The sequence below is a fragment of the Lonchura striata genome, chromosome 5, assembly GCF_046129695.1.
Source record: "Lonchura striata isolate bLonStr1 chromosome 5, bLonStr1.mat, whole genome shotgun sequence".
In the NCBI taxonomy this organism is placed as follows: Eukaryota; Metazoa; Chordata; class Aves; order Passeriformes; family Estrildidae; genus Lonchura; species Lonchura striata.
In genome coordinates this window covers 19,288,099-19,432,277 of record NC_134607.1, presented here as the reverse complement: position 1 = coordinate 19,432,277, position 144,179 = coordinate 19,288,099, and the positions used below count along the sequence as shown (strand labels likewise).

General features: G+C 35.9%; 3 protein-coding genes across 9 annotated transcripts in view; 2 read left to right on the top strand and 1 right to left on the bottom strand.

Moving 5' to 3' along the window:
* Positions 1-40,554: 40,554 nt before the first annotated feature.
* IGF1 (insulin like growth factor 1) lies at positions 40,555-96,338 on the top strand. 6 transcript variants are annotated; one of them, XM_077783369.1, is made up of 5 exons: positions 40,555-40,892; positions 43,307-43,373; positions 45,153-45,309; positions 80,596-80,777; positions 88,051-96,338. In XM_077783369.1, the coding sequence occupies exons 3-5, from the start codon at positions 45,159-45,161 to the stop codon at positions 88,108-88,110; spliced, it is 393 nt and encodes a 130-aa protein (XP_077639495.1). In that variant the 5' UTR covers positions 40,555-40,892; positions 43,307-43,373; positions 45,153-45,158; the 3' UTR covers positions 88,111-96,338. The 6 variants fall into 6 exon arrangements, with proteins under 6 accessions (XP_077639495.1, XP_077639492.1, XP_021392027.1 ...); XM_077783366.1 differs by having other exon boundaries at positions 43,307-43,377; XM_077783367.1 differs by lacking the exon at positions 40,555-40,892 and adding an exon at positions 42,727-42,744 and having other exon boundaries at positions 43,307-43,377.
* A 35,155-nt stretch (positions 96,339-131,493) lies between these two features.
* Positions 131,494-133,020, top strand: PMCH (pro-melanin concentrating hormone). The gene is made up of 3 exons (XM_021536722.3): positions 131,494-131,739; positions 132,245-132,446; positions 132,666-133,020. Exons 1-3 carry the CDS (start codon positions 131,494-131,496, stop codon positions 132,713-132,715), a joined length of 498 nt encoding a protein of 165 aa, XP_021392397.2. The 3' UTR covers positions 132,716-133,020.
* Positions 133,015-144,179, bottom strand: part of PARPBP (PARP1 binding protein) — a 37,022-nt gene continuing 25,857 nt past the window's right edge. Inside the window, exons 7-10 of one of the 2 annotated variants that reach the window (XM_021536737.3) lie at positions 143,988-144,166; positions 142,676-142,757; positions 134,033-134,174; positions 133,015-133,406 (exon numbers count right to left, since the gene is read on the bottom strand). In XM_021536737.3, coding sequence (XP_021392412.2) covers positions 133,072-133,406; positions 134,033-134,174; positions 142,676-142,757; positions 143,988-144,166 — 738 coding nt within the window. In that variant the 3' untranslated portion in view covers positions 133,015-133,071. The remainder of the gene's footprint in view (positions 133,407-134,032; positions 134,175-142,675; positions 142,758-143,987; positions 144,167-144,179) is intronic. The other variant, XM_077783120.1, reaches the window with a different exon arrangement.

Genomic DNA, 144,179 nt, shown 5'->3' with positions numbered 1-144,179 from the left:
TTTTCAAAACTTGCCGAGTTTTAATTCCATGTTTCTTCATGTGAAAAATCCAGCAATCTGTGATTCCATTCCTTTTTTTCACCAGTCATGCCAAATAGTTCCATACTTCTTGGGTTGTACTTCGTGTTTCAATTTCAAGATATGGCATAAAGATTTAATAAATGAAATACACTTTCTAAAATCTCTCAGTGCTAATCTGAAATTGTGGTGTTTACTACCATCCCAAAGCATATGCCCAGCATTTGTTTTCGTCAGCCCTTGCGCAAACCAAATTCTTGTAAACGTGCTGCCATCTATTTATTAAAATAACATAAATGAACTGACAGCTTTACTTTAGCTGGTGTTCTCTCACCCATGCTCAGAGTGAAAATGATGGAAGTACAAAGTTGATATAATTCTCTGATTCACATTTAGAGACAAAGTATGAAACCTACTCTTCCCATAAATCCAGACTAATACAGTTTTCAGAGCTAGACTGGACAGTTGCTGAAGAACTGGATGATTTTTTTCATTTAAGTCTATAGGTTTACATCAGATCAAAAGCAAAGAAAGGCTGAAATAGACAGACTTTACACAGTTCCACTCCAAAGAAAAGTTTGCTCTGTATTTGCTGGAAATCCAGCCTGTTTTGCCAAAAAGATTTGTAGTCCTTGTTAAAATCTATGAATTGGAGTCCATTTACCAAAAGTTTCATAATATTAAACACACACCACAAGAGATATAATTTTTAACAGCCATGTGCATTAGTGTCATATAGACAATCAAGTTTCCATATACCCACTGAAACTCTGTGACATTTTATGTTTGTCTTGTCAGCTAGCCTCCTTCACATGCAAGGCAATATAACCTTTCTCCTACTTTTTCCTTGAGACTTAAGCTGGGTTTTATTAATTTATAACTGTCTGTCTGAGAGGACACACCAAGTCAGCTACCAAGACTTAAAAAAGCTTCTGTAATTCAACCTGTGCCTGAACATTCCTGTTGGATGACCTTATATTTGCTTTGAGCTGAGGACATCCTCCATGCTGTAACTGTTGCTCTGCTGGTGCACGATGCCTTGTTGAACTAATGTGACTTTATTGTGAGCCCTTAGCCCAGCCATGCTGAGCCCAGATAGTACAAGGCAGTGTTTTTGGGAAATCACAGGCACAGGTGTTCTTGGAAAAGAGACCTGAGTTCAATTCCTTACGGAGAGATTTTCATATGCAGTAAACAATTTAAATTCAATGTGACACCTTCTGAACACAAAAATATTGGAACTTTTAACTTTAATCACAAACTTACAGGAAGAAAATGAACAGGAGTTATCTTACAATAGCATATTCTGAAATATTAAAAAGCAAATTCATTTAACTCAGGACAGTGTTCTCACCTGCCACCTAAAACTGTTGAATTCAGAGTTCCTTAGAAGCCCTAAGTACAACCAATGTTCCTTGAAAGGGCTGCAAATATTTTGAACAAGCCATGACCCAGTTTTCAGCACAGTTGAACCAAACTATTTTTGCTGTTTAAATAAAAATAACAAAAATGCACATTTTTGCATAGTTTCAGCACAAAATTCAGGGGGCAGAAAGGGAAGAACTGTGGGCTGAGTTTCACTTTACAGTTTTGGAACAACCAAAATTCAGAGCTAAATGGGCATGGTGAGTGCATAGAACCACAGGAACCAAAACCAAAGAAAAGGTTGGGATGGAATGTTATTACAGCTTTTATATCTATCATGGTAGCTAGGTACTATCTGGCCTCTATGGCAATAGAATTTGAATAATGCATTTTGTAGTGTTTTTTACATGTGATTCTCACCAGTGAGGCCACTACTAGCATAGTGGGTGTAATTCTTGATGTCCAGACTTAAAACAAAGATGTTAAAAATTTGTGCAGGGCTCAGGAAAGCAAACTAAGAATGAATCATAGCACGGAAAATTAGTCATAGAATGACAGAACAGAACAGCTCAGTCTACTCAATTTGTCCAAGGATAACTAGATGACCTGATAATAGCTTATTAGTGATTAAATAAAAATAGTTTTGGTAGTAGTTTTGTTTTTTGGCTTTTTCTTTTTAATTAAAGAAGATAAATATCAAGAGAGAACAACTGGAAATTGAAGCCTAACAAATTGAGAACAAAAGTAAGGTGCATGTTTTGGATTATCAAGATAAAAACAAATAACTCACGAGTGTTATGGTGAAGTCATTCACCACTTTAAGTCATTGAATGAAAAACAAATGTCTTAAACTGTTTTTCCTAAATCCATCAAAAGGGGCTTGACACTAAGGTTATTAAGACAAGATTTAGAATAAGATTGTGATAACCTCAGTCACAAGACATAAGAAACAAAATGGAAATATTTCCATAAATGTCAGTACATGAGATCAACAGATGAAAATTCAAGCTGAAATTTTCTATTTCTCTGAAATTTATAATGTTTTGGGTTATTTCTCATTCTGATCTAAATTCCATCAAAGGTAATGCTACTTTCCCTTCTGACTTCAAAATGCATAGTGTAAAATAAATTGGAAGACTTCAAGTCTTGCCCTTATTGCCACAAAAGCTGTCAACTGTCAAGAATCTGTCTGCTTTTCTCCTTTAAATTATTTTCATAAGAAATTCTTTAAGTAATAAAAATGTTAATAATAGTTCTCACATCAGGTGCTTTTGCTTTGAGGACCAAGCAACCATGCATGCAGCCAGACTAGAGGCCTTAAGAAACAGTCTCTTATGCCCTATTTCTTGCAGCATTATTTCTTCCAGAAACAGAACATATTGCTAACTGACTGTCATAAACAGAAGAGGAGGGAGAGCCCGTTTTATCCATCTGTGAATTGCAACCATCCTTGAATGCGACAAAAAAAAGTTTCCCAGTAGTTTGCTTATCTGAAATTACAGTGTTTTTGAGGCAGTTAGCTGGATTAGCAAAAACAATCATCTTGCAAGAACATGTAAGTAATTCCCAAACAGATATTGTTGTACTGAAAAAGAGTCCAAAATTTTACTCTTGCTCTCCCAGGATGCAGCAGGATAACTCAAAACTAAAGCCTCAGATAGTATAGAAGTACCCTGCTCCACCACCAGCTGAGAATATTAAATCAAAGTGAAGCTAGAACAAAAAAACTTTTTTAGAAGAGGGTTTTTCGTGACACATTTTTAGACTCAGCTCCTCAGGATTAAGATGTTTTCCCTGTGTATCGTGCAATGAGACTAACTAAGCTACCAGAGGTTAACATGGGACAATGATTCAAGTTATGCAGTCAATTGAACAAAAGTTCCTCTCAAATTAGTGGGAGTTCTGCTCAGTTGAGGGACTCAGAATTTGGCCCAGCAATTAAGTTATTCATTTTTAGCCCTGAGCATTCCTCTTCCTCAGTGGAGTGTGCCAAGGAAACTAAAAAACTGAACAGCACAGAAGTAGTATTAAACTTTAACAATGCTTAGCACTGACACAGGGGGGAATATCAGAGCTATTTAGAAACAATGGCATGTTCTCCAACTAGAGCCAGAGAATTAACAGGATATGAAATGCACATATGTGCTTTTCATTGGGATCATCCCTTGTTCTCATATGCTGAAGCTTTTCTCATGCCTCATGCTCCCTTGCATAACCTGACCACTTAAATCTCTCTGAAGCCACTTTTTGTTACCTGACAAAGACTGTAAATGCCCAGCTAGAAAGTGAGCTGTTTATTTCTTATGTATTACTCAATTGAAGTTAGCATATACCTACTGTTTATATTTAAGGCATAATTTCATTTAACTGTATAATAACTATATTTGCTTTGGCCTCAGTTTGACAAATACTTAATATCTGTCTAATTTTCATTGCATAGCTAAATCTCTGATTCAGTTAGTCTACAGTATGTAACACCAAACAAAGCATGACAATACTACTGTACACAGTGGCATTCATCAGATTTAGTTTAAAAACAAACAAAAATACTTTCAAAGGTTTTAGAAAGTTGTTTATATTTTGCAAGGATTATTTAATCCCAAAGTCTGTGTCTTTTTAAAATATTTTCTATTTTTTTTAAATAATTTCAAGATATTTGCATGTAGCAGTACAACGTCATACTTGTTTGACTTACATGTACTTGACTGTTTGTTTTGTCCTCCACTTGGAATATAGGGAGAGACTACTAATTTCATTTTTCCAGGCATATCTCTTGAGGTTTTTTGTTGGTTTTTGTTTGTTTGTTTTTGAGGTTTTTTTTGGTTTTTTGTTTGTTTGTTTTTGTTGGTTTTTTTTGTTTTTTGGGTTTTTTTGGTTTTTTTTTTTTTGGTGGGGTTTTTTTTTGTTTGTTTGTTTGTTTATTACATAGGCCTGTATAACTTGAAATTCAGGGAAATATGCTGACCTTGTAGAAGAACAGTATAAATTCCCACCTGAGATCTCTCTCTTTCACAGAAAATGTAGCATGGATGATGACCCTTTAGGGATTATCTTAATGGTAATTCTCATTTTCAACTGCTTGACTTTGAATCCATACTTACATTTTTAAAATAGAAAAACAAGGAAATGGCAACATCTGTAACATTGCACTATTCTGATACCCACAAGCCATGGATGGGGCTGATACACCCTGCTGCATGGCACAGACCTCTACTATTTAGAAGAGCAACTGAGTTGGTCATTGATTGCTCCTACTAGTTGTTCTTGCCTTCATCTCCATTTATTCCCAGCTGCATTATGAATTTGCCAACCAATTTCAGTCTCTCCAGACAGTCTCTTGGAATCACTGATTTTTTTTGGTTGAAAAGGGTCTTAAAGATGATCTAGTTCCATGCCTCCATCATTGGAAGGGACACCTTCCACTAGAGCACCCCAAACTGATCTTGAACACTTCCAGGGATGGGGCATCCACAGCTCCTCTGGGCAATGTGTTCATGCACTCAAAGTGAAGAATTTATTCTTTAATTACCCTCAACATGGACACTACAGCTCCAAGTAAGCCAGAAGGTCTGAAATGAGGGGTACAGCAGTGTTGCACTGGTAAGACTCAGATGATGGGCACAAATGTTAGCATGGATACTCCCATAAGGGAACCTTATCTTTTTTTTCTCCTTGCCTAACCAGTCCTTGAGCTTACCAGGTTAGATGGTTAGGCTTATTGATTGGCTTCATTTCATATAACAACGTAGATGTTGTCATGTGACTATTAACCTGCAGAGAATTAATTTTTTCGTTTACTTGATAGAGCAAGGTGAACATTTCTATAGCATGATTAATCCTAATGACAGATTACTTAAAGAGGCTCCAGCCTAATAATCCCAATAACATTTCATTGATGATTAAAAGGAGTCTAGGTGGTTAGGTGAGTTTCCAAATTTTACATTACAGATATTTAAAATAAAATGAATTCCATCCTCCACAATAAAATTAAATGTGCAAATCAGGTGATCTGTAACACAATAAAGGAAATACAGGCATACAACAAAATTCCTATGAATATCACTAATAATTTTTAAGTACCAGATATGTATCTCAAGTAGCATGTTCAGAAGTTGTTGACATTTACCAACCATGTCTTATTCACTGATCTCTATACTGACAGTCTACCAACTGAAATTAAAGATTATATATGAACAATGGAAAGGTCAGGAGGACATGACTGTTAGCACTAATTAAAGATAATTCCAGTTCCTGCCTGTATGAGCTAACATCCCCTGTCCCTGCCACAGGTAAGCAACCTTACTCCCACTTCTGTGCTACCATCTTTATGGGTAAAGTTTTAGGAAACTAATTCAGCTGAAAAGTTAGTAGTCATCTAGATTAGTTCTTTCAAAGTAATGAAGCAGGAATATGCCACCATTGTCTGGGGATAGGTGAGGTCACCACTTTTGGCAGAAGCATCTACTTAGATCATCTTCAAGTGATTGTGAAAGCACAACCTTAGCTGCACGCAGAGTTAATTCTCATTATCTTCTGCATTGCCACAGCGTGTAACCACTCATTCTCAGATTCCTGCTAAAATACAATGCAAAGCTCAAGACTGAGTGTCCTTTTTTAGTGTCTGAGATGTCATCTGACAACGGGGGAAGGACCAAAAGAGGCAAAAGACTTGGTGTTCAAGAGTAAACAGAATCAGACCAGTGGAAAACTTCATTTTTAAGTGGAAAAAAGTTAAATGAAGAAAACCTGCTTCCAGAACATCTCAGAATGTTCTGAAAACTTTGTTCACAACATCAAGAAGACAGACATCCAACATAAAGATCCCCTTTTGACAAATTCTCTATTCCTGTTACAAAACACAGGGATTCAGATGTCACTAAAATAGTTGCAATTTTTTCTTCTAAGTTTCTTAGAAATTTTCTCAGAAAATCCTATTTGAGGTGGATACATATAAATGAAAAGTTTCTTTACATAGTTAAACTTTAGCTACTGAAAACAAGACCTTATAATGAGATACATCTGAAATCTGTAATAGTAGGCAGTTTCTCCAGTACCAATAATAATAATACTTTTATTGTAGAAACCCATGTGTGAAAACTCTGGTGTAGATGTGAAGCCAAGCTGTGCAGCAGATACTGACTTTTTAAGTCTTCTTTCTGTAGGTGCTACATAAGCATGTATAAAATATAAATACTGAGTGCTATACAGTAATAATAAAAAATATTAAACACCTTCAAGGTACTACTCATCCTTGAAAATATGTATGGGATGCAGAATAACTGGTATTCACAAATAGCCCTGCAAGTTAAGCATATGGAATTTTCATGGTGCAGTTGCTTATGAACAAAAAATCTACCCCTCAGAAATAACTTCTAACTTCATCTCTCATGTTCAATAAATAAATATTTGTTATTATTAATACATATCACAGTAATTTTCAGAGTGTCCAGTAAAGCAATATATGGATATACTGAAAACATAGCCCTAATCTTCAAGAGTTTACAGGATTAAGTCTGACCTATTTATCATAAAGATGCTGATCCATATTCATAGGGATTTTCTGGAAGTAGTGTTTTAATTGCATGTTTCTCAAGAATACATATCACTTCAGGATCTTATAGGTAACAAACTGGTAAAAGGAAATTTACCACACACCCCTCTAAGCCTGATGAGGGCCCAAGAGCTAATCAAAAACACTACAGGCCTTTTAGCAACAAATCTGAATTAATCAAATCATCCCTGCTGTTTTTTGTTAATGTTTGGACAATCTAGCTTTTCTGCAGAATGCTCTTGCTGTCTGAGTAGAGGACAGGGAGCCAGAAACTCCTTGAGTTTTAATCCTGGCTCTGACACTGATTCTCTCTGCGGCTTTGGGCAAGGAGTCATTGTTCTATAGTAAAATGCTTGTATTGGCAAGATGATGAACTACTACTGTAGATGATCTAATAAAATTTTTCCATCTTTAATTTCTATGATTCTGTAATGCTAACAACATAAGTTTCAGCCCCTCATCTGAATTGAAGAGATAGATACTTACCTAGTTTGTCTACATCCCAAGAAGAATTAAAGTTACAGGATACAAAACTCCACAGAACTGAAGCTACAATGCTTGATTAGCATCTTGTTTAGTACCTTGATAATAAATAACACCTATAAGAACTGTGTAAAAACAAGGCCAGATTGAATATCCTTCTTTCCACTCTACTAATCATTGTCCCAGCTGGAGTTTGTTGGAAAATTCTGTCTCTAGCTAACTGTGCACCCCTACTTTTTGTTTAGGCTTTGCTTCAGTGAAATGATTCAGAAGAGTAAAGCAACCACTACTAAGTGGTGAGCTTTTTTTTTTTTCTGGGAAAGGTAAGGGAAGAGGGTAAGCACAATAGGGCAAATTTCCAAGAGTGATGCTTATGCCAATGCACACAATGACACAGTCATTGTGGGAATGCCTGCATTTCCCAGCTGCTACCACCAGATCCGTTTCATCCACTGGTTGCTGACTTAAGATGAAGATTTTTATGGGGGGCTCTAACTTGACCTAGGGAATTGGCTGAAGAATAATACATCCAAGATAACCCTCCAAAAGTACAATTATAACAGTATGCTTCTGAAAAATGTTATTTAAAATTTCTAGGCTTAGAAAGACAGAAGACATAGAATTACAGAGTCATAGAACTACAGAAAGGTTTGGATTGGAAGGCCAACCAACTAGATAGATGGTCTAGTTCCAAACCCCCTGCCATAGGTAGTGACACCTTCCACTAGACCAGGTTGCTCTCAGCTACATCCAGCCCAGCCTTGAACACTGCCAGGGATGGGTCAGTAAATGAATTATCTTGTGCATGTATTCACTGTGCAAAGAACACCAACCTCAGTAACCATCGTAGACTAAAGCTATGGACCCATCCTGCCATTTCAATGTATATGCAAAAAACTCAAAGGTGGGACTGTTGTTGATAATACATAATAAATCTTGCTCTTCAGCTGTACAACACTGACACATCAGATGGAAAGAGACAGCAGAGAAGAGTAACCAGAATATGTTTCACTTAGGACAATTAGGACTACCTAAGGACTTCCTCATTTTCCTAAGACAGTGAAATCTGGCTTGCTTACACCAGACAGTACACAGAGACAATTTACAGAACTGGTTGCTAGTGAGTTATATCAACATTTGGCAGGGATTTCCCTCTCATTGTTTTAGCAAGATATATTGCTGTTTCCACAGCTGAATTTTCTGTATTGACTTAGTTCCTTTGATAAAGGACAACACTTTGGCCCTTGACTCCGTTGCTACACATCATAGCAAGGTAGATAAGGAAGGGGGATCCATGCATGAGCTGTGGGCAGCAAGTAGTTGGACTTGCTTTATTCCACAGAGAGTAAACAGGAGACAGCAATATAAGGACTGTAGAGATGCACAGGGATAGATTGCTGCCATTCAGGGAGGATATGATGATCTGCAAGATGAATGTTACCACACAAAAATCTATCAGACCAGCAGGAGTAAATGGGGAGGTGAAGATTATTACTGTCTCTCTCCAAGCTACATTTCATTTTGGGTTTCTTTACAATATGCCAACAGCCAGAGAGCTACCCATTGCAATCCAGTGTCTATCTAGATATGAAAATACCAGCAATGATAATACATTGCTCTTATAAACTGAAATTCTGCCAAATTAATTTTCAGTCCACAAGACATGTCTTTGCCATACTATTTTATTAGATTAATGATTTCTGTCAATAGACATTTGCTACCTTAAATTATTCTGTTACAACAAGACATTATTATGAAAAATATGTATAATTACTGTTATTTACAGAAAGTATTGATGGAGTTGTCAGGTTAAGCAATCAGGACAACTACAGAGGAATGGTTGGTTAACCAATTATCACATTTTCTTAGAAATGAGTGCATAAACCTCAAGACATACCACAGTTAAAAGCTATTTCAGCCACAGGAAAACAACTGAAAGACATCTAGAAACCTCTGGAAAATACCCTTCCCCCCTATAAAAAAAAATTATTTCATGCAAGTCACAAGAAAGTTATTATCCAAGCTAGGACGCTGACAAGAGATGTTATTAATGATCCCATTGAAATTATTAATGCATTTAACAATCACTTTGCAAACTATAATATTATATCCTGGGAGAATACTGAATCATGCTGGTTACTTGGATGAAGATCAAATAAGCTTAGGATGAAAAGATCAGACTCTGAGAAAGTTTAGAGTACTTTGTGATTAATAAAAATTAAATACCAGAACGACTTGATTTTCATTTAAATCTCCAAAGGTGTTGACTGGATTTCACCACATGATTTGCAATTACATGACAAAGCACACCTCTGTACACACAAAATATTAACATGGATTCAATACAAGGATGGGTCTAGTGCTATTTATATGCAAATATGCTAGAAAAATGTTGTATGTCAGTGATGCAGAATGGAAAATTCTCTCCAATTCACAAAATGGACCTCACTGCAACACTTTAGTAATTGTAAAACATCTCTATGATTTTTGAGTGGTCTTGGGAATCCAGAGAGGTCCAAGCTCACTGAAAGTTGGCAAATATTGTCCCAGTTTTCAAGAAGGGCAAGAAGGAGGACCTTGGAAACTACACACCTATCAGTCTCATTTCAAGAGATTTTTAAAATCCAAAGAAATAAGTGCTCAAGTTTGCCATATCTATGAAAGCAGCAGTGGGAACAGAGTAGTGTTCAAAGAGAAAGCCTGGTGCAAGAAAAAGGGCTATTCAGCAGTTACTGAAACACACAGATAAATGTACTTTTGAAGACAGTTACTACTTAACTACATATTAATTTTCCATGCTGAAATGAGTGCTGAATTAAAAAGGCAAAACCCTTTAAAACTCACATATAAAAGATCTGAGGTATAACCACAGCGCTACAGGTATTTTCCTCCTTCATGCCTACATTTTCTATTCTTTATTCATTCTTAAATTGTAATGAATATCCAGAGAGAATTGTCACATCTCTGTAATGACAGAGAACCTGCACATGCTAAGATAGTGGCATAATTTGATATTTATGAAATGCTTCTTTATTTATGAAGCATCTGTCTTGAAATTTAATTACCACCACCACAGTGTTTCATTACAATTCTAACACAGATTAATAATGAACAAGATTCCTACCCAGGCTATTAAAATTTGAAAAATGAATACCCTTTGATGAATTCAAACAACCACCTCACGGAGCTACTGTATGAAAGTCTTAGTACTTTTGTTTATTTTTCTGTTTCCTATGTCAGTTGGAGAGGTTAAAATAGGAAAACCAAAGGCTGGAAAAGAAACAAAATGAAAGAGGGACAAGGGAATGGGTGTGTGAAAAGTTAGGGAGGTTTAGAGCAAAAGGGTTCAGATTACAGTGCATAAAGAGGCCAGAGAAATATATTTTTTTAAATTATGAAGTTTATAATATTGGACACAGAAATAAGAAAAAAAAAAAGGTCTAGAGAAACAGCATAAGAATAGATAGATGACAGATGTGAAGAGAGAAAAAATAGGAAAGGCCAGATCTTGTTTGCATGGAAATCAATAGCAAAGCACTTGTTGACTACAGTAGGAACTGGAGAGGTCCATAATGAATGAAAATTCATTCCCACAGGGTGAGAAAGGGGGGAGAACTGGCATTAATAGAAGAATGAACACACATAGGGAAATTAAAAGCTAAGAGCAGCAACTGAGGCCCAAGGACTCAGAAGAGCTTCCATTTATAAGGCTGTTGGGAAGCCAGGAGTCATCACAGGAGTGAGGGCCTGACTGAGACCCAAACTCAAAAGCTCTCCCAACTTCAGCCATCAAAGATTCAAGAACTGGGATCTTCACATCACTGTTTTGGATTTTGGAAAGGCCTCTAAGTGTGTGGCCACGTCACCTTTGCTTCACAGTACTTGGATGTAGAAACAGCCACATGGTTTGCCCGTCAGCTGCTATTGGCTCTATTGGCTGCAGTGAATGGACTGAGGGAGCTTTGGGCCACTGCGTGTAGCACAGGAATGGTGTCTATGGCAAGGGCAGCTCAGGAGTTTTGAACTGAGAGCCCAGCTTTCAGCCACCAAAAAGTTATCTATTTCACCTATCCATACACTTTTACTGTGCATCTTGCAATACGTGGTGTTCTCCTTGAAGTCCTACTTTTTCATCTTTTTCCCCACTTAGTCACAGAAAAAAAAAAATTAACCTAACACTTCAAAAGCTCACAGAAATACAGACAGACAAAATGAAAGAAGGCATAATTCTTGGGGTATGTTTCTATTTTTAGGCTATGACTTCTTAATCCTTGCCTTACGGCCAGTTAACCTACTACCCCCAAGTCTCATAATTTGTTCATGAGCTAGCAAAGATTTGTTAACTCACCAGCAAAGCATGTGTATCCATTCCCCCCTAGTGGAAGACAGAAGCCTTCTGCCACTACAGAGTACTTTGTCAGCTCAAGTGCCAAACAGCTGTGTTCAAGAACCCAGGCCCACTGATGACACACGTGAGGATCCACCATATATGGCAGGATTGAATGTCCTGTGTTTTTTTGGTCTGATTTTTGTTCCTGTGTTACTGCATTGCAAGCTGCTTTAGGAAGCTTTGATGTGCCTCTCTCCTGCACACACAGATACAACAAAAGTCCATGACAATGTAGTTCTTCCAAGTGAAGCCAGGCCCGATTTAGTGCATGGTGCTCAAGACTGTCTCTTGAATGGGGAGAGCTAACCTGCCATAAAACCTAACATTGAGACTGAAATATGCAGGAGGCAGAAGGATCTCCTCCAGTCTAGAGTAGTTAAAGTTTCCCTTTGGTAAGTTGATTCCGCCTCAGCTCTTAGGTGCAGCCCTTAGTTCTTGCTGGGAAAGTCAAAGAATCTGAAATTTTCTGAAGTGGACAACAAGGTTGCTCTTTGTTTGTTGTGCAGCATGAAACCACACAGCAAGTGTACTGAGCTCTTACTCCTGTAACCAAGATCAGTGAGACCAAAGAGGCCTCAGGATGAGCTCTACTCTTCACTTACACTGTTCTTATAATGTCAACTAAACTGTTAGCATGGCTAATTCATGTTATTTCACTGTTTTATCTAAAGTCTGTTGTTGCTCTGTGATAAAAATAGTCCATACTGGACAGGACTGTCATGAAGATGAAATCATTCTGAGCTCCTATAGCACCCCTCTGCTTCAACCCAATCCTGGAAACACCTCATATCCATAAGTCTCAATAACCTCACAGTGTAGAGTCTAAAATTCTGCTCCTTCTTATTCACTGAGAGGTATGTCTCTGTAAATAGGGCTTATTTCAATCTAACATGCTTTTCTTAGTCTGATTTGGCTCTAGAAACTCCCATCTTTATCTATTAAAAAGCTTACTCCCACTGATTTCTGTTGAAACCTAACTGACCAAGTAGGTGGTACCTCCTGTTAAGCAACAGTCTAGTCAATATGCCATTCTTTGGGGATGTAGGAGGTACATCTCAATTTTCCCTTTCTTCTGAGGTGAGTCATACTCAAAACTTCCACACAATAGACTTTGGGGAATGCAAGGAAGGGAGGGTAGAAACACTGCTTCCTTTTGAAACTCTGCCACAACATGAAAGGATGATGTTCATAAACTTTCTGGACAAGCTTTAGGCTCCAGGCAACAGCAGGACTGGATCAGAAAGCCCCACACTCAATTTTAGCTTTTTCATATTTTTTTAAGGACTCCTCATAGGGAAAAGCGGCGAAATAGATATTCCCTATTTTGAGTAGCAGCTGCTCACTCAGTTCCTCCTTCATTCTCAACTGCATGGCCTAGCCATTAAATTAAGAAATATTGGTTAACCTTTTCTTCTTTCTTGCCTTATTGAGTAGAGCTTGCTTTAGTGCGCAGTGGAATGGCTGTTGAGCACACTTTTTATTCCTCTATCAGAGTGAGCTGAAAATAATGAAACCTGGATTTCTAAAATGTCAAGTGAATGCTTAACCAGTAAACTGTTGCACAATCAACATCACAGTAAGAATACCTTCAAATCTTTTGCTGCCTCTTCTTCCAGTCAAATTCTGAAATAATAATGTTCCCTGCTCTTTATTGAAAGCAAGAACTTAGATACTTCACCAAGGATGAGGGATAGACTTCTGTCCAAAGTGCAAGGATGTGTGATCTCATACTCTTGAGTAAGGTTTTTAAGATTTCACAGTGGAAAGATTTTAGGTGCACTTTTTCTTTTCAGTAACCCTCTATGTGTCATCCCTGAACAGCAGTCTACTCAACCTGAGAGTCAATCCACACAACCCTCTGAAATATCTTTACCCTCCCTTTACATCACATGTAGAGTTTGGGCACATAATTCCAGCGTTCTGAAATCCTGTCTGCAGTCACATATTCTCTTTGAACTGTTCCAGTGGCACTAAAGCATGAGTCCAGTGGAAATATTTCTGTACAGAGTAAAATTTCTATATTCAGGACAGGGTTTGGATGGCACATAATAAATAATTTATACAGTCATATATTGAAAAATGAGACTGTGAAAACTGCCAAATAAAGACCAATCTTCAATGAGCACCATTCGTCATAGTCATTAATGAGAATGGAGTTCTGTAGAAGCAGTGGGCTGCCTAATTAAAAGTGCTATGTAATATAAACTGGTATCATATCACATCTATATACAGAGAGCAAATTTATTTTGGAACAGTGTCTTCACTGTTTGCAGTTCCTATTTTGCTCACATCCTTTAGTAAGTTTTTTTAAGATGTCAGTGGAGACAAAGAAAGAAAATTGATGAAAATTGATATAAGGTTGACATGCAGACATAGAACATCTCCATATGTCTACTGAGTAAGAAACAGACAACACTGTACTGCCTGCAGGTGTTTAAAAGCTGTCTTGGATTTCTTTTTTCTTTTTCTTCCAATGATTAAATATATATATATATATATATATATATATATGGGATGAACCATTCATTATAATTATATTGCAATAGGGTGTTGCACTACAATGATAATCTTACACAATTTACATAGCTTTTATGAAGCTTAATGAATATATTGTCCTGGTCTTGCTTTATGTTCTTTCGAGACTGATTTTTATAAAACGTACACAACTAAGACATTTTGAAATTTTCCAATAAAAATACTTTAAGAAGTACACACTAACACTGCATACACTGGAATTTTAGCTTAAACCTCAGTACAGTACTCTTACTGCAATTTCTTATGCATTTTGCCCCAGCCCTGCCACTCCCCAGGCTATCATTTTCAAATTGAGTGTCAATGATTCCCAGTGGTCTTTATTAATTCTTTTTTTTTTTGAAAGACTGAAGATTAAAGCTGAATCCATGAGCTATTATCAGATGGGAAATATTAATTTACTAAAGCATCTGAACATTTGGAGTAAATTTGAAAACAGAACCATCTGTTATATAAACTAATCCAATAGACTCCATACTTTGTATAGCCAGCTGCTGTCAAGTAACAGATTATGAAACCAAGTAATAAATCTTAATTCAAAAAATGTTTCTCCATTTGAAAGCTTTGAAATTTTTTTCTTTCTTGTTTTAATGTAAACTTGATGCAAGTTGGCAGAGTTGTTTGAGCTGTTGGGGCTCTAGCATTCACTCAGATTCCTCTGGGAGGCTGTGGATGCAATCTCACAGAGGTCACTGCAAGGCAAGTCCTGTGATACCAGCCTCTTTTGTGCATCAATCACACATTAAAAAAGCTGCTCAGCCTGGTTTTGAAAAGGGACAAAATTCAAAACAAGGATGGCATCTACCTTTTCTAGACTAGTCAAAATATGGAAAATAATCTTTCCTGCAGCCAAGAATAAAATGAATAGTTCAGAATTCTATTCATCCTGGGTTTTGATTCCTGCTAAAGACAAAGACCCTTTGTAACAGTAAGCATTCAAATGGACTCCAGACAAAGTTTCCCTCTTTCTCATGTGATGATTATGGGTCCATGTACCAGCCACCAACAGATGATTTATACCAGATGTCAGGAACCAGTCTGTTCATGGCAGCTGGTTCAACACATGGAACCCGACAATTCTAGCATCTAACATCACTAAGTCTATCCTTTCCTCCCCTCAATGACATGGCAGAGAACTTTTATCCTTCTCGTTTTCAGGAACAGTCTGTCCTCTCTACCCACAACAACCCAAAATATTTTGTGCAACCCATCTGCCTTCTTTTTAGACTAATTTGTCCATGTGTGCGTCAGTGTGGCACTCAATGAGGGAAAACTTTATATATACATGTATATTTTTACATATAAGTTGAACAGAATTACACCATCAGGATCCCAAATAAGGTGTTTTTCCCAAGTACAAGAAGTCTTTAATATTCGGTTCTTAATATCCTAATCCAAAATTAAACAGATGTCACATCATACTAGAAGAAAAATAGTGGGTTTTGATAGTTGCTGTAAAAACATTTTGTATTTCTCATTTTTGTCTTCAGAGTAGACCAGCTACAGATTTGACAACAAGCACAAACACATTCTTATGTACTTAACTAATTATGAAACCTGTGACAAAATGTGGGCATTAGTACATGAGGCACTGCAAAATCATGGGGGTTTAGCTCAATTTGCAGCTCAGTGTTGTAAACCAACAAACAGATTAAACAAGGAAGGAAACTTTTCAAAGCATTGTGCTGATACACAGTGAAAAGGAAGGAAAATACTGAAAAAAGCTTTTAATCTCCTTACCTACTTTTCATCTTTATATGAAGAACAGTACATTAATTTTCAAGGCCTTCTGCTGCCTTCAGGTATCCACCTGAAAAGTGACATACTAATTGTTATGAGCAAAGGAAGCAGGCTCTTTTCCGAATGTGACATATGTGATTTTATAATTGGATAAATTCAATGAAACTTCATACATTAAATGGAAGAACTATGTTGTTAGCAGAACTACTCTCTTTTTTTCATAACTTCTTTACTTTGTACACCATAATCAAAGACTAATTAATCTATTCCAGCATTCACTGAATCCTTTAATCACACAGACTACTTAATTCACTGTCCAAGATAGTCTTTGGAATAAGTGTACAACTGTTTTTCACCTAGGGGAGCACTTTCTGGTGGAATAACATCACTGACAATCTAACCATGTTAGTGATTAAGTGATTCAGGCTTGTATCATCCAGCCATTTGTCAGCCCTCTGTATTCCACAATTAAGTAAAAAATTCTGAGTTTCTAGCCTGTATGAATTAGGCATATCCTCTGCAAACTTTTCCAAAAGTTTGCATATTCTTAAAAATTTGAAATAGGAAGAATAAATTGCCAATGGAAAACTTCTCAAAGACATCTGTTCTCCTATCGATTTATTCAGCAGTCTCCCGTAAGCATGTACACCAAAGGGAGAGTAGGCTCTGCAGAACGCAAGAAAAATGTGTTTCACTAACTAAATAAATTCCTTTATATATTGTGGCAAGACAAATAAATAAACCCGGAGATTTACAGACAGCCACCTTGGCTGACATTTCAGAGAGCTGGAGCCTTTAGCAATATTCTTTGTTTAACTCCATCATAACAAAGCCCTATCTCTTCTCCCAAAACCTCATTTTTCAATTCTCCCCTGCTCTCCTCTTTCAGGCCCACTTCCCAGTTTCTTTCTCTTTTTCCTTCCAAGGTGTGATTGCTCTCTTTGCTCCCCAAAGTCTCCTTCTTGATTGTTTTCTCTGCTTTAATGAGTCCAAGGCTTCACTCTTCTCCAGAAATTGCATTTACCCTTTCTGTTCCCAAGCACATCTGTCTCCTCCAAGCTTTCTCTCCTGTTCTGACCTTCCTGCACTTCAGGACTTTTGTTGCCAAGTTTATTTCCTATCTGTCTTTCTAGCCTCTTTTTACTTCTCTATTTTTTTTCTACTCTTAGTGCAATAAAACCATACCACTATTTCTTCTTTTACTTTCCCTTTAGCAGTGACAAACTAGAACTTGAGAATTCAGATTAGTAAAATCAATAAACTAACAGTCATTGTCCTGGGTTTTTTTTTCAGTCTAATATGTAGAGCAAAGAAGGAAGCTTTTAAAAACTGATTCAATCTGGACATGGTTAAAAACAATAGCAACTTTCAAACATCATCTGTGATATTTTATGTATAGAAATTTATATGGAAATGCCTTTTGATATTAAACTTACATTTTCTAATCCAATAATTAAATATTCAGTGCTGAATATAGTAATAGATATTTATATAACTCATTGGATAATGATAATATTATTAAGATTTTAGAATGTAATATTATTTAAATGCTAATTCTTAAAATACTCTTGTCCTATAGGTTTGCCATTTCTTTAATGTATCCTCTGCCATGATAAAAATTTAAATTTCTACTGACTCTAAAATGAACATTATTTCCTACTTGTCCTTCACTGATAGACATTACTAAAAAAATTCTGTTAAGATTTTATTATTTTGATAAAAATTAACATTTTATGGGCTATTTGCAGATTACTTTAAATTTAACTTTCCACCTAACAAGAAAATTAATTTGTACCAGAGAAGAGGAGGTCCTTCCCTGTCCTCAGTGATGTTAATAATTATTTAGCTAGTTGATTCACTGGAGACAGGATTAGAATGTAGTGCAACACAACAGATATTTCATATTTAAATTCATTACTTTCCTAGTGCTCTATGCTACTTTCCTTAGCCAAGCCAAACTCCTACTGACTTCCTGTGTCAGGTCCATCTTTATTATTTAGCAGATTGACAGAACCAGAGTGGTACCATCTATTACTACTGGCAAATAACATTTTATTTCATCTTCCTCTTATTCACAGGATGATTCATTCTGTATCGTACCCACTTCATTTTTGATTTATGTAAGACATACATTTTAACATCCCTTCTGAGATTCAATTATTTAATCTATTTTTGTCATTCTATTAATTTGCTTATTCAAGCCGTTTTGCATTAATAATCAGTCTCCATTCTTCTTCATTATTTGGTATTATTTGGTATAATGGTGTGTGTGCCAACTATGACTTTTGGATAAAGCTTCTGGATGAGTGACACATTTACTGCTGAAAGTTAAAACATATAAAACGTCAGTCAGCAAAAAAATCAAGATATTTGTAGAAGTACTGTCTAGTTTTGAACATCATAATTGTGACTTGAGCCAAATTAGTAATAATAATGTGCTTTACCCAGCTATTTATCTCCATACAAGAAAAAAAAAAATGTTATCCTAAATAAGTTAATACTGAGAACTAGAAATATAACTCTATTTAATTTCTGAAATACCCTGTAGGGTATTTCACAGGGAATAGGAGGTGTTTCTTTAGCAGAAGTCTTATTTATTAAGAGGCAAAATATTCTCCATGTCATTAATAAGTCAATATGTGTGGTTTACTTTTTGTGTAGGAATGTAGTCTCATGAAAAGTGAAGAATGCTCAACTGTTTCAGACTTTTGCTTTGCATGTCCTGCATATGGTTTCCTGTAAACAACTGAATGCCAAGACAACTATCAAAACTTTCCCACAGGCTCTATATAAGTGGAAACAAAATGGGCTTCTTCCAAAAACTGTCCTGCCCATACTTCTTTACTACCTGTGTGCACAACCAATTTGTCACAACCTCAGGTTGGAAAAGGTCAAGGTTAAATTCTTGTGCGCTGCGGTCATTTTGTTTAATCAGACAGATTTTCTGTTTTGGTCACATAATTCATGACAGTGATACACTGACATCCTAGGCTTCAAAGTTTGTGAAGAGCGCATGGAAAATATAGTTCTTGAAAGTCACATCATCACAGCATGATAGAATCATTGGGACTTGAAAAAACCTCTGGATATTTTCTATCAATCCTCTAAAAATATCAGCTGTTCTCCCCTTATACCCTACCCTGCAGTGTGAGCCAACTAAATCTCCTTGTTTGGTACTCTGTCCATGGGGGTTTGAATGTCTCCAAGAACAGAGAGTCTGCAATCTCCATGGGCAACTTCTTCCAGCATTTGAACACACTCACACTGAAAACCTCTCTTTTATGTTTTACCTAAGTATATTGTGTTTCAGTTTGTTTCCATGGTTTCCTATCTTTTAACAGGATACCAGCAAGAAGAACCCAACTTTGTTCTCACTCCTTCTCCCCCTTTTCCACTTTGAAATTATCCCTCTAAGACCTCTTTAGGTTTACCAATTCTAGTTCTCTGTCTCTCATCCACATGTCAGATGCTCCAGTCGCTAAATCATCTTCATACCCTTTGCCAACATGCACAACAGCACCTTTTTTGTATATAGGGAAATCCAGAACTAGAGTGGGAAAAGGGAAAGGACCACTTCCCTCCACCTTCTGGAAATTATTTGGCTAATACAGCCCAGAACTTGGCAGGCCTTCTTGTGACCACAGGATCAGAATCTTAGCCCATAGTCCACTTGTCCACCAGAATCCTCAGGGCACAAAGTTCTTTTCTGGAAAGCTGATTTCCAACTGGTTGGTCTCCAGCCAGTGTTGGTGAATGGGGCTATTCCTTTGTTCTGGTTCTGGCCAGGACAGGGCTGTATTTTGCAGTAGCTAAGAGGGGAATGACCAGGACCCAGAAGTTATCCCAAACCACTCCAGGTGGGGAAGGTTCTCTCTTCTGGGGAGAAGGGACTCCTTCCAGTGGGGTAAAGCATGGCAGAGGAAGCTGTGTGCTACCACACAGCCTGTGAGAGCCAGAGGGAGCCGTGGGGGAGTGTGGTAACAGGAGCCATATGGAATTGTCTACGGTCAGGTGTTGCTGCAGTGAGCAATAACATTTTCTTTTCTTCTACCCTCTGTCACTAGTATTGTTGCTGTAACTGTTTGTGTATTAATTTCATTGCTGCCTCCAACAAATTGTTCTTACCTCAGCCCAGGATCTTTACCTTTTGTGCCTACAATTCTCCTGTCCAGCCCACTGCAAGGAGCAAATGAGAGAAGTGTATCTTGGAGTGCTTCCAGTGGGAAGAATTAAGTTAGAGAACACCATTTCTAAACCATGAAGCTTCATATGCACACAGGACTTTTCATTTCTCTTTGTTATAAATCATGAGATTTCTGTTGACCCATTTCTCCAACCTGTCAAGGTCTCTCTAAAAGGCAGCACAACCATTTAGTGTGTTAATTGTTCTAATTTTGCATTATCCACCAACTTGCTATGTGTGCACTCTGCCCCTTTATCCAGATCATAAGTGAAGATGTTTAACAGTTTTAGCTCCACTGTCCCATTCTTGGAGCACACAAACCATGACTACCCTCCAGTACAGCTCCACACTGCTTCCTTTGATCCCAGCAGTTCAGTAAGTCTTCAGCCAATCCACCTCACTACGTCATCCAAACTTCACTGGTTTGTCTATGCAGATATTATAGGAACTCTTGTAGGAGTGTTGAAAGCCTTATAAAAGTCAAAATAAATAATATCAGCTACTTTTTTTTTTTCATCCTTCTTGAAAACAGGAGTGTTTTTGCTGTCTGCCAGTCCTTGAGAATTTTGCCCAACTGCCATGACTTTTCAGTTTTTTTTAGAGCAGTCTTGCAATGACATTGAATGGCTACCTCAGCACTTTTAAATTATTATTTCCTTGGCAGTGTTACACCACATTTAGAAAACACTATCAAAGCATTCCTGTAGCTAACTTATACATATATGTAGAAAACAAACCTTCAATTGTATGACAGCTGTGTTTTCTGATTTATGTTGCACAGGTAAAGAATTTAATTCTACTTCAGGTGACTCTTGCACTAGCTATTCTTATCAAAGGCAGTAATTGCTTATTCTCCCTATTCTTCTGGAGATTATAAGAGGTGAGTTTAAATAACCTGGTAACCTGAGTTTAATAAATCGTGAAACAAAAGCAGAATAAAGTTTATTTCACTGAATAAGTGTCATTTATCTTAAATTGTCCATGGTGGGAAAGGATTAGCTATGTAAAGAGTCATTGAGAAGAGACCTACTTGGCTGCTGCAGGTTAAAGAGGCAAAGGAAGTAATTGAATATCATGTTAGCAGACTATTATTGGAGATTTCTATTTGGCATCAGAAAGACACATTCATATACTTTATAACAAGGTGTCAAATTCCAGCTAAGAGAATATATATTTTTTTTTCCACACAAACGTGTATGAATTAGCTGCCTAATTTAATACCTAATCCTTCATCATTAGCTTAATACATACATCTCAAAGGCATATGTACTGTGAGCAATCCTAAATATTTTTATCTAAGATATTAACAGTAATATCTTCAGCATAACTGATTTCCAATTCTTTTATGTTTAGCCCATGTCACTGTTTCACATACCTCTAATGCATTCCATTTCTGGCTGTTTCTGCAACTGGAGTTCAAAAACTCTTACCCACTCCTGGTCACACCAAAGGAATCAGCCAAAGATACTCACAGTCTTTTAGGGAAATACATTTTATTTTCCTCTTTTTAATTCTGTTATTCCAGTAATCTAACACATTGTCGCACCATTGAGAAAATGGGCCTAATTTTGTTAATTATTGCATCTGCATATAAATCAGTTTGCTCTGTGAGTTTTACCAGGCATATATCTTTTTAGAATATCTCAGATAGCTCTCAATAAAGACTCAGACACACCATCAAGTTGCTTGACAAATTATTAGACAACACACGATCTTGCTAGTTCACTCTGCCAGAAACAATGGGAAATTACTGTGACTTAGATCAGTCTGTAATAATAAACAACTAAAACTGAGACTTATTTCTGCTTATGCTAGAGGCTAAGAAGACCCACTTAGCTTTACAATAGCTCAGCTGACAGAAGACAGCATTTTAACACACCATAACTTGATTTGAAATCCAGGTCGATAGCATACTACTGACTACAGTGAACCTTCAGGTGTGCACTGAACATACAGGTCTAGCATGTCTGTTTGGAAGCCCTGTTTATTTTCATGTCTTCTGGAATACTTTGTGGGGGAGAAGATTTCATCCGAAGTCTTAAGCTAAAAGCCAGTAACTAAACTAATGACCTGGAGTGTCTTCTGAAGAGCAGAAGAGCAAGATTGACAACATTAATCATGTATAGACACATGATTATGATAATGCGATCAGAAATGTACTGATGCCATTTCGGTTTTTTTCTTTTCTCTTTTAATTGTTCTCTGTATTCTTCACAACTATATTTGTAACTCTGTCACCCATTGTATTAGCAGCTGGTTTTCCTAGTAATTTTCCATGGCCTTTCCTTAGCAGAAAGACAGAACAAATTCCATAGCTCCAAGCCCTGGGAGGTACCAAGCCCCAGTGCTATCTTGGTTCTTCCTGGGAACCAAGTCTTTGAGATACATTCTCATGGACAAAGTACAGCTAATGCTGAAGGGAGTGCTCCAGAGAAGGGGCTTGACCTGGGGGGGGGGGGGGGGTGGAATTGCATCACCACTTGTCCTCCTAATTGATGCTTTTTATCAATTATGCTAATTTTCTAAAACCTATAAATGGATACTCATCCCTCTAGGGGTGGGCTTTTGTGGACATCTTTCTGTAACTGCCTCTGAAGGCCTTTGTTAAAGATCCTCTTTTATACTATCTCCTTGCCAAAATTACCTCAAGTTTCATTTCCAGACTGGGCAAAAAGGCAACAGTACAGTAGCTACTGATTGATTGAAGCTCCCCAAAACATTTGCGTCCTTCTCCCAGTCCCCTTTTCTCCAGATATTCAATGCAAATACTTATGTCACAAAAGTTGACTTGACAGTGGGTTAATGGTTGGACTCAATGGCCTTAAAGATCTTGTCCAGCCTAAAAGATTCTATGATTATTGAATTTTATTATCTCTGGGACCTTTCTGCATAACAGTACAGGTAAAGAGTTCCCCACAATGAAGCATATTCCATGCATGATCAAGATGTTACTGGCACAATGTAAGGTAACAAACATAAAAAATGCCTTGAAATGTTTTAAAGTGAGAAATTGTTGTAAGTTTCAAGATCATTGCTTCCAGTTCAATAAATTTTGAATATTCTTTTACTAATTAGAAGGGATTCTAAAAGTATTAGAGCTCTTAAGTTCTGTTTGGCTAAAATTTCATGCAGTGGTAGGTTAAACCTTTTCAATGATCTCAGGATTAGCCTTAGCTTTCAAAGCTCATACAAAAGAAAGTTCTATAGTCCTTTCATCTGAGATGTTATTTTCTTTAGGATTATGAGATAATGCATCTGGAACAACATTCATTCATCCAGGTTTGTGGTTTAGTTTAAAGCCAGTCCAAATTCCTGTAATCGCAAGTGACATCTGGCTAAACATGCACTTGGGTCAAGTTTAGAACTCAGCCACTATAAAGGGCTGTGGTTAAGATAACATGCTCAACTTGACACCTCCCAAACAGTGGAATACACTCTCAGTCCACACCAACATAACAAGTTAAAGTTACACTTTTAAAAATTTTTTTTGTTTCTCATAGCTCAACATTTTCTTTCAACTGCCTTCAAGACTTTTTGTAAAAAGATTTTCTGGTGTTTGTATGGTGCTTCCTACAAGAATTTAGGCTAAAAATTGCTCAAAACCTACATGTGGTCTCCTAGTGTCAATCAAATTATAAACCAGGATTTCACAATGCTAACCAGTAGGTCCAAAGGCAATAAGCAAGCTACAAAATCTGAACATGGAATTTATGAAATGGAAAAAAAAATGAACTAGTTTGAAGGTAGAACACATAGCAGAAAGTCTATAATTCAAAATCAACAAAAATTCAGCTGTACTTTAATCAAGTTGTAACAAAACTAGGGAGCTACTTATCTGCTTGCACCAGGTGTTTCAGATGAGACTTAGTGACAGGACTTGGCTTCTTTGATTCTCATTACCTCTTTTCTCTATGAATGTGTACTGACCTTCTGTCGTAATTGTTTTCCTTGATTCTGAATGAGAAAATGAATTTCATCTTATAGTCCTCCAGGGCCTGCCTGGAACTGGTTAGTCTTGCTTACATTTTTAAGGGTTCAGAAAGAAAAATTACTCTTTCTGGATCAACAACAATGATAAATCTCTTTCTGCATCTTACATCACTGTAGAATGGGCAATTCCAGTCCTCTCATTTAGCAATACTAAATCTAACACTGTTCTGTTGAGTAAAGGTCATGAGAAAAGTAAAGTAGATGACTATATCTGTCCAAAATGTATCTGTCCACAATGTTAGACTTTCATTGAATACCTATTCATGTTATGTGGCAGAATTTGCACCCACGACATTCAGTGATTGGAGATCCCTCATTAAAAAAAAAAAAAAAATTAATTAGAAGCAAAGCTTTTTTAAGAAAAGTCACTTGTATACCTCATTCCACCTGAAATCATTATTGGAAATCCTCAGTATTGTAGAGTGAGTAAATAGCATTGAAAAGAAGAAATAATGCTAAAGTATGCAGACAATCCAAGAAAGTGCACATCAATAAAAGTGAAGAATAGCACATAACACTGGGGAATCAAAACTTGTGGTGCACTGCAAATTATATACAAGGAGAAAAAAAAGGAACTATAGGGGGAAAGGAGTGTCACAAACCCACTCTAGGAAGAGTAGAAAAAAAAATTAGACACATCTTTTATTTAGGTTTTGCTGGGGGGTAGGGGGATTGTAACATCCGATTCAACTTGAGTTTGGACAACTCCTAAGCTATTTCTCCACTTCTCTGCTTCTAAAACTCATGTTTTTCTTTTGAACATGTATATTTTTTATTCCTTTTATGCTCTTTACTGCTGCTACTATTTTTTAAAGTGGCCCCTCTTTCTTATTGTATTTACAGTTCCATCCTACTCCTCCCCAGGGCACTTTTTTAACTGCCTCCTTTTCCCTTTGGCTCCAAACTGAAAGTAACACCTACACTGTTGATGGCTTGGTCATGGTCTCATAATTACCCCCAGCTGTTTGTCCAGGAGGCTTTCTTTCTGGAATTATAACTTGTTTGTACATTTTTCTATTGGTCAGACATGAAAAAGCCTGTAATCTGAAATAACTGCATAGTAATTCATGTATTAACCAGGTCATTTTCTGTTTATATATAATTTCCACTTAAGCATTCTCTTCCTTTCTCAAAGATAAGCCTTGAGTCAACACTTTTTTTCATTAAGCATTTCCTAAAGGTTTTTCTGGGATTTGGTCCAGCACCCATTAATAACAGATTTCAGTATATTAATATTTGGTAATACTGCAAATAGAGTTTCACATGGAATAAAGACTGCCCAGGCAGTGTCATTGAGAATCACAATATTTTTCCCCCCTAAACTGCTGCTTGAGTTTCCTTGTATTGCTGGATGCAAACCAAACAGGTTTGTGAATGAAGCATTTCCAGAATTTTATCTAATAGTCTTTGGAGTGATCCAGTCTACCATATGGGATGAATGGATATAGTGATATAGAATACTTTAAACTGAAATGATACAGAAGTACATAGCTTGAGTGAGTTAAAACTCTTCCCAGTAAAAATCAGTAGTTTACACAGAGTTAAATACCAGCCATCCAACATTAAGGCTATGAACACATTCTTTAGCTCAAATTCTCTATCTTTTCTTGTCAGTATGATTAAAGGCTCAGATTCAATGTAACTGATGTCTAAGGAACTTTAATTTTCCTTTGATAAACTGACAAAAAAGTAATTTCTTTAATCTTAATCCAAAGGGCACAGTGTTACAATGGACTCCTTGTGAGTTTCACCAAAACATGTGAAAATCTCTCAGTATCTCCAGAGCCCTTTACTAGAAGCCACTACAATGCACTGCCAGATACATGGCTACAGGCAATTGATTAATCTGGAGCAATTAGCTATCAACACTTAGTAGTTTTATCCATGGTGGGAGAGAGGTATATGTATAATTTCCCATAAAGGTGACAGTAAATAATAATTGATTCAGAATCAATCTAGATGGAACAGAGAGAACATGAATTAAGTAGGAGAGCCCAAGGCCCTGCACATTAAGGATGTGCTCTCCTAAGTGGTGTTGGGGAAGTGTGAGGGAGCAGAGGAAGGGTTTGATTTTCGGGTTCTACTAATTGCACTCTTTTGCCTTAAAGTCCTGTCACAATTGTCTGGACAGACACACAGACAGTCTTAAAATATTTTGTGCAGAGTAGGGCTATACTGCTGCAACCATTATAAGGGAATTACAGGATCTGAAGTCTATAGCAGAAGTGAAAAAATGAGTTTATAATGTGTCAGTGCTATGATGTAGAACCACTTTTTTACCCCTGTTCTGTATCTTCTCCATAAATGCATACATACTCCTGAAATGTTCATACTCACATTTTCTCTGGATATGTAAATAGCACATGCAACATCTGTATTTTAATTTGTTGCCTCTTATATTTTGTGCATTGCTCCATTTAAGAAGAAATATAACATGACAGAAGTTGGGTTCAAAGAAATTCATCATGTCTGTACCGTCACTGGAATGAAATGTCTCTTTCTCCTATCCCTTGTTCCCATTTTCATTCAAATTGGACGGAAGAAACAGTCCTAGCAGATTCAGCTTGTCAGCTATATTACTGGTAAAAATCTGTTTGGAAACCAGATTCCTCCACATGAAAATGTGTGTGTTAATTAGCCCCTTTTGTGTCAGCCTGCTTCTGAGCCAAGTCTGAAGAGTCATTTGAGGGCACCGAATGTCTGTTCTGAAGAGAGGCTTATGCGATTGAGAGTGTCATGACCACTTGAAAAACTTTCTTCAAGGATGAGAACTTTTCTGTTGGCAACATGTTATCAGGAACATCTAGTCCAGCACCATCAAGGATTTTTCTGTTTATTTTAAAAACATGCAGACACTACAACTCCCTTTGGTTCTAGCGATACAGGGAATTGAGGGTAGAAATAAAAATGCTCAGAAGGATTGATCTAATGAACTAAATGCAATTTATCATTAATAAATGCCTGGATTTAAGTACCACAGGCTTACCTATCCACTCCTGTTCCATCTGCAATGATTTTAATCACAGACCAAAGCCAAGAAACACAGCTATGACTTATGAATTTCAGTCCCTATTAAGAAAACTGGCAAGGATAAACTGAGGGGTGTTGGTCAATCTATTGCCAGCAGAAAGAGTAAAGCACAAGGGTTTCTTCTGTGCCCATTTTTATTAAAAGTCGGTACTTATATGCATTCTCTTTTTGGCTTTTGTGGCAAATAAGGACCCAGTGTTTTCCAAACCCTCCTGACTTCACTGGCTGATACAGGGTCCCAATCCTCCAGACTGAACTGGAGTGCACAAGGCAAAACGAACCAATTTCCTAACAAACCCAGCAAGTTTCTTCATTCCCTTCCCCCACACTGAGTCCATGTACTCATTTTATCTTTCCCACAACTCTTGTCTCAAAGAAGCTCAAGGGTTATTTTTTCTCATAACCACCCCAAACTGCATTTCTGAGAGGACACTACTTCCTTCCATTCTCAGCAATTTCAGAGGCTGCCAGAGGCTGCCCCTCTTCCCAGAAGTCACTCACAAAGTCAACAAGCAGTTTACCCTCTAACTGTTTTGATGTTGGCCTGCCTTCCAGCAATTCTCAGTTGGCACATAGTCTCCTGCAGACTATAATCAGCTTGGCACATGTTAAAACACCCATGCCAGGGCTATGGCCAGAACGAGTCAAGTCAACTGCTGTGTTGCAGCTACAGTTTGCCTTGTTACAGTTTCAGCAACACACTCAAGACCAGACTCTCTGACTGCCCACATTGTCTAGCACTTCACATCTCCTTTATGTGAAACTGAGAGCATTGCAGCTTTAATGTCAAGAAATAAACCTTAAGAGAATTTTTTTCCAGCATGCCCTGAATTCCTTAGACAGTTTAGATGATCTACATTCCTGCCAGCCCACCCCAGTGTTCCGAAACATCATGCCTAACACAGCGCAGCCCATCCTGCCATAATCTCATATCAGACTGCTTAACCCCAGTAGCTCTACATAAAATATGTCCTTTCCAAAACCCTGCTGAACAGACCAAACTCCCTGGCAGGCATTTTTTCCCTTTGGAGAGAAGGTGTGACCATGACATCCGGGACAAGCAAAAGGAAGTGGAGTACATCATTCCCTGGGAGGTGAAATTCAGTTAATCAGAGATCCAGGTCTACAGTCATGAGGATGCAGTAAAGGCAGTGGAACATCTCTCCTGTCTACATGGCCACTTTTCCCTATGCAGGACATTCTGTTCACACTCACATGCAGAAAATGTGATAACAGATATTTTTTAAGGGACACTCAGTGGAGAACTCAACAATCTGCATGACAGAGAAGGCTAGTGGCACTCACTCTTTGCCCATTTCTCTTTCACAAAAACATATGGATGTTAGGGGATAAATATTTTCTCTTAAATACTTTGGAAAAAAAACAACCTGGTCACTGGTATTTCAATTTTATGGCTTTCCCTGAACTGCAAAATTTGCTAATACATAAAAATATCAAAATAAGGCAGCCCATCAAGGGCATAAACATGTTATAGTGCTTCTAAAAAAAGTCAGTGCTTAATCTGACTGTGATTAATATGGGTAGCCTTTTTATATAAATTCTGTCTGTATTGGCAAAAATAATTCTATGCTTTTTGGGGAAAAGTGTCTGTATTTAACAACTGAAGAAAAAAAGGCCTGTCTTTCAGATTTTACAATATTTTACAGCTCTTTTATCTATGTAAGTCTAATAAAATCATCTTAAATTGTAAAACAGAAGTGGAATTGAGAAACAGAAGTGACTTTTACGCTTGATCAAAAAATAAAAAAGGTTCTGCTGTTTGAAAATAGACTTACTTTGGCCTAATGCCCAATATATGTTGGTACAGATGGTATATCTCCCTTACCTTGCAAGAAGAGTATACACCAAGGTCAAGGTCTTCCCTGTATTTGCATCAACAGTGGCAATCCGTGCTCTCCCCACAGGCATTTTGAAGAGCTCTATAGTCCTGAGTGATGCTTACAGCACTCTCCACACTGCCAGTCCACCTGCTTCACAGGCAATGCCTTTGTTCTTTGACTAAATTGGAGGAAATCTCAGCAGATGTGTAACACCTGTTCTGTGTAGCTAAATTCCTTGTAGTAAATTTATTGGGAAGGACAGGGATACTGGCAAAGCAGGCCAAGAATGACTAGTGCCAGGGCAGAACAATACTGCTTTCCTTCTGGGAAGAAGGGTCAGCTCCTTTCTTGAAGCCTCTTGCTCCCTTCCTCTCTCCTCTTCAATGCCATGACCAGTAGCACATAGTCACAGAAAAGCCAATGGCAATGTTGAAGGGCAGCAATGAGAAGGCTCCTTTATGAAAAACAGGATGACAGAGTGTTTATGGTGTGGAGCAAAGAAAAGAGAAATATCCTTACAAGAGCTGACTACATGCCAAGGACATCCTGTGAAGGTGAACAGCATGGCTGAAAGTCGTGTGGTCACCCCATGTGGTCACATGTTCATTGTTGTCTTATTTATGTCCTCTGCCTCAGATATCTTCATTGCAGGGATGTTCTGGAGCAATGCAAAGAAGTACATAACTGCAGGAATCTGGAGCCCATTGTGAACATCCTTCATTTGTCCTGGTGCAGGAGCATTTCTGGGCCATCATACCTATTCCTGTTTCATGCAGGAATGAAAAGCCCTAGAAGAAGGTATTTCTTGCAGTCTACTGTAATAACTAAAGATATTTTCCAGCTACTACTGCAGCATAAGCTTACATGTGTAATGTTTCCCCACCTCCAAATTTGCAGATTCTTTCCTGAGGATATATTCTTTAAGATAAATGTTTATTTAACATTAGTGACAAGCCTGGATGTGTCTATTTATTATAAGTCTAGTAAAACCCTTCTCATTGATGAGACATTAAATGTCAAGTTTATCTTGGATGACCCTTTGAAATGTGAGCAACTAATAAATAAATGTGTCTTTTTTTGTTGATATAGGTCACTTAATAGTACAGTTTATCAAAAATCAGTCATTTAATGGTATACTTGAATCTGTGTGTGGTTTTCTTTCTTTTTTCTCTTTTGATACTTCTGGTATTAGCTCAGTTTCAGAGTTCCTACAAATTTACTGTAAAAGATCTGTTTGACAATGACAGAAGAAGTTGCCAGCCATGCCAATTATAGTGATTTTGTGGTGTGGGACTTTAGGCCACTGGGAACTAAAGATCCATGCCAGAAAAAAAAATAAAAAGCTTTTCTAGGCATCTATGTTTCTTTCAGAATTGTATTCACATATCCAATTCAAGCTATGGCTCAGTAGTATGTTATCTAAAGAAAGAGATTAGGTTCACATTAGGACTTTTCTGACTACTTGATATTAAGCAGGGATATAGAAGACTTTTTTTTTTTTTTGCCTAGAAAAGTAACATCTGGAACAAATAGAGTCTTTAACTGATTATCATTAACACAATTGTGTTGTGTTCTCAAAAAGCTATTAAAAAGTGTTAACATGGTTACATCATGAACTTCAGCTGGTTCTTATAACACACGGTCAACTCATGCCAGACGTGCACACATATGGATATTTAAAATACTGTATTGTAAGACAAGTTTCTGAGAACATTTTCATTAACATTAGGATTACTTACCAGTTCAAGCAGTTGTTTTGAGGACAGATTTCACTACCCATATAACTCTGAATAGTATTTAAGATCACATGTAAACATGTTAACAATTCTGTGGGCAGTAAGGAAGCCAGCAACCACTATGAATGAAAACACTTTTTTTCCTTTTTGTCAAACCATTCTGTCTCACCTGTTATTCAAACAATGCCTTTTAAAAAGTGTCAGACATGACAAAAAAATCAAATACAGACTTCATTATATTTGATTATGTCAGAATGTTAAAAATATCTCCCTGTATAAAGCCCAAGTAGTACATGACAGCTCTTTTCTCACTATGCACAGCTTGATGTTCCAATGCAAGACAGGAAAGAGAATGAAAAACAGCCATCTGCAACTACAAGGATGATATGGGGGACCTAGTACCTGTCATTAACACCTGCTTTTGGCATCAGTTTATGCCTTCACACCTTTAGGGAGTATAAAAATGTTGGTTAAGCCATTTCTTTTTAGGAGACGAACCTCCTTGACAGAGCTTCCCAGCTGTATCATGAGAACGCCCTGATTAGTTTGTCACATATAGTAGTGAGATAGCCAAAGGCCATGTGCTTGCTGAGCTATGAAAGCATTCCATGTGTTTGGAACAAAGATTGCTCTACTCCTCAGCTCACCTGAGAGCCAAAACCCAGTAGTAGTTAGCACATACAAGTAATTTGTACCAATGCTTCTGGATCACATTGGATTTTTTAATGTGCAAGGTCATGAAATGGCTGCCTCCAGGAAGACTGAGACACATAAAAACTGAGGAGGCTGTTTCTCAGGCAATCTTTAGTCAGTGAGTTTCCTGTGACAACATAAGGACAGTGAAACTGAGAAGGGCTTCTGAGTTCCCCAGCAGAGATGTGCATTTTGAGCCTCGAGTCAAGACCTGACCACGTTGTGAACCTTCCTGCTGTGATATCCAAAAAAAGATGGTGGCTGGGTTGTCTGCCCAGTGGAGTGTAGGCACAGCCCCCAAACTCAACATTGCTGGTAAGTCTGGCACTGAACTAAATACTGGTTTTCCAGTCTTTGGGCACTACATGCTGTGTGCACACACAGAGAAGCAATAATAATTTTACTAAATAGTAATGTGATACCATTTTCATGGCAGGAGGAGTAAACTGTAAAGAAAAAAAAGTTAGTTCAATGCACAAAGACTGAGAAATTATATGCTTAGTATTCAGCATACAAGCCTGGAAAGTGGTCTTGGAGATGCCAAATATGTGCTCGTTCAGGTAGCCTCAAGTCCATACTTTTTGTCCTATTACCGAGCAACAGAGTATTTCCAAAAACATTCAGTTTTCATTCAGGAAAAAAGCTGAATGCACAGTGGGAGCTGATGAAAGGATTCAGGTGCAACTGCATCTTCTTATCATATCCTGCACTCTGTTTTTCAACCATAATATCCCATTATTTAATTTCGAGTGAAAGGGATGTTATTTTTATACAGTAACAATGTTATGGATTCTTATGATGGAAGAAATACTGGAAAAATAGGCAAATGCTTTTCCAGTAATGAACAGTACAGCAAGTTTACACATATTGCAATAGACTAGAATAATGTATAGCTATCACAACAAAAAACACTTAGAAAAGCACATAGCATACACTTTGTTTCCCTGTAAACAATGTTTCTGGAATAAGAGTAGAAGAAAATGATAAAAATTATCAGTAAATATTAGAATAAAATAAATAAACTTAATGCACCTATCAGAATAATGTCATCTTTTATAAAGAGTATCAAAAATATTTATAGAATTTTTAAAAAATCACCTGATTCCAAGCCAATGTTCCAATCTTGCTAGAGTCCATGGTTCAATTATTAGTACCGAATTTTAGGGCTTCTAATACTAGATAAAAATATTCCAAGCATACATGACACAAAGCTTCAAACAGAACTCAGTGTGCCTGTCAAAATTTGCTGGAGTTTTGACAGGTTAATTCTGTACCTGCAGTCTTTATGCCAGCTCACATAACAATTGCCTTCACCCCTAGACTGCAATGAATACCACATCTCTTTCTGCAACCAGCACAAAACCACATCAGTGCTGAATTCTGCTCTGCCTTATTAGCTGAAATATGATCTTGTGTTCACAGCTGATCTGGCTCAGACCTGTGATTCTGAATGACCCCGTCCCATATAAATCCACTACAATGACTAAAGCCATTAAAAAAAAGTCTGTTAAAATATGAATCATTCACCAAAAGACAGAAAAGTATGAAAAAATCCCAAATAAATACAAGCAAAATATAGGTAGATATTGTGCTTGCATATACGCTTTCTTTAATGTCAAAAGGAATAAAAAAGAATGGAAATAGAAACTTATAAAGAATGAGAAACTTTAAAATCAAAGATTTTAAGCAAATACTAAGCAAAGATTTTTGCTCCACTGGTAAAATCTGCTACACAGCCTGCCTAGGCTTTTCAAATCTCAGTGTTTTGAAACATTGATAATGTGTGATGATCTCAAAACTGCACCAATATTCAGTCCTTTACCATCAAGCTGATCCTCTTTCCCATAAAAATAGTTTTCAAAAAGTAACACTTTTTAAAGAAGCAATAATAATCTTTGATGTAGGAAATATCCTATGTAAACAAACAAACAAAAAAAGCTAGAAAAATAAAGATTTAGGAAACTGAAATATGAGAGCTATGAAGTAGACATAGAAACAGGAAAGTCCTGTTGAAACAGATAACACATAATACAAAGTAAATGTGCTCTCCTTCTCTTAATCTTTTGTGAGGAAAGCTAAAATTCCAAACAACGAAAGAAAATATCTTATGATTTATTTCTCCTCATCATTTAAACTTCTAGCCCATGATACTCCTCACAGGACTTGACCTTCTTTAACAAAGTTAAAACACGTGTTCTTACTTTCTTCTCTTTTTCATATAACAAAACCTTTATGTACATTATTTTTTTACTTTGTTGGGTTTTTTAAAATGTAAAATTCTACATAACACTGAAGGAAAAGAGGTTGAACTATCACACAAACCATGCATAGGTTCAAAATGATCTTGTCAATCTTAAAGGGTAGTTACCACCTACTAGCACCAAAAAAGTCCAGTTAGCGCTGCAGATGCTCATTACCACTGAAAAACACCCCAACCAGTAACCTTGCCAGAAAGGGATTTTTTTTCTGCACAGGTGCATGGTTCACCTCATAGGCAGGTTCAGAGACTCAAAAAAATGTCATGCTTATGAGTCTGTTTGTAAAACCAGAACCTAATTCTATAAACCAGTCATGTGTCCATATTTAGACTAAGGATTAGTTAATAATTGTTCCCTTACATCCTAAGCAATACATAAGCTGGGCATTGGTGTCTGCCACTTCTTGGGATGCAGTTCCCTTTCCAGTTACATTTCACTGTTTTTAGAGATGTTACTCCTCTTTTACTTAAGTTCAGATAACAGTCTTGCTTTTTTAAGCAGCATAGTAGTGAAGCATAAATTTTATCATACCTGGTTGTACTCGTATTGTACAACAATCATTCCAGAAAAAGTTTTGTGAAGTAGGTCTTTGACAAGAACATTTGTGAATGCTTTAATAGCAAAAAATAAGAAAATAAGTAAAAGGAAGCATCTGTTGGGAATTCTTCCAGCTGTGCTTAACACATTTGGAAGATGACAGAGACATAATATGTGCAAGGCTAACACAGTAGCTTGTCACTTCCTATAAACATACAGAGGTGTTCTTTCAGCCGTGATAACGTTTTCCAAAAAATACACAATATGGCTTACTGTGCTTTCCCTCTATGAGTCTCAAAGTACCTGAAGTAACTATTATTCCTATCTCACAGAGAAAAACATGGAACTGGTTGGAGAAACTACTCAAGTGGTTAAAAGGTAGAATTCAAAGGTAGAAATTATAATAAGAGCCAAGTTCAATGTAACCATAATTAAGATCTGTTAGAGATCAACGGTGCATTTTTGTTTTAATTCATTTACATACAGGATGCTCTGAAGCGCAGAACCAGAAGTTTGCAAAATTGGTCTCAATGGCCCAAGCTGCCATCACCTTTCAGAAAACCTAAAACCATATCCAATGGCAAAATAACATTATCAAAGCAAAGCAGATAAAAATAAAGGGTGTAAAATACATCAAGCTTACTAAGCAGATATTGCTCAGAACCACAAAGTCAATGCATGACTTAAGATCATTCTGCTCTAGTTCAACGTACTTCATATTTTAGGATGAAAATAGAGAAAGGACATCAGAATTGATCATTTATTCAGACAATTCTGTTCAAAATGAAAGTGAAGTCTGTTACCGAGAAGCACTCATGCATCAGAGTCAATATAGCTTTTATTTGGATCATCTTTGTCCTTCTGTGGGCTCTTTTTAGTACTTAAATTATTCAGTAGTTTCTTGATGAAAGCACAGTTCACCAAAATCTGAGAATTATAATTAATTAGTTTATGGGTCTGGGTGATTTTTTTTTTCCATTAGCTTTTAATGTTTTGTTCAAAATAAACCAGAGCATCACTATATCAATAAGCCAAACTAGAGGTGATTGATTTATCTGTAACTTCTATTTGAAGAAAAGATGCAGAAAAATGTCAGTGACAGAGCTCAGTATTTGAACGTGCAGAACACATTGGCTTCAGTCCACAAAACACTATATAAATTTAATGGGATAAGCCCCTTCTGAGTACTAAATCATGAGAGTGAAGAGAAATGAACCGATAAGAAATAGTTGTAAGACATACAATAAGCACCAGATTAATTGCAAATTAAATACATTTAAAATGGTCAAATCAGATGGTTTTTTTGGTTTTTTTTGTTTAGAGACATCTTATTTCATTTCCAAATAGAGTTTGCTTTTAAGTAGAATAAGGAGTAGTTTCTGAAGTGTCTAACTCATGCAAGTACTCTTCAGGCCAATATAAAAGAGATGGACATTTTTGCCATTTTCTTAGAGTGTTTGCTTTCTATGGATATATGCAACCTTCTTGTAATAAAATTTACAGTATTCAGTTTTCTTTACAGTTTTTCAAGTCATCAACTAAAAAAAAAACCACACATAGTCATTGGCATTCATGTGTCTTACAGAAAAAGCAAAATACCATTAAACATATGTGCTAGACTCTATTTTATAAAAATCTACGAGCACAGATTTAGCTTTGATGATAATGATGACTCAGGAAAAAAATCAATATGTCTGTACATTCCTCCTAAATGTGGAAGAAACAGTCTAGGAAATTAAGGGAATATCTAAGGTTATGCATTCTTCTTTCTGTGACAGAGGTACTTAAATGAATCGTAGAAATCACCCTTCATACACATTGTATGCTAATGGTTGCTCATCCCAATTCCCACTTATTTTACCTTCTTTCTATGAATGCAAGGACAGAGCTTATGCAATCATATCTCCTAAATTTCTCTCTTTCCTAATTCTGACTTTTTTGCTGCTTTTAGGAATAAGAAAGTAAGCAAATTTTTTGAGCAAAGATGACCTATTTAGGACTTAATATTGGGAAAGTGAGAGCAAGACTACAAACAGCTAAAACTGGGAATTTCCAGTTTAATGGAAAATGCTGGTATTTTGATTATTCTGAATCAGAACAAACTATTTCAAAATTTTCCACAAAGCAGAAATTACAAAAAATCTAAAAAAATGCTTTCAAAAATGTTGAAACACATTTTGTTTGAGCTTTTTTATTTTGTTTATATTTATATTTTGTTATATTTAATATTAATTTTCATATTTTTTATTTTTGTTTTACAGTCATAACTATAGCTCATATCATGACACAATTAGTGTGTAACTTCCATAATATAATTTTTTAATTTAATTGTTCAAATTGTGAACATTTATATCTAATAGTTGATGTATATTTCATTTGAGTAGGAAAATAAGATCAATATTTGGCTTTGTATTACTCTCAGCACATTTGTTTCAGAAACCAAAGAAAACCCCATGTTAACATAAAGCTATCAAAACAGTAGCTACTTTAATTAATGTTATACATTAAAATTTGAAATTAATTTTGTCTTATTCATCACAGCATTTTCACCATACACCGTCAGTTTACAAGTCCATGGATTAATTTTTAGCTGTTACTAACATAATTTTTTTTTACCACTGCTGCCTATAAACCATAATGCTGGACTTTCTCACACATCCAACCTGCTCCTGGAAACACTCATTTTTCTTGATCAGAAAACACGATAGATTTCAATTTACGTGACCCTCTCTAAAACTTAATCATGAAGCTTGCACTCTCCCTGTGTTGCTCTAATGAGAAACTGTTTTTCATGGCACTGCTTTCTCCTTGGTGTCTCTTCAATACTGACAAAGCGATGACAGCTCAGTCTGCATGCCCTTATCCTTCCCATCAAGCTTGTTATTTGCATTTCATCTAGTGATGATGCTGCTTAGGTCACCATTATAAAAGGTGTTTGAGGCTTTTTTTTTTTTTTTTTAAAGAGATCTTTAACTCAAATCAATTAGCAAAATAATTTTTTTTATTTCCCAACTTTTAAATTTATGAAAGGAATTTTCCACCATATACTTCACTAATCACTAACTTCAACACAGAGTTCCATATTAATAAAATACTCTCCTTCATCTCTTCCTGCAAAGACAAACTTGTTTTGGCCATTTTACATAATGAAGAGCAGCTGTTTGCCAGCCACTGTGTTTATTGCCTTCTTCCACCCTCCTAAACCATGCCCTATCACCCTCTCAGTGATATCTGTTATAGTGGTGACATCTATTACAATGGTTCTATCTACTAGAGTGGTTTTGTCTTGGTTTTCTATCAGAACACTTGTAATCCCAGTGTAAAAAACCAAACAACAGCTACAAATAATTGCATTTGGTAAGAGTGGTCTAACAGAAGAATGCAAGACAAAGGCACACTGGGTCAGGTGTTATTAGGCATTGTGGCAATGCTTCTACCCCTTAGGAAAGGATTTAAGTAGGGACAATATATTAATTAGGATGACTGTGTGTGCTATCTTCTGTAAAGCAGAGTTTTCCCTGGAAAAACTGGCACATGATCTATACCATTAGAGCATATTAGTGAAATCATTGGTGTATTAAATATAAAATATGAGGGTCTAGACATGTTAAATACCTGATTTAATCTCTCACATATTTCATATATCTTTGTGGCTACTATAATATTGAAGGTTATACTTAAGAAGCCAAGCAAGAATATATATATGCTATTACCTTATAATGTAGAATAGCTACACACATTCCAATTAGAAACTTTTTTGATCTGTAAATCTTTTGTAAATACTTTTAAAGCTGCCATAAATGCTGCAGTTTACAGATGCATTTTATTTAAGGGAACATATACAAACAAATAAGTGTGCAGTCATGCAGTACTTTATTCTAGGTGGTTTAAAAAGTTACTATATTTAACAAGGAAGAAATGAACCCATCTCCAATAGTTAACTGACTGCTATACTGACTAGAATACTATCACCAGCACAGAAGTTATATTTTAGGAAACTAGTGATCCCCAGATCAGTATGATCTAAGGGATATTTAATTTTCTGTTAAAAAAAGAAACGGAATAATTTCTTTGTGAAGAAAAGCACTGCACTAAGTCTAAAAATCCCTAATGGAAACCTTCCTTGAATCTCTTCTGTTTTCCTGCCTTTTTACAATACCACTTTAAAACAAGAACCAAAAGAAAAAAGTGCAACAGAACCTTAGGCTGATCAGGTGCGTTGAGAATAGCTCTGTGGAAGGAACCAGCATTACCAGCGGTTTAGAGATGCTGTGATTCTCTGATTGCCCTGCCAGCCCAAAGCTGAATCTTCTGCTTCTTGCTGCTCTCATGACTGAGAGAGGCTTGCTAAAACCTAGGAGAATGCAAGCAGTGAGGAGTGAGAAGAGCGTTTGAAGCCCGGGCAGCAGGGAGGTTATGAAGGAGTGTATTCCTTCTCTTACTTAGGAAGAAAAAGGCAGAAGTGTGTGCACCCATCTGTAGTACTGCAAAAAGCAAAAAAGGAAAAAAGGTAAAAATTATCAGAGCTTTCTAATTTGTCTTCCCACATTCTTCTCTGATGCTAGTGGAGTAAGTGACACATGTCCTGCGAGTTGCAGCAGGCTTCATCAAGAATGGTGCCACCATTCAGTGACCTCTGAAATGCAGAGGAGAGAATAAAACAGAGCAGAACATTAAAACACAGCACCTGCAGTACAAATATGTATCAGAATACTTGAAATATTAGTATTATCTGAACTAAGCAAACTTACCTTAAAGCCCCCTGTGCTTCTGCCATTATGGCACATTAGAAGAAATCCCTTCCAAAGATTAATCAGCTTAGCTAACCATACACTGTTTAAAACTGCACAGAGCAGAGTATTAGCCATTCATAGAGGATACAAATAACTAAATATGCCCTTTCTGCCTGGCAAGCACCCTATAGTTCAAGATGGATCTGAAAACTGACAACAGATCTGGGCCAACATTATCTCAATTGTTATTTTTAATAATAAAGTACAGCTAGCACCTCAGCATGCAACCCTTACTTAGTGGAAGCAGACAGGGACAAAATGCAGTGTTCTGAAACATCTTTTATGGAAATCATGCACTGCTTGTGACATGTGTTTGGTCTCTGGAGCTGCAGCCTTGTTTAGTCCTCTACTTTTAAATGTCATCTTCCAAACCCAAAGGGTAACAAGTATAAATTGTGTCTATAAAACAACATCACAACTTTATTCTCCATAGCTAAGTATTGAAATGCAAGCATACATTATAAATAGAAAAACAGCTGGCTTGGAGCACATTGCAAGCCACTAACACAGTTGAGGGATTTGAATGACATCATAACCCGTGAGAGCATGTTGCTGGCCAGCTGGTGTTATTTATAATATACTCATAATTGAGGAAAAATAAAAAGGCAGAAGTTAGGTATTGCAGAACTAATAAAGTTGAATTCTCTCTTTCTCAGTGTCATTTAAATTGTTATCAAGAGAAATTTGAATATTACTACTAGAAAGGAGGGGTAACCACCTTATAATTACAACAGCAGATTTAAGATAAACATAATGGAAGCCCCCCAAACTGGGCTACTTGTGTTACTATATTCACAGTACTGTAAGTTCTAGGCAATTACATGATTTCTCCTGTATGGTTACTGAAATATCACAAAGCTACTTTGCCCTATTTACTAGTAGTTCTCAACAATTCTGTTATTTTTATCAAATTGCAGACTGCTGTTTTAGGGTTAATCACAGAGAGAGATGGAGATTTTAATTGGTAGTCAGCATATAGGTGTGCCAAGTTTAATAACGTAAAGACACATTAAGGGAAAAGTAGATAACTGCCTGCCTTTCCCTACTGTATAAATAAAATGCTTATGCTATTATGCATAAATAAAATGTGTATATATATATATATACATATATATATAAAGGTATGCATATATACAAACATTGCCCATACGTATTTAAGTTTTCATATATTTGAAATGCAGACACATACACACATAAATACACACACACAGCTACCTGAAAGTTAACCAGAATACATTTCTTATTTTTCATGGCAGCACAAGCTCTTTTTGTCTGCTAACTCCTCAGTCACTAATTCACATTCTTTTAAAGGGAAAAAAATATGCTTCTGTGCTCTAGTTTTAAAATGCAAAGGTATGATGTTATTTGTCACCATGCCCAAAAAAGTCCTTACTCGGTAACTTTGCCAGAAGAGGGAGAGAGAGAGAGGCAAATGCTCCCCCAGCTGTTTCCTGTCTACAGTGTCTGTGTAATGTAGATAAATGTGAGGATTTTCTCTAAATCCCTCTTCTGTTTGCTAAATCTCACTGTCACTGCTAAAATCAGAGCAGATAGAGCCTGCGCAATGGAATAAAGTCCTCAATATTGAAATGTGACATTGCTCTCAACATCTCACATCTCTCTGGATTTCTTTTTTCTCATCATTACTGCTAACAAATTCATTTCCAGACTTTGCACTTTCAAGAAGCAATGGAAAAAATCAACAGTCTTTCAACACAATTAGTTAAGTGCTGCTTGTGTGATTTCTTGAAGGTAAATCTTTATTACTATTTTGAATAATTTTTTAGTTTTATTTTGCTGTGTATTGTCTGCTGCTGTCTTGAGGAGTATTGTGCACTTTTCAATAATTATTTTAGAACTGAGAATTATTTATATATTGCTGAACATGCAATTTTACATGATCTGGAAAATGGCTGTATGTAATAGTTGCAATTACATAGATAACTGTAAGGGTAAACTATTGCAAATACATGTCTTAAATTTCACTTCTATTCAGAGAACTTTGTAATATTTCAGTTATGTCATTATTAAAAGGTCCACTTACATCATTGTCTGTATTGTTAATGAATGCTTCTGAAAACAAGAACTTTTAGCTATTTTCTGCAGGTGCAGGCTTTTATAGGTAAAAGGTATTATTCACATGTTAAGTTTCTGCAGTTTTATTATACACAATTATAGAGAAAATGTTCATGCTTTCAAAAGGAAACTTTTAAGTGATGTTGTCACTGCAGCAATTTTCTGGCAGCATCGTGGCATTTACTTGGTTTTTGCTTTCATAAATTAAAAGTAAATGAGAAGTTCAGTTTGTTTTCTACATTAGAAACCAGCTGCGACTCTTGCTGACCTTGCATATTTGTACAGCTTAAGCAATTGTACATAAAGAAAATGGAAATTCCCTTACATGTTCATCTCCAAGTTTTCCCTTCTAGGGAGGGTTTTCTCAGGAAAGTTTGCATGTGAAGTTTGATGTTATGACCCTATAATTTCTGCACAATAATATAAACTGTCTTAAGGTAAATGTGACTTCAGTAGGTGCATTGACCTCTGTTTCTGTCAATTGGCTCTAGTCCAACTTTCCATTATCTGCAAATTTATAACCTTCAAGAACTTTTTTTCCTCTTAGTAATTTGCAAGGGTATTTATATAGTTGAAAGAATTATCTTATTTTAATTGCTTAGGGCCTAATCATTTTTTTAAGTTGATCTTACACTTAAAACACACTTATCTCATTCCTTAATGACCTAATTACAGATCTGTAATTGCAAGGGATGAAATCATTCCCTTAATGTATAAATGGGCATCCTTTCCAATATACTTGAAAGAAGAAGGGTTGGGGTTTTTTTTTAAGTATTGAGCAAGGCACTAAGAGACATAAAAGTAATGTGCTAGTTCCTCAGCTGTGCATCCTGCCAAGCTTCCTTGGAATCAATGGAACATATTGATTTAGGTTAGCATGTAGCCCAGATTCTTTGCTCATAGTTAACAGTATTTAAGCCTTGATCCACTCTAGAGTACATATGCTTTGTTTATACAACATTTACTAGTGAATACTGATATCTCATAATAATTGCACATTTCTACTATGGCTTGATAATCAGGCCCAACCCCTCTGGAATAAAATGTAATTTTGAATATATAACCCTTGATTTCTTGCTGTAGCATATAGTCTCCAAAAAAATGTTGCCTCCTCCTTCACGATACTTATAATTCTTGCAGATGTTCTTACATGTTACTAAAATGACCAAGCATGTGAAGAATTCTTATGCACAACTTGTGTCAAGTGATAATTTGTTAAATGAAGGGGACTTACATAGGAGAATTAAGAAGTGAATGAGATGTAGTGTTCATATATGACATTCCTTTGTACTGCTACTCTGTTAAAAGAGGAATGTAGCAAAAGCTGGCTATTTTACTGAAAAAAAGAGGAAATTCCAGCTGTGAAAATATGGTCAGTCATTCTATGCAACTAAAAGAAGTGCTTAACCACGCTCATCTTGAACCTTTATTCAATTTCCTAATGTAATTAGATGCTTCGATAAACCCCACCCACACACCAATGCGTTTTCCTTTAAGCTCTCAACTTTCTAGTCAAACTGGGGATAATGTAAGTACTCTGCTTGATTTTAGAGAACCTGAAGCAATATTGGATTACAACTTCGTATTTTCTTAACAATATTCCCCTCAGATATAAAGGGGTACTTTGATTTTACCACAAGTATATTGAATCAATTAATGTTGTGTTTAATTAAAATGATGAAGTAAAGTTGAAGTTTTAAACTATGTTTTTGAATTTGCTTTGATGAAACAGTATTTAATTTATAAAATAATTGATTGAACCCTAGAAGCATGTGAGTCTGTTTTCTTTTCTGCAAAGTTTTTACTTGTTTGAAAGTTCTCGACTGTTGTTAAATTTGGAGATAAAGTTAGAAATTCTCTGTGGTTTATACTGTGCAGCCTTTTTTGGCTTACACTAAAGGAAAAACAGTAGATAATCTGTTTTGTCATAGTTCAGTGCTGATATTTATCTGAAAATGCAAGCCAGCTGAGAAGTCTTGAAAAATAAAAAATTGTTAAATGTCTAAAATTTATGTTTATTACTGGACCAAATGTTATACGAGAACAAATTGTTAAATACATAATGTTCTTGTATTTGTAATGTCTTTCAGCTTTCTGAGGCAGTGTGCTAAACAGCTTTCTGCTTTACCTCCTCAGAACTGGGAACCATCTTAAACTGCAGGTGCATCACATTTATCTTATAAATTCAAAAATATGGCAAAGGAAAAAAGAAATTGTTGATAAGATATGGAATCATTACAGGAAATAGTGTCTCATGTTATAATCATTCATTTATAATCTGATCTTTTTCCATCTGCCATTGAAGTCATGTCCATGCTTTCGAGCTTGTTGGGGTTTGCATGGCAAAGTTTGCTTAAGATACTTGTCTTGAGAATGGGAAATTTTTTTTTTTTGTTATGTCATGAGATTTATGATATATCATGGGATTTAAAATTGTTCATTACTTTCACAGTGGAAATAAGAGACTCATCCAGCAAGGCGCTAAGATCTCTTGCCAAGAAAATAAGAATTTTTAAAAATTATTGACTAAAAAAAGGCTCGATCACCCACTGGATCAGATCCCAATTGATCAGAAAATAGATAACTTCATCTTTTTTTCAAAAGTTCAGTGAAGAAATATCAAAGTTTAAATGATCCCTGAAACCCTGAAAGAAACTTTAGGGAAGATGAATCATTTTACTTTCAATACTTTGCACTAGACTGCTAACACAAAACAGTTTTAAGCCAAGTTTAACTGTATGTCGAAGACAGATTCGTAACTTCTTACCTGACTGCAATGATAATGTTAACCTTGAAAGAGAATGAAATTAAATGCAGATTTACACCTTTCAAAACTATCATTTTTGGCAAGTGATCTAAACAAGTTCAGAATATGCATTAAACACATTACTCAATATCCTGCTACTATACATAAATAGCTTTTCCTAGTGTGAAAAGGAAAAGCTATCTTCTTTGCATGTTGGGTAAGAAATTAGGTGTACATAAAGGGATACAAAAAGAGATGGATAAATGGATATATGCAATTTTACAACCATTGAGGACTGGTCTTTCTTCAGTCATAATCACAGGAAAAAAGATAGCTTGTAATCAAATGCAAATGAGAAAAGAATTATCACCTCTGTGTAAAACTTATGGCCACAGCTACCTAAAAGGGTATAATGAAAGTCAATGAAGTATAGCTGCTTGCAACAAGTAAAAATACAAATCTGTAATGGCTTAAAATTCACACTCCTGGTAATTTCTCAAATGTTTGCCTGCTAGTAAGAGGAGACTGTAAGAGTCACTGAATGTGGTCTTCTGATACATAAAATTCCACACCAACTCCTTAAATTTGGCAAGTTGAACCTGGCAACTTTGGTTTGTCCTGATGTTTTCCTTTGTAAGGTGGCTGGAGAACTGTGGAGTACCAATAATGAGCTCTTTTTCTATTGGGCAAAATTTCCTTACAGCAAGTTTAGAGCCATTTATTCTTGTGACAATGTTGATTTTAGTTTAAACAGATCTTCTCCATCATATGCCACCTCCATTTCCCACAGTACATTGGCAGGCACCTATCATATTCCCTCTTAGCTTATCTGGTCTGAGACAAACCAATTCAAGGTTTTTTTCCTTTTTTCTGTTATTCCAGGCTTCCCTTTGTCTGTCTATTCCACTCTTCCATATTTTGCTTTCCAAAAGCAAATATAAGTCATAGTTATTACAGGGCTCCCTAACTAGATGTGATTGTGAGTACTCACCAGAATAAATAATCTGTTTCCAAAATACATGGACTAGAACATGTAGGCATTTGCAAAATCATGGGGAGACATTTCCTGATACCATGTTTATAGTCCAAGAAATCACAGTACATATTCATTCTCATTCACAAGGGTGTAGGAGTCATTTTTTGTAAGACTCTCTGGGGAAATTCTGACACTGCTTCTGCTTCCTTGGCAGGTGAAGATGCACACTGTGTCCTACATCCATTTCTTCTACCTTGGCCTGTGTTTGCTTACCTTAACCAGTTCTGCTGCTGCTGGCCCGGAAACACTCTGTGGTGCTGAGCTGGTTGATGCTCTTCAGTTCGTGTGTGGAGACAGAGGCTTTTACTTCAGTAAGTCCACCCTTTATTTCATTTAACTGCTAAACGTTTCATGTAATCCACTGGAGTCTGCAACTGCTATAAATGAGTTTACTTATGATCATCCAGACTGCCAACTAGGACTGGTATCCTATATCTGGAAGATGCTCAAAGCCTTGAGTTACCATAAAGCCTCAGTAAAGAATAAAGTTGTGCCTCTGTTCAACCTCTCTGACTTTCTGATAAATTTTTATTTTCAGACTTGTTATTGTTTTTTGCCACTTTCCAGCTATTGCTATTTCACCTGCTGTGTTACTGCTTTCCACACTGAAATTAAATGAATGAGAGCACATACTAAACCAAAGACACTCATGAGGCAGAACTACATGGACCTGTTATGTTAGATTACTAGTAAACACTTTAATTACACACTGAATCATATTAAAAACACACTAAGCTTCAACATCTGGTTTAAAAAAAATGAAGAGCTGGAAAGCAGCAAGCAGAAAGTTACTGCATCCAAGTATCCACATGCTTCATCATTTAAATACAGGTGGAGAAAATTCATGCATGGTGAGATAATAAAGACTAATACCAGTACAGGCACCAGATAAAATTAACTCTGTAATAGTGAGGATCAAGAAATACTCAACTTTTATATAACAGAAATCTATTTCTGATTTTCAGCTATTTGCCACATAAAAAACAAAATTAATGAAACTTTTAGCTAAGAATATATTAATTCTGAATACATTCATTAATACATTTTTTCAAAACATTATAGAATGCTAAGAGGCTCCAATGGCCTCTTAAGCTAGAATTTACTATTAATAACAATAGAGGCTTCTCTGCTATCCTTGATATTCCTTCATGCCTGAAGCTTCTTGTATTCTATGCTACTAGTTTTGGTTTTCTGATCATAACCACCCTATTCCTATTTATTTCTATTCATAGAGTCATTGCTTTCAATGTTTTCTCTTTGCTTGCAATCAAAACAGACTCTTGCACTTCTGAATTTAAAAAAATCCTAATTTCTTCAACATATAAATGGTAGAGATTTTCAGTATGTTCTTGGCACATTTTATTAAAGTTCACTTTTGAAACCTTTGTTTTACGTATGCAAAGTAATCCACTATTCACAAAATAACCCTTCTTTTCTGTATTCAACACCTCAATTCTTGTGAATAAACACCTACTCCAGGGTGCTGTTTATCTTAGTATTCTGGTGTTAAACACAGTATTAAAAGTACAGGAATCTCTCATACAGGAATTTACATTTTCCTACAAACTCATCAGGTGTTCATTTATACACCAAAGTCTGTTGCATTTATTAGCAGCAGAGTTAGGGATTATTTGAGTGTCCTATAAATTATTTATTGCTGGTGTGCATGTAAAGACTCTCATCTCCCCCTCCTGAAAACGAGACAACACATCCTTAGCAGCAGAACAACTGTTCTTTTACTGTGTACGTATCTCAGGTGTTTTCTCTAGCAGCAAAATGTTTGCTGCTGGTTCAGAGACTTCTCATGCTTGCTTTCCACCAGAGTAGCTGTTACTGCCCAGCAATCAGACCTACTGTCAGGTGTACTTTGTGATCCTCAAGGTAAGAGGTCATGTGAAATGCTAATCATTAGCAACAACTCTCTTTGGTTTCAATCTCAGCTATTCTAAGGTTTCACAATCTGTTTCAAATCTCTAAGCTAGGTCATCCTTAATTTAAAATACCATGATGGGCTTCCAATGTTCCATAGGAGATCATTACCTTTGTAATCTTGACCTTTATCTGCTGTCAGTTTAGACTTTCTCTCGAGTCTTTGTTGTTTTCTGACACTCTGAGTTGTCACTTGAAGTAGTGTAATGACACCATAAATGTTGACCATGTTTTATATGGAAAATTATGGAAGGTTTTACTTATGAATGACCACTCCATTTTAGGAGTCTTGCACAGTTGCAATCAATAGCCTGCATTTGAATCATTCAACAGGAATGTTATGAAGCTAAAATGTATGTGGCCCCTTGGATGCCAAGTAATGTGTGTGCTCTACCTGCTCTTCTTATTTATGAGGAAGAAATTTAATCTGTTTTAACCTTCTCCCTCTTATTTGTTAGAGTTCAATCTAAAATACAGAACTAGAGAAAAGTAAGCCCAGTAACATTAGTAAAACAAATTGAAATCCTCATATCAAATGTACTACAGAATGCAGCATACTATTAGAAGTTTAAAATTTTGCTTGATTTCTTGGGACTTTTTAAGAATGCTACGTCATTTGCAGAGGTAAAAACCCAGTGACATTTTTATTTTGTTGTAAAGAGTATATCAATAAAAGTAGTATTTTAAGTCTTCTTTTCTCATACTTTTGTTCCTTTAAATAAAGTATAATCAATGGTAGTATTTTACTTTAACTTGTACAGGAAATAGCTGTGAGGAAAATTTTTTTTCTTCCATCATTCTGTATTTCACTAGAGACTCCAAATATAAAGAATACCTTTTGGCTGAGGTAGAATTCTGGTTCAGAGTCAGGGTCAAAGCTTCTGACTATTCCTTGGGAGTTGTGGGTGGAAGTGAAGATAGAAATAATTCTATTACTTTCTGTTGAAACTCTGTACTCCCCAGACACAAGGCTGTATCTATGGCTAGGACTGCAAGACAAAAATTTCCTTTATATAGTCTACTCTGCCCAACTTTCTAGCTCTATAAGGAAACTCTTTACAGCTTCTGAGGAGATGCCCCAGCTGCTTACAACACACAAGGAGAAGTGCTGACTTCAACAGAAAGTCAAATGTAATTTCTACCACTCTCTTTCGTCTTGAGATAGACTGACAAGGAGTATTTTCCAAAGTGTTTTAGGGGAAAACACAGCACAAAACCCCAGATTGACCATCTTTTTTTTCCTTGGTCACATTAATTCCAACCAGCACTTGCTACTCCTCAGACAGCTTTTTGTCTCCTATGATTTACCAGAGAAAAGCAGATTGTTGTCACCTTTTATCTAGAGACATCTCTCTAGAATTTCTACCTCTCAGGTTCATGTGTGCTAGGTTTTGTTAAGAGAAGGTGACAGAGAACCTGGCCACAGCTACAAAAGTGGCTACATTTAAACACAGCTTTTCTCAATGTTTCTCCAATCTCAAAACCTTTGGATCCAACAGTCATGAAGCCAAGTGGGATGGCTTCAACATTCACATGAATTTTAATGTCCAGAAAGGTCTACCATGCTATGCTCATTACAAAACAACTGAGAGGAGAGAATGGTGGAAAAACTTAAAGGAGAAATTGCAGGAAACTTACAAAATTCCCACCCAAGAGGGGGGAAATTTTTCATGGAATAGTCTAGTCTTATCACAGGAATTTACTTTGTAGATTACTCAAAAACAAATTTCTTCAGAAATGTTGAATTTCCTGAACAATTATTCATTCTTGCTCATGCAGTTTTCTCAGGACTGTTACTACCATGAGATCTAGTAGTTTGTTCTAAGGAGAAAAGGCTCTTTTATTTTTTATCTAGTTTCCTCTCTGAAAGTATACCTTTTCCTTTTACAATATATACATAACAGTCTTACAACAATACATGAGTACCAATAAAAAACTGATATCTTAATTCCTTAGACATTTTCTAACTGTCATAGTCTTCTAATTTCTAAAGCCCAAGTTAGATAGCAATACTTAATTGAATACATGACAATCAACTTCGTGAATTAAAACCCCACATTACCTTTGTTTTCTGATGAAAACAGTGCTTTAGTCTTGCGGCAAATCTTCTGTACCATCACTTGCATAAAAAATAAAAGATTGAATTTAGGTACCTGAGACACTGGAGCTCCTCTGATATCCTTCAGACAACAGAGAATGATCTAGCACACACTTCCATGTGTACAGCAATGAAACCCATAAAAGATGGGCTTTTCTATCATCCAGCTTAATGTTCCCTGTGTCAACTGCTTTGAGGAGAATTACTGCAGATTTTTACTACATTTTTTTGTCCACTAAGAAAATCAAAATTGTTTGCTGTCTTTGGGAAAATACCCAGCTGTGTACAATGTAAGACTATTAGTTTATAATAATCAGAAAATCAGGATAAGCCTGTGAACATAATTTTGGGTAATGAGAGCTGTCATGAGATCCCATTGTTTTGTAGAACTAAGGTATATGTGGAGGAATTGCTGCCTTGGAAAAGAGGAAAACAAGTAGCAGAGCAATAGGCAATTATGTTTTGCTTCTCCCATTTCCCTCTAGTTAAGAGCTTCTTGTTTACTTCAGGAAGTCTGCTTTTAAGATGTTATTAAAGTTTTTAGGCCTGTCAAACCTATCAGCATAATTACAAGAGATGGCATGGCACTCAGTTCTTTAAGTACTCCATACCTGTAGGAGCTATGAGTCATTAGCTCCTCTCTGCGTCCCTGATTGAGAGGAATGTTAATGTTAGAAGCCCAGCAGAGGCATGCTGAAAGGCTGCCACGGACACACACAGACTCTGGTGTCACTGACAGTCTTACAAATTTTTGCAAACATATGCTGGTCATCTTGGCTGTGTTCACACAGCAAGATCTGAAAGTGTTTTTAAGTTCCTTGGTCTGGCTACATGCCCCATTCATGTTCAAATACTGTATCTATGGAACATTTGAGTGTATTCTTCTATCTACCCCTAGGTTCCTTACCTCTTACAAGAAAGCTAACCTGGAAAGCAGCTCAGGTGTGCTTTAGCCAGGTCTGCAGAGTCAGGGCTCAAGGAATCAGAACTATAGGTGCAGCTACTGATATATCTGTATAAGAAAGAAAACAACAGCTCTGACTTCTGGAATGGTGTCACTGTATAGTCAAACAGCTGACACAAGTTCGATGTGTGCTTTGTTGCCCCTGGTAGTAAACACTGAGAAAATTCTCTGAAAATAAGAAAAAGAATTTGAAATAATTTTGTCATTTTTTACCATATTAAGAAATGGTAATGAGTTGTTCATAAAGGTTAATCTTAGTTTAGTGAGGTTAATCTCCTTAAGTTACCTCCTTAATAACCGAGAGAGAGGCTCTGTCTTCTTTCTCCATGGACTGCAGAGTAAGTCTAGGAGGAGTTAACCTGTGATACACACTAAATTTAGTCCCTGCAAACAGGTCTCCCCTACAGCTAGTTTCTCAGGTCACCAAGGATTTTATAATTTTTCTACCTTTTCCTTAAGAGGGACTGCAGTAGTGATGATAATTTCAATGAAGTGAAAAAATAATTGATCAAAATTTCAAAAAGAAATATCTCTGTAAAAAGTGCCTACTATCAAAACCAAATAAGTACATTTTCTCCAGAAGTTCAATTTATGTATGTCCTTATTAGCTAGTAGATATTAAAGATGTTAATGCTTTTTATGATGTTTACCTTTTCTTTATGGACTAGACCAAGCTTCAAATTTGGTCTCAAATAACAGAAAGCTGTTACTTGACATTTGATTCCCTAACTGCTAGATGTGTATTTAATACATTGTTTAGTCTCATGTTGGATAAAGTCACTCAAAGAAGCGCTTGGCAAGATCAACATTAATTCTTGGCATAGCTGCCCCTCTTACTTTTCTACTGAATCTTAAATACTGAGAAAAACCCTTCCCTGACTTCAGCTCTGGCCCATGCTCTGTGCGTATGGACCTCTTTCTTTGTTCTGGTATCAGTAAAGGTTTTTTGACTCTTGATCAGCAGCAGCAGGAGTCACAAAGCAAATCATTCCATTTGGCAGAACCACATGCTCCACTAATGAAAACATTTTTGCATTTACTACCTGTGCATGGAGAGCATTCCATGCACAGTGTTCATTCAAAGGCAGAAATTCACAGAGCCGTTTCTCTAGGGCTTATTCAGCACTTGAGCTCTTAGGCATGTTTCAAACCCTTTCACATCACTGAAAATCAAATAGAGACTTAAAGCTACCTTGGAGCTTTCTAACAAAGGATGGATCTGGACTTGCTTATTAAACCATATCCTAATGTCAGTATTTCCCTGTGACACAAGCTTAATCATTAAAAAATATGACAACAAATGCAAGAGACAACCAACAGTTAAGTAATTTCTCAGTCTAGAAATTAAGACAAATGTATATTTTTTTGGATAAATTATGCTAAATTTATCTCTAGTAATAATCACAGGAACTTCAATGTTAAGAGAAAGGAAAAGCCATTAATTCCCACTTTCTATGTGGTGCATTTAGTGCAAAACCATTATGAAAGATAAAGCCCAAATGCTGGGTCTAACTTTTAAGTAATGACAGTGATATTTCATGTTTGCATCAGCAAATGAGGTTCTGAGAACAAAAAATTCTAACACATCCATAGTCTTTGAAGGGGCATACCATATAATGATGAGTGGGTGAGTCTAGCTTGTGGAAAGTTACTTCAATTCCTACAAAAAGGCAGCCTTATTCTGAGATACTTGCTGTGTTTTCTGATTGAATCCCATATGCAAAGAAATTTTATGTTTTCAATATCCTTACTAGGCAGAGCAGAATGCATTTGCTTATCTCATGTTAAATCCTTTAATAGTGAAAACTGGAATAGCTTCCTTTTATCAAAGAAACTTTCTAGGGCTCATGTGTCTCCTGCCTTTTTTTTTCCTTGAGTCTACAGCATATTTAAATATTTCCCATCTTATTCTGAAATTCAGCTGTGATCCCAGTCGTCCCATTTATGTAATATATCTCTTCTAGAGTAAGAGGATGCTTCCAGACAGCAGGCCCTTCTGCTTCCTTATGTGCCCTTAAAACTGTGGAAGTAGAGAAAAAGTGTCCTGTTTAAACATTTCCTTTGGGAAATTATGACTCACACTAACCTGAAATTATATGATATTTTTATACAAAACTATTTGTTTATATTGTTTGTGTCTTTGTGTATTGGGCAGAAATTTACACAAGGCTGAGTATGCAGAAAAAAGAAGGGGTTGGCTCAGATCATTCTGATTCAATCCAGCTCAGTGAACTGGTTTTTTTTCTGAAAATAAATATTCTAGGAACATTATTTCTATCTCTAAAAACGTAAAAACCTAATACCCCCAAATCCTATAAACAACAGGTTCTAAGTAAAACAAATCCTACTGAAAATTGGTTTGACTTCAAAAGAAGGGCCATTAACAGCCATATCCTTCTAAGGCAATGGATAAAACTTAAATAACACACACAAACCCTGTATTTCACAACTCTGTATTCTAAAGAAAATGTTAAAATATATGGCTTATGGAAAGGTATAAAAAGTCTAAGTGTCATGGGGAATATTGTAGGGAAGATGTCATTCTGCTTGTGTATCTGAAAAGATGAGTACATTCCTAATTATGTTTGAAGGCTGTTCCAGACCACATATAATAAATTCAATATACAAGAGGGATTCTTTTTTCAGACTTGCATCAACTATACTGAAGGTTTCTTTTAACTCAGCCCCATCAAAACAACTGGATATAAGCTGCTACTCTTATAAAGAAAGTTTTAAAGCTTCTTTTTATAAGTCTTCATTGATTACTTCAGATTACATGAAAGCTAATAAAGATATTTATTTCAGGTTAACACAGCAGGTTTAAATTGAATACACTTGTCACCTTGAAACTTCTGTGGATAAATAATAATATTGTTGCAATAATTTGTTTCTACATCCCCCGAATTCCTGAATTACTAGTCAACAGGTCTTCCGTGAAAAAAAAACTTAGTTTTTCCTACGTATTTCAAGTTTTATGTTTCTTTCCATTAAAGTTTCCAGCCTTTTACAGACATATTTAGTTTGGCAGGAAGAATCTGGTGACTCATAGACTGTAGAAATTTGAGAGCAAGCTACTGAAAATGTATCTAATTTCTTCTTGTGTAATTTGGGAGCAAGCTACTGATAGTACGTCTAATTTTCCTAGTTTAATCAAATGTATTATTGGCAAATACATATCCTGAATAAAAGCCATGTTTATTTCTGAAATATATAGCTAAGATTAAATGGAAAAACACCATATATATTTGCTTTTAGAACACTTCTGTGTTTTTTTATAATTGTTTCTGGCATATCACTCTAAATAAATGTACACTGCTGAAAAACAGATGCACTAGTTGAAACAATTTGCATTACAATCCTACTTATATTTTGGAAGTCAGTAATATAAAAGTGTTCCTTATGATGTTTTTGTTGGTGTTGTTTTGGGATTTTCTCATTTTTTCAAGAGAGCATAGAGGTGTAGGAAGCATAGGTGATGTTATACCTCCATGATTTATATAGAGAAAGAAAGATAGATGTATTCAAATAGATATCATCTCTGTTTTATGTTATTGACTGTACTGTTCCTTTTGTGTCTTTTCAGACAGAAGACTTTTAAATTCAGACCTTCCTAGACATACATAATTTTAATTTGTCCACATACAGAATGAACTTGCTGAATGATTAACACTGAACAGAGTGTGACCTGAAATAAGGAGATTCTGGTTCAGATTCAGTCCATCTACTTTTGGGCACTTAAATGAGGATGCTGAATTAGGAGTCTACTCAAGTTCATCCTGCAGTTAGTGAGAGGACTAAAAAATTTTCAGGGGCCTCATTAAGTTATGAATTTTCCCTAGGACATTCTCTTCTTTCTTCACTAAATTAAGCAAGGAAGCTGTAGCAATTGTATTCTTATGCTTGTTAAGTCAGTTGAGTGAGGACTCTCCATTAGGAGCCTAAATTTTGGTGGAATGGATCTGTTTAAAACCACACAATGAACTTCCATGTAGAGGTAAGGATTCACTCATACTGATCCCATTTTAGATCAAAGCAAATCCAAGTTTATTTTAGCTGCTATGGTATAGTACAGTTAAGCAAAGACCCAGAAAGTGCCTTATGAAGGTAACACCAGTTAGAGCTGCTCCTCTAGCTCTTAGAAACTCCCAGGCTTTAGTCTGACTAAGTGTGAATCCTGTTGGAGAAAGCACTCCAGTTGGACACAGTAAAAGTGCAAGAGAAAAGCTTCTTTTCCTTCTTGATATAATAAATAGAATATATTCTCACGTGTTACAGCAATTAAAACTCCTTCGTGTTTTATTCCTACAAAACAAGGTGCATTTTTCCATGCATAGATAATGAAGCAGTTTTTTACACTGCTGTTCACACAAGATCATTTCTATTCCTATAAGTAGTCACTTCTCATCAGTTTTTTAAGAAATTACAATAATAATACTTATAACCTACAGAGACAGCTAAATATCAGATGCCATTAAAGGATTTTCTCTATTAGAGGGCTGTGTCTTCTATCATGGTATCATAATGGAGAAAGGACAGAGAATGATGCTCAAGTACAGATTTGAGATACTCAGGCAATGAATCATTCAAAGTCAAGTTGGATGGGGCTCTGGTAAACCTGATCTAGTTGAAGATGTTCTTGCTAATTGCAGGGAGTTGGATTACATGATCTTTAAAAGTCTCTTCCAACCCAAACTATTTTATCAGTTGGAAGATACAATATATAGCTACTGCTGACCTAATGAGCTCACCTATAAAAGCAGTAATGTGACTGAGCCAAGAAAGAATCCCACCTGAAGCTGTAAACCATTCAGTGATTTGAAACAACAACACAAAGCATCTCCATCTTCCTCACTCCAGTACCCCTCTTCATCCAAGGCCATACAGAAAAGCACAGAACAACCTCAAAGGCATTGGCATTTCATGATCTCCTCTAAAGTGATCCCTTTGCAGGGAACAGGAATCGCAGTAGTTGAAGTTTCCAAACCATCTACAGGGATAGGAACAGTTCTTTAGGTTGTTTAGAAATTGATAATCCTTTTTCAGTACATGTATTGTTTTGAAGCAGAGTAAAAAACAAGCACTAAAATCAAGAAAGAATTATTTATACTTGCTATAAATAAATATGTATATGACTTAGCTTATTTCAAGGTGCTTATTGTGCATTGTACTCTTCCCAGATGGTTTGGCTTGAGGAAAATGGGGTAGAAATGATGCTGCCACTACACATTTGCTTTTGCATTTAAAAAACATAAAGGATGTTCTCATATGAGACACAAAAATTATTTCATACACTTAAGGACTTCCACCACTATTTCAGGAATTACATACACTACATTTAATATAGCTATTCCAATATACAAATATTTTAAAATGTGGAATGGTCAATAAAACCTGTTGAATTTAAAAAAAAAAGGAAGACATTTTGCAGAATCTCACCCTTGTCTTTCTTTTTGCAAAAAAATAGAATGGAATTCTACAACTGCAGCTACAATGGCATTAAGTCAACTCCCCTAATTTTTCTTTCACAGTCATTTCATTTTAGTTTTTGAAAGCAGTAGGACTTGATGCAATAAAGTACAACTATTTCCTGTTATCACTAAAATGAAGACTAATAAAATGAGCAGAATTCATAAGTGGTGATATTCTTACTGTCTGCTGTCCTTTTCAAATAGAAGTTTATACTCTGATATGAAACAGATGAAATTCAGACCTGTGAAAAAGAACAAAACTTTTTTAATAAATAAGGCTTTCCCTGCCCTCATCAAGACTCAAATAACCTGCAACAGATTCTGAATGCAAAATGATTATATTTGAATTATGAAACAGGTGGAAGTATCTTGTTTATTTTTTATTTTAGGATGTAATGTTTTTAAGGTGTATTTCTACTTTTTCATATAGCAAAGAGAAAATGTTAATAATAAAGAAGGGACAAAGCCAATGCCACAGAAGGAGAAAATAGTAATGTTAATAAGCAAGGCTGGCCCTGTCCAGGAGTTTCTTCATAATCCAAAATTATAAATCCACAGATACTCATGGTTATCTGTTAACTTCAAATGGCTGCAGTTCATTTACGATAGTGGGAATTAGTCTGAGGAATTCTATTTCACAAGTTCTCTGTTCTATGCTCACTAAAGAAAACATTGATCATCGATTTTCCTAGGTCTTTTGGCCCTAAGTATCATTATACCACAAATATTTTCCCTTGACTGGATTCCCATTGCTTTCCTACTAGTCACCTGTTTTTTCCTAAGAAATACCCCCTGAACTTCTAATATTTTTCTTTCTGTGTATAAATACAGAAAATAAAGGCTCTTTTGAGCAATCAATAGATAGTATTTGTTCCTGATTTGAAAAGGGTACACACATATCAAACAACACATTTTTAACATTATTCAGACCAACCTGAAAAGCTTGTAGTGTAATTTTAAAGATCATCTACCATTCAGGTCTTCCTAAAATCATAGAATGTGTGAGTTGGAACAAACCCATCAGGATTGTGGAATCCAACTCCTGACCCTGCAGAGGACACTCCAAGAGTCACACCATGTGCCTGAGAGAACTGTCCAAATACTTCTTGAGCTGTGTCAGGCATGGTGCTGTGACCACTTCTCTGGGGAGTCTGTTCCAGTGCCCAACCACCCACTGGTTGAAGAACCTTTCCCTAATATCCAACCTAAACCTCCCTTTACTCATCTTCATGTTGTTTCCTCAAGTCCTGTCACAGGACACCACAGAGAAGAGATCAGTGCCTGCCCCTCCTCTTCCCCTCACAAGGACATTGCAGACTGAAATGAGGTCTCCTGTCAGGCTTCTCTTCTCCAGGCTGAACAGACCAAGTGTCCCCAACCACTCCTCATACAGCCTTCCCTCAAGGCCCTTCACCATTCCCATGGCCTCCCCTCAATACTCTCTAAAAGCTTCATGTCTGTTTTGCATCGTGGCACTCAAAATTGCCCCCAGCACGCGAGGTGAGGCTGCCCCAGTGCAGAGCAGAGCAGGACAATCCCCTCCCTTGCCCGCTGGCCATGCTGTGCTTGTTGCCCCGCAGGACAGGGTTGGCCCTCCTGGCTGCCAGGGCACTGCTGGCTCATATTGAATTTGCAAAGGGACACCCAGTTCCCTTTCTGCTCTCCAGCCTCTCATTCTCCTGTGTATTCACACAATCAGGGTTGCCCCATCCGAGGTACACAGTCCAGCATTTACCCTTGTTAAACTTCATGTAGTTGGTGATGGCCAGTCTCCCTTATTTATCAAAGTTCATACTTAATCTCTTGCTAAAGTGCCTAAATCGGTCAGGTAGATGGCTATATGTAAAAGATTGAAAATGAACTTTTGAGAAGCGTAACTATTTTCAAAAATCAGCATGAGTCTCATGAATAGGCATTGAGACCTTTGAAGCTCTTACAGGCATATGAGTCAGGTGTTTAGGCATTGAAGAGGCAGATGGACACTCAAGAGATTTTTAAAAAGCAGTCATGTATCTAATTTCCACTAAAATCAATGATAGGTAAACCTAGGCAGGTTTTTTGTTTTGACTTGTTTTTCTAATCCTTCCAGGCATATGCCTGTCTGTTTAGTTGCTTCAACATCTTTGGAAATACAAGTCAGGGTCTTTAGCTACTTGTCTATTTGCTTATGGACCTTATTGACTACTTGTGAAAAAGCTATCACTATTAAAAGCTCTTCAAAATGGGAATTGGCATAATGACTTGGCTTCCTCTCTGACGTTAAACACACTAATACGCTTAGTATGAAATCTTCTTATTTCTAGCATAAATATGTGAGGCATCAGATGAAAGCTAATAATTTCCCAAGTGAGCTAAAAATAATGATGGTTGAATTTGAATAAATATTCTAAGAGGCATTCTGGAGCAGACAGTGGTTAATAAGTACTGTAAATACTACCTTTCTACTAACCTCATTTGCAAGATGCCAAAGCCTAAACATGCACCACAAACAATACCAGATGAAAACCAAACATGAGAAAAATTAAAATCACTGCAGAAATTTGGAGACAATGCATATCTTATAATTCTCTTTGTCTTCTCACCAGGAGAATTTAATTTAAATTCTCACAAAATTCTTCAGGATGTTTTGTTTAGAAGTTTCATATACTTGTGGCTTAGACCTTGTCTCCACTGCGCTATCTGACTGCAATGTAAATTTACTGCAATGATTCAAAGTGCATTGCAATATAAGGAATAAGTATTATTAAAAACTATTACTTTGTGTAACAACAAATAATACAGGAATACGTAAATTAGACTCACTTGCAAGCATGCTGCAATGCAAACAGAACAGTTTAATGGAAGAACCAGTGACTGAAGATGTGTCTAGGAATTCCTTAGAATCAGGGAATATTAGTCATAATTTTGGTCACAGGCCTATAAATTTTACATTCTTATACACAGTCCATCACTAAATTACCTAAGCGTATCCATAGTTATGCAGAATACACAGTTCTTGGGAGAAGGAAAAGAATCAGTGTCTTCATTGTGTAATAGGTAGTCTCATGCCTATTTGACTTCCTAGATCCAAACACTGCAGACAATAAGAATTAATATTTTCCTCATAAACTCCTTTTAAGTACTCATTCTAGAAGTATTTGATTGCAGCCTTCAGACAAATATATTATACACTACAGTATCCCAGGAAATCATCTATTCCTCTGACTATTTCTAAGTTTTTTGGCCTAGTGATTCCATATCCAACTGGAGATGGCAAGAACTTTTATTTCCTAAAAAAAAAAATGTATATTTTTGCTAGAACTTTGCATGTTCAAACTAGAATACAAATGTCAATGAGTTTAACCTAGTAATAGAGCAAAGTAGTACTTTCCCTTCTTACAGCGAACAATGAAGGATAAAGGCAAAACCAAAGCTGCAAGTATACCCCGTCCTCAAAAGCAACTTCAGCACATACTCTATCCTACCTGAACTAACAAAGCACTTTTGCCAGAAGACCTGGGAAAAAAGCAACATAATCCTCCTCTGTTTTTGTTCAAATCTAAACACCTTTCCAAAGGCTCATTAGCTTCTTTCTGCTTTCATTGGAGTGACAGAAATTTCCTCATTCTTGTGAGCTGCAGAATTTCCAGAGCACCTGCTGTGAAGGACAGCAACAAATTCTGAACAAGAACAAGATTTGCTGCCAAGTGGCTGGTGATAAACAGAAGTCAAAGCAAAAATATTTAAAGTTTTAAATTATTGAAATCTCTTGGTGAAGAGATCTGACTTTAGATGAACGGGTTAAAAGCAATTAAGAGAAAACATAAAATAATTAAATTTCCTTTTCAGCTAATGAAGGACTCCATGGAAGATGGTACAGAAAACCCCTAAATTTGTTCACTAAAAGCTCAAGTACTGTAGTTGTGTTAGCACTTCTCAGAGTTCACAGAATTGTTAGGGTTGGACAGGACCTCTGGAAATTATGTAGTCCAAGCCCCCTGCCAAGGCAAGGTCACCTAGAGCAGGTGACACAGGAATGAGTCCAGATGGGTTTGGAATGTCTCCAAAGAGGGAGATTCCACAAACTCCCTGGGCAGACTGTTCCAGTGCTCTGGCACCCTCAATAGAAAGAAGTTCTTCCTCATGTTAAGGTGAAACTTCTTGTGTTTCAGTTTATGGCCTTTGCTCCTCGTGTTCTTGCTGGGCACCATTTAAATCAGTCTGGCACCATTCTCTTGGCACCCACCTCTGAGGTATTTTATAGACATTAATGAGATCCCCTCTCAGTCTTCTCTAGAGTAAACAGACCCAGTTCCCAAAGTGTCTCATAAGAGAGATGCTCCAGATCCTGCATCATCTTTGTCACCCTTCACTGCACCCTCTCCTGCATCTCCTCATCGCTCTTGTGCTGAGGAGCTCAGAAGCAGGCACAGCACTCCAGATGTGTCTCACCAGGGCCAAGTAGAGAGGGAAGTTCTGCTCCCTTGACCTGCTGGCCACACTCTTCCCAATGTACCCCAGGGTACCATTGGCCCTCCTGGCTGCAAGGGCACACTGCCAGCTCAGAATTTCCTTCTAAACTTTCAACAATTTCCTGTCTTCTGTAGTGACATGAATTAGGCTTATCCATACAGGTAGTCAGTTGAAACTGCCAACTGGATGAGCATCTATTCAAGCGATTTTATTATGCGCTTAGCAAAGACCACTAGTGCATTTCTCAACAGTCACCATAAAAATTCAATATTTTTCACACACCAAGTGTCATTTGTAATGAACAATAATCTACTAAATAAAAAGCCACTTGGTATGTCAGCTGGTTTCCTTCCTCCTTTTTCCATTCTGCATCATGATATTGTACACAGCTTGGAAACTGGTGGCTCTGAAAAAACTAAGCAGATAAATATGATATTTTGGTCAAGTCTGTCTTAACTAGCCTCATTTTTTTTTTTTTTTCCAAACAAAGGAATTGATAAGCTATCATTGCCAAAATGCCAGTATAGGTTGATAATATCTTGCTGAATTTTTCATTTTGGTGTTTCCCTATAGTCTCAGGAGATAGAGAGATGGCTTGGAAAACTAAAACTTACTTTGTATCAAAAGTAGATTGTTTTCTTCCTGGAACAACTACAACCATGGAAAACTGAAACATGCAGCTGAAATCTGAAAATCCCATTGTTTCTCATTTTGAGCCAGTACTAAAATTTCACTTTTCCTTTGAAGCGCCTTTACCTCTGAAGTTTGTAGTATATCTTCATGCTAAGTTAAAAGCAAAGTCATAACACTGTCATGAATGTCTGCTTTAAATTCTTTCTAGTCACATTCAAGCTATACTAATTTACCTGATGGCTGCTTGATTTCAGTTTAGCCAGTGAGAAAGCAAACAATCCAATGACCTCAAGTTCACTGAGATTGCTGGAAAATGAAAACAAGAGTTTTGGAAGGCCAGTGCTTCAACACATAAAGAAATATATTGAATACTTCAAAAGATATAAAATTCTTAGAACTGTTGGACAGGCTTCTGTGTGTGAACTTTCCTGTCCAAGTGGCATTGCTAAATACCATGGCACCAATCAGAGGGCTGACATCATGAGTTGTGTAACTCATAACTATAGCAATGTCACTTCTTAAAATGCGTTCTATGTGCATTCAGCTTCTTAAAATCTCAGCTGTGTCAGCTATTAAATAAAGTACAGTTCAGGAGATTTATTTTGAAATATGAGCTCTTTGTATTTTGTATAAAGGAAACAGAAAATATAAAGCTTGTTAAGCCAATGTTAACACTGGAAGTTTGGATTCAGACAACAGACGCAGTAAGAACAGGTTTCATCACCAATCTAATTCACAATAAAATAGTCTAGTAAGAGCTAATCATGATCATTTTAATGTACAGCAATACACCTGGGCTTTTACATTACAAATGGGCCAAAATGCACCAAAATATTAAAAAAAAAAAAAAATCAAAACCATAGCACACCTGAATTGCTGAGTAAATGGTGCAGGTATCAGCCCAAATGAACTAAATACAGGTTTGGTTCAACAACTACAAGCAATGGAGAACAACATGTAACAGAAATTAGGAATGTAATCCTCCTCTCCTTTATCTCAACCCTAAGTGCCCTTCCAGAGAAACATTATCCTCTCACTGGAAGAACAGAAATTGCCTTGTTCCCGTGAGCTGCAGAAATTCCAAAGTAGCTGCTCTGCAGGACAATAGCAAAGCCCTGACCAAGAATAGTCTTTCTTCCCTGGTGATAAACAGATCTCGGCATTGCCAGGTACTAGTAAAGGGAATGACACATACCCCTTGCCTCTGGTGACACATGGTATGGAGTAGCTGGTGTTATCTATTATCCGTCCTTTGGAATATCAGTATGTTGGAGCTATAAACCAGAGGAACTAATATCGGTCTGATTGTGCCTTTCTGTGATCACAATCAGCAGCAGTGGTGTGATGTAGCCCTTGCCCTCCTGATAATCCATCAAGGAGAACACTAGCACTGTCTTTATGATGCATAAAAATGTGAAGTAAAATCTCACTGTGCCTCTTAAGCTGGCCTGTACTCGGCAAGATGCGAGTCGGTGCTTTCAGAAGATAAGAGATGTGCTCCATGCAACATCATTATCTTGGTTAGACAGTACTACAGCTTATTTGGCAAAGATAAAAATACCTGAATTTCTCTGGTAACCAGACCACCATTTTGCCTTTCAACACCGGGTAAATTATATTATTATAAATGCTACTTACAGTGCACAAGACTTCTGGACACAAATTACTTACAGAATAAAACCCACAGTGACTAGAGTGATGTGCTGCATAAGATGATCTTGTTGTTAGCCAATTCCTCAAATGTACAGAAAACTTAATTATAAATTTTGCAACCATAAAGAAGAAATTATGAGATGTTGAAATGAAGGAGTCCGGCAGTATGCAATTATGACTAGCACAGTCCCTTTCTGTGCATTCCAAGTATCCAGAAATTAGACTTTCTAATATGAGAAGATTAATTGGTGTAAACCATCTACCACCTTCTATATTTCAGAGAACAGACAAAGTGTTTCTTTAGATAGAAAATAGATAAAGAGTAAGCAGCTGGGAAGACCAGGACTATTTCTGGCTATGGGATTAAATGGTTTACATAACCTTGAACCAACTAATTTTATCTGTATTTTTGTCTAACTTTCACCACATGTGAAAATGAGGCAACAATGTTTATTCACCTTTTAAAACTGCTTTTGAAATCCCCTGAATCAGGTAACAATCGAGGTCCAGCAAAATACTACTTTTTAGCAGCACATCCACATATAACCTAAATACTACAAGGGTTAAAGTTTTAAGCTAAGTGTCACATTGCAGTACTGATGATAAATTATAGGTAATAGCCTATCAAACTTAGGAAGACAGTTCAGTAAATACAAAAAAAAATAGATCTGTTTACATAAGGGATACAAATTGGCTACTACTTTCAGTCTAGAAGTTAATATATGCCATATTACTGCAGAGAATCCTGCAAACCCTTTTAAACAACGTTATAACAGTTTACATAAAACTTAATGGCAAGTTAAGTAGATCACCCCAGCAGGCCCTCTGCTTACTGCAGGAATATGGCACAGAGTTCATAGGTTACTTGAGACTCATTCTCCCAGCCAAACGAGTCAAACAATAACACTTTTAGGCACTGAAACACTTTTCCTCAGTTTTCAGCAGAAGCAGATGTGGGGCTGACTACACAATGAGAAAAAGGAATACTTTGAAAAGAAAACTACAGCAAAAACACAAGCTGAGTTTGCAGTTAATCCATGATCATCCTTGCCTTTCACCTTGATGTTAACTTTCTAATATTACCCTCCGCATCTGAAGATCAGTGCAAAGCTTCAATAACTTGAAGGAAGCTCATTTTTTCATGTTTGCATCAGATTCAATCTTCATTTTACTTTGGGGTGTAAGTTCTGAGTCATCATCATTTAATTTTCTCCAAGTCTCCAGCTCGTGTTTTCTGTTTTTCTTCCTGGATGTGTCATAACAACTGAATTGTACCACCCCAGTAAAATGTTGAAGTCTAGAACACATCTGTCAGCAACAAAATACTGTGCTCTCACTCTAATTCCCCACACATTCCACTTTTCACACTTCCTTCGCATCCTCTAAATAAAGTGCTAGAGCCTAGTAAGCAATTTCTTTTATTTTCCACAACATTCTGCCAATAAATCAAAAGAACTACCTCAGAGAAGAGAACACTTGCCTTCCATGCTCTTTTCCTATGCCCATTTCTCTTAGTATTCGCATGAGGTTAATTCTCTTAAGTCAGTGACTTCCCTGTAGTTAGGATATCTGTCAGTTCTGGATCAATACTGTGCTGATGAGCTGTGAAGTCATTATTTTTCAGAATTGCTAAATAATTTTGACTTGGAAAAATCACTTGAGAAAATTTTTACTGTTTCAAATTTAATAGAAATTCTTTTCAAAAGTTTCCAGGATTCTTAATGTAGAAACAATAGGAAAAAAAGTCTTAGTCTGAGCTTTGAGATATCCATCATGAATTTAAAGGAGTCAATACTCTAGTATATTTATTTTAAAAACATTCATTATACAACAGAATTACATCAAGGAGAAAAGAAGGTGAGAATTAGGAATAAGAGAAAGGTGCTACAAAAAAGGCAGAAAAACCTCATCTAGAAAGAGATGACAACAAAAAAATCAGAACAAAATGTAATTTAAGACAGAGGAGCCTTTAAAAGTTGCTAACAAAGTTCTGTGTTTGGCAGCTACCTTACCTGAACTAGGACTTTGACTCCTTTGAGGGTGAATCATGTTTGAACCAGGTTTCAAGGACAGTTCTGCTCTCACAAATGTGCAGCACATGCAGCCTTGTCACATTTTCCTTACCAGGTCTGGGTTGGGCAGTGATTGCCCTGTGTAGTAGCCATTGCACATCAGTGGACAGATACATAAATATCGATTTTGCAGCCCTGGATCGTACAGACTGTGAAGCATCTCTACAGATACACCTGCACCAATCCACCTGACCACAAAGCAGCCACACCTTGTTTAACTTCAGTACCAGTATGATTCCAAGAAAAAAATGTTTTTAAGAGAAAATCACGTCAGTGCTCAGATGGGGAAATGTCAATATCAGACAGCAGGTTCACCTATGGCAGCAGCCACAAATGATAGCAGCCACTCTAAACAGCATGAAAGTTGCTATATGACAATTCCTTGAAATTATCATGAGGGGAGTATAACAAGAAAAGCTGCTGAACCAAACTAATTTTCAGGAGGGTTGGAACTAGATGATCTTTAAGGTCCCTTCCAACCTGAACCATGAATCCTTTTTGCCTCTTCCCCAGATCTCACCCCTTCCCATGGTGGAAGCACAAAAGTTACTCAGTAAAACAGGCCTACACTTCAGGGAAGAGGGGGTTGTATTTCAAAAGGGGCAAAATCATATAGCTTCCAATCTTACTGTCAGAAATGACTCAATGGGTTTAGCTGCACCTTTTCCTTTCCAACTTCTCTACAAGAGGAAAACAAAACACCACATGAACCTATAGAATATGCACAATTCACAAAACCAGAAATCCAGACAGTTAAGTTATAACAGCATTAAGGCTGAGATTAAAATTAGCAAATGTCAGGCAATCTGGAGATGAGGCATCATTACCTGCTCCAACAATTAGTGGCAATATTACCATGCCAAACAATCGGAATTTTTGTGTATGATTACCAAACTTTGTGTTCTGTTTCTCAGTTAACGATAGTGGATATTTAGTTTGCTTTTCAAACACTTACATGCACTTTGTGTAGTAAATCAGGCTGAATTGCTCTTTGGGGATTGGGCTGCCCCCCACTGACTCCAGTTTAAGCTATAGCAGATGCCATATAGCCCATCCAGAAGACCTAACTCTTCACCTTTCTTTTTCTACATCCACTAAATACAACTTAATATAATTGTGCCAGAGCAATGAAACAATAATGAATGAATTGTCCATGAAGAACTCCGGAGAGTTTTCAGCAATTTCTGAAAGGAAATGAGTCAAAATGAATCTGAGCTAGATGCAGGATATGGTATAATAATATCTGTTTTCTTTTGATTAAAAGGAAATAACAAGTGTCCTGTCACTGATACTTTCTCTTGATCCAGTATGGTGTCTAATGTGAAAGTTTAAAATGTGAAATGATAAATTAAAAGTGTCTGTTCTATTAGGGAGCAAGTACTCAATAACTACTACCAACTTCAACACAAAAATTAGACAATATTTTGACTTATTAAAGACTACATTTTTAGCAGTTTTACAGCATATCACTTTGAAAGACCTTGTGGATACTTGCCAGATGTGATATAGTGGTAGAGGAACTCCACAGCAAAAAGCTTATTTATCCTTAGATCACCCCACTCTGTTCCTCTCCAACCAGAGAAATTATTTCAGAATTTCCTAATGATCTTGCAAGATAAACATTGAAAATTAGTAGAGCTAGAAATCACTACATTAAAAGGAGCATTATATTCTTTGAATCTAGTGCTAAGAACATAAACCTTTTCTAAGTCCTACTTATCAGTGCAGTGACATCATCCTGGAGTAGGAGAAAGATAATCTTCCTTGTTGCTGCTTTATTGAAGAATGGCAAGGAGTCCTGACAAATGTGTGCCCATCGTGCACACACATTTAAATGCAACCAGCACTGAACAGTCTTTTACATAGGATGGAACACGCTGTGCATATTAAAGCCCATGTGCTGCTTTCTTTATTTCTGGCATCCTTTCTCCCTACAACACAGGAACATGTTGCAAGCATTTTTTCAGTGCTTTGTCTCTGCTTTTTGCCTTTTCCAGTGCTGCTTCTCTGCTCTTTGCCTTCCCTTCACCAGCTGTCACTCCAGTGACATTTCCCAAGCATGAAGCTGACATAGAGCAGGGCAGAGCTTGAGTGCTGAAGCTGAGAAAAACAGTAGCAGTGTTTTAAAATATCAACACAACTCAGTGTTTTGGGAACAATTTTCAATATTGTTACTTGAATAGACGTTGTTTGCTACACAGCCACTCACGCTGAGGAGAATTCAGTTATTTTAGAAAATTAAAAGGTTGCTGAGCTATAGCACAGAACTATTGTCAGTTTTCAGGTTTTTCTGCCATAATACTTCACTTAAACTAGACATTAAAAAAGCCTAATCTGTGTAATGCAAAGAAATTTCTGTACAGAAATTTAGGAAAACTATTACTATTACTGTTGTGAATAAGAGGACAGATAAGAGAGAACAGGATGGATATTTGAGAAGTGTTTTGCTTCCTGATTTACACATCTTCTCTACCAACTTAGTTTTCAAATTTCAGAGCTGTATTTACAGGCCAAAATGACCTGAAATTCTAGTCTAAGAAGGTCAAGAATAGTTATCACATGGGCATGCCTTCTTTCAACAGTTAAGCTTTCTTCTAATTTTCTAGCTCTTTTCTGTTATCTGACCTACTGGAGTCCAAGATACAAAGATTGACAGGAAAGACTACTGCAAAATGCAGAGTTAGCACAAGCATTTTCCTCAACCTATCCCCAGTTTCAGTCCCCAGTACTGAAATTTAAACAACTCCTATACTGCAAAAGTAGAAAGACATGTCCATACAGTTTTCAGTAGTCTCCAACTATCTTACCTAATTTTAGGAAACATTCAAGGCAAGATTTCCATTTTATCAGCTGGCTTGATTATGGCATTTGTTGTTCTCTTGAGTTCTCTTTAGGCTGAACAGGGAGCAAATCTTAACTTCACTTTGTTCAGAAATAGTTCTGTAGTGTTTCTGCTCTTCCCACCTTATGTGGTAAGAAGGAGAGAAAATTATCACAGGTCAGTCTGGCACTGCTCATGAGGTGGCAATGTTACAATAAACAGCAGCAATTTCTGTGAAGGGAAGACACAGGAACTTGTTATGTCCTTAAATGCAGGCAAGCCCTTGCACTGCACTGTGTTTCCACTGCTCTGACTTGTAGGTGCTGCCACACTGCTAAGCTAGTGTGAAGGAGCCCTCTAGTGTGAATAAGAAATGGACCTACAGCCCATATTTGCATACAAATAACACAGGAGAACAACGACTGGGAACAATGTCACTGCCAGTCTTCAGGCATCTCAACAGCACACATTGCCCAGGAAGATTCAGCAATTAAAAACCCTCCTGGATCTCAACCCTGAAGTCAAACAAAAAAGCAAACATATATGTCATAATGTGTGACTGACCATAAAGACAGTCTTAATTGAAAAAAGGACCCAAAACCTTGAGAATAATGTAAAAATAAACTGCAGCACTTGTCAGATAAATATTTTGTTTAAGTTTTTCAATAGACCTTTACCTTCAGAACAATTGATACGAACAATTGAAAAGAAAGAAAGCCTTTTTTAAAACTTCATGTACTAGGAATAAAAATTATCAGTTATCACAGAATCATTCAAACCTTCCAGAGACATAGCCAGCTAGCACTATAATATAACCATATCCAGGAGATTCCAGTGCTCAGATCTATTTGCAAGTGGTAGTATGGCAAAAGATCACAGCCATGCAAGTAGAGAGAGACAGACACAAAGAGAGAAAGATACTCAGTCCCACACAGGTCCATAATATGCTGCTATTTCTGCAGAAAACCTTTTGGTTTATGATTTGTATCACTAAGATTAGAGGCAAAAAAAACCAGCAAGGGTGTTGTTTATTGCCACCATTTCTAAATGAGACATACATTAAGTGTATCTGGTTTAAAGCAATATTGTTCTGAAACTGCATAGAAAAAACCATATGCACTAATTTATTTGTTGTGGGTTTTGTCTTTAGAGTGATCACAGTTGATTGCATAGCAGTTTTATGATGCTGAATGGAAAGTCAAAATAACTATGAAGTTTAAATTGATAGCAATGTATCTAATGCCCTGCTGTCTAACTGCTAGAGGGATAAACAAAGAACACCTAGAATTCTGAAATGGGCTTCGGAAGTTCATTAGAAAAGTTATGAAATGGTATCAGAAGAAGTCAAGAAAGAATACATGAAAGACATAAGCAACTAACAGATGATGAGAAATTGCAAATAATTAAGCCAAATCACAAGATATTCAGTTTAGGTAATCATTTAGAAACAAATAAGGGAAAATTCAGACCCATTTTAGACAAGAAGAATTGTGGAAATTACTTCATTGTACTTCCATTTAGTATTTTATCCTGGCTGCAGACATGAAACTTTTCAAATTTCACGAATGGGGAAAATGAGTGAAGAGCCACACTCACTAAACTTGCTGTACTTCTCACTTCTGGAGAGGCTGCACAGCCTCCTTGGGTTATTTTGCCACCTCCTTTTCTGGCAAGCAATGAGGAGTTTAGAGGAATTTAGAAGAAAAAAACAAAGGAAAAAATTAATCCAACTTTCCCAAACCACAGAAAATTCAATTTAATTTGTGATACATTTTGCCCAAATTTTCAGTGAGAGCAATGGTCATACTTTATCCAAAAAATCACTCTTGATGGAAAGAACTCTAAAAGATTTTGCTACAGAAGACCTAAAATAAAGAAATATTATATGCTGGCATCTATATTCTCACTAAAACTGTATAAATACTAATAGAACAGGAGGTTGCAAGTATTTTTTCATTTTTCAATGACATTTGAGTAGATAATGAAAAAGTTGATTTGGATATGTTATTAAATGAAAATCAACTGTACATCTAAAATATCTGAGAAATAATTTAACCTCACCTAGATATTCTCCAACTCCTTCAGTTGTACCCAATCAGATGGAAGAAGCAATGAAAAAATTGCAAGGATGCTGGTGTTTAGGTGGCTTTCTTGTGTGGAATCTTTGTTTTTTATGCTATTTGATTCAATTTATCTATATCAGTACCAAATTTAATTGTAGGATTAACTACAATTAACTACTTAAGGCTAGTTATTTATGATCTTATTAAGACAAATTCTGGGTACCAACAGGGTATGTCTCAACATCCTTTTCATTTGTACCTTGTAACTCTAAATTGGAACACTGGGTTCTTAATCTCAAATACAGCTAAGTAACTTGTAACCTCATAATTAAATATCTAAAGACCCACACCAAAGATATTAATACTGATGTCTACGTCCAAGACAAACCCAAAATCTCTGCTTTCAGGAGATCAAGAGATTTCTTCAAAGTCCTCCAGGCTTTGAGATTTATTAGCATGTAAAGGAATAAAAAATGAGTGACAGGTGTTGAAGACCTGAGAATTAAAAAGGGCTGTGATTTTTAATAACCAACAAGAGATCCTTTAGAAATGCACTTTATAGGAATTACTTGGTTCTACTTTTTCATTTGCTCTGACACCATGTAAGCCCTCCACTGGCCAATGATGCCTAAGAAAAGTATTTTTTCCACACTACTTTTTTTTTTCTTTTTTTTTTTTTAATAACCACCATAGATCCTGAGCAGGACTAGGCTCAGACTGACAAAGTGGAGGATATGAAAAACACTGGCCCAGCACTGGGAAGAATGATTTTGCAGACAAAGAACATCTAACAGGATTTACAGAGTCACCATTAAGCTTACACATTATGGCACTTATAAGAATACTTATTCATCCTACTGATTTTCTGCTGAACTGGATTCACTTGTTTAAATAATTTTGGATGTTGTGGCTGAAAAAAAGGCAGTGAGTACCTAAAATTTAAAGGCCAGATCAACATTTTAAAGTTTATAGTATTCCCACATGACCCAGAGAAGAAGCCTAGTGAAGCAAAAGGAAAACAGGATTGCAAAATAAGAGAACTCATTCAAAAACATCTTTAACTGATGCAAAACTTTCAATCATTAATCAAACTTAAGTTGGAAATAAAATAATAAAAGAAAGTACTAATTCTTGTTACTTACAAAAACTTCTGTTTTAATGGAAATGAACTTTTAAAACCTTTGAACTATCCTTGAAAAGGCCGCTGAAACTTAGCAAGTGAGAACTGAAAAAAACTTCATTCGGCAACTACATTTCCTTTTAAGAAGCATGACCACAGAGGGCATTGTCAGCCCCATAAAAGAAGGATTGCATCCTCTTTGATTCATAAAACAGCTTTACTGCTTACAAGCACTTCTAATTTCAAGGATCCTACAGAAACTGTAGTTTTGATATTTAAGGTGTTATACTGGAACTAATTTCTCCCTGCACTATTCCAGTGTTCCCTTATAATCCCCCTGCATGTCTTCAGCAATAACAGGGTGAGCTTGAAGGACAAGGAGAGCAAGCGTATTTTCATCTGATATTCAGCACTCACTTATTTTCTTTATGTTTCTTTTACAAGAATTGATTTTCCAAGCTCCTACTTGCAAAACTAAATCACTAAAGGATGGAGCTACAACTGGGAGTGTGAGTGAAAGATTAATCTAACATAACCATATTTTAGCTAGTTTTAGTTCTGGTTTTGTTTCCAGCCACAATGCATTGTCCCTTTCTCATCCCAATGACCTCATCCTCACTCCCTAATGATTATGTACTCCTCTGGAAAGTTTCACTTTTCTTTTATCTCCTTTGACAAATTTAACAGGAGCATCATGACCTCAAATGAATGTTTCATTTCAAGATTATATTTTTACATGTCCAACTGACTCAAAAATATGGTTAAAGGAAGACAGGTATATAGTTAAAGCCTGCTGCTTATGTTGATGTAGATTCAGTTCCTGGCACTGACACAGCCTTCTCTTGTGCAAATAATTGATAGATTCCATGAGTATTACTCAAATTAAGTTCTTATCTTTCTCTGCAAAGAGCTCTTGTAATTTAGGATACAGTACTGTTTAGCATCAGAGAAGATAAAAGAACCTGGCTCTTAATCTTTCTGTCTTAATTTCACTTCTGAATGTAGTGGTTAATTTGTACTTTCTAATCAAGAATCTTGCAAGTCCACTGTCACAAGTAAAAGCATCCCTATATGGCAAAAAATAGCAGACAATAAAAAAAATATTTTTGAGGGAAATTATTCACATCTGAAATGCTGGCTGTAAGAACACTACATGCTGGACTTTTACCAAAAGCATTAAGTCATCTGACCACGCTTAAGTAACTTCTGGAATAATTAATGCCATTGTACAGAAAGGTTCAATAACTGAAATTCTAGAGAAAATTCAGGCCTTCATAGGTACAAAACTGAATCTTCTTCATTCCCTAGGCTCTGTTGCTGCATCGTTGTACAAGGTTGGACACTTTTCAGTGGCAAAGCACTTGGCAATGATGTGAGATCCTATTAGACAGAGCTTAGAGCACATTAGAGCAAACCCATTAAAGCTGATGGTGTCAGTGAGGAGTGAGCCAGGCCCTTACTGGCCTTACCTTCTTTTCCCCTCCTACTTTCTCTTCTATTGCCACACCATCAGAGCCATTGAGGTTGGAAAAGATCTTCAAGATCATTCAGTCCAGCCTTTGACTGAATACCACCTTGATTACTAAACCATGTCACAAAGTGCCTACAGGTTTTTTCAACACTTCCAGGGGTGGTGACTCTACCGTCCCCTGATCAGCCTGTTCTAACACTTGGCCACCTGTGGAGTTGCGTTATTTGGATGTTTTATTATCCCTGTATTATGTATTGGTTTATTCCTTTGTACCCCCGTGTGCAACTTGGTTTATCCCCAGTTTTCCCGCCTTGTCCTCCCTTCCCGCCTTCCCAGTATCTATCCATCACCCTGAAAGAGGCATTTTACCCCCCCCCGGGTGCCTTGTCTATCACTCGGTGCCCCTTCCCATCCATCCAGAAGCTTCTACTCAGGGCACCGGGTGATTGGGCGAGGACCTGGGGCTCCCCCCATATCCTTCCCCCATTGGACCCCACCATATCCCCCCATCCCGGAGCCACCCCCTATCCCTATCCCCATTGGTCGTTGGATACCCCTCCCTTACAGTTTATAAGCCAGTGCAAGCACCTTGTGCTTGTTCCTGTTGGCTGGCACCGTTCTAGGATATTTGGCCCCGTTGGGCTACAATAAACTCGGACTTAGCCCCCAGCAGGATCCGCTCTTCATTTACCACCGCGAGGCTTGCCAGCGCTGCCCGGAACCCACAAAGGCACTCTCCAAACCCCAGCTGGGAGCGGCGGAGGGTGCCTCCATCGCCCACTCTCGCCCCAGAGAAGAGCTAGCCGGGGCTGAGACAAAGGGAACCGGGGCGGGAGCGCGGCAGCCACCCTATTAGTGAAGAAAGTTTTCCTGACATCCCACCTGAACCTCCCTTGGCACTACTTGAGGCCATTTCCCCTTTTCCTATCACTTTTTACTTGAAAGAGGCAAAAATCAACCAACACCCATCTCACGACAGCCTCACTATAGGCAGTTGTACAGAGTTAAAAAGGTCCCCCCCTGAGTCGCCTTTTCTCCAGGCTAAACATTCCCAGCTATCTCCTTCAGCTGCTCCTTATCTGTTCCAGACCCTTCCCCAGCTCCGTGCCCTTCTCTGGACACCCCCTCAATGTCTTTCTTGTAGTGATGGCCCCAAACTGAGCCCAGCACGCCAAGTGTGACCTCACCTGAGCCAGGACCAGAAGGACCATCACTGCCCTGGTCCTGCTGGCCACACAATTGCTGACACAAGCCAGGATGTCACCGGCCTTCTTGGCCACCTGGGCCCACTGCCAGCTGTCAACCAGCTCTTGTTTCAAATAAGGGAATGAAAATTGTCTGACTCTCTGGTAGGTGATATTGGCCAGTGCCCATCTACTTAATCCTCCTGTAAGCACTATTCTGTTGAAATAAAAAATGCAATTGTAATGTGTGCCAATATGTGCACTCCTGGACAATGGGAAATGTATTAGATGGGACTTGGAATAGCCATTCCCACCTTCTGCCTCTAATCAGATGATGATGCCAAAATGCAAAAGCAAGAGTAAATAGCAAATGTTTGGCACTTGCTATTTTCTTTCATTTCTCAGCGTACAGCTAAAAATTGTGATTACAAAGTGCAAAGCAATGTACTGCATGTTATGTGGTCACTGGCATAAACCACATATCAGTCATTCTGCTTCACATTGTAAATCAGTATCCTCTTCTTCCTGCTTCCTTCAAGAAATCTCATCACATCCATTCCCTGCAATCTCTTTAGATGCCACTAAGACAATATTTACCTTTTGAACTTTAACGTTGGAAGAAAAAGCAAGTGTTCAATATCAGCATATTGAAAAGCCCACTAAGGACAGTGGAAATATTTCTACTGATTTTAGCAGACCTTGGATCAGGTTATATATAAGTAAATTCTGGCATCTGTTTCATCAAGACATAATCCTGACTGCAGTAAAATATTTACCAGTGACTTCAGCAATGCTACAATTTCACCCAGTCATAGGGTTTCATTGTTATTAGTTTGGTAAGCCAAATAAAATGCAGTTTTACATTGGCTTGGGATAAGAAGGATATTAAAGGTTCTACCATGACTGTTCCTACCTCCACCACACACAAGGGTAAGCAGCAATTATTTCCTGTGGGAGGTGTATAAGAAGGGCAGAGGATATATTTTCATTATGGATGGATGTCTGTATTGTCATTGCCCTCCTCAATGCACTTTAAGGGGCAATATTCAGATGTAGCAATGACCTACTGGCTCCTAATTATCTTGTCCTAAACCCTGATCAACCTGGCTATTCTTGCAATAGTGAATTTCTCTTCAGCAAAGCATTTCCCTTGCCAAAGTATATATATTTTTGGCAGCATCTGGCACTTTCCAGCCCTGGAATCTGATGTAGGCTTGTGAATTGTGCTAGGTCTGCAAGGTTTTCACCCTATAGAGTATTGATTTGGTGTAAAATAAGATATCATATTGTTTCCCATTCTTTTTCCATTTTTTTTTTTCCCTCAAAAATATCTAAACACTGAAATTCCCACTCCATATCCCAGCACAACACTCAAAGATATAGTGCTTTCTCTTCACACATTGTAAATAGCTTGGGAAATAATGTGTGAAGCATAATGGCTCTATCACATGCTTAATACACTTGATGGCCTCCAAAACAACTATTTCATAGCAAGAGCAGAGTACAGCACTCCTGTATGTGAGCGGAAAATGTTACAAGTGCTGTACTTTGGAAATATGTTTAGGGGAAGAGAACTCCTTCCCAATTCTACAATGAAGGGGGAAAAATGTTTCTGAAAAGATATTTCTGTAAGAAAAAAAATATTTAACTATGGCATGGACTAAATAAACACAGTCATGCAAATTACAAATTAAGATCTGGAAAAAAGCTACGCTTGTCTCACTGACTTTAAGGAAGTGAAATAGTTCTTTTATTCTGCATTTGAAATATCAAAGAGCTATCTTCTTTTCAAAAGGTGAAGCTTATAAAACTCATTTATTCAGGCAAAACATTCTGTGAAATCCTGATAGATTTCTCTTATAGATCAACACTGAGTGTCCCTATTTTCCCAGTCTTACTTGCTAGGATTTCAGAGCAAGGAGAAAACATCTTGCATTGGACTCAGTAGTTAATACAATCCAGAATTCCACAAAGCAATAGCTGTAGTACAATATCTCAATATTCACAAATGCAGATGCTTTCATAAAGATTTTGCTTGTGCATACTGATAAAGCTTATCCTCTATTCTCATGCATATTAAATTAGATTTCAGAGCTAGGGCATCCATTCATTGAGCATTTATAAATGCTAATATATGCTCATTTTGATGAATACAAACAAAAATCAGTCTAAGCATAATAATTTTTTTGCATTAACAAAACATTGAAGGAAAGTGGAAACTAAATATTAAATATTGTCACTTCAAAATGCATGCAACTTATTTACATGAAAATCAGATTGCCTACTTTGCACATTTAAACCTTGAGGTATTTCTGGTAAGGGACTTCACAACGATCCCCAAGATTTGTTGTTTGTTTGTTTATTAGCTTGTTTGTTTAACACTTCATAGAAGTATTAAAACCCAGGCATTTCCTGCTGATTGAACATTGACTCATAATTTTTCAAATACAGATGAGAAATACCAGAGCACCCTCAAGAAGTATTACCATTATAACACTAAACCATTTGTTCAAGATTACAAGGAGATGAAAAGTGATATCAATAGTCTCTTATTTTGCATATGAAGGCATTTATAATGCCAAAAATAGACAGTACTAGACTAACATACAGAATGTAGTAAAAGAGGTACAGAGATTCACATAATTCACAGAATTACTAGGTTGAAAGAGACCTTAAAGATCATCAAGTGCAACCAGTGCCGTAACACCTCAACTAAATATAATTAAACAGCACACTGGCTGGCATGTTCTTTAGAACAATTTGTCATATTTAATTGTTAATTTGGAAATGAAAGAACAGTTTTGTATTCCACCAGGTGCATACATTCTCTGATTTAGGACAAAAAAATTTTAATTTCATTCATTTTCCTTGAATTCAATTTCCTAAAAGGAGCTGGGCATGTATGCTAAGACTAGATCAATTAGCTTTATCTGTAGTTGATGAAAGAGCACTGTTTCCTTCAGAGGACAAGAATAAATTTAATTCTAAGCAAAGCATTCAATACAGGAAAAACTCCCTCTCAATACAACCTGCTTGTTGATTTCACTGTCTTAAACTGGATCCCTAGTTTTCAGAGACCAAAGATGAGCAAGATGAATCTCAAACTCAACATCCCTAGCCTTCTAAGCCACCATAAGGCACATAGCACATGCAACTCAAAACCTCTCCAACCACCAGCTCCCAGTTTGGATCTAGCACACAGGATGTTCTTGTTCAATTCAATTCTGCAATACAGCACCACAAACTCTCAGTCCATTGTTCAGGCCACAGGAAAATCCTGTCTGACTGACCTGCTGCCTTACAGGATGCTCCCATACATCCTGATGCTGTAAGCTGCTGTCAGTGCTTCCAAATTGCACCTGAGCCCAATGTATTGATGGAAACATTTTGAGTTTCTTGCTACAAGACTACAGCAGTCTAATAGGTCAATGGCCTTTCACCATACTTTAAAAGCTGCAGTTGCAGCTGAAGATTGACTCTGATACTAGATTAGGATTAAGTGCACTGTTTTTCAGATTTATGATGTATTTCTGAATTACAGTCTACATGGCACTCTTGAGTTCTACTGCTTGGCTAAAAAAGATGCAACAGCAAACACAGAGAGTCACATAAAAGTTCCAGGACACAACTCCAGTTCTTTCCTAGCGTCCTAGAGTAGATTAGTTTTCCATTTATCCTGGGCTATTTCTCTTGAAATTTCTGATTTTAATACTACAACAGCAGATTATGAGTCTACACAGAATGCCTAGACAACTTGACATTTGAAACTTCTGTAGTCCACCTATACCAGTTCTTCTCACACTGAAGCCACTGGTAGAGTAGAACCATTGGCAGCAGCAGGAAGATTTTTTGGAGGGATGAGGAACAGTAAGAAACCAAGTGTAAACAAGCCCTGCTGAATTACTCTACTGACTGTGCTGTTAGTGCAGAAGCCAGCTGTTTAACTATTGGAATCCTATACCTTGGACTGCTTTCAGGGGACATCACTGTGACTAGACCTTTTATCTTCTTGTCATGCACTGAAAGAGACTTCAACAGATTTGAAAAAGTAGATTAAATAAGAGCTAAATATTCTATTAAGTAAACTTTGACCTACATGATATGAAATTCTTTTGAGCTAGCCACTGACAAAAAAATGAAAGAAACCTCTAAGGAAATCAGCGTACATCAGCAAAAAGGAATGCCTAGGACTGTTGTATGTCCACAGGCAGCACTTTGAAGGTTGAGTAAATAGAAGGAACATTTGATAACAGCTGGAAGGCAGCACTCAAATTATGTCAGAAAGATGAGAAAACTATGTGGCTTCCCAGTATAGTAACACAGAAGGTGCAATCCATACTGAAGGCAATACTATTAAAACAAAAAATAAGGAGGAGAAATTACATTAAAAATGCAGAATCACTTGCCATTTATTTACCAGTATGGACTCTCATCTAGAAAGCAACTGAAGTGCTCACTTATAATAGTCCCTGCGTAGGAGAGCACTCAGGCATGTGCTCACTGTTTAATATGTGATTTAATCCAACACACCACATAGGAGCTTGAACATTTGCCTAGATCTAAGTGCATACTTTGTTAACTTGATGAACTGGGACCATCTGACCCTGCAGTCTTGCCAGAACAGATGGGCCAAACAGTGATAACATCTGTAGAAGTGGTGGTATCATCTTGTAATTCTTTGCCTCATCTTTCTCTGTGATAGCATCTTTGTATACTGCAGCACTTAAGAGGTCAGCAGAAATTTAAAATCTATCACTTTAAAATTACTTCAGCCATCAGATACTTCTCAATCATGATTGTGGATCATGATTACTGAAAAGGAATATTTCTTTCTGTTAATTTTCTCTCTCTGTTGTACAGCACTTTAGGCAATATCACTTTCTACGTCACACAAATTTTAAGTATACTTGATTGCTTCAGTCTTTTGAAAGCCTTGGGAAAACATTTTTTGAAATAAAAAAAATTGACTTCTCAATATTAACATTATCTTTATATAAAGGACGAGTATTTATTATGACATATGAAGCACAAATATTTGAGCCTACAAATAAGCTAATGTCATGTTTCATAGCTGAAATCATCACTGGTGTGATAGATATTTCATTCCTATCTTGTTACATGTCCCATATAAGCTTTTTAAAGAGCTATTAGATATTATATAATCCTTCATAAAATTATTATTCTGTAAGAAAAATACATAGATATCTCTGGTCTTGTTACTCTAAAAATAATTTTGAAGTACTCAGAGATTTTCACCAGAAAGATTCCATGATTCAGGATTTGTATTAACTATTTATACATATTTATGATAGCGTAGAAAAATGTTGCTACTGATTGCCAAATAAAGCAGGCAGCAGGAATAGGTTAGTAAAAGTACTTTATCAATTATATTTATAAATTATTACATTTGGACATTGAAGGGTAAAGTAACTTGAACAGAAGCTTTTCAGGTTTGATTGCTTATGAAAAATTGACAGACTGATAAAAGAAAGGGAAGGTTAACTTATCAGTTCTTGTACCTACAGTTCAGCTGGATCTGGACACCTGTATATCCAGGAATAGAATTTGCCCCTCCATGCTTTAAGTGGGAGCAAGACCAAATGTGGCACAGCTGTGGGTATACTGCTAAGTAATGACACTCCACACTTTATCAGGAGTGCTCTATTTAAAATGTATTAGGCTAAAACAACCAGATTGGCAAATTTCAGGAAAAATCTCCAAAGAAAAATTTGTATTTCATATTATAACTCAGTGAAGGAAAATAATCAGGGGGGCAAAAAAATCAAACCAAATTCCACATCTTAGTATTTGTAGTACTTTTCAGTTATACACATAAAACAACACACACAGACACAAACAAAAATATTACTGTAATCTACTCCTGGCTTGCTGTACTGCTTAGTCTCATGAAACAAGTAATTTAGCAGGCAATGTACAATATAGAGGCCTCCAGTGGATTGCAATATACTAAGTAAGCATGGGGTTTTTTGTTTAATTTATAGTCCATGGGGAAAAAAAAAAGACATTTAAAAAACCTGTTTCCTGGGTTTCAAAGCTCATAGGGATAGTTCTTAACTGGCTGAACTGCTGGCTAAAATGTGAGACACTGTACCACTAGAGGTCTTTTCATTTGCTAATATTCTAAGGCCTCAACGGTTCTTCATCAGGGGATACATGTTTTAATCACAGGGAACAGTAAATTGTAGTCCTATTTTTTCAAATTGACAACTGCAAGACAAACACAGGGATATCAACCTAGACTTTGCTGTATAAGCACTGGGGGCAATAGGCTTCCCATAGTAAAACTGAATATTCAACTTTTTTGATATCCTTACTTTAACTTGAGTAATTCTTAAAATGTAAACTCCTGCCAAACTCTGTGAATAACAGATTTTTGGTCTCAGTGATATAACTGAGAAGGAGAAGAGAAAAAAGAAAAGGCAAGAAAAGAAATTGGTAAAGCTGACAGAATTGAGTTACTTCATGTTTTGGCTCTTGGCACGCTTGTCTTTTTTTTTCCATATTTTTCATTTCTTAACCAATGTGGATCATTCTGTAAATGGAAACATTTAATGCTGAAAATGTCAAAACAAAACACTTAATCTTTTCAGAATTGTACTGTCTAAAATCAAATTCTATCAGAATTTTAAAATAGATGTAGTAAGCAAGCAACTACTTACTTTTTGTGAATTTACTGTTCCTTCATTTCTAGTTAGTCATAACAGGGCAACTGCACATCCAACTTGGCTGCATACAAACAATCCAAGGAAATAATGGGCTTTTAATCTCTGTGTAGGACAGCAGAGAATTCAGCAGTTACTAAGGAAATCATAAACCACAGGAGGAGAAAAGACAAAAATATAAGTGTGTAAGAGTTGTATGAATGAAAATGTTGGCCTTTACTGGAGCCGAGTGAAAAATACAAAATATTTGCCAATTAGGTATTCTCCATAGATGGCTGGTACAAATGCAAAGCACAGGAAAGCCATGCATATCAGTCCCATTTTTTACTTGTGCAAATCTATGGAATAGAAAAATCTTCCACTTCTATCTGTTCCATCAACCTTTCTATTCATCAGTTACTTTGTTCCTTCAATTCCTGCTTCCCACTTTTGAGCTTGCAGACCTTACAGCCTTTGCAGTGGTACACAGTATTTATTTCCCCTTTGCAACCCACTCTGACTTCACACAGTGCCTCGGTGTAGCCATTTTTTATTAGGTAATTCCTGTCTACAACACAGTTGTGATCTATGGTTTTTACACACCAGCTACCTCAGTTGGCTCAATCCATTTTCATACAAAATCTAAAAGGTAAATTTCTTTTGGAAGGTGTCCAAATGTCAGATTTCAGCTTCCTCCCTCTCAATTTTTGAGGCTAATGCAGTTCAAGAGAGTATTTTAATAATACTTTTCTAAGAAGGCATAGATTTGCTCAAATGCTTAAATAGTAACCACACGTAGAGAAAAAGCTGTCCATTTCCAGGAATATCTGGAAAGGAATATTCAGAGGTGTATCTGAGAATAGGATCTTAGAATAGATACACACAGGCAGCCTCTATAATGGTCACTGGTGATTCAGTTAACATAATACATCTTAATAATATGACTGCTCCTGAGGTCTTTGCATTTCCTTTCTAACCTAAAAACCTCCCCTTTGTGTTTTGAATAGGCAAGCCCACGGGGTATGGATCCAGCAGTAGACGCTTACACCACAAGGGAATAGTGGATGAATGCTGCTTCCAGAGCTGTGACCTGAGGAGGCTGGAGATGTACTGTGCTCCAATAAAGCCACCCAAATCCGCGCGCTCCGTTCGCGCCCAGCGCCACACCGACATGCCAAAAGCACAAAAGGTAGGGAAAAATTCCCAATGAAATCGGGAAAAATTCAGGCTGGGAAAAATTCCCAATGACCAACCAACAACCAAAGCACACCAACAAAAAAATAAAAGAACCAACCAAAAAAGCCCTTACGTATTTTAGGGAAGGAAAATTCTATCAAGGCTGGTAACACAGAAAACAATTGGTATGCTCTGCCTACTAGATTGAGTGAAACTTTGGAAAATGGTTGCCAAGGTGGGAAATAAGTGGGAAGTGGTGTGTTCCACCTCATCTATCAGAACACTGAATAAAACATGGAATTGCTATGCCAATAGCAATAGTAGCTGTGAAGTCTGATCCTGCCACAGGGTAGCAAGTACCCACATAGTCCAATCATAAACACCATTTAAGACTTCTTTCAAAAGAGAAACTAAACACTGAATGTTTAACAATTCATCTATCCAGAATCTCTTCACTCATCCTCCCCTTTTAGGTAGAGGTAGAGTGGGTGCTCAAGAAGGAAATAAGAAATTCTGCTATTCATTTTACATTTACATGAACAAATTCTTTTTCCTTCATTATTTTTGCCCCTTTTTTTATTTATCAGAACTAAATATAATGGGTAGTCACTGTAATCATTGCATACTTCATTTTAACTATTTAACATTCAATATTTATATTCTCCAAGCCACTTCCAATATTGATAAGTATTATTTATATAGTTGTAGAGTTCTGAGTATCCAGATTTTTGTTCCTCTGAAAACAGATATGCTGTACATATATGTATCAACAGAGCCCATAGTTCAGAAAACCCATCTTAGACTAGGCTACAGTGAAGCTCATGTTCAATTGTCTCTCCTGTTTGAGGTCTGAACATCTGTTTTATATATTATCTGTCTTTTGCTGTATGTCTCCCATGATTTATTTTATTACTGTTGACCCTGTCTGTCCTACACACATGTTGGCACCACTCCTGCAGTTATCTGAAAATTTTTGCTTACAAGACCTGGAACCCAAGATTTCTTAAGAAGTCAGGAAACCAGTGCTGTATATTAAAATCCTTAATATCAATTTTATGAAAAGAACTATTGTAATCTTTCCAGCATCTGTTCTTTTCCATAAGTCAATTCATAGAATGGACTCCTTTCCCCTTCCTTCCTCAAGAGTTTTCCAAAAATCAGTGCACGTATGATCCTTCCTGGAAGTATCACCTTGAGACCTCAAAGGGCACACAGGGCAACAAGTGAAGACTTCTTCAGGTGGAGCTCAACTGCAGACAAGAAACTCCTGGTTTAGGTTTATTCCTGTCTGGGCACCCATAAACTTAAGGAAAGCTGGAAAAGAAGAAAACAGGCTTGGCCAAGAATCAGTGTGCTCCTTCCCATGCATGTTGCTAAGGCAATGGATAAAACATTGGAATAAAGGAGACAAGATACCTGCCAGCTCTTTGATGAATCTCCACAACACTTTCCTTGGAGGACTAAGGAATGATGTCATCTTTAGGCAGCTGTCCTTTTCCCAGTTTAAAACACAGACACGAGAGCACTGTTTTTCATAGACAGGAAAGACCTTGTATCTTTCTGCAGCATCAGGGGAGGTAGCACTCGGGAGGGATACTGGAAGAAGGGAAAAAATAAAAGGGAGTATATAACTGAGTAATTGAGAGAGCATAGCTGCTGAAGAAATCATCCCAGAAATTAAAAAGGGAAAAAAAATCAAGAGGTGAAAAGGGCAGTAGAAGTACAATGAGGAGCACAAGGGAGGAAAAAAAGGGTGAGGGAATTAGATCAAAGAGGTCAAGAAGATGTGAAATATTGCAAAACTGAATGAACCAACATACATCACAAATAAAGGATGGGATTTTTAGAAGATGAGAGAGAAAATTAAATTAGTGACAAATTAATATTAAAGAAGATAACCTTTAAGGAAACTGTACGTGAAAAGGAGATGTTGAACAGAATAAAAGAAATCGTAAATGCTTCTTAATAGGAACTTGGCAATAAAATAACAAATCTGATGGGAAATACAAACAAATTTTCATTTTTGTCTGTGGACGAAGTAAATTACTTTGAGGACATGAAAATACAAACAGGTAGGAAAAGCTATTATTCAGATTTATGATACATAAAAGGAAAGTACACTGGAGAGAAGCAGAATTCAGTAGGAAGAACTGGTACATCACAGAATCACAGAATAATGAGGTTGGAAGAGACCACTAAGATCACCAAGTCCAACCTATGCCCTAACACCACAACTAGACTATAGCACCAAGTGCCAAGTCCAGTCTTTTTTTAAACATATCCAGAGATGGTGATTCCACCACCTCCCTAAGAAGACAATTCCAGTATTTTATTATTCTTTCAGTGAAAATTTTTTTCCTAATATCCAATCTAAACCTTCCCTGATGTAGCTTGAGACTTGGAAGAGATCGACCCCACCTGTCTACAACCTCCCTTCAGGAAGCTGTAGAGAGCAATAAGGTCACCTCTAAGCCTCCTCTTCTCCAGGCTAAACAACCCCAGCTCCCTCAAATGTTCCTCGTAGGTCTTGTGTTCCAAGCCCCTCACCAAGCCCTCCTCTGGACACGCTCAAGCATCTCATATACTCATTTAATTTTTTTTCTTTCTCATTTCTTTTTGCAGTCCATTGTACATGCCACCATTAAGTAAGGCAACAATGTTCAAACTTTTTTTGGACACCAGATTAATACATTGAGCTAGTTCATAGTGTTGATATGCCACTGATTTTAACTAAAATTATATATATGCTTAAATCAAATTATTTTTCTGTTAAACAATTTGTTTCTCTCAATATGGTATGCTATATATGAGCTCTATGTCTTCTTCATAGAAAGTGAATATATATATATATACCTATGATTCTATATATACAATCTCTTCAAAATCTTCATATTTAGATGCAAGATGTAAGATAGGACTAGGTGCAATATATAAGAGGTTGTACAGTTCCTCTCAGATTTCATGGAGAATCAGTTTCTTATGCATTTTATACATTGGATAGTCTTTGTTCAGTATCTCCTCAATCTTTTTAAATGACAAATCCAGGATTTGGGGTTTTGTTTTAGTGTTTCTAGTGCTTAAGTAAGTGATCTGTTTCCCCAATTCCTTGTGCAGATGGTTCCTGCTAGGCATACTTTGGTAGATGATCTTAGTTCAGTGGAGTAGGGATCTTCTCTTATTTACAGTTTCAGTATTTCTGCTGGAAAGCAAAGCAATGATTTCTCCTGGTTTTACAGTATATTTAGAGTTTTAAAGCACAAAACAAGAGCAAGAAGGGGAGTTTAAGTCCTGTCTTCAGTTTTATAATATCATCAAGCTTTTAATTTTTTTGTTTCTTTCTCTTCTGAAAAATGCTTAAAATTTATTCAATTATCCTTAAGTGAATTAAATTTTTATGGCAATTTGGAAAACTATTGAATATCTCTTTGAAAAACAACTGCTCTACCAAAGGAAACAACTGAGCAATTTCCACAACTGTACACATGAGGGAAGATTGTGACCTTTTCAAATGAAGCAGTGTCACAGAAACAATGTCACAGAAACAATGTTAATGCCCTTGAAAATTACTACTGAAAGTGCAGGCTGGTAAGGCTGATTTAAAAATCCAGTTAAAAAGAACATGCAATCATTGAGGTAGGAAAAGAACTCTAAGAACATCGAGTCCAGCCATTAACTCAGCAAGTCCAAGTCCACCAGTAAAGTCTGTCTGTAAGTGCCACATCTACATATATTTTAAATAACTACAGGGTTACTGACTCCACAACTTCCTTAGGCAGCCTTTTTCAGTGCTTGACAATGTTTTCTGTGAAAAAAGTTTTCCTACAATCCAATCTGCACCAGCCTTGGCACAACTTGAACTTGTTCATGAACATAGTGCCATGGCATCCCCTTGCAACCTGAGTAAAATGGCAAAAGAGGTGCCCATCTAGATATAATTCTGCTCTTCCTCAGATTTACAGTCCTTTTTCTTCTTTAGGTCTCATATGTGAAAAATACGTGATAAATATTTATACCAAGAAAATATGAAGAGAAGGTGTTTTTTCTCAAAAATACTTTTCATGTTTTATCTAATCTTCAAAATTTAAATAAATACTAAGTTTGACTAAGAGAGAAGGGGGAAAGGTATTAGTATTTTTGGTTTAAGAAAATGTCATTAAGAAAAGAGAAAAAGTATTGCATTATTTCTCATTAATTTTTCTAAGACTGGCAGATCTTTTGTAATTGGCTCAGTATCAACTCAGAAAAATTCATAGGCCAAAATATGCACAATGGCACCAATCCTAATTTTTGTTGAAGCCATGACACATTACCAAGCCAATGAGTGAACTTTTAGGTGAAACAGATAGAAGGACTTGGCCTTTTCAGAGAATTATTCTCTCCCATTGTTTGCTTTGCAGCCCTGTTTTTATGTCAGTGTCACACTGCCCACAGAACTAGAAAGTGTTCAGAGACCCCAGAGAATTCACAGCTGAGGTATCATGCCTGTTACTACAAACATTATACTTTCCATTTATTACCAGTAGAGCAAGGGAACTTTCAATGCCAATATGAGGTTTGAATGTCTGCCTTATTGGGATTTGCTTCCCAGTACCTTTACAGCTCAGTCAAATAACCATTACTGAGTAGCTGTTACCCTACTGTTAATGATGCCTTATCTCCAAAGATCCATGCTGAAGGTGAAGGGCTAGAAGTCTACTTCCCTGCTCTTTAGCTGACTTATATATTGCTCACATTTTGCATCTCTCATCTTAAAACTATGATTGTCTTTGTCTGGGTCTGAATATCAGCTCAGAGCAGTTTTCTTTCTAATTGCCTTTTTCTCAAAGACTTGAGAAACAAACCAAACTTTTCTATTGCAGTCCAAATGTAGGTCTGAGAACCTAATTCAGGCAATCCCACCTGGCTTTGGGGTCTGAGGTTTTTCCCTCCGCAGTGGTCTCAGTATCTCATACTTGAAAAAAATGTGTTATGTGGGTCATGGTAGGCATGGTACTATCATTACACTTATTGGTAGTAATTTATCAAAATGCTCATTCTGGGGAAGGAAGTGTTCTAAAAGCAGCCTGCCATCCTTCCTTCAATTCCAAAGATAATCTGTATCATGACAACTCTTTTTCCACCTACATGTCATAATTATCAAAATCTGTAAGTGAAATACTCCTGCATCTTAGTACCTGTTTTATTTGAATGATAAAGCCATTTTAGAGTCAGACAACAACAGTAGCAGTGAGAATTTATATTTTCATTTCAGAACACACAGTTAATTTTCAATTTAATTATACTTTGAAAGTCACTGAAATGCAAAATGGCTGTTGTTATATTTCAAGGCTCTCACTGTCTATAGATCAAGAGTTTGTAATCTTTAAGAATATATAACTTTTGGCAAATAAAATGAAGCATATAGCTTTTCCTATATGCTAGTAAACTCTCTTCAAGGAGGAGCACCCAGGGTCAGCGCTGAGGAGAGTATTTTGTTTTGTTGCTGTGTAGAAAAAAACCTGGGCATACGACTAAAGAAATTCCTGTTTTCTTAGCTCATTGTAACCAGTATAAGCACTGGTAGAATAAGGCAGGATCCTAAGTGTTGGCAGACTCCTGTGAAATGCTGCAATGATGATTTTAATGAAAATCAGTTAAAATTTAAGGGTTCACCCAGAATGAGCTCTTCAGGGTGAAAACTAATGTATAACTTAGGAAAAAATAAAGGCAGCAAAGGTCATTTTGGAAAAACTGGAAGGGAAACAGGCAGTGAAAAGCAAAATATATTTTAATTTAAGGATAAGCAGAATTCTGTTGACATTTCTGATACTTTATTTGACTGATGGTATTCTACAGCAATATTAGCAAAACTGTATGAGGACGAGCCAATATCCTTCTGAACTGTTCACAGAAATACTGACTAGATGATTAATCTAGTCTATAATGGCATATTCCTAACAAAAACATTTCTTCATTATGACTATTTTGCTGTTAACAACTTTGGCTTGTCAGTGATGATAAATCCTAGTTTGGCTCAATGTTTTATACTTGGTGGTAGTATAATAAAGTTAACAATTACTAGTACTGCCTAATTTTTGTTTTACATACTTAAAATAATAAGTCCTCTCATATCCATCAGAAGCCAGTACAAATCCAGTGAAAATTAATAAGCTCTCTATAAGTTCAAGTTTTGTGATCCTTTGAAAGTTTCTGATTTGTTTTATTTTTAACTTAATTTCTGATTTTATTGTTAATAGATACTGAAGGGAAATTTAAAGGTTATATGTAGAATAGTATTTTTATGGGAAATCACTAAAAACCCCCACAAAACCATTGCACCAAATTAGCTTCCATTTTATTTCTGTCCATTAGAAAAGCAAGAAAATGTTATTACTTTAAATTTTAGAGGCTCCTTAATTTTAGGCCTTAAATAACAGCTAATGCAGTGGTAGAGCTGCATACACATGGCTTCACCTTTTACAGAGATTTTTCTTTTCTTGGGGAAAAAAACTGTAATTTCACTGAACTGAGAATTTGACTTCTGATGAGTATTATAAATATGGAGAGTCACTTAAAATTTCTGGCTTTGGTCTGATACAGACTATGCAGTCTTGGGCCTGGCTAATATTTACTAGAGTGGCAAACAAGGAAATCAAATTGAAATGTGTATACCACACCCACCACTGCTTCTGAAGGCTGGCCTGTGCATAGAATGACAGGGAACTGAGGGCGTTATTCACTCTAAAGCTCTCTTGATTTGCCTGGCACATCAGCTTGTCTGTTTTGAAAACACATTATATGGCTGCAGCTCCTACAGAAAACCCACCATTTTTTTCTTCAAGGCCTTATCCAACAAATCTATTATGCCCTCTGTGCAATATGTAGTTAGCAGAGCAATTTTGAAAATACCTGGTAACAAAGCGCAGGAGATTCCATAAATCCTGCAGTTACAACTCAAAAGTTCCATGGCCACTATACATCCTCCTTTGCAAATATCTTTGGGAAAGAAAGGAAATCTTTGGTACCTGCCATATCCCTAAGCCCATCCAGGTTCCAGCAGCAGATGTCTCCTCTACCAAGATCTAGAATGACAACAGTCAAAGTTTTTATGTCTAGGAGAGCAGGGAATTTCAGGTACAGAAGTTCTGCATAGTTAAGTTCTCTGTAGATAACTGAATTGTTGATTAAAACACAATTAGCCAGCAGTTCCAGCCCTCTGGAAAACTGTTTTCCCACTATTATAAGTTTTGTGATCATACAATATATTTAAACCCACCTGTAACAAATTTTTCTTTCTAAACTTTCAGGAAGTGCATTTGAAGAACACAAGTAGAGGGAACACAGGAAACAGAAACTACAGAATGTAAGAACATGCCATCCACAAGAATGAAGAATGAATGTGCCATCTGCAGGATACTTTGCTGTAAATAAATTATTTGTTAAACATTGGAAGACTTAAAAAAAACCTTTGTTTTAAAAAGCTTGATGCAATTTCAACCAATGGGCATTCTCCCAGTGAACAATGCAACTAAACATTCCAATATTAAGTCTTTAGAGAACAGAACATTTTAACCAGACCAGAGCTAAAAAATTCTGTGGTTGATATATTGCTGTTTGTTAACCTGTTTTAAATGTCCTGCACGAAAACTCTTAAAGTCCTGTGCCCCTCAAAAGCCTACAAATTTATGGGCCTTTGATGGATCCAATTGCACTAAATTAACCTATGAACACTGGCTGCTGGAGTCATTCATCAGCCTTGTCTAAGTGGTGTTTTTTTTATTTGCACTTCTTTACAAGCAACAGGCTGTTTGTTTTACAGTGTCTGAAAACATTGTTTGTCTACCCCTTCATATTTGCACAGTTTGACAGTTTTACTGATTCCCAGTAACAGCAGCAGTAAGGTAACATATAAAGTTTCAAACATCCATTAATTCCATCTGTGGCATTTCGACAAAATATGGGTTATAGATGCATTTGTTTTAAGACAGTTTTATTCTTCCTTCTCTTGCAAACATGCAAATTTTTTTTGCAATTTGTGAGACAAAAGATTTTTAAAAGCAGTTAAAGCATACATAGGCTCTCAAACCAGTAATGATTCTTCCAGGTAATTATTTTGTAACAATATAGGTAACTTCTTTCTTCCTCCATATAATGCAGTATGTAAAATTTAGCATATCAACAATACACATATATCAAACAGTATGTAAAAAAATCTCTGTTTTATAGTACAACGGTGCTATTTTATAGTTTGTTACATGAAAGGGTCTGGCCAAAACAGTAATAGGTAAAAGCAAATATGGAAAGACCAAGCCAAAGATTAAATAACAAATTAGTTACAAAAGTATTCAGCTTAAATCAACTAAAATGGCTTCAGATTTCAAGATAAAGATAACTTTACCATCTTCAAAAGAAAATACTTGTTTCCTTTAGATACTTGAAGGGTAGTGTTTTGACATATAACTACGTGGAACGCAAACCAGTGTAGGCCCAGAAGAAGACAATTTGAAAAACAAGTGACTTCATAGAGTAGTCCGCCAGGGCCTGAATGTTCCTGAAATATCAGCATTCTGTTCTATCATAAAGGGGTACTCAAGGTCCCCTCCATTTTAATTCTTCCCACAATCAGATGTGGCTTACCTGACTGTGAGCTGGGCTGCATCTCTCTGTAAATCAGAAAACATAGTCTGATCACCAAATTACTAGTGTAGCATGAGTCCTCAAGGAGAGATTAACCGTAGACCCCCGCCTTCAACCCCCACTTACATCTTCCATTCATGTGCTCTTGTGGGAATCAGAGCTACCTGGATAATCCCTGCCATGTAACTTTGATGGACCCTGCAGTGGTTCTACCTTGAATAATACCGTGTCCTCTGCTGCATTTTTGTAAATCAGCCCAGTGTAAGCTGGCCAAGCAGTGAAGGGGGATAAGCAGCCAACAGTGTCCCAAGGACATTAAACCTGTCTGTGAGAGAAGGGAAGGCAGAGGAAGAGGGAGGGAAGAGAAAGGCACTGTTCCACCCTGTCCAAGAATTCCAGTGTGATCCCATTCAACTTTTTCTCTCATCATATTGCAATTAGTAGGCTCAGGCAAGGGCTGAAGCTCTGTCTTGGTCAGCTCCAAAAGAGGCCTGGAAAATAGTGTATGAAGGGAGCAGTTAGGGAGGTGGCAGATTATATCTATAAAGGAAGTATCTCCTTTTGAAGGCTGCTCAAATCTGCCTTACTTTCTACTGTAGTATCCCTTCTAGAGAAGGAAGGATTCTAAAAGCAAAAGAGGGAGTGGATAACTATTGACTTGAACACAAGAGAAAGCTCTCTCCAGACTGCATATGTACAGCTTCTCAGTAGTCCCTTGTGAAACAAGCAGGAAAGGTCATAAAAGTCTAACAAATTATTGTAGTTCCTTTCTATTCCCATAGAAAGTTTGTGGTTTGTATTTTTAACAAGTGCAATGTATTCCTATACAACTCTTTAAACCCTCTGCTTTCTGTGAGATGGATGTCTATATGCACAATAAGCTGCCATAGCAATGTAAAAGTAGAACAGTAAATTAATAAAAAGAATATGTCACAGCTCTCACTGACTGAGATAGTTATGTTGAAAAAGGAAGAAAGTAAAAAGAAACAGCTGGGGAAACTAACCTAAATTATTTGCCACCAATTCAATAAACAGAGTTAGCAATTCTGATACCTGTCACAGCTCCTACAGCCTTCTTTTGGCAGGGGGGATGGAGAGGGAAGGACTTAACTGGCTGTAAGAATTCTGCAACGCAATCTAAGAACAAGCCATTATTTTGATGTCACAGATATAATACATATTTCCATTTCATGCTTCATGAACCTTTCTGTCCCCTGTCTCTTCTGAAGTTCTAAGGGGAAGAAGGAAGAAAGGTGTGAGTGTAAAAAGCAATTTGAGATATCTGTGGCAGCAAGTTTCTTTGTAGATAATTTTTTACTGATCTGCTTTTAACTGAATAACTGTACATCATTTTGCATTAATTCCTATAAATTAATTCAAATTTTTGGTCTTATCTTGGGATTCACACACTCACATTCATGACACGATATTTCTCCTGTTGAAAAACCATAATTAGAAAAAGTCACTCAGAGACTGCAATATTTATCATAATTTGACAACTGTCTAAACAAATTAGAACAATTATTGAAAGTAATTAAAATAAATACTGAATAGCTGCAAATTTCAAGGCAACACTTTGCTTTACTAGAGAATAAATGATATCACAAAATGGGAAGTAGCTCCACCTCCACAGAGGTGAGAAATGCATGGGTGGGGAATGCACATTGTATAAGAAATCTGCAGTTATATGGCAGGGAGCACATGGTAAACCAGTTAGTATGAAAGATAAAGGGCTGCATTAGTTTAATAATTGCAATAAATCCTCTACTTAAAGAAGTTGAAGCATGACCCAAAGGATCTTCCTCCCAAAAGTAGAAAGCAGTCTGTCTTGAAAAGCTTCTAATTTGAGAAACTGAAAGGTTCAGCTAGATGAATTTTTAAACGCATTCCAGATATTTAAGAACAGGGCTCCCACCAGATGCTATTGATTCTCATAAATCACTGATGTGGTAAAGAAAAGCCCATTTCCTATCCTTCCCTGTTGTGTAAGTCACATGACAGATCACAGATCTTTGCTTTCTAGAATGGACCTAAAATTCTAACTATTACACTGAATACCACTGAAATGCATAACTAAAAAAGTGATATAAGCCCCATTATTTTCAGTCAGTCCAAAAAGCACTGCAGATCTAAACTCACTTCAGTTAGTATCTCTCTTTCATCAAGGTAGCAAAATTTAACTCTCATCTCCATAGAAAACATAATTAGTCATTAAGAGTTTAAATGGAAAAATCAATAAATTCTTTATTCTGCTCAAAATGTAGTTACAAACCCACACTTCCATTTCCATGAGAGACTTATATGAGCTTATTTGTACCATTCAGCCAAGAGAGACAAGGAAATAAAAGCCAGGGATATTGCATCCAGTCCTGGTAGATAGATGAAAATAGCTCCCTTTTTCCTCAGGGCAGCTTACCATACTGGTCCTTTTGGTAAGACTGAAGGGTGAATTAGTGGTAAGCTTTCTTTACAGAAGTGAATTCCACACACAGCTAGGAGCCATGCTCAGTTGCCCTTGTTCTCCCAGTACCAATGGTTAAAGCTGATTGATGAAGACTTCAGGCCAAGCATTGCATCTTCTTAGCCCTCCATTCAACAAGAAAGTGCATGATATGACAAGTTCAGGAAAGTGTATTTGCATATTTGCTTTACCTGTTACTGATTTGGCCAACAATGCCAAAGTGGTGCTATCGTTTTGTTTAAGAAAGTACTTGACTAAAATATAAAAGAAAGCATAAATATTTTTTTAATGTATGAAAATGGCAATTACATAGGTATGGTTATTAAAATAGAAATAAAACTAGCCATAACTTTTCAACTTTTTGTCACTCAAAAAACAGCAAAGTAATCTTATATTGATGCAGGTGAGGCAGGAATAAGAGTCAAAATGCCACAAAAATTCATAGATTTTAAATGAAATTCTGAATCCTTATTCCAAGTCAGAAATTCAAATGAAGAAAAGTGTTAGAAGTCAGGGAACTGAAAGCCTTGATGTAACTGAAAGTCTTTCAGATCATGCAAGTAAGTCCTATAACACACCAGAGATTTTTATGCCACACTCTAGTCTGAAATCAGTGTAGGGTTTGGCTTGGTCAGAAGCATGATACGATCAAGATTTTCACTATGCACACATTTTTAGTTTTACCTGATTACTTTCTTACTTATGGCATATAATCCAAAATGTAATGTTCTTAAAACCCACAAAAGATGGAAGCATATCTGAATTTAATAAGGAATGAAAAAAAAATTATTCCTAACAGGAAATTGTTGGTTTTTAATTCTCACCAGTTCCAAATTGTGAGAAAAAGTTGAAATATATGGCTAAAAGTCTGTGAATTATTTTTCTTTTATTACTTTATGTGGTCACTATGAGCATCCTTATGTGCAAAATTTCACATTTCAATTTTTTTGTTTTGAAATTATGCTAAGTTAAGCCCAAAAAGAGATTCTTGGCACCTATAGGCCAAATAGAATACTTATGTTGTTCTGATGAAGGTATAATCAATATATTTAAAATGTTTTATTTTTTAGTCTTAAAATGAATAGTAATAATTTATTTGGGGGGGGGGGGTCGGGTCTACTTATACTGGTCCCTCTTTTTTAGGATATTGGTCAGTGGAAATTAGTCTTCCAAACACTCAACATCTAATCAAAACCAACGTTTTCACCCTCCTGCTCCACCCAGCAAACTAGTTAAAATACTATTGCAGCATAATTTTATTGTTTGTCTGTTTGTCTGAGAGGGTTGTTTTGCTTTGATTCACTTCATTTTGATTCTGGGGGCAAGGGGTAAGGAGGAGGAGATGAGGCTTTCAAGTGGTTTTTTTTCTCTTGGGTACAATCTGCATAAAATAAAGAATTTTTCTTAATGAGATTACTAATTATCCAATTCATGTGTGGAAGTGGCATTCAGTAAAGCAACTAGATTAAATTTATCTTGAAAGAAGGAAAGAAAGATTTCAACACAGAAGTTGTTATCCTTTCTATTGTTCTACTCCTACACTAAACCTTTTGCTTCTGACAGCTTTGGAATATTCAACTGGACTATAAATGCCCAAGCACATAGTATCTGACATATAGAAATCTTCTTTCACCTTTTTTTCATTTTTTTTACATGAAGGGTGTTATGGGAATGTCTGAAATTTGATTATATGTCATGCAGTATAGAGATGCCATTCTGTCAGAGGCCAAAATAGGAAGGACCGTCCTGATGGTTATATTAGGAAATCTTTCACTAGCTGCATAAAGGCTGTAGTTGTGTATATATACACATATATAGACACATGTACATATATATGTATATAGACAATGCTACAGTGTGTGCATGTCTATGTGCATGTGTGTGTGCATGTGTATATTATGCTTTTCTTTATCCTTCAAGTAAAATTTGAAATGCTTGCTTTTTTCTCTTCAGATCTTGTGGATTATATTCAGTAATCCAACTGGAATCTAATTTTAGAAGGACATTGTGTAATATGAATGTCACAAGTTAGGTTCTGTCTTTGTTTTTCATACCCTAGAGAAATTATCAGATATTTAAAACATAAGACACCTCTTCATTGTCATCAGGCAAATATATTTATTTGTTTAGATGCAGATATAAAATACTAACTCTGAGGGCCATATTATCAAAACCTTCATTAAAATTTTATCTTCTGTTTCATTTTTCTCCATAAAAATTCTATTAAGTGTGATTTTGTTTTTAAGTATAAGCATCACTTCAAAGTAAGAATAGGTAATTTCTGTCATCACCTCAACCATTAATTTGTCATTTATGGTTTTTGTAAGAATAATTTATCCTGCTCTACAGCACCCTTAACTGCATCAGAAATGGAAAAGGCTTAGCAAATTCCTTATGTCAAATTATTTATAATAATTTTTGGTTTCTCTGTGTTCTTCAGTAACTTTTTATTTTGCCATTTCAGCTCACAAAAGTCATAAAAAGCACCAATGTGACACTCCTGCTGCTAACCATTCTTTCCTACAAGTATACACCCACCTAAAATATCTACATATTCACACTTTATACAAGTTCTTAAGAAACAAAACAAATACAGTTGAGAGATAATTTTTCCCACCATTTTTAAACTAAATCAAAGGCATTGCATTTTATTGTATTTTCCGTTCATTAGTATAATTTCATTCCTCTAAGCAGCAACAAAATACCTGCAGAACAAAAAAGACTATCTTGACAAATTGGATCATGCTTCATGTACTCATGTTAAAGAAAAATGCTTATTCAAATAACTATATGAACAACTAATTAAATGAAACTCATACTTTGTAGTGAAATATTTAACTTCATAAATTTAAAAATCAAATGAATGTTCCACTCTTCCTGGTGGCATTAACCTGACTTATGTTGTGGAAAAAACCTCACTTTAACAATGATCAAAGACAAAGGATCCAAAACCAACAGACTAAAACATTATCAATTAAGAAGTAAAATGTCTATTTTGTGCACAGAGATGAATTCTATCCTATCTTTTTACACTAGAATTTCAAATACAATTGATAAAAATACTGCATAAGAATTATGGTTTTTTTCATTATTTCCATGTAGAGAAAAGTTTGAATATAATACACCACAAGAAAATGACAGTGCATGACACAGTGTATAAATAATATCTTTTCATTTATTACCATTTCTAAGGAATTAGTCCAACAGAATTCTATAGAAATCCTGAGCAAGGTGAAAAAAATAATTCTCAAAAGTATATAATGATAATAGTTGCCTGATTAAACTAAATCTCATCAGACCTGAGTCATATAATGCTCCACTGAAAGCACACTGGTACTTCATTATATTCTGAACAGCTTCACCTGTAGTCTGACACCTCTCATTGCTTTTGTCAGAATGTGATGGTTGTTTCACAGTTTCTTAATCCTTGGAGTCTTACGTTTGAATATTAAACATGTTTATCAAGACTAAGGATGTCAGGAAACAAAATCAAAGTAGAAGAAGCAGCACCACCTGCTGCTGATAAACAAATTATGTATAAGCTTTCTTTTCTCCCAAATTACTGCAAAGCCACCCAGAATGCTAAACAAAGAGATTAGTAGCACTTACTTTTCAGGACAGCCTTTCCATAAGGAATAACTCTTCTCTGTCTTCAGTGTTGGACCTCAGTTGGTATCCTGTCTAAAACTGGGGTTTCCATGATGCAAAGCATGAATGTGGATACATGAGTTTCTGATTTCACTACTGAATAATCCTACTATTAACATTTCAAGTCATTATAACCAAACAGTGACAAGTGTTAAGTGTTCATTTAGTAGAAACCATTTAAATATCTATTAAAGTTCTAACTGGATTTATTCTTTTTTATTTCTCGTGCTTACTCATAATACAATGTCACTACTTGATGACAAATAATATTTCATACTGTGTATGTAACATCATTGTGTTGCAGAATCCCCCAAATACCTCAACAATGTCTTTGTTGTGCTATTGCCCCCATCTAGCACTTATAAGCTTTTTTAGTAACAACCAATAAATCAAAAAATGGAGCTCTTGATCTGTACAAATATTAAAAAAAAAAATCAAGAAGTTTTGCTAGTTTGCAGTTCATGTAATGCCACCTTGACCATTCTCTTCCCCTCTCTCTATGAGCTGTCTAGAACAGTAAACTATGCTCCATAAATAATAGTGTATTCATGCTTTTAAAGGCTTTTATATGCATTTATGGTAGATAAAGGTTGGAAGAGGTAGTTGACTGATTTTCACTTTTATCTACTTTGATTTCAGTAAAGGGCTTTGTCACTGTATACATAAAGGCTAATGCACCCTTTGGTTTGTAGAATGTACTGAAATGTTTGCAACCCTCTTGGTATCAGGTCCAAAATGTGAAGCATTTCTGTTAAGAGGGTATCTTTCTAATGTATTTGTATGTATAGTTTACACCTCTGTGAGGTCTAATAAAGGATTATGGTTAATAAAAAATGTGTTGAAAATTCATCATCCATGCAGATTTTGCAGCAATTTGCATTCTTCCTCTCTCTTCCCTGGCATATACATTTCAATTTTCTCAGAATACATCAAAATCAGGACATACCTTAGCAGGGTGATCAGGCTCCATTCATCCTAAAATAGAACTGGCATGGAAAGTGGCTCAAGAGCCTCGATGAAAGGAAGTGTCAGCAGAGGAAATTATGGAACCTATAGATAAAATTGACAGAAGTGAATGGCCAGGAACAGACCATGTTCCCTCACAGAGGAACATGACTCAACTCTTTACGGAGGCCTCTCAAAAACTCCTCGCTACAACAGAACTAAGTGTTGTAGCCAGTATCTGGCTTGGGTCTCTATCACTTCTGTTCTCAATAATAAAAGAGATGGGGAAGTGAATAAATACTATATGAAAAATATGGTATCTTGTAGGAAAAGGAAGATGGTTGTTGTGAGGTAAGCTTCAGAAATCTATTGGTAATCCCTTTTTAAAAAAAGGACACAATCACAGAAAAACAGGGTGATCTGGTATTTCCTAAATGTTTGAAAAATAAGGTCCTTTGTCCAAAGTTCTTTAAACACTAAACTGTCATGGAAAGAGAGGCAAGTTCTTCATGCCTGCACACTGCTGATTAAAAAGCAGAAGAGAGACATGAGCAGGAATGCCCAGTTTATAGTGGAGTGGCACCGTATGTGAAACCTTGATGCAATCTGTTCCAGCACCCTCAGAGTTCAACCTTTCCCTAAACGAGCAGGAGAAGGGGTGGACAGTAAGAGCACAGTTTATAGGTGATATTAATGCAATCAGACTGGTTAGGCATGGTGGTGGTAAATCTATGCAGACCATTCCCAGTACTCAAGTCGTCCTTCAATGTGCATGTCCACAGCTCATGGCCCTCTCAGATGGGTGCAGCATTTGCCTTTTTCAGCCACTAAACTCACACACTTCCCTTAATCTTCCTAATATGATTGAGAGCAGCCTCACAACACCACAGTGCAGCTCCCTTACCATCCTCCTATGTATCCCATGTCATCCCAAACACTTGTGTATCTCCATTTGGCTGAAGTGCTTCATAATTCCATCTACTTTAGTTAACTCCAATGCTGGAAGGCCTGAGGAGAGCCTTACCATGGCAAAAACGAACAAAAAAATGCATCTGGCCCAAGTCCCAAAATTGTGACTCTGTGGAGGGTAGGAGTTTCACTGCATGTTGTCTTGTTCTAGCATGTTTCCCTAGATATTAATTTAGGCTAAAAAGCAAAACAGTTTCCTGGATTGGTTACCCCATTTTATCTTTACTCTGACTCCTTGTGTTTCTATCTTGCTGCCATAGTAGATATTCTGGATTCTAAATGCACAATCTCTAAGTCCATAAACCCTGAATTAATACCCTTCATACAAAATTCTCTGTATTTAAACATTTACAGGCAATAAATGTTTAAACCCACGCTGTTTTATCCTAATACTTGAGCAATTTAGGGAGATTTTGGTTTAAAAATAATTACTCAGCAATATTCAACAATTTTCATTCTTATGACAAGATTCAGTCAACAGAGATCACAAATTGAGGGTTTGGTAATGCAGCCAAGGAAAAGTGTAAAAATCCCTTATTTTAATCATAGTTAATCACAATCTTAATCACAGGTTTTTTAAAATTATTAATCATGTGTATTGCATTACTACAGGTTTTTAATCTTACATGAACAGCTTGTTAATAAATACAACTGGATGGTAATCTATGCTAACACAAGCAAAATAAGACCACAGATTGAAGAAATGTACAAGAAATTACTAACAGTTCAGAAGAAAAAAAAGCTTCTGTGTTTGGCCTCTTTCTTCAGTTGTGTGCTTCCTCAGACACAGAAAATTTAATTTATAGCAATTTTAATCTAAGATTTGCTGCACATTAACCAAACCTAGATATTGACTTACTTAGAAATCCTCTTATTTATTGCCCTAACTTGAAACAAGTTTTGCGTCACAACTAAAGAAAAAAAATCTGTTTAGAAAACCATTGCAACATGAAGGCCAGCAGGACTTGTGGAAGCTTAGTGAAAACTCGGACTATCAACAATAGCTGTTAACGTCATGGAAGACATTCTTATTTTATTAGTTCAAAGTTAATACTGAATACAGAGAACTACACTGATTTTTTTTTTATATATACACGGACAACTTCATTAAGCTACCTGTGTTTTTGTCCTATATTTTCATACAGATTTACTTGGTTTAAAATACCCTTTATTCTAACATTATTGCCTAAATTTTGACTCTTACAACTTTTATCTAAAAAGCGTGTACAAGAGATATAACCAGTAAAAATATGAAGGGGATTAGTGGTGGTTTTAAGCCAGTGTTTCATCTCTGTGAAAAAGAGTTACCTCTGAGAAATGTTTTCCCAACTGAGAGGGTGACAGAGCTATTAAGATTCCCCACATGTTGCTCGATGCATCAGCTGTACACAGATTTTCTGCCGGCTTTCTGCAAAGAAGTCATTTGTCATCTCTGTATTTTGACAACCAAAACACGGAGAAGAAATTGAACAGAGCAGGAAGAGAAGTGTTAGTCAAACTGAGATAAAACAAAGATTAAAGCGGGATTTTCAGATTACCACTGGGCTGGTTTTGTTTGCTTGGGGAGTGCTTGGACTTAATCTTTAATCAAACAACCATTTCAATTAAAATGCACTGTCTTTGTTTCAGACTCCAAGCTCTCCAGGACTTACTTCTCAGCATGTGCTCTCTCCATTAAGTAATGTTTTCACACTTTTTGTTTGCCTTTTCCTTCTGTTCCATATACCTTATATTCTTGCTACATGGTGACTTGATGAAATAGGAAAAGTGGCAAATGTCCTTCCAGCCCTTGCAACAAAAAAAGCTGGTAATGCCTACTGATTTGGGCATTCTGAGAGATAAGGGTTTGAATGCCATCAAGCTAAACATGGACTGAAATCAGATCTCCCATTTATTCCGCACATACTTCAATTAGCTTAAAATTTGCAGAGGACGAGGCAAAGCCATAATGCCAGGATTTTTGGAGAGGCCAGTGCTACACCTTTAAGCATGCCCTCAGCATCTCACAGAACGCAACAAAACTATAATCACTTGAAGATATTTTGGGTTCAAAAGCAGATAGAGCAGGGAAAGCCAGTTGTTTCCACCACTAACAGACCACAGAGAAGCTGCCATTTTTTTTTTTCAGTTTTTGTCTAGGCTTAGAATTTCAGATATGTTTTTCCTTAATTATTTAAGTTTCTGTCACATCTACAATTTTTATTCTAAATAAAATTACAGACAATCAGTCTCACCTGTTTTTGAATTCATATAGTTTGTATTAAAACTACCTACCTGCAGAATCCCCACCAGAATTGGCATTCATACTGTGCAAGGGGGAGAGTTTTCTTTATTTCACATTCTTCAAACCTTTACTTTCCAAATAATGCTTTATATCATTGCCTTTCCTGCAAATCTTCATCTGGATATTGTTATCATTGTTGGTACTTCCCAGCTTCAAATATTCTTTTGTACACATAACTTCTAGAGCCAAATCAGTCAGTAAATTTCTTGGTAATTTAACAGGCTGAAAACAATCCTGTACTGCTTTAAGCACTTACTGTTGTTGTTTAGTAATCAATAAATTAGCAGTTGACTTCAGACAAAACACTTCAAGTAGCCTTTTATGCAAATAAATCTTACTATCGAACATTTCCTGCTGCTCATGTTTTGTTTAAAGAGCATCGATCATTTTTACCCATCTTTTAAACTTCATTCAAATATTACATATTCTCTGCCATGCCAGCCAGAACCACTTCACCAGTTAATATTAAAACATGCCTTCCTATACTTAATCTCACTTTTTGCTCTACCTCCATGGATCTCACCATCCATACTGTTTCAAATCTCAAAATCAAGATAATTTAAGGCTGAACTTGCAGCATGCTAACTGCATCCAAAGCCTCCAATGAGCCAAGGAATTTCACCAGCATCTTACAAACTTAGACCTCCCGTTCAAATATGGTCACTTCTTCTGCCCTCAGATGCAGCCACTGACATCTAGGGTCTTCTTTTGAAACTTTCTAAGTTTACAGCTTGTGTTTTTATACCCTGTAGAACGCCAGTGGCCAGCAAGTCTGGCTCTGAATGCTTCTGTAATTTTGAGGATAAAGTCAACCTTATTCTGAGACAGACTGGAACTTTCCTGGGCACTAAAGAAAATCTCTGTTTTGAGTGATTTCTCTTTTAGTCTTTCTGCATTTCTGTTTCCTTTTTAAAAGGAAACAGATTGGTTCTTTAAACTTACTTATTCTAAACTCCTGTGCATCAACCAAGTTACCAGGATGAAATGCCATCCAAGTCTTGGGCCAAGGCTCAGTAAGAGATTTTAATCAGTACATAAATAAATACCATAAGTAGGTCCATTTAAAAAAAAAAAAATCTTTCTCAATAATGAAAGGGATATTGATACAATTATTAAAATTCTTACCCAGAAATATTTTTCCCTGTAAATTTATTAATATAGACATATTATATTTTTCCTTCATGAACTCATTATATGCCCCTTGCTACTTCAACAGAAGGCTTTGCAGTGATTTTTATTCTTTTTTGATTTCTCTCTTCATTCTTCAACAATATTTAATATGTGGTAAATTTAAACTGTATTTCACTTAATGATTTTAAATTACTATATGCTTTTCAGATAAATTACAACTTATAAACTTCAGGCTTCCTATATTTCATATAGCTCAAACTTCTTCCCCTGCCAGAGTAAAACTCCCTTGACTAGATTTTGCTTGGCTAGTTTCCATTTATGCTGTCTTACTTTTCTCCTTTCCTTTACTTTCTTCTGTTCCTTTGTCCAGTGAAACAAACAACAACAACAACAAAAAAAAAACCCACCCCAAACCCAAATCAACATATTTTTCAACACAAAGATTTTTAAATTCCTTACACCTTCTGTTTTCTTTATGCAAGTGGATCTTCACTTTTCAAGTAACATTGTTGACTGAGGAGCTGCCAGCACCATTTGATGAAGTCAGCTTCCTAGAAAGTGTTTATATAATCACACTAAGCTAATACAATATAGAATCATTCAAGATTCTGAACTGGAAGGGTGATCGAAGTCCAGCTCCTGGCCCTGCACGGGGCAGCACCAAGAGTCACATCATGTGCCTGACAGCATTGATCAAATGCTTTGTGAACTCCGATGACCACTCCCCTGGGAAGCCTTGTTCCAGTGTCCCACCACCCTCTGGGTGATAAACTTTTCCTGATATCCAGCCTAAACCTCCTTGGCAAAACTTCATGGAGTTCCCTCAGGCCCTGTCACCGGAGAGAAGAGATCAGTGCCTGCCCCTCCTCTTCCCCTCATGAGAAAGCTGTAGACTGTAAGAAAAGACCATTCTGTAAATGTGGGATTGAATTTTCATCTGAAAGTAATTTTCCAGTACCTTGACTAACTATTTCTTCAGAAAATGACAATTATTATATATCCTCTTCTAAAACTATCCTTTCTGGCATTATCTTTATCATTCATCAGTACTGGAAGCACTTTCCTTTTTACTCTCTGCTCCTTTTTCAACTGTTGTGTTCTGTGCCAACAAGTTTCTTTGTACAAAAAGAATCAGCACTAAACATTCTTTCCCATCCCTCACATTATAATAATTATCCATCCAGAGAATCTTTCAGAAAATATATTTCACACTCTCTGCCTTCTTTTGTGAGAGTAAACCTAGGCCATGAGCAAAAAACTTTGTCTCCTCCTTGCAGTGCTTTCTATTTCTTCAAGCTTCCCAGCAGCAAATAAACACAGTGAAAAGCTGTAAAATTTCCAAAGCTAAAAGTAAAGCTGAAAATTTCCAAAGATTATTTTAAAAACCTCCTTCATTATGTCTCTTATATTCCCAAATGTGAGAAATTAATCATACTGTTTTTATTTTATTATGGATTGGACAGAATAACTTCCCAATATCACTCAGCACAATAAAAATACAGGTAAATTATCTTTGGGACCTTGATTTAAAAAATCAGAATTAATCCATTACAACACAGTGCTTTTCTAGTATCTTGTGATTTCTGCCTGGCTTGTTGTATCAGTTTCTTGAACTCTCTCAAGCTTTAGAAAAAGCAAGAATCAGTAGATGCATGCAGCACATGCTTGTGCAGATGAGAGATTCTCCAGGTTCAAAAAAGCTGACTTAATATGCAACATACAATTTGAAAAGGGTGATAAATCTATCAGTGCAAACAGTGGAACAAACAAATGCAATTTGATGTGGAGTGTCTCTGCCATTTAAAAAAAAATATTTGGCTAAGAAGAATCCATGGTAATTTATAATAATACAGTGGATTCTTTCCTATCCAGCTTGCCCCCTTACCCAGAAATGCCTATTATTTTCCCTATTTCAGAATGTCTGTACAATTAAAGATATGCTCAGGAAGAGAATAAATCTGCAAAATTTTGACATAAAAAGTTTCAGGAAACTGAAAGGCCAAATGCAAAAATGTAAAAGCTAAACCACAACAGTAATATATAATAATCTATGACAAAAGCCCCTCTAAGACTATCAGTTTAGAAATGTGCCACGTGGTACCTGGGATTACTGAAGCCTGAACACATTATCAAGGTGATATGCCATACAATTTGAACGTAACAAAATAGTTGACAATAACTGGTACAGATAATTATATTATGAGATCATGGAGGAATAATTCTTTCTACTTCTGGAACATATCACAATGTTTTTCAGAAGAAAATGAAGCAGAATTATCTTAATTTTGCATCAAAGAAAAGGAAAATAATGAATTCTAGCTAATTTGCTAAAAATCAGATAATTCACAACAAAACCAAGAGCAGCACTCAAGAATTTCAACACTGGTTTTATATTCACTGTCAAAACCAAATACTTTGCTGCAGCCATTCTATTATTCTAGAGTTGGAAAACAGAGCATCAAGTGTAGGACAGACCTGATGAGAAAGGTACTGACACCAAGAGGAAGTGCTGTCAAGGTGTTTGACATTTATACGATGTTCTTACCCAGTTAAAAGAGATTATCTATCTTTATACATCATGGGACAATGCCAATTCACTCATTTAAATCTGTTGCTTATATCTTTAAATTTTCCTTTAATAATTGCCTTGCTAATCACTGTTTTAAATACTTTATCTGCTGAAGAAAATAAACTGCATGCTAAAACAAACACATAAAGTCAACCCAGGCTTTTCAGACTAACTTCAAAAAAAATTAAGCTATTGCATTCATTTGAACATAGCTTTAGAGAAACATATCAGATGTCAGATGAGTGTGTATATATATGGAATATATTTATCTCACTTATAACAATCCTACAAGTATGAAAGTCTCAGCCATTGGAATCCACCAGACTGCAAATTCAGAAGGTGAAGGATAGTAAGCTGCTAACCTAACATCAGCCTAGAAATCATAATGAAACCATTTAGTGTCATCCTCAGATATTGGGGTCCTTCTGAAGAGGCCTGTAAACTAAAACAAATACAGTTTTCTATAACCATTGCTAACACCTACCATGCAGTAATTTCAACTGCAATCTGAACTGTATACCTATCAATTTTTGTTATTCTTCTGTCAAAACAGTGTCTTATTGGTCTCCTGAAAAACATAGATAGAAATTCAGCTACCAAAAGAAATGGTAAGGGGATTTTGTCTCTCTCTAATAATCACTTGAGAAATCTATGTCTAGATGGGATCAAAACAGGAACTTAAATCATTAAAGTAATCAAGTGATATTGAATTAGGAGAAATCAGCAGTGGCTACATATTTCTCAACCCTTTGTCAATAGACTATGGGACTATAGACTTCGTCAGAGACTATGCTGTCAAAATGGCAAAAACTCCAAAAGAGACAAAAAGCCTGAGACAGTTAAAAAAAATAAACCAATACTTTTTAAATTGCTAACAGAGACCCCTCTTCTGACCACCACCTGGCCAGTAAGATTTAAGAATCTTGTATTATAAGGGAAGCAAGATCTTCAGACAAGCAATCTGTAGCAAGTACACTCTAATTTACCAACTGATTCAAGTTTTCAGTTTCAATTGAAAAAGAGAATTCTTAAATAAAATCATACAGTGAATGCAATTCCTTCAGTCTCTGGAGAATAAAACTTTACTCATATAAGAGGAAAGACTAACATGCAATTTAAAAATAACTTAGCAAAACCAAATGGAGGCAATTAAAATGTGAATATTCATTTGTATTCCTAATGGCATTCACAGAGGGTTTTTATGCTTAATCACATGAGATTTGGGCAATTTTCAAATAGAGAAAAGTCAATAAACTAAATTCACATAATTATTTTTCATGCTCTCTGCTCAGAAGAGGACCGAGATTTTGCTTATTTTAAAGGTTTAGTAAAGACATCTCGGTTTACATACTGGGTCAAGAAGAAAGCAGTAAGAATATGGAAGCATATAATTATTGATAGAAGAGAAATATTCACAGAATCATTAAATGCTTTGGGTTGGAAGGGACTTGATAAATCATCTAGTCCCAACCCCCCTGCCATAGGCAGCAACACCTTCCATTAGACCAGGATGCTCAAAGCCCCATCCAGTCTGGCCTGGAACATTTTCAAGGACAGGGCACATCCACAGCTTCTTTGGGCAACCTGTGCCAGTGCTTCACCACCCTCACAGGAAACAAATTCTTCCTAAATCCACCTTCTTTCATTCCAAGGCCATTCATCTCACCTTAAATTCAAGATCTGAAGATGATCAAATTTATAACTAAGAAATTATAGTCCCAGTTTTCAGATAACTGCCAATTTATACTTGGAAAAGATGCTGTGGAATACTTCAAGAATTTAAACTTGCCCTTGTAAAAAATGTTTTGATATAGAAGAACAAGTGTGATCTTTATGTATTAGCAAAGCAGCATTTTGAGGAGTAAACATTTCTTTCAAAACTCCTTGTTTCATTGTTCTAGGGGATGCAGGGGAGTTCACCCGGGGCAGAAACTTTAAAAAAGAATGCCAGCTGACTCAGGTACAGCTTTGGGGTAAAACATCTAAATTTGGTTATCTATATAAACAAATACATTCACCTATTTCCATAGAATTTTAGACACCATGAAACACTCAGCAAGTGATTTCTGGTTTCTGCTAACTTTAGCTTCCAACTTTAGCTTAGCATCTGCTTGCCTCATTATAGAAAAAAAGAATTTTCAAGAAATTTCTTTCTTGTGGTGAATGAGTGAATTTCACTGTAGTGCATGAGTTCAAATGCACAACTAGGTGTAACTTTTGAAAATTCTAGTTTTCAGGCCTGGCTCTTAGGCAGTAGAGAAAAATGTCCTCTGAAAGTGTCAAACTTATCCTGCCATAGATATGATGATATATTTTAAATAATTATGTTTCATCTCCTTATTAGCACAAAATCTAGTACTGAGAAATCATAACAAGCCTTCTCATACAGCAATTTAGAACACCTTATCACTTATGTGACATCATGCTATAGATTCAAAATTACAATTCCCTAGAGATAAATTTGTCACATCCTAATACAAAAACATCACAGTAAAGAAAAAAATTAAGAAGTCTGTTATATTTGGCACATAAATTTCATTAAGCAAGGAGAAGTATTCTTCACCTTTAACAAACTAAATTTACTTAACCATTTATTTCATTTCCAGTGGAGCCAATTCATAGCAAAATGCACATCCAAACTAGAGGAGGAAGAATAGAAGATGGAAAGAAAATACAGCAACTTCAAAAGCATTAAGGCTTCCACTGGAATGTTTTTGCATCAAAGTCCATAAATGGTCTTGAATGGAAAGTACCAAAGGGATGGAAAAATAACCACTGGTCTAGGAAACATGACATACAAGAAAACATGAAAAGCTTGGGTTCTTTCAGTCTTGGAAAAAAACCAGCAGAGTAAATGAAACACATAAGAAGACTTTTGCCTTCCATTAACTGCATTGTCTGACAGGCAAGTAATATCAATGAATCTATACAGCACAGATGAATTATTAAACATTTAGCAAAATATTACAGATATGCATAAACTTGAGTTCAAAATTCAAGATTCTGCACATTTCTTTCTAATTCATCAAGGAAAATGTTGAAATCTGCTTCTAGTGTAAATTTTGAAATCCTTTATGCACACAGCATTATGCAACATAATTTACTGGAAATTAGAAATAATCTGACTATAATTCTGTTTAAATGTTCCTCAAAACTGTAAAGGTATGTGACACAAAGGTTTATTTTACAGCTGACAAACAAGGAACTATTTCCTTCATGCAAAACCAATAGCTGTTATTTGAAGGAGACAGATTTCAGATTCATGCAGTATCCTTTCTATGGCTATATTATTTTAGGTTCTGTCTCTGAAGCAAATTCTCAGCAGAGCCTCAGGGCCATGCAGTCTGCAAAATGTTTGGCTCTCTAAAATAAATTTTTTTCTTAAAAAAACATGGTTTTTGTGACTTATCTTTCAATAACACAAAAACCAAGGCAAGTTCCCTACCTCCATAGCAATGGAAACCCTAGGAATTTATACACATTTATTACAGTGCAAATGTAAAAATATTTACAGTTAGTAGGGCAGTTAATAGGGTATTTTACTATTATATTGTTGTTTACTAGAAAAAAAAAAATCCAATTTTTCCCCTTGGAATTCCACAGATGTAAAGCAGCCAAAATAGAAAATTTTTGTATAATACAGAATTAAGGAAAACCAGACAGGAAAGGAAAATCAAATATGCTGAGTGGAAACCTACAAATGAGAAAGCTTCAGCCTGCTCTGAGTGAGAAAGAGAAGCAGTGACACCAAGGAGAAAACAGACTGAGAAACTGAAGCGTAGGGAACATTTGCCAGAGACGACTGACCAGGCTATCTCTAAGGAAACTTATGCAGTGCATATTTGGTTTTTCTAATCCTTGATTTTAACAAATTCTTTTTTGCTTCCTTGCTTTCAGCCCTGCCTTTTTATTCCTCTTCTAGCTCCCACCATCTCACCATTGCTCCTTAGATTTACTTATCTAACTTCTTGTAGCAATTTTAGCCTCAGTATATTCAGTTAGCTTAGCTGAATTTGGCACTCACCTGATGGTTAAATGTGACAGACACCGAACCTTAAGAAGGTTTGGAGAGAAGCTGCAACTCCCTGACTTCAGTATAGCAGAGTGTATGACAGCTCAAATGTGATGCAATTCTGACTAATGGAATAATACCACTCATATGTTATGAGCAGTAGATGACAGCAGCTCGGAATAATTCAATTATACGTTCCTTATATTAAAAAACTAACAGTAATTCAGCTATAAGCCTGCCTAAAAGCCCCATCCAAAATAAAGTATGATCAGTTGAAATCCCTGGTATGAGTGGAGCCAAAAAATGATTTCAGGTTGACTGATGTTTGGTTTTGTTTGTTTTACTAGAAAGACATAGAGCATGACTATTCTGTAAAGCAAATATTTTTACAGTCCATCAACCTTGTAACAGATAAGTAGAAAAACAAGTTGGGGAAAAAACATCTACAATTCTTGTGAATGTACTCACGCATTCAAATCAGAGAGAAATCAAGCCTTTCAGCTTCGATGTCTTGTTTTGAGACTGGTTAATTGAACACATAGTGGCTCTATACCACAATAGCTACAGGTTTAGTTCCTGCATATAACAACTGGTGAAGGCGCTGTCAAAAGAAAATTCCCGAGTCTGTGCACAAGAATAAACTGGAAACTTATCCTTCCCAACATTATGAAAAACACACTCATGATATGGCACTGAGCTTTAGAGTGCTAACATTCCAAGGCTCATGCACCAGGCAACATTCCTGTCAGCCAATTTTACATGCCAGATGTCTTAGAGGAAATGAGATCCTGGAAGGGAGAAACCAATAGAAAAAAATACTAGAATTATTTCATGAAAACATGATCAAGTTCTTTTAGTACAGAGAAAACTACAGACCAAATTTTGAAGGTCTTAAACTGAGCAAAAATCCCACTACAGTAAAGAAATTTACTGATTATAAATCATAGATTTTGGCTCAATATGATTGGTGCAAGACAAGACCTGTAGCATCATGCAGTTAATGAAAATGTTATATGGATAATATAGCATTTTCCACAATCACTAAGCTCACAAACACATAGGGAATGGGAAGAGGGGGATAAGGGTATTTTAGGATTTTAACCATTAACTTAAGTGAGTTCTAAGTGGAGCTGTATTTGATAAATGAAAACGTTACCTAAAAGTTAATAAGAAGAGCACATGGGACCAACAAATAAGACAGGAAAAATCTCCCTCTATTTCCATAGCTAATCCTGGAATGGTTTGGGTTGGAAGGGACGTTAAAGATGATCTGGTGCTGTCCATGGGCAGGGACACCTTCCACTAAACCAGGTAGATCAGGGCTGAGTCTAAGCTGACCTTGAACCCTTCCAGGCATGGAACATCCACAACTTCTCTGGACAGCCTGTTCCAGTGCCTCGCCACCCTCACAGTGAAGAAGTTCTTCTTACCATCTAAAGCAAATTCATGTCTCTTCATTTTCAAATCAGTCTGAAGAAACACCAAGGATACTCATCCTGAGTACTTGATTGATACCTTGACATATTTCAGAGTGAGGTGTTATATTACTTATTTTTATATCCTGCTATTTGTATGGAATTATGATTCTTTTAAGTCATACTTCAATGATGAAAAATTGTTCTACTATTGATTTTTTTTTGCTGTTTTCATTTGTGTCTGTAAAATTTGTCAAGAAAGAGACTCAAAACCTCCCACACATTTCTGCAGGATGGGATTCTAAGATGCTTGACCAGAGTGATATGCCTTCAAGTAAGAAAGAACCTGAACTAGAGTAAAAAACCTTAACATTTAGCAATTGTCATTCTATGTAAGCCCCATGAAAAGAATTTTGCTTGATCTGTTTCATCTGAAGTCCCATTTCTTGCCCTTCACTGACCTTTATTGAAAGATAGTTCAAATTTGCAACTGGAAAATATTTATCCTTACAAGTTATAAATTAATTCAGGGGAAAGAAATTTTGAAGAAGGAAGGCCAATTAGGAATCTCGTAAGTTACTGAAAAAATAAGTTAGGAAAAAACATAGGCAGCTACTGATGTGGTTTTGCAGTTCAGAAAGGTTAGACTGGAAATTTTTAAATTATTTTGCAAGGTAATGCAGACATGCTGCAACAGGCAGTGAGAGAAAACGTTTTTTGGCCATTTGAAGGAGTGAAGAAAAGTCTGCCAATCAGACACTCAGTCTGTATTAACAGAGTGAGCCAAGATAAGGTTTTTCTAGTGCTGTTTATGTGAAAGGGCACACAACTCCTGATGGCAGAAATCAAAACACCTTTGAAATAAATATACTTTACGGAATGGAATACTATCCACAGTACTAATTACATCCACTGCACCCTAAATGTTACACAACTGCAGACACTTAGGGTAATTTTTTTCATTTTTTAAACTGCAATGAGAAATATTTGATTATTATACACATTTTACACATTAAAATAATATGCAGAGGTCCTAGGAGATATTTTAATAGGGAGAGGGGAAGAATGTGATGGTTTTAGGATCAGCATATCTATAATAAAATTATCAGGAATAACAAAAATGCATTATTAAGGAAGTTGGGATAAGCTTAAGAATTGCATTCAAAATACTTAAAATATGGTTTCCTCATCTAAATAAAAATAATTTCCAATTTTTGACACAGGAGGAAAGAGTGAGAGAGCTAGGATAACTTAGGCATGAGAAGAATGATTCAAGGGAGAACGTGCATAAATCTCAGATGCAAAGTACTACAGAAGACCAAGCCAGGCAATTTTCAAGAGTAACCACTGAAAGTTAAAGAGGCAACATAATGGAAATTGCTTTCATATGTAGCAAAACCCCCTTTTAAAATGTCAGAGAGTTGAACACCAGAACAGGTTGTCCAGAGAAGTTGTAGTCTTCACCTCTGGAGATGTTCAAGCCCACCTTCAAATGGGTTTGACCTCCAGAACAATGTGCTGTAGCTGACTCTGCTTTGACTGAGGAGTCCCTTCCCACCTCAGTGAGTCTATGCTTTTGTAACAGCAGCATAAAATACATGAGGTTCCTTTAAAAATCATAGTAGCTAATTAAAAGTTATAGTAGCTATTTAATTACTTGAATTTATATTTACTAAATGAAGTGCAATAGAAGTATTGATACTTTAGCAAGTGGATAGGTGGACAAATTCCAACAGCAAAGTTTGATGTGTCTCTTTCCAAAATGACCAGCCTCACTCATTCTTAATGAACGATGAAAGCAATAATTATTTTAAATTTCTAGGTCTAACAAGTATCACAGAAATGTCATCTCACAGTATGTTTGAAGCAATTTCATTACATTTGATGGTGTTATTCAACACTGTCTGCAATGGGTTTGCCTTAGCTAAATGAAGAATATGACAGAGCTGAGATAATCTAACATTCCTCTGTCCCATAAGGTCTCTATTACAGTTTCTTACCTATTTTAAAGCATTAACTTTTGACCATTTCATATCTGAACTTCCCCAAGTTTATACTGGATTATTATTTAAAAAAGGTTGCTGATTAGCTAAGACAGCAACTGCCTCTTCATTATACATATCTTGATAGCTTTGCCATAAAAAGGAATCCCACTTTCATGTAAGAACAAGTGAGCAAAGGAAATGCCAACAGCATGATGCCCTCTAAATGGGAACATCCACATCTTTTTGGGCTTATTGCCAAACTTCACAGAAATTTAGATGGCTAGCCATCAATTAAGCACAATTTGTAGATGTTCAACATTGCAGAAGAATTATAGGTGGCTAAAATGTGCCAGGATGTCTCATTAAAGAACATTTACTTGTGTTACATCCATGTAAATCCTGGAGTGTAGCAAATGTAGACATCTTATGTCAACACAAAGATTTAAAGCGACCAGTATTTTTTCTGGTATCCCTAGCAAAATAAAAGGTAATTATAAAGAAGAAAATTAAAACTATCAAAATAATGGAGGAATCATCAAAACTACAATAGGAATAGTCCATTGCTTCCAAGAGGATGTTTCATATTTGGAGTAACATACACATTCCCACTGTGAATGAGCCTTCCCCAGTATTTTTTAACATCTTACTTGACCTACATTTAAAACCAACATTGCAACACTCATATTCCCGTGTTTGCAAATTAATAAAATTCTCCTGGAAGTTTTTAGTGCAACGTCCTTGAAAGCACTTTGGTGATGAAGAAAGCAGTAACCAGCTGCTGCCTCACAGATGCTGAAAAAGCATGGAACAAATGATACTGATTGTAATGATATGTTGCAAAAGCAATAGCAGTGGAGCACTTCTGTTGAAGACAGCCTTCCTGTTAAACAGAAGACCAAGCACAGACTCTTCCTCTTGTTCTGTATAATATGACTGCCACAGATTGCAAATCTCTTAAAAAGCCAACAGGGTTTCTGACTAAAATTGAAAAGAAATTAGAAGAAATCCAGCTAAGGGCCAAATAATATGAGCTGAGACTCCAGTGTTAGTGGAAATTTTATAAAGCTTTCAGTTAGCTAGTAGGAAATGGGAATTGCAATCAGACAACATCCAAGTACAGACTTCTTAAATTTAAGTTATTTATTAAAGTTATTTTCTTTAACTTTTGCTTGAGACTCATTTCTACTGACAGCTACAAATCTTACTTTCCAGTGTTCTAAAAGACATATTAATTTTTCTTAAAACATTAAAACATGCAAGGATACTTGATTGAAAACTGGAGGTTTTCTGTGTCCCAGAAAATGCCAACATCAAAAAAATCAAAAACAAAACACCCACTAAAACCCAAAAAACCAAACCACCAAACCAAAAACCCCAGGAAAATAAAAATCCAGGTAATACCAATATAAGTACCATTAAATAATTAATTATGGAGTATTTCAATTTTCCAGTAAAGAAAAAAGTGTTCTTACAGAGTGTTCGTTAGCCCAGAGTAAAGACATAATTTGACATGGTGCAGAATGAAGCCATACTAAAACCTTGGAGGAAATACAAGATACTAGCCATCTTTTAATCTCTTTGTCGAATTTTATGCACTTGTAAATACTAAGATTGACAATAACACTTAACATCTTAAAAAACATTACTTACACTGAAGTAAATTCCTTTGTGGAGCTTTTCAAAATTTATTACAATCATACAACAAAGGTAAACATGCAAAGGGTTACTACCTAAGTGACATTTCTCTGAAGAAATATATAACTTATAAATTGGGAAGATCTTGCATTCTGTGAAAACGAAAATGAAGTTTTGGAATTGAGTGGGTAGGTAAACTGTCTTATAAAAGAGGAATTCAGATTCCTTGGTGAGAGATGATTACAAAGTTTGGACCATCTCTGAATAGTCCAAGGATCATTGGCTAAACTACAAAAACAACACAGTTAATAGCAAAAAGGGAGGGCAAAAAGTGAAAATAAGTGAACACTTATTTCAGACAAACTCAAATACCAAGAACAAACTCATGTCACCAAAGGGCATGTAAATAGGCACATCTGACTATATCTTGGGCTCCTAGAACCCTAATACATACAACTGGATTTTTTCATTTCTGAACATCTATTTAATGCAGTTGATATTGCACAAAGTTGATGGAATCAGATGCATGACTGAGCAACATCCTCACTGTGTCTAATCTTTTTCTAGAGGAATCAATCTGATAAAATGGGAAGAGCAACATTTTCTGTCAAAAAAACCCAGTTTTGAGATTAGTGACAAAGCTGACAGGTTGTCTTTCTTAAGGCTTATTGGAATCCAAGATGCAGTTATTGTAGCAGTTGAATGCCAAATCAAGGAAAGAACTCCTCAACCTTGTTGTGACTGAATTGTCACAGCTGGGGCAGTTTCAGTCTCTTAATGCTTAATTCACTGATTCTGATAAGAGGCAAAGATCAGGGACCATTTTGGGTGAAACTCTACTGTTTATCCCTGAGAAAAATATCACCTCTCTGTGCTGTCTGTGCCTGGTTTTCATCAACCTCCCAAAATTAGATCGGTTTTGGTGGTTCTACAGGTATATTTCCATTATCACCAAGGCCAAAGATGCTGCCAGTCTTTATAAAGATCATGACAGAGGCAGGCAGAAACTGAGGCTTGATTCAAAGTCTTTTTACTTTCTTCTGCCTCTTAGTAGCAAGGACTATACTTGGCCATTGTACTGTACTAGATACTCCTAGATATTCACTTGACCTTATATTCCTCCTTTCCTGACAATCTTTTTTTTTTTTTTTTTCCCCATTTGCTGATTTTATATATGAGATGCAACAAAACTTCAGTGACCTTAAATAATTTTGCTTCTCTCAGGAAAATTCCACCTTGGTAGCTACGTCCAACCACCAGCTCAAGGGTTCCAAAGCACAAACTCCTTGCTGACTCAGTTGTTCACAGGGGGAAGTTGCCTCCTAAATTCTTAAAGGAAAATAGCTGATTTAAAAAATGAACTCTGTTTTTCAAACATGTTACCTGCATTCCATTCTTTAATTGGCATTTCCATAGAGTTCTTTTTAACATGTATTATAACTGCAGATCTTGCCTGGGGATCCAAATCCCCATGCTACCAATCCAGAACCAGACCATGAAGTAGAAGCAAGTGGCTCTCAGCAGAAACAAAGAACTGCTCTGACAAAGTTACACGCAGTAACTCTAAAATAAACTATCAAAGGTAGTTTTTTTCCTTATGATAGTCTATTTTAAAATGCTTTAAAATACTTTCCCAACTGCAAGTTTCTTAGTAAATTTTCAAAAAAGTCAAAATTTAAATTTAAAAAAATCACTCTCTTTATATAACACAATTTTTACTGTATCTGGCATTGTTTGCTGCTTCAATCTATTATTTAAATTTTAAGCCATTTGCTTAGGAAAGGTCATTATGGGCAGAAAAGATAGACCTTGAATGCCCGCATCCAAAATTTAAATAAGAATGATGCAATGAGTCTGAATAATGAAATTATTCGAGAACTAAATCTAGTAGTTGGGTCTACATTCTAACTAGAGTTATTTGAATTATTTTTGGCACAAAATATGGCTAAATATATTATTTATTATTTGTCATAACTATGCATTCATCTGGAAAAGCGATATTAATGTCTCTGGCACAAAAAATTCAAAATCTCAGACAATCTTTCCCCTACAATCTTTTTCAGTGTTTTTCCATCACATTGAAATCCACATTACTGCAAGAAAACAAATATATTATCCTACTAAGAACAAAATAGCCATACTCAGTGCAAATGTCAGCTCTTCTGACTAGCTCTTTGTTGTTAAATAGGAAAAAAGTTCAGATCTCGATTAAAAAAAAAAAGGGGGCGGGGGGGAAGAAAATAAGCCTCTTACTTACAATTACCAAATTAAATAAATTCTTCATCATCATTAAATAAATAAAAAATCATCTTTTTTGTTATCAAAATGCTACCACGGCAAATAACAAACTTAAGTGATAAGAAGCAAAAAAAATAAACCAAGAAGAAAATTAATTTCGTCACTGAGGTCAAGTAGTCTCACAGTTATAACTCATACATAGAACCTACCAAAAAATAAATTGCAGATTTTCTGTTTCAGCAGCTATTAATCTGAAAAAACTCAGTATTTTAAGAATGTTTTTTTCTTTCTTAGACTTGTAGTAACTTTCTAGATTTTTGACAGTCATCCAAACTCACCAGTACATAGCAGCAGCAAGTAGCTACAGAGACATTCATATCCTTTCTTGTAAAAATAATATATTTAAAAGTCATAGTAACTTCAGTAGGAGTAATTATTTATGCTTCCAAATACTATGAGTTTACTCAAGTTCCAAAGACATATTTTTGGACTATACTTGAGCATTTTTAAACAAGATTTGGAGCCCAGTTTTGATCCAATCTAAATTTAGTTTTAAGCAGCTCTGGCCTACCCAAGCTACACTGATTCAGGCTGATGCAGTAAATGTTGGGTTTTTGGGGTTTAGGTCACAATTTTTGTTTTGCTGTGCAACAAATTAAAATTGTTTTTAAAATAAACCAGCATATAAGCATGTTGTAAGAGATGTTAGAATAGTATAATATCTTGTGTTTTAAGTGTCTAGGCTAAGGTAAAAAGGCTGATATACCCTTTATTTCATGCTCTATATGACTGCAAGCATAAGAAGTCTCCAGGAAAAAAAGAACTAACCATGACAGTGTTAAAAGCACTGGGCAGAATAAGAATTTGTGAAGTTTAGAGTAGAAAGAACTGAGAGATTAAAATTGGAGTGGGGGATATGCTTTCAGTTGTTCTCAAGACATGAATGTGAAATATATTACTATATAAAAATTTGCAGTAAACAAAACTCTAGATGCAGCTTTATCTAGATTCAAGATCCTGACCTATCAGTTGCTAAATCAGGTTCACATCTATTTATACTGATTAACATATTATACATATATAATATATAATAGAACTAAATATTATATTACATTATATTACATTATATTATAGAATATAATGTAATATAATAAGTATTATATATATCATAATAATATATAAGTATAATATATATTAGCATAATATATTACATTAATTTAATAACATATTATAATATATTGATATATTATGACAATATAATATATTAATATATATTATTATATTTTGTGTATTCTACATTATAATATATATAATATATATCAGATGTAATCTAGAAAAACCTGTATATAAATATAAATGATATATAAATATATAGTATATAAATATATATAGAAGTAATACATAATATATTATTTAGACACATTATAAGTATAATATATAAGTATATATGATTATAAGTATTATATATATATACATGGAATATTCCACATCTAGAAAAAATCATAATTTATGGGGCTGTTGCATCAATTTCAGTATAGGATAATCAAAGCTTATAACTTTGCCAAAAGAATTTTTATCTGTATTTGGCCAAAGCATTGTAACTTGCTCAGTTTAGAGAAACTATATTTTCATGAGATTGACCCTAATTTTTTTTGTGCCCCCATAAATGAAATCACAGTCTGTTTCACTTCTTCACTTCCAAATTAGTGCTTGCTTTCTTTTAAATAATCTTATGTGAAAAACTATATATATAGTGAATTCTAAGGGAAGACCTGTGTCTTCCTGAAATTCAAGGGAAAGCCGAGGTTACACTTCTCATATTCCCAGTTAACGCTGCCTTAAAAAGCAAACAGTAAGTCAGAAATGGAGGTATGCCCAGCCTCTTTCAAATAGTACCTTGCCACATAAGGGAACTCAGGGTTAACTGAGGACTAACTTTATTTAACCACCTGCCAATATCGCCACCATGACCATACCAGTCCATTTAGCTCATTAAAGCAACAGAAAATGGAAAAGCAAACTCTGACACAGCAGCAGTAGAGACATCACTTGATCCTTTTTACCATGGGAGCACATGACAACTTTGACTTGCAACCCAGCCCAGAAGCTTATGTGCATTTATCACCAACCTAAAGACATATTCAAGGTATAGGGCTGAACTGTGAGGCGAAGGTCACGGTTTTGCTGCCTGTGTCTGTTCAAGGACAGAGGAAAAGTTTCAGAACTGAGTCAGTACCTTTTACCAGTACTAATTTCATATTTGGAAAAAACAAGACATAAAAAGGCAATGATTATAATATACTAAATGAGAGGCAGTACTCTAGGCCAACTATTATTATTTTTGCCTTCAGGCTGCAATTTTTTATGCCACTAAGCTTCTGGTGACTCACACTACGATATTGTACCAACAATGCTCTCAAAATGCAAATTGCTAATGACTTCTTTTAGCCCAATACAAACCCAGGAAACAAGTGCAATTCAATGCAGTATTTCCAGCAGTGCCATAAACATCTTTGCACAATAGTTTAAACTAATGGCACTCAAAGTTTTATCTCATGCCTAAAGCTATTGTCATACTGAATAGCTATGATATAATCTTTGGAAAAGAGCATTTGCATTCTTGCATAAGGCACATTGCTTCACAGATTTAGCATACCTTTTATGTACTTGAATGTGTATCAGTAGAACACAACAAATGCTTTCCCTTTTTAAATAGATTTCTATTGTTTTTATTACTACCATTTTAAAGTGTTTGCCTTATTGTGAGCAACAATTTCTGGGAAATCAGCCTGTACACTGATACCTGTTGAATTGGGAATAAGCACAAGGAATTAAGAGATTTGTGTGCAGTTTCAGGACCATGATATTGCTGTGCTCATGGAGACATGGAATGATGGCTCATACATCCACAGTGTTGAAACAGATGGAAAAAGGCTCTTTACAAAGGACAAGCCATGAAGATGAGGCAGTGGAGATCTCCTTTATATGACAGAACACTTGGAATGCATGGAGGCAATCAAGAGCATTAAAGCGCAGTCCATCGTGGGTGACATTACACCGGATGTCTGCTCTAGGCTACCTGGCAAGGAAAAACAAGCACATGAGACCTTCTGCAGACACTTAGAACAGGAACTCTGATCAGGGGTACTATTTTCACTCAGTGAAAAATGAAAGATATTCCAACAAAACTGAACAGCACGCAGATCACCTGACCCTTATGCCACAGGTAAAAGGTTAGCATCCCGTTAATTTTCTGCCTTTTCCCTGCTATTTTCAGATCAGACAAGGTTAGGTAATGCATTCAGTTTCTATTTAGACACAATGTTAAACCACAAGTACATTTCTCAGTGAATAATCTACAGGTGAATAAATTACTTAGGTCTAATGCAGCACATGCAAAATATGCAGTGTAAATGTGCTCACTTCTCATCAGTTTTTGGAGCCAGACAGAAATAAACCTAAATACTGAACAAGATGGTGGGTGCCACAGAGAAGTACTTGTTCCCCAACCTCCTGCTAAATAATTGTGGGTTTTTACAAATCAGTATTAAAGAGCATTGCATTAATGTAATTTTTTTCTTTTGAGGGCAAAATTAAATGCCAGTGACAAGATATACTATTCACCATCACTATACTAAATTTCCCTGATAACATATTAAATCATTAAACTGGAATAGGGAAAGACCTGTTATAATGTTGCTGGCAATTCTACCTGTCCCAGCTACAAAACAGCAGTGGATGAGCAGATAACCACTGACATTAAAAAACATGTTTAGGAACCTTGATGGCAATAGAACAGTGTAATCCTTGTAACATGGAGTGCTAACACAGCACCATTGCTGCAAAGGGCAGGAGCTACCAGAGTTTATCACCGGTTCTACTGTTGACAGGAGTTGGTTAGAAATGGGGTTAAGTGCTTTGTTGATATAAATCCACTTCACTTTTTATTCTCTAAACAGGATGAAGCAAATGTGATTATTTACCATCTCATTTTCAGCAGTTCTTTGTCATCTCTTTCAAAAATAGCATTTCTGCTACTGTAGTTTCTCACTTTCAGAAGTACTTAGCACAAGCACAGAAAAAATCTTAAAAATTATTTTTATGGCTGTGTTTATATGTATTTTACATGAAAGATCACATAGCAAGTGTTCAAGTTAAAAATGTGATAATTGCATATTTGTGAATGCTTCAGACAGACCTGATTTTATATTTAATGCTTAACTAACACATTTCACTTCTAAAAGTGACAAATCAACCCCTGAGTATATTACAGAAAATCCACTTACCTTATTTACCTCATCCAAGCCAGTATACACATCAGGGAAGTAAAGAATAAAAGCATGAAACTACATTATTTACCTCAAAGCTTCTTTTACTAGCTAAGCACAGGCACAGCTCCTCTTTTAAACTTTGCCACTCAGTTTAAACTCCTACCACTGAATTACTTATTGCCTTATTAGTTTAGAAGGCATATTTCTCCAAACTCAGAATATTTTGTAGGACTACAGATACATTATGTAGTAGACAAATTAATTTCAAAAGAATAAAATTAATTCTAAAATTTCCTAGTGTTTCTTCTTTTCAAAATTATCCCCCTAAATCCCTTTATAACCTATTTTAATTCATCATTTCAAAACTATCTTAGCATTTGTAACCTCTTTTCGTTTAACTTAAAAATAGGTATTGTATATATGGGCAACTATAAAATCCAGTGTTTCTTCACTAGCCTAAAACTAAAACAATCTAAACCCTATTTTAACATTTTTGAAAATGAATTTGAAATATGATAGAATAATAGCAAATTACTAGAACAGATACAGAAATTATGTAGGGAATTTTACGAGCTTTATTACACACACAGGGGGAAAAAAAACCAAACAAAACTGCCAGAAATTGTCAGGAAACTTTAAGACTACAATTCTTATGATAAATGCAAGAATGCTGTATTGAAGAGAACATCCCAGTTCTAGGAATACAATACAGAAGTAATGGAGCATGTTACACTAATGAAAAAAATTACAACAGGCATTAAGATTAGCCTGTAGAAGTGAAAGAATGGTTCTTAGCATCTGGAAATATAATTTTCTATGTTGTATGCCAGAAACAAAATCAAATGTAATAACTCTTGCATGCCTACCTATGGCAAATGAAAAAAACAGCAGAGTTCTGGTTATTACTGTTAAAATTAAAAATATAGCCTCTATTCACTCCAAGGAGTTTTGCTTATATATAAAAAAATCAAATACTGGGCTGTATTCACACTCCCAGATAAGTTATGCATGCACCTAAGCACCTTTGCAGGTATCTCTTCTGTTTACAGATACATTTTCCAGTGTGTGAATATGCAGCTAGTCGTGCTGAAAGAGGATTGTCAGGCAATTACTGTGCAGTTCAGCTTCTTGCTTTATTGCAGCCATTGGGATACTTCACTACCCAAATACAGGGACTGCTCAGACTGAAGAGGGTTGATTTATCATTAGTTTAGTGAGTATCAAGCACCACGTGAAAAACTAGGTAAGATTCTTCATGCTGACTCAAGCTTTATATGGCAAAATAGAGAAAAAATGAAATATTTCTGCATTTACTTCTATCTTAGGTGTTAAAATTGATTTGCAAATGAAATCTCCCACTTAATTGGAAAGCCTACAGGAACAGAAAACATGTAATTTAGCACAGGTGTTTTATACAGATCTCTGATTAAACTTTGACTTATCTATCAAAGAAAGCCTTGATAACTCACTTATTCCCAAAAGCACAGGGCCATGAACTTCCTGAGTTCACTTCCAAGAACTTCCTGAGTTCACTTGTATTTTCAACTCAATGTCAATTTGAAAAGCACATTTCTTTCCTAGGTTCTGCAAACAGAATATCATTCAAGAAGATACAGTTCAAGCATTCCTGATTTTATTTTACAGATTAACCAGAAATATTAGGGAACAGCACACCATTTAAAAGCTATGTTTATAAGAAAAGATCACAGAAAAATGAAGGAGGAGGACAATTTTTACAAAGGTGAAGAAGAAAGGAACCATGGTCCTCTTTGCACCTGCAAAAATAATGTCAGATATGCAGGTACAAGGTACTAGCAAGTAAGCACAGAGAGGTTTCTGTTTGCTCAGCAGGCAGGGGTCCCATCAAGAAAGGACTTAGAGATGAACAAAAAAAAATTAGCAGTAATGAAAGGAACCACTCTTAAACAAGAAAAAAAATATAAGCACTCTTTAACAAATAGCATATGATTGGCTTGAAAGGGGAAAAAGTTACATTTACTTCACAGTATAGCCTTTCCTCATCAGCAAGACCTACAAGCCTCTAAATCACAAACTAGACTTACAAGCTCCTGACTTGATGCTTTCACTAAACAGCAGCTGGCAGAAGTGATCTAGAAGTGATTCCCTCCCTTTGCAAGCCCCCAAAGACATGTGTTCTTGTGCCCAGAGCAGTGAACATAACCCTCTCCTATAAACTAGAGTGCTCACAATTACAATCAACACTTACGCACTTACATGATATCTGGTCTTTTAGAAAAGTAGCCGGCTGTCTCCAAGATCCAGTATTGCCAGACACTCACAGGAGATGCAAAATAACAAAATTTTGCATTATGACCTTTGACTGCACTATGTACCATTGAACATCCTTTGTCAACACTAATGTGCTCAGCATTTGGGAATTGCGATAATTGCTGTTATTAATTTCATAAACTACATGACACGTCTCCATGTGAATTTCCACCCAAATACTCTCACTCTACCCCGAGTTCTATTCAATCATATTCCAACAACATTTGTTTATTAAGCCTGTGACATTTTAACATGCAAGATGAGATATTTCATTGTCTGGCTAAGCTAGAAATGTCAGGACAAAAAATCTCAATGAGACTAATTTTTCAGTCACAGAATACTCAAAGAAAATGTATGTTACTATGTTTTTTAATATGTGTACTTGTACATAGATGGTTTCACTTTAATGAAAGCTACTGCTGGTCAGTATGAGAAGTATTTTGGATTTAGATTTATTTTCGACCCATAAGGTCTTTTGGACTACTAATAGTTAAATATTCTGTTGGCTTTTTTGACCAAGGAATGTAAGAAAGATGCATTCAGACCTTTTAATTCTTAAAACAATTGCTCTATAGCAGATGGTATATAGGGAATGCATTTTCTGACTCCACTAACGTATGTAATGGATTTGACATTTGTGACACCCTAAGACCTCAGTCTCCAATATATGAAATTTCCACATGACAGAGACCCACTATGTTTACAATTTATTGTACATCTTTGCACATATACACAGTTTACAAAACACTGCATTTTAATTCAACATTTATCATACTTTTCAAAATAAACCATGAAATACATAATTCACATAAATTTATTACATTTGTCTTTTAAACTATAATTCACAGTTACTTTTAGCATTAATTATCCCTAGTATTTCCCTACCTTTTCACAATTCTCGTTCAATACCTGATGGTCAAATCCTATTGTTTCCTTGAACAGGTATATGTCTAGGTTTAATTGTAAGTTTAACTTCAGTCATCTCTTCTGGTTGATAAAATGCTTACTAATTTGACAAGCTTCATCTCTAAATTATTATAAGAAGAAAGAAGCTAGTGTTTAAAATTGGGGGGACATGTTACTCAGCTTCTCTTGATAATTAAAACCAATTTTTCATTAAGCACTACAGCTCTCACAAAAATATGTAAAGTTAATGACAATACCTAGCAAAATGTAGAGCTTGATTATTTCTAATGAAAAATTATGGAAAGAACTGCAATTAAGTCATCGGAAGCATGATTTTGCATAATCATCATGTGGAAAATACTGCAGGGATTATCTTATTCAATATAATCAATGTCATATGTAACTGTTTAGCTTTTGTACCCATTTTAGGATGCTGATAATAAACAATTTCCTTACCATTCTAGAAATGTTTGCCTGTTTATGAAAGAAAATTCAACAACAGGAAAAAATCTAGATGATTGCAATTCACACATTCTCCTAACATAAAAACACTGTTGGTTTTTTGGATTATCTGTGACTTCATCTACAAAAATACTCAAGAGATTATGTAATCAGACATAATAGTGCAAGGAGAGTGTCAGAAAAGGACTAATGCGTAATTCTGCTTAAGCAGCAGCTTACTATCAAACTATCACAATAATGCTTAGAAAACTTTTTCCCTCTTTCAACTTACATATGCAAGGAGGTAAATAAAACAGCTTGGCATCTAACATGGACATTTTCATATCTTAGCACAGTTATTAACATATTACCCCCATGACTATGAGAATAAAAATATTCTGTTTAGAGACAATATTACATATTATGCATAAATCAGAAATAAAGTCAGATTCAGAAGTCATTTATGGAATATTCTTCATACAAAATTGCCCAGAAGCATAGAACTATACCACATAAATTAAATTCCCTTTACTTTCTTCAACTTATGTTTAACAACTCATGCTCAACAACTCCACAGAATGTAATAAATATAAACTTGTTGCACATTCATTAAATATGAAAAAAATTTATAAAATGCTCTTCATCACTTTCCACCAATGAATATGTCTAAATATGTGGCACTTCATTTCCCACTAACAAATATAATATTTCCACAGTCAAAAGTCCTATGTTACATTTTCTGGAATGTTCTATGGCTTTATTAAATATAGTGACAAAATATATTAACGCAGTTACATTTTAAAATAAACATGATAGATGTGTATTAATTAGAACCCATAAATATACATACTGAGAAAAGTTGTTAATGGTTAAAACTATTCATGCAGGAAGTGGTGATACTGTTATTACTTGCAACACAAAGTACAAGTTTATCACTTCAGGTTAAAAATACTTATGCTAAATGTTAAACTCAGACATTTATTCATTAAATGAACTAGAATAATTTTCACCACAGAAGATCAGAAAGAAAACAAATTCATTCTGATCACTTAGAGATAATGCTATTAGACTTGTTTCTGCCCTGAAGAAAGTGTTTTGTTGAATATTATAGATAATTTGCTAGATGAACTAATAAATCAGGTAGACAATGCAGGTTAAATATACATCTGCTGAAACAGGACATATAAATGCTAACATTTAGGAAAATCTAAATTTAGCAAACATATTCCCCTGTAGAGTAAAAGTTAATTCAGCAATTCTGGATCCCTCTTCTCTCCCAGACTATCACATGGATGTGTCCCAAGCAGAACTCTAACCAGAACAAAGTTCATTCCTCTGAAATTCAAAGTTGTGATCTAATTTGCCCTGTTCTTTTCTTCCAGGGTCTTGAACACCACCATTTTATGGTCATTGTAGACTAAAATAAGAAATCTTCATACCCAGTTCCTAATTGTTGGCACAAAGTCCATTACAGCGCTTTGCCTCATCAGGCCTTAAATCAGCCTGTGTGTCAAGAAGTCATCATCACTGCACTCCACATGTCCCCTGGAATGTGTGCAACTTGCTCTGTTGTAATTTTTTATAGGTTTTATCATAAAGTCCAGTCCTAAAACCTGATAGTTCCTCACCAGAAATTGCCTAACATATTTATTTAAAATTAATGTTTGCAATTATAGATGGCAACTCTGAACAAACAGGTAGTGATCATCAAACTTGATTGTGACTGCATACTAGTAATATCTTAGAAATTGTAAATTATTTCAACTGAATCCAATCTTAGCAGTTCAGAAAAATAGCTAATGGCTGAAGATTCAATAAACACCAATATTTATGCACAACATTTATGAAATTATTAGTAGCTCAAGTTTACGTATATTTTTACTTTGGCATGGGTAAACAACAGATAAATGTAATCTCTGCCTCACATATTGGTCAAGAAAAGCTTTTGTCAACAACACACATGAGATTTCAAGATTTTACCTACCTAATATATTCCTACATAATTAAGACAGTTGTGGGATGCTTTACCCTCAATAGTCCTATTATTTTGAAGGGCTAGCAGGTTTGCAGTGTGATACTGTGAACAAGTCTCCAGTACATGGTAAGGAACATTTAGATCCTAAGCATAATGACACTGGCAAATCACAATAGATCCAGAAACATCTAATATCTCTGCAAAGTAGCAGCAAGTCTACTGGCTGAACCTGTAATATTCATTGGTTCTATTCTTTGCATATATGTAGCACTTCCACTCATAAAGATCATGGTCTTGCACAGAACTATCATAAGAACCCAGCTGCCACATACCAATAAGTGGAGCGTAAAGGGCAGGAACCCTTCCTTTGCTCACTTAAAAATCACTTACAGCTCAGTGTCCACAGCAGGCAGTGCCAGCAGAAATAAGGACAGAGTATGATATGGGAAGTGTGCTGATAACATTTCAGAGAATCAGACATGCTATTAGCCAAAGATTAGTCTTTGAACGCGAGTCAATGTGGATGCAACGATGAATGGCAGACAGCAACCTCCAAAATGGTGAGACAGAAAAATTTCAGCAGCAAATATTACTTCTAACCAAAACCTGGCTACTAAATGAACGATCAAGCTTAAGCCATAATGTTTGGCAAAGGTTATTGCAGCAGTACATTTATCAAAGAAGGTAGTTCTTGTTGATTACCTTTGGGAAAATGACACTTAATAGTCAAAATAGGGGCATGTAAAACAAGGGCTAAACATAGGGATATCCTTGGGTAAACATTTTAATTTTTTGCTTGGAAATAACTGAGTCTTGTAAAATACAAAACTCTAGCTAAGGTAAACCTTTCATGATCCTATATCAATGCAAATGATGATTGGTATTTCACTGACGGCAGTGCTATCTTCCATAAAAGACATCTCTGATTAGAACAGCACCAGATCATAGCTAGAATAAGATAACTTAAAGCAGGTTTTGCTTCTAATTAAGTAACATCTGGCACAATTCTTTACCTTGTGGCATTGTTCTTTGTAGACCTTGATGCTCGTTTGTCCAGTGGACTGCTGCCACGGCTAACAGTCCTGGCGCCAGCATAAAGACTTGTTCAAAGCCTGCAGAAAGCACTGGATAACAACAATCCACCCATCTGGACTGTCAACACTAAAGAAGCAGACATCTGCCAGAGTAATTTGGCTGACTCCCACAGGTCCTCATTTATGGGAATTACCAGGCATGCTGGCATAGAGGGATGTGGTATGTCCAGAAACTTGGTTGATTTCTCCTGGACTGTTTCCATCAGAATCTCCACTGTGACTGCCATTCTGTGTAGGAACTCTTGAGAGCTTTTATAAGTATCTGGCTGTACTTTTGAGTATCAGTGGTAGCATAGTCTCTTCTGCAGACAAAGGTAATACACAGTAGAAACTGTATGATTAATAGCCTGCAATTCCTCTTCCTCAGTCTGTGAGACAGATGTTTCAATCATACACAAAGTACACATACTTGGGATGAAAAAGACATGACTGGAATTGATATAACAGAAGCAGGTACAATTTGGTTAGATTGCTAGCATAGATTATAAAGAAAATACCTTCAAGGATACGAGAGTCACTAAATCATAAAGGCACTCCTAGTCCTTGGATAACAACTACAAGCATTGCACAACAATTAAGAGAACACACATATTGTAACATTCTGTACACTATAGTGCTAATACCATAGGAATGGCAAGAGTAGCATCACAGAATGATTTGATTTGGAAAGGGCCTCAAAGATTATATGGTTCCAAACCCTTGTTAATAGAGTAAAGAGTAGAACAGCCAAAATCACAGACTGGAACAGCAAACCAGACAGAGAATACCTGGTGGATCTTTGTAGGTTTTAAATTTTACTTCACAACAACAGAATTAAAAGGTATCTGATTATTTTTCCAGAATTCACAAGGAAAAACCCAGACCAACATCTTAGGTATGTGGCTCAGCTTACCATGTGAAAACTATACTAGAGCATTTCTGTGTGTAAACACCTCTGACTTATTTAAGGAATATCTTACAAAATAGCATATCTCAAAAATGTACCTGACATTCAAAACAGTGTAAAAATATTTCATGGACTCACAATGCAGCATTATTGTTCCATAACTAACAAGATTCCAAACAACTGAGAATTATACTCTGTCATAAGAAAAAAACATCAGTAGAAACAATTCTGATGAAAATGGAATTGCATTAAAAGAGACTGAAATGTAAAAAGAAACAAAAAAACCAACCAAACAAAAAAACCTAAATAAGCATTGATATTTTTTGTAAAAAACCTCAGGTGACCAACAGTAAATTATTTGTATTTTGATGAAGTGCCAATTTACCAAACAACTGCTCTGCTAAAAAGAAAGTGAGCAGAAGAATGAATTGGATTCATTCTTCTGTCTACACGAGAGCTGCATCTTATCATGCAAGCTGACTTAAAGGATCCAGCCCAGTAAGAGAACCTGGACTGACATGTGTAGAACACAACTACATCATCAATAAGATCCATAGATAATGTGAAAAATATTGATAATAACATTCGTTACCTTACCTAGACCCCTTTCATATAATAGTAAAGAGAAGAACTGCTGCTCTGCTCCTCTCAAACCCCAGCTGTGGTCAGTCTTACCATCATTGTGTACCAACAAGAGCATACACTGCCCTGTAGGGGTCTTAATCCACCAATGGTTCCTGCACCATTGGTAAAGAGCTTTCAAGAATCAACATTCCTAAAAAAAGTATTCCTCCCTTTATGTTAGTTATGCAAAATAAATTACTCCTCTCAGCACTATCAAAACCATATGAACAGTTATGGTGAAGAATAGAAAACACAGGAATTTTAGCAGGTTTGCAATGGATAGCCAGCTCCAAAGCCTCTCACAGACATCCTGTGCTCAAATGAAGCTCAAAATTGCAGTTGCACCTCTTGCTTTTCTGGTTTGTTTTTTTTTGTTTTTTTTTTTTTTTTTCTTGGCTGAAATCCTCTCATCTGCCTGCAAAGTAACAGGGCCCAGTCTTTTTTATCCTCCTTATTGTTCTCATAAGGAAGTTCCTGCTGTTGGTTGGTTACAAAATAATTGAGTGTGCTTTGTCCACAGGCATTTCTCTCAGAAATGCAGATTTTTACATGAAGACAGAATATTTCACTATCACCACTGGGTTTTTTTTCCTTAATTAAGAGCCTACTATGGCTTGAGCAATCTCTCTTTTCCTCTTTCCACTTCATTTATTAATTTGGCATCCTTAATAGACTTACATATAGACTACTTTGCAAAAGGTCTTTCAGAAGAAGAAACTTAGTTGTTGGGAGGGGGGGATAAATTTCAGGGGGGTTAATTTGTTTCTAAATAGTGAATTGCTTAATTCTAAACATAGTGTATTAGCAAGTCTTTCCTACAAGAACAGACCATTTTATATAGTAGAAATAATTCTAAAAAGGGACAGACGCAGTGATCAATATGCTTATCACTAACTTTGCTAGAAGAAACTATGCATAAATTGTTCTCTTCTACTGCTGCAGAGTTCCTTAAGAAATATTCACATTTTTATGTACTTGCTTCAAATGAAATTATGAAATGCCTTTCAAAACAAACAGCAGAAAATACTTTTAATATCTTCGCAACTGTGAAATTAATTTGTAACACAAATGTAACATTTCATTCTATAAATACACAGACTATAACTCCGCAGAGGACTATAACCTCAGATAACCTGGATCTTGGGCAGGAATTTGGTAAAAATCATTTAGTTTGTGGCGTTTCACCACCACCCTTTTCTTGTACATTCTCCTGACACATTTAAAAAGATGACTTTTAGGTTCTCCAAACATTTAGAGCTGTGCTCCTGCACAAGTCCAGAGCTGATCTCTTATATGCAGCATTGTGCCTATTTCAATATAATATTTCAATGCTAAATCAATTTACTGATTCCAGGTAACTACTAATTCAGCAGGAGGAACAACAAAACAGTGCTAGGCAAGAGTCTTAATTTCCTACAGTCAACAATGAAGTCTAATAATTAGCTCTTATCTGCCCTGTGAACTGCTGATACACTCTTTCCATTTTTAGCACAGAGAATCTCCACTTTAACACCTGCTTGTTAGGTTTGGTTGGAAGGGCTTGGAACTAAAACACTGAGGTATTTAGGCAGAACAATACACAAAAAGGGATTAGTATTTCCACAAATCAGACTAAAATACAGCTGTTTGTATAATATGTACAAGATCCAAACTAAAAATAAAACAAACAAAACAAAACCCAACCATCTTTAAAATCAGAAGTAGTAAGCCACTGGCCAAATTAACATTGACCAATTGGTTTTGCACTATTTTAAGATTGACTAAAATGATTTATTAAGGTTGCTTAAATAGCTTCTCTGACATGGTGAAGTTTTTTTCAATTCTGATAATAGCAAATAATTGACTTTATACAATACATACCCTGCTTCATTTAGTCTTCAGTCAATACTAGGAATTAAGTTCAAGCACATGTACACAGTAATTATAGTAGTTACAAGACAAAATGAAACTATTACAATTGTTATGCAACCCATTCCTGGAAGAATTCAAACAAGTACAGAGAAAGTCCAGGCATGTTATCACCTAGGTTTTGTTTACTTACATATACCACATGAGATTTCTGATGTTAAGTGTTCATATTTTGTTGTGACTAGATGCAATGTGGAAGCAAGAAGAATTTCTTGAATTGTTATTGTTCTGAAAGAATTACTGGGTTAATAATACTAGTTATAAATTTTTAAAAAGTCCAAATAAAACATAGAAGCTGATGTATTAAAACATTTTACATTTTTACTGACATTGAAAGATGCAGGAGGAAGAAATAAAAGCATAGACATTAGTGTGCTAGGATTCCCCAAGGCATTATGAAGAGGTGTACACAACACACATAGCATATCTGCAGGTGTACAAATGTTTTCTGTCTGTTCAGAGCAGTTGGTAAGTCATTGAATTTACAGACGTGCTCTGCATTTCTTGGCAGCCCAGTTAGAAGTTTATACTCATTATCACTAGAATCACCTTGGAGCTTCCTTAAATTAACAACTACTTCAAGAAGCAGTAGAAGGTCCTGGGGCAAGTACCATAAATTTGCCCTGACTTCACATTCATTCACAGACAGCTTGTGTCTCATAGTAGAAAACCAGCCAGATGCTGTAGATGGACTTTCTGAATGATCCAGGTCAGTTGTACTCACTGGAGCTGTGCTTTGTATTACACGACAGAAGCATTTGAAAGTGAGCCCCATGTGAGATGCTGCACACCTGTGGGTGCCAGAGCTTCAGAGGAGAAGCTCCTGTCACCTCCACAATTACTGGGTTGATAGCTTGTTTTCCAACTCTTAATGATAGACCAACATATGAAAAAGAACAGCTTGCTGCCAACACACCTCCAAAGCACTCCTCTTGTTCTGTCAAGGCTGAGCTAAATGAAAAGTACCTGCAAGAGAGCATACATGGCTTTTGCTTTATTAATTGAGCAAAACTGTAGAAATATTTAATGTGAGGCAAAAATTAGCAAACAGATTGAATAAGTATTAAACAATGTACAATTAACTCTCAAATTTGTCTCCTCTGTGGCCAGGTACTTAAAGTCAAAGGGAAAAAAAAAAAAAAAACAACACTTCAATTTCGCAAAGGCAAGTACAGGCTCTAGAGCAAGGAAATGAAAACAATGAAAAGCAACAATTCTGTTTGAGAGAGATGCTTTGCCCAAAAAGGATTAAATGCACTTTTTTCATTTGGAGAAAAGATGGTACACCAAAAATCTTAGTCAAAAAAACTGCTCAGTCCAGCATGGTATTTTCCCATGAAATACCTTACCAAGAAGTTACTTTGGCAATGCAGGTGCTTTTCCAGGAAGTTTAGCAGGGAACAGTGGCCAATTTCCTAGTGCTTTGCCTTGAATAGCAGCATGGTTCCCAGCACTAAGCTAAAGAATAAAACCTGAAGTACTAGCTAAGAGACACACAGTCAACAGTCAACGAATGTGTGGTTTCTAGCACTGACATTAAGAGATTAGCTCAATTTCAGCTGGCCCTATTCACTTCCCAGATAAAGCAGAAAACCCCAAACCAAACAAAAACAGCCAGCAACAACAACAAAAAAAAACCACAGCCCCAAACTGTAACAAGACAACAGTATGCAGAAATTTCTACATTTCCTTCCACAGGGCAGTAGATACATTTCAAAGGCATTTTAAATGAAAATCTGGAGTTTTCTTTCTACATTCTTAGCAAGCATATTTGACTATGTTATATTTGTAGCAGAGAAAGGTCCACTTTCAGTAAGAAAATACAAACATAGTTAATTACGTACTAATAAATATTTCTAGCCATTAGCTCTGTATAATGTAACCTGACATCGACATCAAAATACACATTATTTTAGATTTAACACAGTAGTAGTCTAAGCTATCATCAAATTTCCAGAATTTCAGCTCTTTAGTGAATCCAGTTTTGATCAAAACTATGATGCATCACAGCTTTTCAACAATCCTGCTTACTTATATAGATTAATTCCTCTTCTTAAATTGCCTTAACCAGAGGTAAGGCTTTATAAACAGCACAAATGGACATCAATTTTTCTGTAAACTTTGTTGTACTGATCCACCAAAAGGAACTAATCTGCTCTAAAAACACACAAAGAAACAAATTAGGTATGACAAAGAAATATTTTACTTCTAAACAGGTGGGATTAGAAGGATTATGGAAAAGGTTACTCCTTAAAATGAGTCATTTGAAAAGCATGAACTCGTCAGCCACTGAAGTAGTTTCCATTCAGCCTGTAAAATATATAAAGTGTGCCATTCCAGAAATGGAAAACAATTTTTTACCACTGGAAAAGCTTTCTTAGAATTTAAGAAGTGCCAAACCTCTATACAAGAGTTAAATAACTAAAAATGTGCATCTCATCATATATCCTAATTCTCTCCTTTCTCTCTCTTTTTTCTCAAGGTTTTCTACTCTCAAAGTCTCTTCAAGAGGTAGAAGATGAAGATTTGTTGCTAACTGCATTAAATCTAGGAAAAATTCTACAAGATGGAGACAAAAGTATGAGTAGGGGAGCTATACCTTTGCTGAAGCATTACAAGACTGAAGACAGCAGTGTTTTCAGTGATAAGAATGCTGGAAACATGAAGGTTTTGGTGAGTTCAGTTTTAAATTTTGGCTTAATTGTAAAATTGAAATTAATTTATACTCCTTTAGAAAACAAGTACAACAATTTAAAGCATTAACCAGGAAAATATATAAAAATATCAGTTTAATATAACATAGTCAAGAAAAAAAAAATTCAACTCTATATAGCTAATGCCAAGATTCTAAATGTGTAACTTGGAGAGTTTAATTAAATCTGATTTTCACAAATAGTAGCCAAAACTTGAAGGATGAGAGTGGGGGGAAGGGATAAGAAGAAACTTATATTTATATTTGATGATGTCCCTGTATGCAGCAACAGGTTTTTAACATTGCCAAACACAAGACTCATTATTTAATTATGTCAATTAAACCATTTTGGCCAAAGATGTAATACAGGTCATTACTATTAATGTATGATTTTGAAACATAAAAAGCAACTTCACTGTTGAAGTATAAAGAACAAAATGTGATACAACTGGCTTTAAATAAACTTCTTGTCTGCCCTCAAAACAGGACAGAGGTTCCAGACATGATTTCTTCAATCATGTTCAGCCAACCAACTTAGGTAGAAAGCAACTACCTTATCCTGCACTGAAGGGAGCCATGGCTTTTCCACCTGACACTGAATTTCAAAATATTGAGTCAATAGAGGAAAGAGAGACTACAGATGAAGAAAATTCAGCTAAATTCCCTATAGGAAGAAGAGATTTTGACAGTAAATATGTTTTATTTTTCCATGAAAAATTATTTCATTCTGGTAAAGTACACTGCAATATCAATATAGCAATTTGGTAAAGGTTCATTTAGAGACTTCCATGACTGTTATGATTTAGGGTATGGGGGAGGGAGCATTTCTTAAATTAATATTTCCAGAAGCCATAAGAAATCTGATTCTTTGATGATTTAAACTTTCAAGCTCCTTTTTTTCCTGTAGTCCTCAGGTGTATGCTGGGAAGAGTCTATCGACCTTGTTGGCAAGTGTGAAAACCACTCACATCCACCACCTTCTCTGAAGATTAAACATTTTATTCTGAATTTAATGTCATTTGAAGTTACTAAGTGTTAGTGCAACTGTACATACATATCCAAAAATAGTTTCCCATTGCATTGTAGAGAGATACATAATTTATTAACCAAAATAACAGTGTAATTATTAACAATGTACTGTTATTCAAAAATAAAATACTTCAGCATAATCCAGACTTGTAAGTAGTTGTCTACATAATATACAAGCTACTTTCAATTATTTATGTATGGAAAGAAGTAATTCATAAGTTTTTTTTTTTTTTTTTTTTGCAAAATTTTACAACTGTCAATATATCATGCATGTGAAAACAAACTTAGAGTTGAAAAAAGCGAGTTAATTTTGACTGACCAGCAATCAACTTATTCTTACTTGCAGTTTTGGTCTGTTTTCTTTTCCCACCAATTTTGCTGTCCAATTCCTTCTTAGAGCTGTTTGAAGTCTTAAGTCTTTTAGTATTTTTTTGCAAAGATGGTTCACTTTCCTTGTCACAGATTATTTTGTCATTATTCAAATCCATCTGTTCATTCTCAGAGTTCTTGTTCCTTGGCTGACAACTCAGCTTTCCCATTTCTGTATAGCTTCTAGTCTGGTGAACACTTTCAGAAATAGTTCCAAGCCCTGGTACATCAAGATATGAATTTGGACCTTCTGTCATGTAAGAATATCAAAAACATATGTGAGGAAATAAAAAGTTACCTGGGAACATACATCCTTTTTCTATAAGGACTGCCATGTTATTTTTTTTAATCAAAAATAATGTATTACCAATAAAACAAAGCTACGCTGGTCATTGCTATTAAATTTGCTATGTGTTCATAAGTGCATTGCCAATTTAAAATTACATTGCTCAAAAACATGTAAGAACTAATTTAGGGAAGTGGATTTATAACTTTAAGATATTGAAAGAGAGGGTTAAAGGGCATAGAAATTTTATATATTATATATAGTTTGTAGTGCAGTAAAACAAATTTTCCCCCTTTTTAATGGCAAAAATATAAATTGCACTTGGCTTACTTTTGTAGAATAAGAACAAATATGTCATATATGCAACATATATCACTGAAGACAGCATCAGCACACTTTTCAAACATATTTTCAAAGCATTGGCATTACAATTTTATTGCAAAAAGATTTAACAGGCATATGAGACACTGAGAACAATGAGATATTTTTGTTCCTTTCCTTGAAAACATTTGAGTTATACTAAAGGCTTTTTGGATAGCATTTAAAGTATTACCCATCACATTTATTTATTCAATCCTACCATAGCTTACCTGTGGGCTTTCCAGCTTTTAAATGTTGCTTTGGTGCAGGATGTTTGCAGGTTGGAATTGCATGGGAATGCTGACCATTCTTTTCACTCAAATCATTTTTATACGTACAGGCAAACTGGGATTTAATTGAAGATTGCTTCATCTGCAAACACCAATCTGCTATTAGCTTCTATTATTTACAAATTGAAAGACAACACCAGCAAGACTTGCATCATAATGAGCTTTCCAATTATTTTTATGTAAAATACCAGAAAATTCTCAAATTAGAAAGAAAATTAGATAATCATTTACAAATCATAAGGGCTTTCAAGAATAATCATTTACTATTCTATTCAAAGTACTAAAATAATTAAAAAATATTGCTTTCAGCTCTTTCAGAAAGGTTCACTTTATATCCTAGGGCTTCAAATTAAAGTTTCCTGTCTTAAGTTACCCCTGTCTTCTGATAGACTCCACTGTTTTGAGTGGGTGTCACAGCTACAACAGTCAATTTTCATACTTCTGCAGCTCAATTTATGTTTTTATATGGAAGGGGAATATCAATATTTCAGATTTTACATTTATTCACAAAACAAAGCCATTTCACCACTGAATGTCAGTGTCTGACTCCTCACTTGCCAAAACATACCCATTTAGTTCAAGTCACAGGTAACATTTCCTCAGCTTATTCTTAAGTTACAGCTTCACATTAGCTGAGAATTTGGGTCAAGTGTACTTTCTGTACAATTAAGTGTGGATAATATAGGTACTGCAAGATAATTTCTGCCCTCACTTCCATTTGAAAGTGCACTGGATTATACCAATTACATTGAAAGATGTAGCAGATAACTACAATACAACTGGATTTTTAGATTATAATTCTATCCTAACTGCACAGGTGAATTTAAATCAATTTGAGCTGAACAGGTGCTTCAGTAAAATCATCAGAGAAAAGAACACATAATAAGCACTGTTATAAAATAAATATTAGTACATAAATATATAGCAGGAGTGATTTGTCAAATAAGAGGTTTACACACTTCTCTGATTACAAGGTTTGCATTATGCAAGTCTACTTTTCTTCTTAGCACAAGCAAGACTAAACCTTGTAGATCAGATTTGAGTCTTAGAGGTATAATTTTTTTCTAACTCAAATTCTCAGATTTAGACAGAAGGAAAGAATAATGTTCCCAGAAACCTCTTTTCACAGAGGACTTCATCCACAAAATTCAGTCACATTGATGCCACTTTGATCAGATCCTGCTTTCCTACATATAGGGTAACAGACTCAAGCTTATCACTAAGATGCAACCTAGATATCTCTTCATGGCACTGCTGTTGGCCAAGTGAATACACTGAGAATTTGGCAAAAAATACCTCACTCATTTACAGAAAGACAGTTGTTCTTTCTGGATCAATATGCCTGGACATATATAGCTTTACTTTAATCTTCAGTATTTCCTTCAAGAGCCAAAAAGACCAAGTTTTCCCCATTGTCTATCACTCCAAAACTGCAATATATCTGGGCCAGATAACAGACTGGAAAGGAAAGGAGATTTAACAGGGCAAACTAACAAACTTGACTATCAAAAACTCAAATCTCTTTCTAGTGTTAATTTACTTTGTACTTTAAAATATTCACCAAGGTTTGTATGCTTCAAGGTTACGCCTCAGCTCACTGACTCTAAGTAGAATTAGAAAATATGCTGAGTTGGAAGGGACCCACAAGGACCATCAAGTCCAACTCCTGGCCCTGCACAGGACACCCCAAGAATGACACCATGTGCCAGAGAGCATTGTCCAAACATTTCTTTAATTCTGTCAGGCTTGGTAGTGCGACCATTACCCTGAGGATCTGTTCCAGTGCCCAATCAACATTCAGGTGAACATCTTTTTCCTGATATCAAACCTAAACCCCTCAAAAAGCTTCATGCCATTCCTTTGTGTCCTATTCCTGGCCACTTCAGAGAAGAGAGCAGAGTCTGCACCTCCTCTTCCCCTTGTGAGGAAGCTGTAGACAGTATATGCCACTGTATTCTTTTCAGAAAGTGTTTTGAAGGCTAGAACAGCTGTCTAGCTTAAATTTAGTGAAAAACATATTGTACAATTACAATATTAAGATGATATTTTCCAGTATTTGATATGTTTTTGAGAAACATAATCTTAATCCTTTACAAATTCCTCAATTCTCAATTATTGTTCAGTGAATGACACACATCAAAAATTCTGCAATAACTTGAATGGCTTTCTATCACATTCATATTGCAAGAGGCAAAGAAGTCAATTTTTCAAAGCTGATTAATCTAAAATAAATACAGCATGAAGAACATAAAATTTGAGCCAGAAAGCCTGACAGTTACCATTCTATAACCAACAATAAATGCAGGGGTTATTTATAAACAGTGTTTCTTTTTACCACTCCAATTTGACACTTCACTAATTCAGTTTGTAGGGATAGAATATGTGGAGTCAACAGACAGAAGTCAAGCTCAAATACTGAAAAAGTCACAACATGAACCCATCTGTGTTTCAACTTCACTAAAGATTGAAATATGCCTATTGCATTACATATCAGTGAGGTATTTGCAAACAGGTCACAAAGCTCTACCAAATCAGACTGTGGATGCTAGAACTAATCTAGAGGATGTATATATGGTGTAAGACAACTTGTTGAAGCAGTCAAACTTTTCAACTAGTCTACCAACATATATTCACTACAGTTCTGTACAGAATTGTATTACATTGGTGGAATACAATAAGCACATTTAACAGCTTGAAGGCAGCACAAGGGAGCACAAGTCTAGCACTGAATTAGAAAGTAGAGCTTCACTGAAATGTTTTTAAGAAGAAACATGAACCTAAAATTTACTTGAAGCACACAATGAAGCCTGTTAACAGCTTGAAAAAGCTCTTAGAAAAAAGCCCTTAGAGTTTTTTTACATTAAATTGCCTAAAATTCACTGCTTTAAGAGCACCATTCCAATGACCAAGAGCTCTGGGAGAGAAAAAGTGTTTGGAGATCAGTTTGCTAATTGAGTAGCTGTACACAAATGGCACACAATGAACTCAGCTTTACTATTCCTTCTCTTCACAAGCAAGTTGGATGTTGCTCTTACCCCCACACAAAGAAAGGTTCTGCTGCATTTCAGAAAAAAATGTTCATTGTTACCACTCTTCAGCTGGGAGAAAGTAGGATAGAATTTACAACTCTTTCAGCACAGGTAGGTGAATTAGAAGTTCTAATAAGCAGATAAAGCAGTACATTCTCCCACCTTGACATCTGTATCTAGAGAAAGGTTTCAGTTGTTCAAGATGCCCATATAAAACAGTCACTTTTATGTGGAATATTAATGGTGCATGCTCTATTTATTTCTAAAAGTTAGATTATAATCTGTTCCAGATCTCCTTCCAGCATCTGCATACAGTACTGCCAATATTTAGTCACTAAGAATGTTGAGATTTGGTTTTTATGCACTGGAATGGCATAATAGAATTTGAAAACCTACATCAGTAACAACAAACACATGTTTTTATTTTCTAGCCAAACAATTAGAGTACTAGTTGAAAGAGAAAAAGAGAAAGAAAATTTATTTTCTCCATCCTTACCCTTGTCCTTTGAGAAAAAAAATATTCAAGGTAAGTTGAAAGAGGAAGTTGGAAAAGGGACAGGAGTACAAAGGGACGAGTAACAAAATAGTAACATGCCAAACCAAGGCATGTTATTAAAAAAATATCCTGAATATCTCAGGTATTAACAGCTTTTATTGTACTTAAACAATAATTATTTTTTTTTAGCATGATATTGTACCAGCCTTTGCTATCCCAAAATAACCTGCTACTGTTTTGAGAACATAAACCCCAAATCACCTCATTATTGGCTTTCAAACCAAACTCACAGCTATGGATACTAAAAGTAGTTTACAGGTCATGTAGAAATAAAAATGGAATTTTCTACACAAATGTGGTTTATCAACTGACACCAAGTCTTTCCTCAGATTTTGTGCTGAACATATAACCTTCTCTCCTCTACTAAACTACTAATCAACTTTGGTGCTCTCCATAATTATACTGCACTTAGGAAATAACTATTTCTTGCAACAATAGATGAAACCACTACCTGAAGAGGATTGTTTTCTCTATTACTATGGCTCTTCTGTTCACAGTTACAGCGGGCATACAAGAAAACTCTTGATAACTTCCTGTTGATAGTTTTCCAAGTCACAGTTTATTTGTACTGGAATCACAAATAGGCAAAACAATTCTCTCAAGTAACAGCATTTAGAGAACTAAGCTATGAAAAATAACAGCAGTGCATGAAGCTAGATATTAAGTCATTTTATAGAGACATGAAAAAGTCACATGAGAAAGGCAGACCAGGATTTTTGCTTTGTGGAGCTTTTTTCTTGGAAGGATTTCTATACAAAGTAAAATTACAATGAACTTCAAGCATGCCAAGATTTGTTAGAGTCCTTAAGCCACAAATTCTTCTTAAAACTAGATCTGCAGCTATGTTCCCAGCTGGAGGGAAATAGTGCCTCATATAGGAAAGGTTGTCTCCGGATACATTAAGAAAAAAACCACACCAAACTACTGAAAGTCCTTGCAGCTGTTTCAGGGTAAGTCTGCTAACAATGCAGCAGGATTTCTAAAACAATATATCAGAAGGCCAAAACAATCTTAACTTTACAAAAAAAAAGATCTCTTACACTCTGATATATTGCATGCTTACAGCCTAATAAATTTGATTCTTCAATTCTCAGTTCTGAAGTTCTCAGTTCCATTCAGTCACATTAGTTCAGGAACAGGATTTCACCTACAACTTGAAAATCTCAATACTTTGCAGTGCAGAACAAAGATGAAAATCTTATTATGCAACACTTTTGTCCTAAGTTGCTCCTCAGCCTAAACAAAGCAGGTTACTGTAACAGCCTGTTCATTCCCCTCTCACACCACTAAGCAGAGCTTTAATAACCCATTGACATCTACAAAACAACTAGTCAACAAAAGGGCTTCTATTCATTTCACACAAATAGAAATATGTCTCAAAAAAGCAGATATAAGGATGGATGAACCCTTATCAGATGAAACAACTGATGAAACAACTCTCTCCTGTCCACTTAACCTTCTTCAATAAAGTAGACAAGAGACATAAGGACAGCTGACAAGAGACATAATTCAATACATGTTCCACAGACCTTTCTGAATTAAAGACTCCTACAAAATACCACTCACCAGAAGACATTTCACTTAAACAATAGATAAACTAGAAACCCAAAGGAAAGGGTTCTTCCCAAAGGAAAAACCAAGTTTCATATTCTTGTTCTTACCTACTTCTGCTAGAGGAAATGAATCAATGCAACATGCTAGTTCCCCAGACTTCTTTCTCACCAAGCAATAAGAGCAACAACTTTGCTTTCCAACAAATGCCAATATAGTTAGGTGATATTTCTGTGTTACTTCCAGTATTTAATGAGGGTTGAAAGAGAAAAAATATTTCCTTGTCATTCACCACTGCCAGAAATTTGTATTGGCACAATGGAAATATCCACAAGATTTATTTTATTTCTGAACACCAATTCCAGTTCACAGCTACATGTTTATTTTATCCACTGTCCTTCTTTTTAGATACTAAAACACATACTGATGACATGCCCTACGTCTAAATGTTATCAATCTGCACTCCTCCGTGTAATTCCACAGAAGTTGAGAAATCAGTTCCGCTTAAGGAAAGAGGGCACAACAACATTTTATCTCTTGCTTATTTTTTTTAATTTTATTTTTAGTTAAGGTGTCTCTCTTTTTTCTTTCTAAATTTTACTAAATGTCTTCATTTAGAAATAGAGACTTAGCATACAACCAAACTAAGCACTACTACTATGTTTTTCTTCCCTTCTCAAATACCATGGAAAAGGCAACTTTTATGGGATAAATCCTAATGAGATATCCTTAACTTATACTGTAGATTAACCACCTAACACCTGTCAGAGGCAGCATGGTAAAGAGGTATTTAGGGTAGTCTTTTGGAACTAACATTACCATCACACATATGGCTAAAGAAACTTCTCTGAAGGAGCACAGATATTGAGAAGAAACATAATATTGCTACTCCCTTATTCAAAAAACAAAATATCTGGTATCTCCTGAATCAATTGCTAACATGAGTGCACTATGCATAACAAAAGTTGTAACTAAAGTTTACAAGCAACCTGTACACATTTCAAGATGTTTGCATGGAATAATAATGGAGGTTGACACTCAGTGTAAGAAGGTGGTAAATATTACCACACCACTTGACATCTATAGCTATGGACAAGGAATTCTTTGTGCTACGTGCTGTACAGTAAGGACAGAAAAAAATTTATTTCTACCAAGAGACATTACAATCCTAGACAAGAAATATATGGATTCACAGCGAAAGGAACTGAAATTAGTCACTGTAATGGGCATTCATCTCAACAAAAAGCACTACTAAGATTTGAGAAGAGGTTGATTTACAGGTTTGAAAGGAGTATAACGAGTTCTGCAGATATCTATAGGAAATCCCTTCAGCCATAAGAAACAGTGTAAAAGCTAAAAGGGTTCAGGTGAAAATTGACAAATGAACAACAAAGACTGGTACTGCAGGCTGAATATAAGCAAGGGCAGAGCAAAGCAGCAAATCAAATAATCAATGGATTCAGACAGGCTAAAACAAGTAGTTTATATATACCACAATTTAAAGGAACAGACTGATACAAACACTAGGATGGCATCTAGTGTCCAATCACTTTGATAACAATCAGAACAGTAATCTCAGTAAAGGAATATAGGCTAAAGTTGCAACTATCAAGTCCAAGAAAAACATACAGCAGCACATCAAAAACTAAAAGTGAACGCCTAGTAAATTACACTTGAGTAGACAGAGATAAAGAAAAATATTCCAGAAATGCCATGTAGTGAAAATATAACATGTACAATGCCTCCTTCAGTGTTATAGTAATACATCAGAAAAGACAGACCTGCCACCTCAAGATCAAGAGCTGGGTATCCACAGGATAGTGCAGAATTAATAGAAGGTGCCAGTTTTGACAAAAGGGACACTTAGGTCACTCTAATCTGTGAACTCTTGATAGATGAAGTTTTGCTTGTAGATGTATGCAGCCAGAAAGAAGGTACAGAAAGAGAAAAGAAGAAAAAGATAGACTTAAAATATGGAGAAGTAGAAACATGCAAAAGAAACTGTAGAAATTTTTAGAGACGTAGAGAGAAAAAAAACCTGAAAATAAAATGAAAGATCAACATTTTAAGAAAAAAGTAGGATTTTATGTAAGAGGGCAGAAATCAAAAATGAATGACAAAATTGAGTCTTAGTTATAAAAGTCATTACTTGTTTGGCAACAATCATTTTACTTGACTCATATTTTTGCTTGTTTCTGTCAAAAACATGTCAAACTAGCAAATGTCTCAATTGTGGCAGGTAACTACTTTTAGATAATTTTTGCACTTTGATCCTGAACACAACCATTCATGCATCCAATTATAAAAGTTTCATTAAGAGAATGATATATTTAAACATTTTACGTAGACATTATGACACATTTTTGCTATTTGATGAGTAAAGCCGCAATTTAAATATGATGTTTACATAAAATGAAGATCCTATATCAATTTTTCATAATTTGCCTATGAGTTTTAAACTAAATTTCACCCTAATTAGTGCATGTATCCAAAATGCTCGTCATTGACCCAATCCACATAAAAGGACTCAGAATGAAGTTGGAGCATATTTAAAATTCATGCTGAAAATAATAACAGTGCTTTTCATTTTGATGTCTTTCTACTTCTTAGACATGCACTATGTGTTCAAGTTTATCTAATGTCCAGTGAAAACTATTCTCCATCATGCTGTTCTAGAACCAGTTCTGATGGCTTAGAACACCTCTTCCTATCACATTAATTAGATTTGTGTTTTTACATATTGTCAGGACTAAAGCTGTAAAAAATATTATGCCACTACTTTTATTTAGCTTTCTGTTTAAATACTGCAGAAGGCAAGCTCTGCCTCCACCAATGTTCAAGTTTTTCAATTTTAAGGAAATACTATGTAAAATGCAGTACCCTGAAAGACAACAACTTTCAGAAACATGGTTCTTTTGAATAGAGCCCCTCATAATATCAATGTGCTCTTAGTAAATTTCCATTTCATCTACAAAAAGCAAACATTAACATCTTTATTTTACTGTTCACAAAGAAATGTTATAGAAATGTCCTCAGATTGGTATAAATCAAAAGCATCAAAGAAAAAAAAGCACTTTTTCAATGTCTGTTTTATCAGAACTAAAATCATGTGCTTGCCTTCAAGTTTTATCTCTGCTTTCATATACCTTGGTTTATTTCTATGGTCCTGAAATACACAGGTAAATGAAGAGAGAGTGAGTACACCATCACTAAGAAATTTTCATTAGGAAGTACTTTGAAATTTAAAGGCTCTCTTTTCTGCAGTTTTAGATATTTCTATTCATATTACAATACTGCTCTAGCTTGGCCAATTACTACAGGTAAAACACAATTACATTTCTTTGACTATGGGATGAAAATCTCAAATACCTGGCTGAAATATAACACTTACTTTTATCACTATTATTACAATGCCTCTATAATTGCATAGCAATTCCTACAGAGTACCTTAATTACTTTTTCATCCATAGATTTCAGAATACGTTCTCTGAGAGGTTTTGGAGAAGAGCCATTGGATCGTGCTGGAGATCTAAAAAGAGGTAAGTATTTAGAACATGTAAAATCAATTCATTAATAATAACTGTTGCCATACCAAGTTCCTCAGAAACAGAAAGGCAAAGAGCTTTACCCTCCAAGCTTTACCTTATTTTCTACCTTCCTAAGGAACCACATGTACTGTGACAACTGAAGAGAGCACAGAGAAACCAAACCTACAGTTCCAGTTTCTGGTACTCATTTCGCAGTGCGTTTCCAATATTGTAGCTCTGCAGACACAGTATTATCAATATTTGTAATGCTAGTGAGGATCTTCTAAGCCACCATTCTACTTACACCCTCCTGAATAGCATTTGGTTGACATTCAATATAGCTTTCCACATATTTCACACAAAATGTTTCCACTATCTTACATATCATTATGTAAGTAGTTACATACATCAATGAAAAGATTTTATGCCTATAATGAAAATAATTAATGATGCATATAAAGGGGAATTTTTTGGTCTTGAAATAAGAACTAACCTGTGCATTTTAAAGTAATTACTACTCTGTTTAAGGTCGTGGCAGATCAATGAGGACAGGTTCTTCAACAATAATTCATTATTTATGTAGCTCATTTTATCCAATTTTTCATAAATAAAATTTGGTTTAACTTGTTTCTTATTGTATTTATTTCTAGTTGTCTGTGGTGCAAAATTTCTGCCAGCCTTGCATTGGTTCTCCTGTTTTAATTGCCAAAATATGAAGCTTGAAAATAGCTTCATCATATTACTGTCTCCCCTATCATTCATGAATCCTCTTTGTAACCATAATTCTTTGTAACCAATACTCTTTGTAACCAAATTCTCAGCATCCTGTTTTTTTCAACAACTGACAATTCCTCAGGAACAGTGACTAAATAAATCATCACTGCTTCTTCAGTGCATGGATAGATGAGTTTCCTTGTCAGTGCCCACAGAAATGGGTTTTTGAGTGTCCTTCATAAAGTTTGTCCAGCCCAGAAATGTACTATATCAAAAAATTCATGTTATAAAAGTATCTTGAAAATGCAGAAATTGCAAATGAAGACTTAGAAAACTTTTGAAAACTCAAAACTGCTCTAAAATTGCTATTGTTTTACACCTAATCTCACAGCAGACTGCACATTGGTTATTTGCTTTGTGTAACATCAGTGCTTTGTTCGACTCAGATCCTTTAAAAAAAAAAAACAAGAAAAAAAAAGCACAAAGTAACACAACAAAAACAACCTCCTAATACTCACCTGAAAAGTGTCAAAACAGAGGTGATGCCACACAAATTTAAGCTTTCATTGTCACACAACAGATCTGCTTTGTTCTGGGTAGGAGGACTGACAGCTTCTTCATCCAGAAGAATTAGCAAGACCTTTACAGTATCTCTGCCACAATATGCAGTGCCATGATTTATGGAATGCAATTTTGGCTGAAGGTAAATA

Excerpts from the sequence above, each read along its gene's own strand:
- IGF1 (XM_021536352.3), top strand. The coding sequence starts at position 40,830 with ATGGAAAAAATCAACAGTCTTTCAACACAATTAGTTAAGTGCTGCTTG. Across the intron at positions 40,893-45,152 it reads GCTTGTGTGATTTCTTGAAG|GTGAAGATGCACACTGTGTC; the intron begins GTAAATCTTTAT and ends CTTCCTTGGCAG. Across the intron at positions 80,778-88,050 it reads ACATGCCAAAAGCACAAAAG|GAAGTGCATTTGAAGAACAC; the intron begins GTAGGGAAAAAT and ends CTAAACTTTCAG.
- PMCH (XM_021536722.3), top strand. The coding sequence starts at position 131,494 with ATGTGCATCTCATCATATATCCTAATTCTCTCCTTTCTCTCTCTTTTT. Across the intron at positions 131,740-132,244 it reads CTGGAAACATGAAGGTTTTG|GACAGAGGTTCCAGACATGA; the intron begins GTGAGTTCAGTT and ends CCCTCAAAACAG. Across the intron at positions 132,447-132,665 it reads AGGAAGAAGAGATTTTGACA|TCCTCAGGTGTATGCTGGGA; the intron begins GTAAATATGTTT and ends TTTTTCCTGTAG.